At 38.9% G+C, this 144,179-nt stretch overlaps 1 pseudogene; it reads left to right on the top strand.

Annotated features, from left to right (window-relative positions):
• Positions 1 to 20,393: 20,393 nt before the first annotated feature.
• On the top strand, positions 20,394 to 22,917 carry LOC122696790 (annotated as a pseudogene).
• Positions 22,918 to 144,179: the final 121,262 nt, after the last annotated feature.

The following is a 144,179-nucleotide window of genomic DNA, read 5'->3' as shown; positions in this document are numbered from 1 at the left end:
AGGCTCTTGAGTTCTTCTTTGCTTTCTGCCATAAAGGTGATGTCATCTGCATATCTGAGGTTATTGATGTTTCTCCCCACAATCTTGATTCCAGCTTGTGCTTCATCCAGCCCAGCATTTCATATGATGTACTCTCCATATAAGTTAAATAAGCAGGGTGACAATATGTAGCCTTGATGTACTCCTTTCCTGATTTGGAACCAATCGGTTGTTCCATGTCCAGTTCTGTTTCTTCTTGGCCTGCATACAGATTTCTCAGGAGGCAGGTCAGGTGGTCTGGTATTTCCATCTCTTTCAGAATTTTCCAGTTTGTTGTGATTCACACAGTCAAAGGCTTTGGGGTAGTCAATAAAGCAGAAGTAGATGTTTTTCTGGAACTCTTGTGTTTTTTCAATGGTCCAGCAGATGTTGGCAATTTGATCTCTGGTTCCTCTGCCTTTTCTAAAACCATCTTGAACATCTGGAATTTCACAAATCATGTACTGTTGAAGCCTGGCTTGGAGAATTTTGAGCATTACTTTGCTAGCATGTGAGAGGACTGCAGTTATGCAGTAGTTTGAGCATTCTTTGGCATTGCCTTTCTTTGGGATTGGAATGAAAACAGACCTTTTCCATTCCAAGATGGCAGAGTAGAAGGACATGCACTCATCTTCTCCTGCGAGAACTCCAGAATTGCAACTAGCTGTTGAACAAGCATTAACAGGAGAATGTTGGACCCCACCCAAAAAAAGGTACCCTATGTTCAAGGGCAAAGTAGAAGACCCAGCAAGATGGCAGGAGGGGCAAAATCATGTTTAGAGTCAAACCCCATACCTGCCAGAGATGCTTGGAGGGCTCAAACAAACCTTGTGTGCACCAGGACCCAGAGACCCCACTGAGACTGAGCCAGAACTGTGTTTGGGTGTGTCCTGCGAAGGTACGGATCAGCAGTGGACGGCTGCAGGGGCAGGGGCTCTGGGTGGAGTAGACCTGGGTATGGCATAAACCCTCTTGGAGGAGGTCACCATTAATCCCACCATAGAGCCACCAGAACTTACACAATTTGCTCTTAGGATCAAAAATAAGTGACAAAGACATTCATAAGTTTTGCAAAGTGGGGTGAAATAAATTTCGAAGCTTACCTGTCATCCTTCTCTCAGCTCCCATAACCCTGCTGTCCTTTACAAGAAAGAAATACCAAGGTCCATCTGGGGAATAAAAGCCAGCTTCCCAGGCACCATCCCCCACCCCCACCCCCCTCACCACGTGTTTTATACCGGCAGCTTACAGGAGCACAGACCCTACAGATCTCCGAAATCCAGGCCCTCGGGCCTGACCCTGGCAGTCAGCCTGAATTAGAAGAGAATGCAAATCTGACTCCACCAGGAAGAAAATACAAGGAATCCGGGGAGCAGGCGCCCCTCTTCTGCGTTGCTGGGAATAATCGCTACCATTTGAGAAGCACGGATGAGCCGCCCTTGTAAAATCCCTTCTGCACTTGCCAAGCTCCCGTTTAAGCTGGAAATTCAATTTATCGCTGTGCCCGTTCAGAAGCCTGTGGTGCAGCTAATGGGAGATTTATTTTTAGTGAAAGTGTAAGTGAGGGCGTTGGAAGGAGGACAGTGGAGGAGGGAGCTGCCAGAGGGAGTAACCACAAGCGGGGCGCGCGGGTGCAGAGAGCTCCCTGAATTGCCCCTCCTGGTTCAGTGTCAATCTTTTACCAATGTCCCCCAGTGTTGCAGGGTTTTCCTACAGGGAAGAGACAACAAAAACGTGACAACAGCTTCATTAGAGGCCAGGGTGCAAGATGACGGCTTTGGGCTCCTACAACCCTCGTGGAGGCAGTTAAGTTCCCAGCGTCCCCCACTTCAGAAAGGGAATTTAGAAAGGACCAGTCCCCAGCTCCCAGAGATGACTTACAGGAATCAAAGACCCAGGCCTGAGAATTTTCCTCCAGTCCTGCCTTCTGCACTATTTCTCTCTGATTTCAGGTGAATCATTTAACCTCTCTGGGGCTCAGTGTTCTCCATGGTTAAATAAGGATAAGAATAAAGTTCATCCCTGCTCCCCTCATAAGACCATTTGAGGATGAAGTGCGCTGAGCAATGGGATTAGATAAAACTTTGCTGCTAGACTTCTGCTGGAGGGGGAGGTTGCCCACAAAGGACCCCAACAAACTCAGAGCACCTGACTTGAAGCTCTCAAAGAGGCCAAACCTATGTTCCCTTCATCTCCGAAGCCCCATCATTAATTAGCTTGATGCCTAGAATAATAAGAGCTGTCCTTGCTTGAATGCTGTCTGTGGGCCATGCCCTGTTCTTAGCACTGAATGAACAATGGCACATTATAAACCTGGAAAAAACATACGAGGAAGGTACATTATTTTCCTCATTTAAGGAAATTGCCCAAGTTGTCTCACCCCTGTCAGATAAGGGGTTTAGGTCCCTGCTCTTGGGTCTGGAAGGACCTGATGCTGCTTCAACTAATAGAACACAGCAGAAATCAGGGTTATAAGCTTGAGGATGTGTCATGAAAAGCAATGCAGTCTCTAGCTTGTCCTCTGGAGCATTCTGACACACAGTCTGGGCAGCAATGTGAGGAGCATGACCTCCTTAAAGCTGCCATGGTGGGACATAGTTCAGACACAGGCAGAGGCCACTCGGAGATGCTCTGGTGAGCAGTTCCGGTCAGCCCAGCCCAGCCCTGCCAGTGTCAGCCTTCAGCGATTCGAGTCTTCAGCCATCAAATCATTCTCAGGCTCCAAGTTTTCCCTTGTCAGGCCCCAGTCATCACAAAATAGAAACAGCTATCCCTGCCATGCACTTGTCTGAATTCCTGACCCCCAGAATCCATGAGCAGAGGAAAGCAATTGTTTAAAGTCACTACATTTGGGGGTAATTTCTTAAATAGCAAGAATAATTGACACAGAAAGTAAAGAAAGATTTAAGCCTACCGCCATGAGACTCAAAGTTTGAGAAACCTATATTCCCTGGCATGTGATCCCAGGACTCACACTCTTAATCACAGATTTTTCTGCTTCACCACAGTGGTTCTATCCATGTATGTCCACAGAACGGATGAAAAAGAGTTCTGGTTAACAAAATTCACTATTAAAAACAATAGCAATTTTTTGTTGATTTTTGTAAATATACAACTATTTATACATTATTTAAATGCATTTGTTTATTATGCATTTCAACCAAAAAGAATTATTTGTTACAGCTATTATCAGATTAACACCTCATAGATGATAATTATGCTTTTATAAACTTGAAACAGTGATAAAATGCATGAACTCTGCTGAAACAGCCACATAGAGAGGGGCAAAAGAGTTCACAGGTTAGCCAAGGTCAGCACAGGGTTTAAACACGAATCCAGACTTCTTTCAGATAATGAGCGGCTTTTCTTCTCAAGCAAAATTCAGCAAAAATCTCTACTTTTAATATCCTAGAATCCTTACCCTATCATACAGTAGAGTATGGAGCATCATAGTACAAGCTAACCAACCATATTCAACAGTCGTGGAGTCAGGAGTAAGCCCCATACTCACATGAGTCAACCATACTACTGAGGATGCTGACAGAACAGTCCTCCCACACTCCAGTTTAGCAACAAATAACAATACATCCCTACAATCTGAAGAGGAAATAAAAAGCATCCCCACCTCCTTCGGTTTCCCAGCCCACTGAGATTCACGATTTTTTAACTTCCCATGAATAAGTGGGAGAATCCATATTGCAATGTTGGCACTGGTTTCCCTGAACCTCAGGGAGAATAGTGAGTGTAGATATTGTCTCCAAACTAAAGAAGGAAACCTTATAACAAAGTATCTTCATTATGGAGCATCCCAAAGTCCAGAGAAACCTTGTCAGCTTGTGATTTCTTAAAGAGCTTATGATTACGATGTTGTGGGCTTCAGATGGCAGAAATTCTCTGGTTTTCCAGTGCAGATGTCTGTTCCACTGAATCCAAGGAGATCACATTAAAAGCTCTTCAGTTTGCATAGCATGTCCCTTGTACCCAGACCTCTCTGCTGGTCCAAGTTCTGCCCTTCCTGCAAAGTCTTGTTCAGGTTCAACAATTTATATCAAGCATCCCTCTCCAAAACATCTTTGTCTTCTGAATTCCAGCAACATTTGCTCTAGATATTGTCCACATCTGCCATTTTTCATATAAAAATAGCATGTATCATGTGTCATTGCCATCATAGATATCCTTCTTCTCCCATAAATGACAAGCCATGAGAGGAACAGAGCTCTGAGACTGCATAGTATCTGGTGATCTTATATCACCAGATCTATGGTGACGTGGGGTTGGTACATGTCCATTGTTTGGAGGTAAACAGAGAATATGAGGAAAGTCACTGTGGCAAGTTAGGCAGGGGATCAGGTGGGGAGATAAAAATGTGGGACTCTAAACTTCTCTGTGTAGTAGTTGATAGACTGTGGCCAAGTCATTTCTTGTATTTAGAACTTAGCTTCCTTTTCTACGAATGTCTTGGCTTGGGCAAGATGGCTTCTGAATCCCTCTGAAAGCTACTCTGAGGTCCACTGGTAAGTGCACAAGATATAAAGAAATGCTCTCTGCTTTAGGATCGTGTGTTTATTAGTTAACGTACTCTAAAAGAGATAAACGCTGAAATGTTGACTTAGCACAATAGGAGTAGATTTCTTGTTTGTATAGGATCAAGTCTGTGGCAGGAGTTGGGCTATGCTCCACACAACAAGTCAAGGGCACAGACATGTGGAGGCTCTTCCAGAAACAGTGTAGCTTCCAAAATCTCCCTGGGCACAGACTCAGGAGAAGAGAGATAGGGTTGCCAAATAAAATACAGGAGGTCCAGATAAAGAGTGGATAATTTTTAGTATAAGTGTGTGGTGTGTAATTATTTGAAAATTTAAATTTATTGGACATCCTGTTTTTGTTTGCTAAATCTGACAATTCTGCTGGGAGGTTTTTATGTGTTAAGCCTTAAACATGTGCTTATCACTGCCAGTAACCTTCCGTTCATCAGAATTCGGTTACATGACTCCACCTGGATGCAAGGGATGCTGGGAAGTGAAGCCCCAGCTGGGCAGCTTCTTTCCAGCAAAAACTCTATACCTGCTGCTTTATGTTGCTCTAGAGCATAACTGGGCTTCCCTAGTAGCTCAGCCAGTAACGAATCCGCCTGCAATGCAGGAGACCCCAGTTTAATTCCTGGATCAAGAAGTTCCCCTGGAGAAGGGACAGGCTACCCGCTCTACTATTCTTGGGCTTCCCTGGTGGCTCAGATGGTAAAGAATCCGCCTGCAATGCAGGAGACCCCAGTTTAATTCCTGGATCAAGAAGTTCCCCTGGAGAAGGGATAGGCTACCCGCTCTACTATTCTTGGGCTTCCCTGGTGGCTCAGATGGTAAAGAATCCGTCGGCAATGCGGGTAGACCTGGGTTCGATTCCTGGGTTGGGAAGATCTCCTGGAGGAGGGCATGGCAACCCACTCCAGTATTCTCGCCTGGAGAATCCCATGGACAGAGGAGCCTGGCGGGCTACAGTCCATGGGAATGCAAAGAGTTGGACACGACTGAGTGACTAAGCAAGGCACAGCATAGAGCACAAATAGCCGCTTACACCACGGTGCAGTATTACTGTCAACCTGGCTGACTCAAAGAGGAAATAAATAGTATCTTAAGGTATCTTTCTTCCAGTAATCTCAAAGACTTGGCATATTTAAACACAAGTGTACTGAGGCTGGAACTGAGGAAAATCGGCATTTTATCCCATTCTAAGGTCAAGGAAATGGAGCTTTATTATATCAGGACAGTTTGCCTAACCAATGGAGAAAAACATCAGGATCTGATTTTTTCCTAAAAATCAGTTCTTTTTATTTGCCAAATTAAATTAAATTAAATGTTAAATCACATACTTGCCTCTATTTACATATTAAATTCTCATTCCAAAGACTCCAGAATGTCATTTTGACTCAATGAAATGGATTGTTCTCTGTAGTAATCCTGGAGTTCTTTCCTTTTTTTCCTTCATATTTTTGTATTGAAATGTTGTTGATGTACAATATTATATGTTACAAGGGTACATGATAGTGATTCACAATTTTTAAAGGTTATACTCCATTTATCGTCATTATAAAATATTGGCTATATATATATTGTACAATACATCCTTGTAGCTTCCCTCATACTATGTGGAGTAACAACCAGGCAATATACTAAGAAATAAGATGAATTCTCATTTTGCTAATCAAATGTCAAAATTCACTGCTGCAGTATAAACTGCCTGGTTTTCTTCTTTGCTCTGAAGGCCATAGCGGGACTAAGCCATTACAATGTGCAAACCACATGAGCTACTATAGGCTAGCCCTCCAAGAAAGAGAAAAGGTATAATGTCTGAAAGCTAATACAGAGTTGGGATGGATGGGCCAGACTACAAGATGAATGGAAAGCAGTGTGGTCGGTAGAGTGTTCGAATTTTTTTTTTTTTTTTCAAAAGGAATTTTTTACCCCAGGCCAGAAGCCTTTGTGTCAGGGAGACTGTCTCATTTCTCTGCTCAAAGGCTGTCAGAGATGACTGAGATTTGAGAGCGGTTTCTGATGTTGACGAGGTCAAGGGAGGCAGCACTGCCAGCCATCAGTCACTGCGTCAGCGGTGAGCCGTGGAGACACGTGAGCCCCACAGTGGAACCTGGAAAGCTATTTTCTCTGGAGGAACAGAGGCAGGGGGTTGTGGAGGGGGGTGCAGATGAGAGGGAGAGAGGAAAAGCACAGGTCAAACGGTCACCATGAAGTTTACCACATTAGTATACAGCCAGAATCAGAGAAACTTTCTCAGTCCCAGCTGGGAGTGTTCTGAAGGAAGAAGTTGACTAGAGGCAAAAATCGTATTAATATTACTGCACTTAATCAATATATAAAAACCCTCCAATGTACTTTTGAGAGGCTGCTCGAGAAAGTTAGGTCCTGCAGTGATTCTGATTCCACCTGATTGTGTTTGCAAACAGTGCAGGTCAGGGGCATTCAGACTGTGGGAATGAAGGGCTGGCACTGTGGTCCCTGCCTCAGGAATCGAGTGGGGTTTGCATAAAGCTGGTCAGGCTGCAGCTCAGTCACCCTTCTTTTCAAAATCAGGCACTAGCTCAATGGAAGCAAGTCTCAGTGGACAGGGCCATGCTCTGCTTTGGGAAGGATGAACCAACAGAAGCTATCATATGTCATCTCTGTAGGTCAACCCCCTAAAATAGGCCAGCCCCAGGCCAGCAGGTTGGAAGCTTTAAAGCCAGAAGTGTATCTTGAAGTCCTACAAGGAAATGTGAGCATTCTCCAGATGTCTACGCCTGTTTGAAATCATATGAAAAAATGCATCTCAAACCCAGTGACTTGTCCAAATATCTTTACATCCTTTCTGAAACTTCAAAGGCTACATAAACTAACAGGTCATAGAGAATCTATAGAGATACAGAGAAAAGGTATCTTTCCATTGGCAATCCACAGAAGCAATCCTTGGTTTGAAGGATAGTCCTCCAGTTCCATTAATTTAGTTGAGTGGTTCGCTATTGCAAGAAGACATTGAGAGATTCTGGAGACAACCGTGGTTTTCACAATTAGCGGATATTTCCTACTATTGCTAAATATCCTTGAAGGCTCAGGTCATATACCTCCATTTCCAAAATCAGGAATCATTTGCCTCAAAATGTCCATTGTGATGAGGCTGAGAAACCATCACTAATTAAAATATTAGGGTACTCTGGCTATCAGATATGGGAAAAGCTTCTCAAAAGATCTCACTCACTATCCTAAGATCATTTTCTAGGGCTCATAAACATTTGGATTATTATTCACTCCTTCTTTCATTATTTTTTCTGTTCCTCATTTTTCTGTCTATAGTTATAAAAATTAAACTATTTTATTCAATCTTGAGAGTGTACATTTCCATGAGCTTGTCATAATAAATGGTTTTGTCTCTTTTCACCCTCATAAAAATGCTAACCAAGTCTGAGTTGATCAATGGGATAATTTGATATATGTGAGTTTATTAAATCCTTTGGAGTTGGGCCAGCAGGACCTCAAAGAGATCTATCTTCTAGGATCCTCGTATTTAGCATGAGAAGCCTGAAAAAGCCAGTTGACTTCTCCCTACCCTCATCCTTGGGAGGAGTAAAGGGGATGTTTTTTTTTTTCTACTGTCCTGCATTTTAAGATCCCACATTCTGTGGTGTCTTAGAAACTTAGAGTTCCTGGTAGCCCACATTAGCCTTTTGAGGCTTCACATTAAAGTCCTCTTGTGTGAAAAAACCTCCTGGACATTCTTTCCAGCTTCACTGCTTTCATTGTTTCATTTGTGTTTCTTCTGAGAGGTCTTCCAAGTGGAAATTCATTTTCTCTCTGCCTGCCCATTGGTCTCATTTCTCTCTTATTCCCTTGAATCTGCAAGGCTTCTGAATTTGATAGCATCTGCATATTTCATGGCTGTGTTCCTAGTTCTCAACTGGATCATAAATAAAAATGTTAAGTAGCACCAATCCTGGCTCATCTGGTCCCCTGTGGCACTTCACCAGGCACCTTGCCCAACTGGGTACACGATCATTTGTCTTTGACGTTGCCTCCAGTTTCTTGGCTGAAGTCCTTCATTACTTAAAAGGCAATGTAGTTTCTGTTAGTGATGTTGTCATCATCTTTAAAATTAACTATATTTCTGAATACTTCTATTGTCTTTTCTTTGGTGGCCAAGAGCTGCAATATTCTCTCCCCCAACCTCCTAAGTAAGTTTCAAGTGGTCTCCAGGGTAAATCTTCAAATACTGTCACTTAAAAAATTTAAATCAGAGATGGATAAATTGTCAGTGAATCCTGCTTGGTTCTTCTTTTGACATCATGGAAAGTGACTATTTGGTTCATAGGGGAAAATGAACTGTATTCCTAATTCCATTCACTTTCTTTCACCTTTCAGTCAAACTCCAACTCCGATCCTTCTCTCTTCTTTCTTTGAGAATAACTGAGATATATCCAAAGAATATACCATGGCCATCCAGTGCCCCATGGGACTACCCAAGAAGATACTGGATAGGGTAAATCAAGCTATGCTTCATAGGGAGGCTCTCCAAGCCACTCTTGCCCTGGAGGAAAACATGTCAATTCTCCCATTTGCTTTTGAAAACTGGTTGCCTCCAAACCAGTTTCAGAGAGGCAGGACATTTTAAGATGACAATTACTGCAATGAAGTTTTGAGATCTTTCAGGATGGCTTGAGAGGTGGACCACTGATACATTTCCTGTAAAACAGAACACTGCTGTAGAAATCCATGCCAGTTTTCTAAGTTAAATCATTCATTCAACAAGTTTTAATTTCAGACCTAGACACTACTTTTATTTTGCGTGAACAAGAGGAAAATTCCTGCTTCCAAGGAGCCTCAAATTAAAGTGGTACAAAATAAACTAACAAATAAGAAAATGCTAGTGAGTTGTCAGGTGGTGATAAGTACTACATTGAGAAAAATAAAACAGTGCAAGGTGACACACTTTCCCATCAATTCCACTGGTTTCCATTTAATAACTGTGGACATGAGTGATGGGTATGTCAGGATAATGACACTTCAGTTTTTATACATGTTGAAAATTTCCAACATTAAAATTAGAAAAGCAACTTAAGAAGTCCAAAGTATATATAAACTATAAAACAAATGCTATTTATACTCACTATAGAAATCTGGAAAACACAAAAAAGTGTTAAAATAATTTTACAGAATTGCTTATAATGTTGCCTGGTAGTTCTCTGTTATACCAAGTACCAAGAGCTAGAGGGGATGGCTGCCTGGGGACTGTTTTTCTAAGTTCTTTCTTTTAATTTATTAATAAATTTGAGGCTTCCCAGGTAGCACTTGTGGTAAAGAACCTGCTTGCCAATGCAGGAGACACGGGTTCAATCCCTGGGTCGGGAAGATCCCCTAGAGAAGGAAATGGCAATTCACTCCAGTACAGTTGCCTGAAAAATCCCATGGACAGAGGACCCTGGTGGGCTATTCAGTTCATGGGATTGCAAAGAGTCGGACATGACTGGGCGATTGAGCACACACACAGAACATAGTTGATTTATAATGGTGTGTTAATTTATGCAGTAGAGCAGAGTGACTCAGTTATATATCTATGCATATTATTTTTTCATATTCTTTTCCATTATGGTTTATCATAGGATACTGAATATAGTTCCCTGTGCTATACAGTAAGATCTTATTGTTTATCCATTCTATATATAATAGCTTATATCTGCTAACCCCAACCTCCCACTCCATCCCTCCTCTAAAACTTCCCCTCCAGGGCTGTGTTTTAATCTGAGTGTACTAAAATGAAATGAAGAACTGTGAAGTTTGAAGAATCTGATCTTTGAAAACATTTTTCCTTAGGTCTCTGCATGTTCTCATATCTCCGGGTCAAAACAGAAGCACAACTTAAGAAACATTTTCTTTTTTGTAAAACTGCATTTCAGTAAGTACCTGCAAACCACCAAATCTGGGTTCAAGTGTACAAACCAAGTGTTTCAATGTAAGATGAGCTTCCACACAACACCTGGTTTGAAGCTTTGGGGCTTTCATTGCAGGGCCCTTACTTCACCAGGATCTTCTTCCCTCTCCTCCTCTCCTAGGTGCACTAATACCATCAGTAATTGTCTCTTCTAGGGGCTTGACATTTACCCTCTTTTAGAGAACATAACAGCCAAATTTAAAAAAAAAAAAAAAATTGAGAGGGTTACACCAAACTTCACAACATGCGTAGTCATTTAGGATCGTTACCCCAAATAAGCTGGAAAAGTCAGCTGCAGTGATGGGTGTGAGCTCGGCTGAGCTTTCACCAGGAAAGTGGAAGTGTGTCTTTCCATATTTATATACCATCATCAGGAGCTCACAGATGGATCCCGGATTCCTTCCTGCATCTTTCTGGCCGTGCCTCTGCTTCAAACAGCCACGGCACTTGTTCCTTAAACTCAAGACAATTTCCCCATTCTACATAAGATTTTGCTCTTCAGCAAGATAATTTTTTCTTACTATGGCTTTAGATTTTTTTTTACATCCATAATCAGTTTTCAGTGAAAGCTGGGTTTGGTTTTGTTTTTCCCCTGCATTCGGGAAAGATTTATATTAGGTATTAAAGACGAACGTGGACATTTTTATTTTTTATTTCCTTAAGCAAGCAAGCAAGAGAAATCCAACAACAACTTGGAGTAGATTTACAGTTAGTTCTTCCATCCTTTCTCTTGCCCTGGAGCCTGATGGGGCTTGAGTGTCCTTGGAGGAACGGCAGAGGGAAATGCTAGGGGCCAATTGCTGATTTTATCATTCAAACACAAAATTTGTTACACCACTTTATCGGTCACAGGGAAAGCAATTATATTGTGGTTCAATTTTCCACTCAATGGCTGTACTGGGGATCAAAGTCAGTTTTTATGATGGGAAAAAATGTTTTGCTATTTTATTTGTTACTTAAAATAAAGAAGTACCGTTATTATAATGCTTTCTGAGGTTTTTCCTACCCCCAACCTCTACTCCTACACGAGATACAGTGGATTATTTTGGCTTTCCCCTTCTCTTTGATTAGATAATCAGTTCTCTTCCCATCCTCTAAAGAGTATTTCACTGTAGAAATGAAATTGGCACGGTTTAAGGCAACATAGCATTAGGACTCTAATCATAACCACGAAGGGCAAAACCTGCCCTATGCTATTTATTCTATTCTAGACGAGTACTTTTTCAAAAGAATCAAGCATTGTAATGGTTTCCGTGTGCATGCATGTATTGTTATGTGTTGTTCTATGCTCGTGTTTACTGTTGCTTATCTTTCATGTGAAATAATAAGCATATCTTTCAGTTGTATTTAAAACATGTTTTTCGCTATAGAAAAAATAGTTAAGTGGGATTAGGTGTGGAGGAAGACTCATATGGAATTCTTAGTAGAAATCATACAGTTTAATTCAACAATAAAATAGGATATTTTCCTTTTATAATCTTTTTCTCTTATGGTCTTTCTTCTTATTGAAGAAATCCAGTGAGTAAAATTTAAACTATCAAAACCAAAAGAGGTTATAATTTTTCTAGGGATCTAACCTCAGGACTAGTTGATTAGTAATCTTTTTGTTTAAAAGTTCCAGTTTTAAAGCCAGAAATCCAATGATGGGGACCCCAAACAACTGTGCTATGGGGTTGAAGTTCGTAATAGGAATGGATAGCTAAGAGAAAACTAATATTTTTATTGAACACTTATTCACATTTATTAGGAAAACAGAGACAAGTGACAGATATTTCCCTCTTTCAAACTATATCAAGTTCACCCTCACATTGCTAGTTGGTTTCAGCTTTTACAATTTGATTGCCATCATCTTTATTTTTTTCTGGTCTCCTGCTAATTGCCTCCAGGCTCAAGAGTCTTATAACATATCCCCTGAATCCAGGAGCAGAGAATTCTGGAATCTGCTGTAGGTGAATAATTATAGCAGTAACTGAGTGATGGTCTAGCTACCACGGGACACTTTTGTCCTCACTGTGGTCCTTTGGGCTATGGCAGGGAGGTGCGTGTGAGGCCCCATAAAAGTCTGCATGGGGAAGCAGCGAGCCAGCCCGAGGGCAACAGCACCACAGGCTGGCTGGGTTCTGCCTCCTCGCTTCCTTTCTGCTCATCCTTGGAGCTGTTTGTCTGGGTTTTTGATGAGGATTAGGGTGAGCGCTAACTTTGAAAGTAGGAGAGTTTCTCTCAGCAGTTTCCCTAAGGTTTGCCCACTTTTGTGAATTTAAAAGTGCTTTTATATAATGTTGAGCTTTATGACTTGGAGCAATAATCTGAGGGTCAGAAAAAAGGCAAATGTGCACCAGAGAAAGATATTGCTGACAACTACAGCTTCTGTTTATTGAAGGTCTAGTATGTACTAGGTTTTGTATATACATGATGTATCACATCCTTGGAGCAACCCTGCAAAGCAAAAATTATTACTCTCATTTTTTAAGATGAGAAAGTTTAGAACCTAAAATCTACTTAAACTATTCTTTAAACTATTCCCCAAATTACCCTTAAAACAAGTGCTTACTATATGGTAAAGAGTATGCAGATAGCAACATTAACATTCCAAATATAACAAGGCTCCTTATTTAATCTTCTACATCATTTTCCAAGATTTTAAGCTTTTTTTTTTACCTTTATATACACCAAACATTCTTAAGCACAAAGACCTCTAATTAAATAATTTGACCTAAAGTTTAACTTGTTTTGTTTGGCAAGGCAGACTAATGCAACTTTAGCTTGCCCATAGAAGTATTACTGTTTAGTTAGTGTTCTGAAGTGAAAATACCATATATTACATCTTAATAAATGTATTAAAAGCTGGCAATTAGTTTGCTATTATTTCAATTTGTACTGGAATGAAATTATAGTTTTATTCTATTAAACAAAATGCATCTTTTTCAATGTAGTGACTGGCATAGTGACTAAGTACTGTTCATTAAAATATTACTTTGATTTAGATGTTTAGATGTCAAAATAACTAGACCAACTGTTTTTCCTTTCTATTATTTTAATGAACTTAATGCTGGGCCCTATTCATCTTGTGATAATCCAGCCAATCAATTAATAATTTACCTATAAATGGTCAGCTCAAGCCAGAGGCAAAACAACCTGATTTTGGATAGGACATTGAAAAAAGTAATTGGAGTGGGAATAAGTATCTTAAATATCTAGTTTTTAAAAACAAGATTATCTAAATGAAATATGGTGAATATAATCCTAACTATTGCTCTATGTTCCCAATGGATTGTCTCTACATATAGATTAGTTGGTTGCCATGACACCACGTTCTTAATTTAGTGCAATATGAGATTGTAAATGAGGCTAGTTCTCTTTACTGTGATGCTGTGATGTATTTTAAATAACATTTTTAAACTTTCTTTGAATTGTGAACCAAATTTTAAAGTGGTCTTTTTAAGATGCTCCTTCCCATTTTACATAATTATATATTAACTTTGACATATAAAAGCTCCAATTCTAGTAAAAACATAAAACTGAATACCTTGCAAACCATTTAATTACCCTCCCAATTAAAAAAAGCCTAATATGCAAATTCCAAATTTAGAAAGTATCTGAAGGGAGCTAGTAATAATTATTATTTCTTAAGAACTTTTCACTTTACCTACAAGATAATGGATTTTTTAAAATTCCAAATTGTTCTTACTCATTTATTTTGGCACTTACTGTATTTGCATTTTTATTATCAGCTCACCTATTTTTATTCCTTTCTATGGAATGCCCTTTTAAAGGGCAAGATTCATGATTTTCTTATTCTTTCTTACTACACTGCTTAACACATAAGGAAATAAAATATTGGTATAATAGTGAAGCAATTAACTAAATATTATTTGAAACAAATTTTCAGAAACACATACATGTATGTACACATAGCTGTTTCTTTTTCTTAACTCCTACACCTCTCAGATGCATTAAGATCTGTTTACAAATTAATTCTCACCTTTTCTAAAAAGTCTCTTTACTTCTTGTACAAAACACATAGGATAACTTTTCATAAAGAAAGTATTATGGAACTAAATTCTTTTCCTCTAAAAGAAATGTCCATAGAATCACAGAAAGAATGCACTGAGCCAAACATGTTCTTCTACAGTTTTCAGAGAAAATACGCTTTTTCTGTCCTTTTCCTTTGACAGCACAAAGAAGTAAAAGAAAGCAAATAAATAAAATATTTTACCCCCACCCAATGCTAAGTCCGACGATCCCAAACTTTTATTTACAAACACTGGATTTCAAATAGCATCATCGGTCAATAAGGCTGCCATTTCAAGCTTAAAAGCATAGCTGATGAGAGACATAATGATTGCTTAAAATATCCTAAGGGTACAAAAACTAAAGTGGAAAGAGAATTATTTAGGCATAGCTAAAGCATAACTAAAGAGAGATATAACTGGATGGAGAAACATTGTCAAAAAAAGAAGAATCTCAGGGAAAAAAAAAATCAGTATATAAAATATCCCTCAAACTTTCTTAACAGTCTATTGGGCCGTGGAAGTGGTTCTAATGGAAAGTAGCAGGAAAAAGCCAGGAGTGCTTAAAATTAGACCAAAAACTACCAAGGACAAAACAAGGGTGAGGACAACCTTACACATGTAAGAGGTGTATAAAAGCAATGAAATAAAGTCTCCTATGTGTAAGCATCTTATTTGAAGAAATTAAATCCCAGTGTTTCTTCTAAGTTGATTTTCCAAGAAACTATGCTAAGTAGAGCACCAATGAATAATTTCTAACAGCCCTTGAAGTAAAATCCTAAATTTCATCCATAAAGTTAATAATTATTTATATACAAATACCTTCTAAAATTGATATTCTATTTTATCTTAAAATCATATATACTCTGTTCTAAATAACTAAGTAAAAGTCAAGTTCTTTGGACTTTTCTTCCCCAAACCTATTTCCCTCCATATATAACCCTACTTAAAGTAACAGAAAGATGAAGATCAATGTTTTTCCTCCCCAGCTATAAAAGCACCAAGATTCTTCAGTCTGATAAATTTAAATGAGTTGAAGGCATCTCCCACATGGGAATCTGTAGCTCTGGCTCATGGTCAGAGATAAATTTTTCAGTAAACCTGCACATAGGGTAAGGAACGGAAACCTCCCTAATTTTTTTCCCTCGCTTTATCTCTTATTTCAATTGAAGGATAAATAAGCAAGAATTTTCTTTTTCATTTGAATACCCAAAGACAGTATTTCAGATAAAACCAAGAAGAGTTCTAGACAATCTAGAAATTTCTGAATGTAAGCAAATAATTGTTATTCTGCCTTATGCCAACAAGGTTGCCTCCTTGATTGTAATGGCATCCAGTTTACTTACAGCATGTATCATAAACAGATAAACAGCAAATACTACCTTTATATCTTAACTTATACATGTATGTATCCCATATATATGTGATGAAAGTGCCTAGCGAGGGTGATCCATGAAATTGCTAGGTTAATACTGGGGCCATCTTCCTCCAAGGGCTCATTCCTTCTCTTGACTTGAATGATGAGAGGACAGGTCTGTTTGCCACTCATTGATCCTCTGCAATTAAGATTTTTACTGCCCTTAACTTCTTTCTAGTTTCATTATGTATTTACTCTTAGTCCATTCCTTGCTAAACAACAATGGATTCCAAATGAAGTAAATAATTCAAAATAAAGGATGATGCTGTGTCCTGGGACAAAATCAGCTTATTTGTTGGACTGGTCTGACAAATCCATATTCAGTAGAGTATTTGAAAAAATCAACTAATATTCAGTTGAAACCATGATATGAACAGTGTATGTAAATTCAAACCTCGAGATTGTTAGGGTGTCATTTTAACTCCTTCTTAAAAGCATCCTAGGTTTGAAATTAAGTCTAAATTGAACATTTTGAGAACAAATCTTGCCAATTCAATTTATTCTTTATGTGACCTTGGGCAAGTTATTTAACTTTCCTAATCCTCAGTTTCTTCATCCACGGAGTACATGTGTATGGCAAGAGTATGCATTCAAATAGGAAAGAAAACTTAATAATATGTATCTTTCAAGAACTTAGTGAGCCCTGGATGAACTATGTGGCTGGACACAATATTATCTCAAGGAATGATATTGTTCTGTATTTATATTAAGTAATTTGTCAATTTATGGAACTAAACACATACTTGTGAAACATTTATTATCTGCTGAATCTTGGATCTCAAAGTGTGATCCAAAGATATTTGGGTGTTTCAAAGACTCTTTTAGAGTACTGTCAGAGTCAAATTTATTTTTGTAATAACACTTAAACTGCTTTTTAAAAAACTTTCATTCTCTCACAAGTGTACAAATGAGTTCTCCAGATTTCATATAACTTGTGAGAACCAATAGCGGAATACAGAAGTGGACCTTAAAAGAGATTTACAAGATTGTGAAGAGGTCTTGAGAAAAACAAAGCTTAATAATCACTGTGCTAAACTATATTGGTTCATTTTAGGTGGATGTGCCCTGAGATGGACTTCCCCATGAGCTGAAATTACTCATCTAGTAATTGATACAAACTTGTACAGGAAAAATAGGCATGCTTAGCAAAACTAGGAAATTACTCATGATTAGTTCAGTTCAGTTCAATCGCTCAGTTGTGTCCGACTCTTTGCCACCCCATGGACTGCAGCACGCCAGGCCTCCCTGTCCATCACCAAGTCCTGGAGTTTATTCAAACTCATGTCCATTGAGACGGTGGTGCAAGCCAACCATCTCACCCTCTATCGTCCCCTTCTCCTCCCACCTTCAGTCTTTCCCAGTATCAGGTCTTTTCTAATGAGTCAGTTATTCGCATCAGGTGGACAAAGTATTGGAGTTTCAGCTTCAGCATTAGTCTTTCCAATGAATATTCAGGACTGATTTCCTTTAGGATGGACTGCTTGGATCTCCTTGCTGTCCAAGGGAGTCTCAAGAGTCTTCTCCAACACCACAGTTCAAAAGCATCAGTTCTTTGATGCTCAGTTTTCTTTATAGTCCAACTGTCACATCCATACATGACCACTGGAAAAACCATAGCTTTGACTAGACAGACCTTTGTTGGCAAAGTAATGTCTCTGCTTTTTAATATGCTGTCTATGTTGGTCATAGCTTTCCTTCAAAGGAATAAGTGTTTTTCAATTTCATGGCTGCAGTCACCATCTGCAGTGATTTTGGAGCCTCCCAAAATAAAGTCTCTGTTTCCATTGTTTCCCCATCTATTTGCCATGAAGTGATGGGACCGGATGCCATGATCTTAGGTTTAAGAATGTTGAGTTTCAAGCCAACTTTTTCACTCTCCTCTTTCACTTTCATCAAGAGTCTCTTTAGTTCTTCTTCACCTTCTGCCATAAGGGTGGTGTCATCTGCATATCTGAGGTTATTACTTATGATACAACCCCCCAAATATAAAAATACCCATGCAAAAGGTTATTCATTGCATCAGTGTTTTAAATGGTGTGATGTGGGTAACAACCGAAATGCTCAAATACAGAAGAGAGTGGAAACAACTACAGTTCATTCACACAATGGAGTACCATGCAACTGCATTTAAAAAATACATTGAAAAATAAAAGAATGAATAAGATCTCAATAAACTGATATGATGTGATTTCTAAGATACAGGGTAAAGTTAAAAACGATCAAAGAACATGAGTATCTATTCTCTATCTTTTGTTCAAGATAGTTCAGCTTAGTAAAAAGTTAACCAATTCTTGAACCTGCTAAGCCAAACAGTCACACTTCAAGAAGATATCTCTCCAGGATTTTCAGTTTTTTTCTCAAATTATATATAACTAATATTTTCTCTTTAATTTTGAGAAATCTTGCCCCTAATTGCCAACTAAACAGTATGAACATACTAGGGGAAATCATGTAAAAGCCAATATGATTTGCTCAGTGTATTGTTATTACTTCATTTTACCAACAGCACATAAACCAAAAAAAAAAAAAAAGAAAAACCAAATTGCATTGCCACAGAACAGACTGCTTTGCTAAGAATTTTCACTGTTTTTAGGCAATGAGTTTCCCTAAGAGCAAAAAAGTGAATTAGAAGCCCAGTTTTGTCGCTTGCTAATCATGTGGCCATGGGTTCATAATATAATCTTTCTGAGCCTCATTTTTTTATATGTAAAAACTAAGATACTAACAACGGTTATTCATATTTGCTAAATGAGATAACGCATGAAATTCCTAGCATACACTCAATAAAAGTGCTTATTGTTACTGTCTTCATTAGCTTTGTGCCCTTACTTTGGCCACCCCACAGCACTGAACTCTGTCTATGTCACACAGACACACAAGACACACACAAATGAACAGAGGCACAAATAAGTTTGCCCAAGATAATCCAGTCTTATATTCCATGGTTTCCTCTTCTTTTTCCTTTCCACTATATGAATTTGGGAGAAACACAATTCAGCCCATGAAAGATAATTTTTTTTAATTGTTATCATTCTTATCATCCTTCTTCACTTATATTTCACAGCAGTCCTTCTTATGCATCTTGTCTGTCAGCCAACAATACACTGCAGGCATAAATGGAACAATACCTAACTATAAAAACAACCTTAAACTGTATAATGATCCAACAAATAGGCTAGCCTGCAGTGAGCAGTTAAGTGATGAAACAGCTGAGTGTGTACATCAAATTCTTGTTCTGATCTTGGAGACTTTGCTCATAAAATTCCTTCCACCTAGAATGTCCTGCTCCCCATTTTTCAAATCTATCTTGAGTTCTTAAATATCCCTTCAGCCTTTGTCACATCACCAGAACCAAATGAGCTTTCATAGTTCATTGGTCTACAGAGGACTTGAGTGTATTGATTTGCAATGTTCTTCAGTTATTTTCGATGTGTACATAGTTTACACAGCAAGTTTTTAAGTAAGAGCCATCTTTTATTTCTCTAATGTACCCCCCCACAGCATCTAGGAGTGTGTGTCATATATTATCAGTTACCTACAAACTCCTATCAAACTGAATTGATATGCATCATCTCATTCTATTTTGTAAAGATATTTCAAACATAAGGGATCAAGTATTATATAGTGGTGCTATAATATTTATAAAATATCACCCCTGAGACTTTATGACAAGGAATTTATGAATTAGATTACACAAATTATGCTGTCTTATAATTTTGTCTATTAACCTCAAGGGGATGTTATCAGTTGTGGAAATTTTTTGACAGGTTGTCATATTTCAATCCAAGTTATAACACATTCTGACACTCCAAAAATCTTGATTTAATGTGCCAGAAATAGACAGTGACTGTCACTGATGGTTTTGTCTGTTCTGAACTAAATTCATTCCTCAGGGTCAGAACACTACACCTCAGCAATGAAATTTCAACATTGGTTCTGATCCAGGTCAATGAATAAGATATCATGCACCCAGGCTTTACATAGAAATAATAAATGGATTGGGTTTTGTCCTCTGGCTACCAGGTTCTTTTCCACCTCTACCTCCTAGTAGTTTAAGAAAAAATAAAATAAAAACAACTGCAAAATTCTAGATAGAATTGGGAAGGAATAATTTCTTAATCAAAACCTAATTCTCCTTGTAAATCAGGCATCAGCCTAGGGTGCAAAACAACAATAATAAAATCATAAGCTGTGCTGTATGGTTTTATTTATATTCATATAAACTGAAGATCAAATAGTCATTTAGAGTACTTTGACTCAACTAAAGTGTCCTTTATGTGGTAAACAGAATAATGGCTCCCACAGATGTCTATATCCTAATCCCAAGAACCTGTGAATCTGCAGGCATAATTAACTGAAGGATCTTAAGATAATTCTATCCACTCCAGTATTCTTGCCTGGAGAATCCCATGGGCTGAGAAGCCCGGCAGGCTACAGTCCATAGGGTCGCAAAGAGTTGGACACAGCTGAAGCAATTCAGCATGCAAGCGTGCAAGATAATCCTAGATTATCCAGATGAGCTCATTGTAGTTACAACTGGTGGAAGAGGGACCCAGAAGAGTGACGTGAGTCAAAGAAGGATATGACTATGGAAGACTGGTCAGAAAGATGCTACTATGCTCCTCTGGAGATGGAGAAAGGAGGTCATGAATCAAGGAATGACAGCCTCTTTGAAGGTGAGAAAGGCAAGGAAAATGATTCTCCCATAAAATCTCAGTATGTAAAAGAGCTCCGTCTCCACCATGATTTTAGTCAAGTGAGATTCATGCTGGACTTCAAACATTCAGAGCGATAAGTTAATACATTTGTATTGTGTTAAGCAACAAATTTTGTGATAATGTGTTATGGCAGCAATAGAACACTGATACACAACTCTACTTGCATAAAATGTCATCTCTGTGATGGCATGACCTTTGATTTATTTGCTGCTCCTTTACAACTCCTAGAATGATGCTTGGGCTATAATACACACTTGGTACATGTCCTTCGAATAAAATGCTGATGCAGTCTTTTATAGTTTACTAAAACAGTTCCAGTATATTATCTACCCTCACTCTCACACCAATTAATTCCTTTCATTTAGGTATCATTAACATCTCTTGAATTTTACAAAGAGGAAATATTTAATAATTTCTTCAACATTATCTACTTGTTAAAAAGTATGGTCAAGGCTCCAGACAAAGTCATTTGACTTTCAATACAGTGATCCTCTCACTGTAGGACTACACGATTAGCCAGTTGCAGTTTTTAAAAAGGAACTGTCGGATATAGCCCTTCTTAGTGCCTAGGGGGAGGAAATATGATTAGTTGGGATCTAGACAGTGTGGGGATCTTTGTGTGGACCACAACAAACTGTGGACAATTCTTCAAGAAATGGGAATACCAGACCACCTTACCTGCCTCCCGAGAAATCTGTATGCAGGTTAAGAAGCAACAGTTAGAACTGGACATGGAACAACAGACTGGTTTCAAATTGGGAAAGGAGTATGTCAAGGCTGTAGATTGCCACCCTGCTTGTTAAACTTATATGCAGAGTGCATCATGTGTAATGCCGGGCTGGATGAAGCACAAGCTGGAATCAAGATTGCCAGGAGAAATATCAATAACCTCAAATAGGCAGATGACACCACCCTTATGGCAGAAAGCAAAGAAGAACTCAAGAGCCTCTTGATGAAAGTGAAAGAGGAGAGTGAAAAAGTTGATTTAAAACTTAACATTCAGAAACCTAAGATCATGGCATTCGATCCCATCACTTCATGGCAAATAGATGAGGAAACAATGGGAACTGTGAGAGACTTGATTTTGGGGGGGCTTCAAAATCACTGCAGATGGTGACTCCAGCTATGAAATTAAAAGATGCTTGCTCCTTGGAAGAAAAGGTATGACCAACATAGACAGCATATTAAAAAGCAGAGACATTACTTTGCCAACAAAGGTCCATCTAGTCAAAACTATGGTTTTCCAGTAGTCATGTACGGATATGAGAGTTGGACTATAAAGAAAACGGAGTGCTGAAGAATTGATGCTTTTGAACTGTGGTGTTGGAGAAGACTCTTGAGAGTCCCTTGGACTGCAAGGAGATCCAACCAGTCCATCCTAAAGGAGATCAGTCCTGAGTGTTCATTGGAAGAACTGATGTTGAAGCTGAAACTCCAATACTTTGGCCACCTGATATGAATAACTGACTCATTAGAAAAGACCCTGATGAAGGGAAAGAATGAAGGCAGGAGGAGAAGGGGACAACAGAAGATGAGATGTCTGGATGGTATCACCGACTCAATGGACATGAGTTTGAGCAAGCTCTGGGAGTTGGCAATGGACAGGGAGGCCTGGCATGCTGCAGTCCATGGGGTTGCAAAGAGTCAGGCATGCCTGAGCGACTGAACTGAACTGAGACAACCTGCAGATTATCTGTGCCAAGCTGAGCTACCTAAAGGGAGCCACTACCCTAATGTCAGAGACATCTTTTAAAAATATGTCTTAGCTAAGTGAAGATTGCTGCTATGTCCTGCTTATCACCTGCCATTCAAGGAGTGGACTGCAATCGATTCTTCCTCCACAACATGCATGAGATGGCCCACCAGACTGCATATCTCCATTACCAAGACAAAGACCAGAGAAAACTATTTAGTCTTCAGTTTTCCCTCCGGCGGGGCGGGGAGTGGCGGGAAGGGGTGGGGGGGAATCTCATTAAGAAGTGAGTGGATGGAGGCTTCACCAAACACCTTTCCATCCTGTAGGCCAGATGGTGACCATCCCACCATTCCCTGGTCGACTGGACATCTCCCTGCGGGACAAAGGGCAGCTGGATCTCTATATTAATATTGCTAACCAGGACATACCGTTCAGGGCAAACTGGGTGAGGCTTAACCAAGCCCTTTTTCCGTCAAGCAAGAGGATGATGGAATCACTGTATCAACATGGTCCTGATGATGGATGATGTTTTTACTTTAAGAAAGTTGGTTTGAACAGAAAGCTCAAAACTTCATAATACAAACATTTTGAGCAGTTTTTGATGGAGGTTTCTAATGAAATTCATTTTAAAAAGCCTGAAAAAAAATATATCTTAGCTGATCATGTTAATACTCTTGCTTTCAAACTAGGATAAAGACTAAGGTCCATAGAAAGGCATCTAGTGCCCTTGACCACTGACCCTGACTTCCTCTCCCACCACACTGCCAGGAATCGCCTGTCCCTCTTCAACTCTGAACTCTCCTCTTCCTTCTGACTCTGACTCTATTCACTGCTCTACATGAGCCTCTGTTCCAATCCTGGCTCTCAGTTGTAAATGACTAAAGTAAGTGCTTTAACCTCTCTAAGCTTCGGTTTCATCGTTTATAAAATGCAGAATAATAACACTCATCTGTGAAAATTAAGAAAATATATAAAGCACAGTACCTGAAGCATAGGAGTATCTCAATAAATTCTGGTTGCTTAGTTAATTTTTCTTCCATTTTGCTATGTCATCAAACCAACGTGCTTGACAATAAGAATACACCACATTAATTATTATCATTGAACACAAATTTCCTATTATTTGGAGAGGGAGTTTGACGGAGTGATTGAAATCTTAGATTCAAGTTCAGTTCTTTTTCTTGGATTCAATCCCAGGCTTATGAGCTTGGAAAAGTTATTTAACTTTTTTGAATCACAGTTTCTAGACTCGATAAGTCTGTTAAGTAAAGATAATAATTATACTCATGTCATAACTTTTCTTGTGAGAAACACTTGGGATAGTAAATATAAAATACTTTTTGGTTTCTGGTTAATAGTAAATGCTTAACAAATAATAGTTATTACTAGTTTCACTACTACATTTGATGACTCCCTACCATGGGCCAAATACTACACTAGATATTTTATCCTTAAAATAGTCTCTCTTTTTTTTAATGAAACAAATGCAGGGCTACCAAAAGTTAAGTAACTTACCTAAGAGCACACTGCTGTTACATTTAAGTTGAGTCACAATGAAAGGACAGTCTGACCCTGGCATCTACATACTTTCCATTATGTAACTCTATCTCCCAAGTTCAATACATATTGCTCCAAAAGTATGTATTCTCAATAAGGGTATTTAATCATAATAAAGACACATATCTCTGCCATGACTTTAGCATAACTGAAACTTTGCTTTCTATAATTAGAGCAAATGTAAAGCCTAGAATACAAACATACTCCACAGTAGCATGAGCTCCAAGGGACCCACCCTGACATATCCCTGGAGACACTGTCCATGGATGCCAGGCCAGCTCTTCAGCCCTCCCATAAAGAAGCCAAGGGGCATCATGGACCGTTTCCAGTTTGGCTGGTATTAGAACCGCTTTAAAAAGTAATCCATGTTCCCTCTAAACTTGTTATTCAAAGAAACTACACTCACTGCTGCTATGGGCTTTATTTTGTCAGGACCTGTCCCCTGAAACATTTCAGGTAAAGGTCTATGTGCTGCCAGGATCCTCATGTGTGAGCTTAACCATCAGTGGCTCCAGCTAGCAAATAATTTATGTATTTAAGGAATGATGTATCTCTGAGTATTCATTTTATTTAGCTTTGTTTACTCTGGTGTTTTGGCCTGAATTGGTCAAAGTATATGCTAAAATATAAAACTCAGTAAATGACGTGACTGAGGATTTAACATCTTAATAATACTGATAACTTGAGAGTATTATATTTTTGGAGGTAAACTGAGACATGAAAGTTTGCCTACTCATCTTTCCCATCCAACTTCAAGTACAACTTCTTTCTAGAGGTCTTCTCTGACAATCTCCAAGTGCATAGGGACTATACATGGGCTAGCGCTGCTCACTCCACACTTGGCTGCAGAGTGACTTTTGATATTTTTCATTCAATCAATATTGACTGAATACTTTCTATGCCAGACAGTGTTCCAGATGCTGAGGATACATCAATAAGTAAGACAAAAATCACTCCCTTCCCGGAACTTACAATCTGAAAAAAGAGGCAGACACTATATATATATATGTATGTATATATATATATATAGTGGCTCAGACGGTAAAGAGTCTGCCTGCAATGTGGGAGACCCAGGTTCGATCCCTGGGTTGGGAAGATTCCCCTGGAGAAGGAAATGGCAACCCACTCCAGTATCCCTAACTGGAAAATCCCATGGACGGAGGAACCTGGCAAGCTATAGTCCATGAGGTTGCAAAGAGTCTGACACGGTTGAGCAACTCTCACACACACACACAAACATCCAGAGGAAATTAGTCAGTATTCTCTGTTTTGAGTATCTGCTCTGTTTGGCTTTGATCATATTCATTTTAACTTTCTAATTATTGTTATTTCAAGTGTAAGTACCATGTGTCTTTGTGTTTTCACACAGGTAGTTCTCAGGAAATTATGCCAAATGGGGTTTGGGGGTACTTTTCTTTAAAGAGAAGGCATATGAACACATCTACCAATATTAATTATAATTCCATTGTAAAGAAATTAAGATATTCACCATAAGAATTTCCTACATATGTAGACTAACTTTGATGGCAAAAATAAAAATGAATTCATTAGTTATGTCTCTAAATTCCTATGGACAAACATGACTTTTGTTTTTTATTTGTTAGGCACCTGTGCTAATAAAATCCTTGGATTCTGAGTTTGAGAGCAGTCTTAATAAAAGTAAGATGATAGAAGCAGCAATAAAACCTATCATGCACGATTAAGTATGGAGGGGCAAATTAATTTGGCACTGCTTTGACAGAAAATTTCCCTTTGTTGTGCCTACACGCCTATGTTTTGTATCAATGGCTTTTGTGATTCCCTAGTTTAATCATGCCTTTAAGGTGATGAGCTACATGCGGATGGTAGACTATCAAACTCTAGATGTTTATTCAGGGAATACACAGAGGTAGGAGCAGCCAGAGTCCTGTGCTGCCTGTGGCATTTACACAAAAAAGAAAGCCTGATATTTTGCAAAATGCTGAATTACTCTGTTTGAGGTATCTTCTAAGGACAAATTCTAATTTTGGTACTTTAATAGCCACATATGACACATATTTACATCTTAAAATTGAGATGAGAAAGTAACGTCTTCTGTCATGGGTTGAGGAGAATCCATAGCAATTCATACATTCCACAGTTTCCCCCGAACATCCACCTTCTATCCCATAAATAGGTTTTAAGTGCCTAGAAACTTTTAAGGTGCAGGAAATATTGGATACAGAGATGGTAGACTTCTATGAGAGGGTAGGAAATTCAGAATAAGAGCAAACGTTAACATCTCCCTTATTGAGATGATTAAGAGTCTGTGATTAAAAGTGGCATGAAATGTGTTATTAATGAATACAGCAATTTTACAAGTTTATATGCACCAGGACATAATTAGGATAAAATATAACTAATGAGAGGAGAACAGAAATTTATGTTTGCATGCAATATATAAGGCAGTTACCTAAAGATGAGTTGGTAGAACTACTAGTTGCCAGCTTTATGTTTGACAGTTATGCTGTGTTCTATTGTAACAATGCCCATATAGACTTTCATCTTGTGCAGGTGTGGGTTTTCTAGTACCCTTCTTACATTCAACTGATCAAAGAAACCTTAATCAATGTCAGCACTCAGAAAATGTAAGATGCTGTCTAGGTTGATGTATGGTTAGTTTTAGCTCAATTTGTGGGAAAAAAATGATAAATAAATTTTTTATGTGTCTACATCTGCAATAATACTTTAAATTCACTTTGATTTACTTTCATTTGAATTGTGTCAGTGATGCAGGATTTTCGTGGATTTCACAAATGGTGAAAATGGATTACTTTCTAAAGTAGTTCTAAAACCAACCAAACTAAAAAGAGCTATAATGCCCCTTGGCTTCTTTAAGGGAGGGCTGGAAGGAAAGCCAGCCTGGCATCCATGGACAGTGTCTCCAGGGATATGTCAAGGTGGGTCCCTTGGAACCAAGTAAAATTCATACATTCATTGTTTGTACATTCATTTATTCCTACAGTCATCCAACAGACATTAAGGGAGCACGAAGTATAGTCTAGGAATTCTGGCTGATGCAAAGATGAATCATTCACACATGCATAATCTAATGGAAGCCGGGAGAAGCAAAAAAATACAATTAAGTATAAAATAACACAGAATCTATTAAGTACCTTAAAGATGAACATGCCTTGGCAAGGACCAATGTCTGTTCTCACTACCACTAAATACTAAGCTTGCCTAGAGGATAAACAGCTTTTGTCCAGCAAGGTAAATGAGAACTTTCAAAAGCAGGGAGGGAGGTAAAAAAACAGACAAACAAAAGAAAGAAGGAAAGTGTTAAGTATGTGAAGATATGAGAGGAGAGAACTTATAGTACAAGATGACAGAAGAATAGCACAAAACATTCACGGGGTGAAAATGAAGGCAGCAAAGGTAGGTTATCAGAAACACAAGGTACCAGAACCCATTACATTCATAATAGGCTTTTCCCATGAGACTTCAATTCACTTCCACCAACTCAAGACAGCTGACAAAAGTTAGGGCCACTGGTATGTGGAGAGGTTTTTGGATCTATCATGAGTTTAAATAAAAAGAAGAAATTATTAAAGTTTGCATTATCATAATTACCAAAGAATAAAAGGAATATTAAAGTTATTCACAAGAAACCATCTTTAAGGTAGTGCTGCTGCTAAGTTGCGTCAATCGTGTCTGACTCTGTATGACCTGTATGACCCCACAGACGGCAGCCCACCAGGCTCCTCTGTCCCTGGGATTCTCCAGGCGAGAATAGTGGAGTGGGCTGCCATTTCCTTCTCCATTTAAGGTAGTGAGAGGATATATACAATAACATCTGCTCGTGGGAAAACAAAGCTATCCCTATAAAGTGAGTTTCTCTTCAGTTCCTCAGACCTTTACCCTTCTGTTTCTCTCTCCTAAACTTCAGTCACCTGATAAACTCATAACCATCTCCAGGTCCTTCAATAGCTTCTTGTGGAAGCATCACATTCAGTAAAAGACAGTCATCTCATGGCTATTTTCTTTGAAAGATAAAATCTTGAGACGTAAATAAAACTGTATTGAGATGATTTTCGACATGAACAGGAACCAAAGCTTCACTCTATTAAGGCTCTAAACTTGGCTCACAGTGGGTCCCATAGAATGGAGGTGCTGAGCCCTTCTGGAGAGGGTCCAGCAGGGTCTTTGTACCTCATACCTGTACATGCTTGGCAGTTAAAATGCATTCACATGCTCTCTACATCCCCTATGCCCCAAGTTTATGCAGCATTCATAAACTCAGACCTTGTGGCATTTGGGGGACTTCAAAATAGAAGAGCTCTGAGGGGGTGTGTGTGTGTCCTCCTCTGTAATGCCTGGTCAAAGAAATCATACAGAAGGCATATGAGTCAAAGCGTATGCATGTTCAGTTCGTGTCTGACTCTTTGAGATCTCTTGAGACTGTTTGAGATCCCTGACCCAGGGATCGAACCCCGTCCCTTTCATCTCCTTTATTGGCAGCATATTCTTTACCACTGTGCCCATGTGGGAATCCAGATGCATCAACACACTTTAGCAAATAAAATCACTGGATTTTGAGCATGCACAGGGATGCATACGGTATAGGTTCTTAAGCGTGTGCTTCCTAGATAACATTTTTATTTCCTGGCCTTTTGTTTCTTCCTGAAAACTCATTCTCAAGCTCTTATGGACTCCCACTCTAGAACAGAATGCAATCTTAACAGAGATTATCATTAACATTTGATACAGCAATAAACATTATTCCACTGAGACCCTGTGTGGAACCCATTAATGAAAAAGACATGCAATTTATTCTCACGTCTTAAAAATATACATATAGAAAAATATATATATAGATAGATAGTGCCATACTAGACCAAATAAACAAGCAGACATTTTGCAGCTCTAATTTTAACTCCTATCCAGCTTGGAAGATGGAACAGGGGAACAATGAGCCTATGTTTGGCAAACAGTAGAGAATAAATGAACGAATGAGGTTTATTTTCTGGCTTTTGACAGTTGAGCTCTTCAAGCCTATTATCAGAATCCTACTTCCACTGTTTTAATGCAATCTTAAATGAGCAAAATACAGCAGTCCTTCCATTCTGAAGAAAAAGACCACCAGTCCTCACTTTCAATCTCAAGATAGTCATCTAGTCAGCTAGCACGCTTAATGAATACTTGCTCTGCGCCAGGCACTGTTTAGAAACTGCAGAGCTGAATAATATACTTCGAGTCTCTGCTCTTGGAGTGTCTGTGTGTGAGACAGTAGGGGACAGAACGTGATAAATGCTGGGTTAAGACAAACCAATACTCAACATCATTTGTTATTAGGGAAAGGAAGACTATAACAGAGATATCACTACATATATCAGAATGGATACATTTCTTTTAAATGATAGTATCAATTGCTGGTGAGAATAAGAAGCAACAGGAATTCTTATTCATTGATCATTCAGTTCAGTCGTTCAGTCGCGTCCGACTCTTTGCGACCCCATGAATCGCAGCACCCCAGGCCTCCCTGTCCATCACCAACTCCTAGAGTTTACTCAAACTCATGTCCATCGAGTCGGTGATGCCATCCAGCCATCTCATCCTCTATCGTCCCCTTCTCCTCCTGTCCCCAATCCCTCCCAGCATCAGGGTCTTTTCCAAAGAGTCAACTCTTTGCATCGGGTGGCCAAAGTACTGGAGTTTTAATTTCAGCATCAGTCCTTCCAATGAACACCCGGACTGATCTCTTTTAGAATGGATTGGTTGGATCTCCTTGCAGTCCAAGGGACTCTCAAGAGTCTTCTCCAACACCACAGTTCAAAAGCATAGTGATGCAAAAATGGTACAGATTCTGGAGTTTGGCAGCTAATAGTCTTATCCAGTGACTGTACTTCAGGATATTTAGTCCAGCTGGAGTCAGACTGTGGGTCTACACAAAACCTACATATGAATCTTTACAGGAGTTTACCAAAATCACCAAAACAACTGAAACATCCTCCAATAGGGGAAGGGTAAGCAAACTGTGGTACATCCACACAAGACAATATTCAGTGAGAAAAAGAGTTAGCTAATATGTCATGCAAAAACATGGATTTATTTCACTAATTGCGTACCACAAAGTGAAAGAAGCCAGTCTGAAAAAAACTACATTCAGAATGATTCTTTTTACATGATGTTTGGGAAGAGGCAAAATTATAGAGATGTTATCAATGCCTGTAAATCTAAAACTATTCTTAAATTAAAAGTTCATATTTTAAAGAAAGGGCAACTCATAGAGGAAGAAAGGATAGTTTGGGGAAGAGATAATAGTTCCTTTTTAGACATGTATATTTGAGGTGTCTATGAAAGGTCTGGGCTTCCCAGGTGACACGGTGGTAAAGAATTCGCCTGCTAATGCAGGAGATATAAGAGATGAAGGTTCAATCCCTGGGTCAGGAAGATGCCCTGGAGGAGGGCATGGCAACCCATTTGCCTGGAGAATCCCGTGGACAAAGGAGACGGGCGGGTTACAGTCCAAGGGGTTGCAAAGAGTTGGACACGACTGAGTGACGAACACACACACCTCTGGGCCTCACTGCCAAAGATTCAGATTAAGCTGATGCAAGTTAGATATTGTCCATATGATTCTGAGGCTTTGTTTTGGGTTAAGGTTGTGAGGATGAGGATACCAGGCAAGGGTAATATAATTAGCAAATGCAGTCTGGAAGCAGAGTCACAGGTGTGAAAGAAGAGATATGAAATGTAACATTGATGGGCACAAAATAATTATGACATTATTTTGTCAAGACCAGGGAAATGGAGATGTTGGGCCTACATGAGAGAACTGGAAGGGAGAAAGGCCAGGATATTATTTTAAGGATACGCTAAGCATATCTCATCAGGGAGGACAAATGGTAGACAAGGATGGGAATAAAGAATAACCAAGATCCTGGTTGGCAGGAACTGGGAAATTATTTGGGTAGTCCTTGGATTGTGGGGGAGGTAATAAACAATATCATATTAGCCCCTTAGGGAACTGCGAGTAGCTTAAAACTTCCTCAAGCCTGAGATTTGAAGACAGGGAATATATTAGTCAGAAATTTTTATTAGAAAAACAGAAACGAATTCTGATAATTTAAGTGGAAAATAAATGCACTACAAGGATGGTGTGGATGGCTCTCATGGAGTGTGGAAAATGATGGGTGAAACAGTAGATCTTCCTTTATGCCCTCAGACCACAGATGGCCCCCAGAAACTACAAGGAGAAGACTAATCCTATATTTTCTAAGTTTTTTCTACTTCCTTCAAGAGCTGCAAGTAAGAAAAAAAAAAAAAAATACTGTGTTATGTGTGGCCAGAGGCATTTAGAACTGGAGTGACTTGATGCCATTCAGTTGAGAATTGGCCCCAAACTTAGGCTTGGATGAGCCTATAGGTAGGACTGTGATTGTTTCACCTTTACCCAAAAAGGGAGAGAGGAACTATTGTGAGGTTTGATCAACTGTAAGGGCTTCAAAGTTGAATGTCAATTTCAAAACAAGATTATCACAAGCAAAATTCAAAAACTTAAGCAAACTGATATGAAGCCAATCCAGATTATACCTTTGTGAAGAATGTTGCTACCATCTTGAATAGTGATGTTTCCATCAGAGGATCTGGCCAGTCATGACTTAAACTACAGAATGACATATGGCATCTCTTTAGGTTCAGCTTACTTCAGTTTCCCAATGTTTAGTCTTGTCTTAAAATTTACATCATGCTTTACTGAAAGCAAAGGCTACTGAATCTTGCCAGTGTATGCCTTCACCTCCACCACCCAGTGCTCTGAAGAATACTAAATCTATAGTTGGTGTCCAGTCATTTTTGCAAAAATAATAAATGGATGCTTGGATAGATAAATAGAAAGATGGAGACAGATGAATGGATGGATGAATGGATTGATGTATTCCATAAAACTCCTATATTTCTTTATAAGGGATAGGTCAATCTCAATAACAATTATGAATAATCATTTTAATCTAGTTAAGAGTCCACATGAATCTGCAGACCCTGTTCTAAAGCACAGGTCAAGCTTCTCCAATATGTTTGAGATTCATATCCCTACAGATGGGTCAAAGGAAAACCAGATTCTGGATCCCGGCTGCTATGAGTTGAAGAGTGCGCCCTCAAATACACACATAGAAAAATACATGGGGCTTCCTTGGGCTCAGATGGCAATGAATCTGCCTGCAATGCAGTAGGCCCAGGCTCAGTCCCTGTGTTAGGAAGACCCCCTGGAGAAGGGAAGGGCTATCTACTCCAATATCCTTTCCTGGAGAATTCCATGGGCAGAGGAGTCTGGAGGGCTTTAGTCCATGGGATCACAAACAGTAGGACACAACTGAGTGACTAACACTTTTCTTTTTCCCCCCAAAATATATGTTGAAGCCCTAACCCTTAATACCTCACAATCTGATCTTATTTGGTCATGGGTTCTTTAGAGAGGTAATCAAGATAAGATGAAATCATTCAGGTGAGCCCTAATTCCACATGATTGATGTCCTTATAAAAAGGAAAATTTGAATATGGACACATGAAGAAACAAGGGAGAAGACCGCCATCTACAAAACCAGAAACATTTGAGGCTATCAGAAATTAGAAGCATGGAACACATCTTTCCTTAACACCTTTAGAAGGAACATGGCTTTGCCAACACTTTGATTTTGGACTTTCAGCCTCCAGAACTGTGAGACAGTAAATTTCTGTTTCTAATTAATTCAGTTTGTGGTCCTTTGTTATGGCAGGGCTACCAAACTAATACAGTTAGAAACAAAACATTTTTGGTAGGGGAAAGGAATGTCCAAACCCATGTGTGCGCCTGTTTCCTTTATACAGAAAAGACTTTTGATCACTCAGTTCCTATTTGTTATAGAAAACTATGGACAATAATCTCAGAAACTTTTCAACAAACTCACCAAGTATAGAACTCACTAGCTCTGAGGAGAGGAATTTGAGACACAAGTAGATAACCATTTCTGAACATGTTCCCATCAAGGTGAAAAAAAAATGGTGGTAGGTGAAAGCCAAAATGGAGCCATAAGAAGGATATTTTGTTTTAATGGGAAAACTAAGAGTATGCTAGTATGACGATAAGACAAGGAAAAGAAGAGGACTGTGTGAGTGACATCTTTGTGTAGGTTAAATGGAAAGGATCCAGTGCAGGGGCCATTGCATACCCCAGACTGTGTACCTATATTATTAGTTTTCTTGTTCTTTCTTCTCCACACCTTCTGAACCATGATTTTTAAAAACTACAAAAATCCTATATTAAAAGTTTACCTTACCAAAAAGAAGAATTAGGGGGTGATTAATCCCATTATAAAAAAATTTAAATAGCAAGCTCCCCTAGTGCATTTAAAGGATTTTTAATATTGAATTTGCACTTCACTTTTTTTAAGGAGTCCATTGCGTAACACAGGGTACATCTGTATACAATTATACAGTACAGAGGTAGACAGACGTGTGGCTACACAGCTATGCCTATAGTTTAGTAAATTAAGGTATAATATAGGGCATTCCCCTAAAGACTGAGACTCTAATAATTTGGGGAGATTGTTTTGCTTAATTTTATCCTGGCAGGATTATGGGTTGGAGGTTGTTGACACGTTAGCATATTTTTCACTTGAGTGGATGTTGCAGCTGTCTGAGAATATACTGTTTGTTTTTTTCCTAAATTAATAAGCTCAAATGTAATTTCTGGTCTCCTTCAACGCCTCTGTGTTTTTATATATTCTGCACAAGTGCCTCAATGTTCCATTCTATTTTAACTATAAAATATAATAATGCATTAAAGGGAGGTGGTAACGTTTATCATAAAGTTACAGTTTTTCCACTTTGCTTTCCAAATCCATTTAAGTTAGCAGCACAAAGCATAGTTTCTTTATAATGCTCATGTTCATAGCAAAAGCACATAAATATTCCATCCACTGAACTGGTTCATAAAGAGAACGTTATGGGAAGGGATATTTTAGGTAACATCAGTACATATGTGTAAACCCCATATAACTTAGGCCATAAATTCACAGGATCTCAAACTCTTTGTGCTGAGAGTTCATACAAACTTCTTAATGAGATCAGAAGAGAAGCACCTGCTGGCAACTCCTCCCCTGTAATTATTACATTGGTGGAGTTCCTGCTTTACCTCTAAGAAAATGGAGTTTAATTAAATTACAGCCCTGGATGATTAATTAAATCATCCAGAAGGAAAAATTAAATGTGAAAATGCAGCCAGTCGTCTGAAATCTTTACTCTCCTCTATGGTAGCCATAATCCCACTGTAACTATAGAGCCCTGAAAATGTGGCTACTCTAATTTGAGATGTGTAAAACAGACACAGATTCTCAAGAATACAAACTATCTCTTAGAAAGAATACAAACTATCTCGTGAATAATTTTTACAGTGATTACACATTGTGGTAATATTTTGAATGTATGCATGCTAAATCGCTTCATTCATGTCTGATTCTTTGTGACGCTATGGACTATAGGCTCTTTTATCCATGGGATTCTCCAGGCAAGAATAACTGGAGTGGGTTGCCATGCCCTCCTCCGAGGGATCTTCCTGACCCAGGAATAGAACCTATGTCTCTTACACCTCCTGCATTGGCAGGCAAATGTTTCTCTAGATGTTTCCAAATCTTACCTTCTTTATAATATTGGTGGGGAGAATAGCTGGTTGATTATCTGCCAGTTATAGTTTGCTTATTAAGTGATTAAGATCACAGATTATGAAACCAGAGTGCTTGTTTCTGCATTCTGACTCTACTTCTTCATAGAGTCTACTACCTTTGCTGAGTCTTGGTTTTCACTGCAGGAAAATGGGGGTTATAGGGGCACCTGCCTCATATAATTTATTAGGAGGACTTAATGAGATAATTTGCATAATGATTTTAGCAGACTGCCAGCCTTGCAGAGTGTTCAAGACCTGACAATTTTTGTTCAGACAGAGCTGAATTTTTTAAAAATTTGAGTTTGATTGCCTGTAGGCAAGGCATATATTCTCCAGTTTAGCCACAGGCTCTGCCATTCTCTATTGTTTATAAACAATTGCTTGAATTGTCCTGGTCCTGGGGACATTTAAATTTGTGCAAGTGCCATGGAATTGTTCAAACAAACCCTCTTATCACCACATCAGAGGAACTTCAGGCTAAATAGAGATACTAACCAATCAAAAATGCACATGCTTGAATTAGTGGTTTTATCTGTCTATCTACGATATTCAAAATGTGCCTCTCTCATTGAGGCCCCACACACACAGCACACAGTGATGTAAATTGCTGGCATTAAATTATAGTATCGTGTTTCAAAGATATCTGAAGTATGTCTCACCAAACATACCAACAGTGAGTCTTAGAGCAGGCCTAAGAGGTAAACTAACCGAAGTTCCTCTAATCCCAAAGAAGGAGGAAGGAAACTAGCATGCTAAAATATTCTGCTAATAAATGAGATAACTAGTATCTGTTTAGGCACAGTTGATCACTGAGGCCATTGTGCAATTAATTAAACTATCCAGAGAGTTTATAAAACACCATTATGTTTGGAGATCTGACAAGGTTATTACCTCACTTATGCTTTCTCTTGCTTTATTTTTATCATGAACATGGGAGATCAACCCTCATACAGATTATGTCTCTTTAGACAAAATCCTTCAATCTCCTGGAACACTGAATTCTATTCAAAATTACCTTCAAGGCCCTAAATGGCTGGCTCACCCCTCACCTCTTAACCACTTCCCTAGTCCAGTCTGACTATGCTATATCCACTCTGGTTTCCTGATTGCTCTCCAGGAGTCCAAGTCTGTTCCCACCTCCAGGCCTTTGCACACACAGTTCCCTCTGCCAAGCGCTCTTTCCCTAGATACCCTACTGGCTCCCTTGCTTGCCCTTTGCCTCTGGCCACCTTATGTAAAACTGTATTTATTCCTCATTGCAATCCTAACATGGTTTTTCTTTCTCTCAATTTTAATTTTCGTGCCATATATCCTAACAAATAATGACAACTGTTGGTGAGGATATAAAGAAGTTGGAATCCTCATACACTGCTGGAGGCCATATAAAATGGTGAAGCCAATCTGGAGAAGTATTACAGTTCCTCAAAAAATTAAACATGGAGCCAGCATATAATTCAGAATTCTATTCCTGGGTATATATCTAAGGGGAAATTAAGACCTATGTCCACACAGAAACTTAAACACATGTTTACAGCTGCATTATTTACAATAGTCCAAAGGTGGAAACAACCCAGGTGTCATTTATTAATGAAAAGATAGACAAAATATGGTATATCCGTGCAGTAGACTACTACTTGACCATAAAAAGAAAGGAAGCACTGTTACATACTACGGTATGAATGAACTTTGATGCTAAGTGAAAGAAGCTAGCTACAAAAGATCATGCCGATTCCATTCATATGAAATGTCCAGAATGGGGAAAGCTATGCTGACAGAAAGTAGGTTAGTAGGTGCCCACAGCTCGGAGGAGGGGGTTGGTAGCATAAGGCGTGAGAGCTAAACGTGTATGAGATTTCTTTTGAGTGTTGAAAATGTTCTAAAATTCATTGTGGTGATAGTTGCACGTATCTATGAATACAATAAAAACTGCTGAATTTTATATATTACACAGATGAATTGTATGTATTGGAATTATTTCTCAATAAAACTATTTTCTTAATAGCATGTCAGTGGACCCATCAAAAGCACTTTGAATAATAAAATTACATTTCCATATGAAAGACTGATCTTCACTCCAACTCCACATTTTGTTTGCAGCATGATTATATAAAACAATTCTGATTCCTATCTTACACTTTTTTGGTTCCTCTTCTAGCTCTTCCTAACATTGCATAATGATAATAAGCTGTAAAAGTTCTATATGATATCCTCCTGAGTGCTGGAGTTCAAGGGTTCAGATTTCTTGGCAAGTAGTATGTTCACACTAAATATACACTGAATAAACTGGGATAAATTTCCAATATTTTTATCAGTGATATTGTGCATAGGAGGGCCTTCCCAGGTGGCTCAGTGGGTAAAGAATTCGCCTCAGTGCAGATGACTTGGGTTCAGTTCTTGGGTTGGGAAGATCCCCTGGAGGAGGGCCTGGCAACTCACTCCAGTATTCTTGCCTGGAGAATCCCACGGACAGATAAGACTGGCAGGCTACAGTCCATAGCGTCACAAAGAATTGACATTGAAGAAGAGTGTGACACTTAGCTTGCACGCATGTACATAGGAAAGTGGATACTTTTACACAGAAAAAGCAAGTTTAGAGTTGAAAGGAGGCAAAATGATTTTATTTGAATGCTTAGAGTTAGAATTACTCACTTAAAAATAATGAAAAATGCTTCTGGGGTGAAAAAATTATAAACATAGACAATATTTAATGAGATGATTAATGATATTCCTTTGAATAATAACACAAGGGTTGCCACAAAGATGAACTTCTAAAATATATTTATTGTCTGGAAATGTGCAAAGACAGCCTTTTCAGTTTTATTTAGTATGAATATTTGGATGAAATGACATTGCTCAACCAATCATTTTGTTAACCAGAAACCCTACTTAAGAGGACAGTGCTAACATGTTGCCTCTTTGAACATTCCTCTTGGTGCCTTTGCCTCATAGATGCTGCCAATCAAATGAGGTACCCAAGTGTACAATCCCAAATGGGTAGTGCATTAAATTTTAAAGACTTACAGAGACTCATTCCTGTTGGTGCTGCCCCTGCCTAAAACCACTGTTGTCTAGTTCCAGGTCATCATTAGGTTTCTGCTTGGCTAATAGCTTAAACTCAACCCCACAGATAAGTCTGGAAAGCTTGGTACACAAACTTCTCTTGGTAAAAGAAGGGACAAGGAAGGAATGCCCATTTTTAAAATGTCTCTATATAAAAGCATTGTTCAAAAAGCTCAGCTTTAGTCTTTTTTACACATGATTTCAGAAAAATACATTTTTTGCAAAGCTGTCTTGGATGGGTCATCTACGTTGGGGTGGATTTGGGGTCTTGGGGAGGGTGATTCTGGTGAGACTTTGTGTACTATGATCACAGACTTCAATAACTGAGTCTGTTCTATACGAAAATCCATTAACTTTTATTGACTATGCCTCCCATGCATCCTAGTACATGATCTGAAATCCTGACACCTTAACTTGGTAAGCTGTGTAATATTAAACAAGTGACTCAACCTCTCAAAGTCTCATGTTTTTCCTCTGTAAAATGACAATTATTATTGTCCAACAATTATTATTGCACCAACTTCATTGGCATATCTTGGGGATTAAATGTATTAGTTCATATAAAGCCACTTATATGAGTTAATTCACACAAATTCTTCCCTCAAACAACTTAAATTCAAATAGAGAGAAAGGCAGTTATAATTATAAACTTGAACCAGACTCTTAGGAATTTAAAGACTTTGCAACTCATTTAAACTTTAGAAGTCAAAACATCAAACTCCTAAAAGAAAATATAAATTCAATTCTATAAAAAAAAATATGTGCAAGGCAAACATACATATGTAAAAACAAAAGGAAAAAAATTACTTACTAGGAAACATATTTAACACATACTTCTTTAAAACATAAGGAGCTTATATAAATAAATAGTAAATATACCAACAACCCAATTTAAAAATGGGCAAAATGCATTAACAGATAATTCACCAAAATAGAAACACAAATGAATGGCTTTAAAACATAGTAAACTAAGTCTAAACTAATTCCTAATCAGGTAAATGCAAATTGAAACTAGACAGACACCATTTTTCATCTGTGAAGGAGTCAGGTACTCTATGTGGAACAACACTTTCATACACTGCTTAGTACAACGTCTACAGACATAAGCTTGACAATATCCAAAAGAAATTATAAATGAACATGCCATGTGACCCAGCAAGTCCACTCAGAAATTTACGCTGCAGATACACTTGATATATCTACAGTGTCTATAATGAGCAACATGGAAAGTTGCTCATAATAGCACATGTATATTTTAAATATGTAGAAATGACTATATGATGGTAGTGTCACATCAGATATGACACTATATGATGATGCATTGGTATAACTTTTCTTGGGAACAGCATGGATATTTACTTTTAAATACAAAATCTATGTGTGTATGATTTGAAATGTGCATTCATTTTGATAGAGTAATTTCATTTCTAAGCCTGAGGCTTTCCTGGTAGCTCAGATGGTCCCTTAAAAATAATTAAACACTGAAGATAAATATAGAAAACCGTAAGGCCATATACTATGAGTTCTGTGTTGGAAAATACTGTGTCTACTCTCCTCAAAATTGGATCCCCGATGCCTAGTACAGCAATGGCACAGAGTGGCACTCAATAACATTTATTCAAAGAATGAATGAATAGACAAGACACAAAGATATATGTTCAAGGGCGTCCACTTCAGTGTTTTCATCATTGTAAATGGTGGAAATCCTCAATGTCCATTTGCAGAAGGTGGTTTAAAGCTGTCCATTCCACTTAGGACAGAAACCATGCTCCTCCCATCATCTATAAAACTTTGTTTCTTCTGCTTGGACACTCTTCCCCTTGATATGCATATGACTTTCCAAGTCTCAGCTGAGTACCAGCTGCTCAAGAGCCCTGGCCAGCCCATCTAGAACAGCAATCTTAACTTGCCTGCCTAATCTTGCTAAACGTTTTCTTTTTCCTTTTCTTGTAGAGCAATTATCTGGTAAAGAATCACTGAAACTGTTGAAAAAACGATTTACAGGCAGTCCTCTCTACCTGCAAGTTCCATCCCTGGATTCAACTAGCCACAGTTCTGAAACCCACAGATACCTAGGGCTGACTATACCAAACCATTTTGTAAAAGGTATCTACGGATTTTGGTATCAAACCCACCTTTGAATTCATATTTTCTAGATTCACATCAGCAAGGCCTCAAGCCAAGTGAGCATCATTTACACTATTTACCTTTTCCTTCAATTAAGATGAGAGAAGTGATTTAAAATATGAATCCCGGGCAATCCTTTTCTTCATAAATATTAAAATGCCAGCAATGTTGAAATAATTAAGGCTGAACTGAAACACACCGGTTTCCAAGTTGCAGCTCTTCCAGTGGTAAAACCTTGATGTTCCCTTACCCAGTCAAAAGAATTGACTTCAGATTACGATGGTCATGTCCCCGTATCAACAGACAATCAAGTTTATATTGGAACTTCGGAACTTCAGTGGTTACTCTCTTAAGAAAAAATATATGTGCTTCTGGTGATCCTGAGCTCACAAGTAATCATTTAAGTGATGTTAAATAAACCAGTCTTCAAGCAGAGTAATCATACAGTCAAACTTATTTTCCCTTATTGCTTTTACATCAGAATTAAATGAAAATCCTACTTGGGAACCCCAACCAAAAATTTCCACTTTGAAGGCTTTTTAAAAGTTCCCAAATGATATTTGTCGACCTCCAAGAACCTACTATATAGCACACCGAACTATACTCAATATCTTGTAATAATCTATAATTGAAAAGAATCTAAACAAAGAATATATGTGTGTGTGTATGTATATGACTGAATCACTTTGCTGGTATACCTGAAACTAACACAACATTGTGAATAACTATATTTTAAAAAAAAATTTTTTAAAAAGAATCAAAGGAGAGGGTGAGTCACAGCCTCACGCCCAACCTCGAGCAAGCCTCACCTGGGGTCAGCAGAGGTGACCAGCTCTTCCTGAGCTCTCAGTGGATGGGCCTCAGGTCATGGGACATACACGTACCACATTGCACCCTCACACACACACATATCCACACCCACGCTCACACTCACACACGGGATTCTTGAGAAGCGCCAGGTGAACTTTCTTTTCTCATTTTAAGTACAAACAAGTTTGCAGAAGGAACAGTATCCTTCTCCTGAGTAGGACAAAATATTGGAACCCTTGGGTCTGCTAGTTCTAGACCCTAGCACTGGCTGAGGAACACGAAAAGGGTTGGGATTCATCAGAACAGGGGTGGATCCCTTACTCAGAGACGCTGCTTTCATGATGATAAGAAAACATTCCAGGAAGTTTCAAGGGAGAGAAAAGGAGAAGAAACTCTCTCCCCTCTCTCTCCTCTGAAGGAAGCAGCCGCGGCTCCTTGCAGAACGACAACCCTGGGGATACAGCAGTTGTCTTCAAATCTGTGACCATAAAAAATCATTATCTCTGTGAAATACAGCAATTTGGGAGATAATCAAACGGTGACCAGGGGGCAGAGCTGCCAATCTGAAGGATTACGCTCCCTCGCGCCCGCCTGCACCTGACCTTCCTGGGAGCCAGCTGTCGCGGCGAAGACGCCCAGCCACTCCGGGCACATTCATTAGGCTGCCTTGGTGCAGGAGCATTTGCATAACACCCCGGCTTTCTTAATTAGTACTTCATTTCTCCCTTGACTTATTTTGTAGCTAGGTTCACGGTCTCCCCTCCTGGATTTTCTTCCCTCGCTGAAATATACCAGGAGTAAGCGCAGGTGGGCCAGGAGCAGAAGAAGGAGAAAGGAATAGGACTTGCAAATGAAGACGCTGGTAATTAGAAATTAATATTTTCAGATCCGTGTCAAGTTTCTTCGTGGAAAAACTAGGAAAGGTGATTGCTTGAGGAGAAATTTATCCTGGCAACTTCTGATCCCACTCTACACCCATGGGCTATGGAAGGGATACACCGGGCACATTCACTGGCCTCCTCTGCCCCCTGACTTAGAACATATCCTCTTAGGGGTAGTAAGTCTTTGGTTTTAGATTTCCAGAATTAGCATGCATTCCATCAGAGGGAGGGATCATGTCTATCCACTAATCAGCTGAGCTGGTCTCAAATTCTAATGAGGGGTTGGGTGAATCATTTCCTAGCAGCTCTCCACATTTCCAATTTCTTACGCCAACCTCTCTCTGACTGGATTATCCTATACAGGTGAAATGAAAATAGCAGCAAATATATTTAACATATGATTATCACAATTCTGCAATATGGAGAATTCTGGTCCAAACCAAAAAAAGCTACTCTTCTGAAGCTAGGATTTATTTCACCTGATCTGAGGAGTAGAAATGCCTCAGCTTTCCCACTTGGTGGCTGTAGCCTGGGAGAATAACGGATCTTGAATCCTGCTCGTGAAGAGAAGGCAGACTCTGTTACGAGCCCAGCAAACAGCTGATGGCTTCCTATTAGAAAATGGATAATAATCATTATTAAAAGCCATGATAGGTGATAATGAACTTAGTTCTGAGGTGTACAAATCACATCACTAAACATCAATAAGTATTTCTAAAAAGGCTCACTTATTTCAGCATCCACTGTATTCCTTTCATTTCTTTAAAGTAAATGATTTGCTCTATAAAGTAAATCATTCTATGTGCATTACAATACTCACAGGAATTTCTTTCGACTAAATATCTAATAAAACTTGATCCTTATGGAAAGCAGAATGTTGGACAGAGTGAACTAGGATGGTAATAAAAAATCTTTAATATACACATGAACCCAAACTACTATCAGCAGTCATTAGAGAATTTACTTGATGTTTCTCAATACCAATTAAAAGATTAATTGATAAATGTCACATATGTAAAATAACCCAAATTTTATTCTTTATTTCCATGGCTAAGAAGGCTCTAAATGAAAAGACAAAACCTAAACACCAGAGTCTTTAAGTGTGGCTGTTTAAGGGAAAAAAGTATCTTTAAGGCAGACTTTTTAGTTGTTTCAGCCACTAAAAAAAAATATTAACAACCAATTGCATTTTGATTGCATTTGTGCTGAACATATTAAGTCATGACCACTTTGAAAGTTGTTAACCTATTTTCTTTAAATATGACTTGAGTTTCCTCCTTGAGTGAACCCTGTAACTAAACCAACATAAAGTTTATAGCTTCAATGCAAACAGTATCTTGACATTACAGAGGGAGGAACTTTAAAAAACATCTCTGTAACCCCAAACTGGCTGAATATATTTTGCTATAACTATTAAAGCACATACACACATACATACAAATAAAAATAAATTAATTAAATAAAAAGAAACTTTGAACATTAATTCAAGAAAAGAAACGTTTCAACTCCAAACCATTATTTTGGAGAATGCGAAGTAGTCGAAGTACACAGCTTGGAAAAAAAACAAAACTTATATCTCTTAAAAATGAGATATACATTCAGAATTTTCCTGTCCAGACCACTTTTCTTTAAATGTAAAATTTATAAAGTTATAATTATGTGGATTTTTTTGATTATATATATATATATATATACTTGTATTTAGAATAAATAAATTTATATATGGTACAATATGCAAATGATAATTTTTATGACTAACAGATTCTCTTTAATATGTAATCATGCACACATGCATAATTTATAAGTAACATATACCTAACCACATTTTCAAATGCATTTCCGCTTTACTGGGTTTTTTTTTTTTAAATTATTCTTTTTTTTTTTAAACTAAAAGCAAGCCATTTTTTCACCAGGGACTTTTTCCATTTTCTTAAAAAAAGTGAATGCAGTTAGTGAACTACAATTAAAACTCTGTAAGAATTCCACTGGATAAGTTAAAAACACAGGGCAAAGGAGAGGCCAAGAAGTTATGTTGGCAGCAATATATATTACTCAAGAGCAATAAGAGGGGGTAAAATATTATGTGAAGCGGCCATTTGAAATGTTAAGCTTTGAAATATTTGCCCATAATGTTATTTTAACATAGTTGGTTGCACTGAATGGATGTGGGTCTCTGTCCCAAGTGATACTTCTGTGAACATAAAGTGTCTGCAGGTGTTTGCCTCCAGGTAGGTCACTGAAAGACAATGCAAATGAGGACAATTTCCCCAGTAGCAGCAACCATAGAAATTAACAAGCAGAAACCTGGTAGACACCGGCATGCTTCTCTGTAGTAAGATAAGTTTCAGGGCATTTTAGAATTTGCCCTCCATTAACTCCTGGATTACCCCATCCCTCAAGTGTGCCACCAGGTCATAAGCATAGAAACCGAATATAAGAAATTCTCAATTATCCACTTACAGATTATGCACTTTGTATTTTATTCAGGGTATATTTGACATCCCACACTGGCGGCCAAATGCCATCACTCGTGTGTTCGCCTCAGCAGCACACTCCTCCTTGTCAACTGGCCAGCACGGAGGCACATAATTTTAATACAGGCTTCAAGTAGGCAAACCTATACCCCTCACCCATAAATGTCATATAATACATTTCCTAGTTAAGAAAAAAAAAGTTTTCCAAATTTTGTTTTAAATTATTACTACAAACAGTAGTTCTCTTTGAACACATTGTCAGTACAGTCAATAGAGGTAAAAAGGAGAAAGAAAGAAAATAATTTACATGATGGGTCAAGCTTTTTTATTTGCGTTACTCTTTTAATTCTTTTCAAGATTCCATAAGATAGGTATTAATGTCCCCATTTCACAGATTAAGAGACTTACACATTCATGTATTGAATAATTCCCTGAAAAATCACAGAGCTGGAAAACAATGATGTCAGATCTCTCTAACTCTACAGCAATTTGATTTTTTTCCCCACAATTAAATGTTGCCCTGGCCCTATATGCATATGCAAAGTTTGCAAATAGTTTGGGTGATTGCAAAATGAAAGGCATCTACAAAAAGGAAGTATTTCTAATGCAGTGGAACTCATCTAATGAAATAGCTCACAGATGTAGATAATTAACACAACATATATAATAAAATCATTCAAATTTAAAAACTACCTAGAATGATATGACAGGTTCACCTATAGCATGCCTGCTAGTCAAGTCCAAGCAATGCAGAGAGAATAGAGGACACCTCCTGAACATGTTTCTAGCATTCTGACCAGGCTTTTCATACAAATTTTTCCCATAACATATACCATCACTGGTAATAAGGTAAGAACTTGAATCCTACAACACTGATGCAATGAAATGTCCTGCTACAGGACTGCATAGCAACCAGATGTCCACAGTGGAAGGTCTGTGAAAGACAATTAAATACAGTACTTTCCCTCCAGGGCAGTATTGATCAAAGGAGTAACACATATACATGCTTCATCATTCAAATGCTAATGAATCTATAAACCTCATTATTTCTTATCTATCTTTGGGTTTCCACAGAGGTTTTTGGTGGCATGCCATATTTACGCCAGTAATGTTTGCACTTTTTATATGCATCTTCTAAACCCAATAACAGACAGGAAATCATGAATCTAGGAAAAAATGCTATATGAATATAATAATCTCAGAGCATGCATTATTTGCAGATTGTGAATGGATACAAACTTTCCAACTCTCTGAAGTTTAATTTGTGTCAAACAGGATTATTACTAGCTAAAACAACAACAGACATTTACTAAGGAAATATTTATTCTGTGAACTTTGAAATTCTCAGAAGACAGATGCTCTGAAAGAGATGTTATATGTTTCATACATAGTACACAGATCTACAAACAAGGGCAATGATCAGAGGGCTTAGGAAGAGCAACTAATCAGCGGAGATAATGATGCAGATACAAAATAATTTCTCTGTGTGCTATTGGATATCCTTCTTTCTTCATTACACTTTTTAATGTACTTTTTTTTGTTGTCAATGTCATTGCTTGTTCTTAGAGAGGAAGTGTGATATGTTGGAAACACTGGAACATTTGCAATCAGAAAGATCTGGGTTCAAATCCATACTACTACTTATTTGCAAGGTGATCTTAAGCAAGTTATTAATAATCTCTGAGCCTTGGTGGTTTTACCCATAAAATGGGGATGATAACTATTGTTACCAGCTATGTGATTTAATATGACTTACTCATCATTTCTGAGTTGTGGGTTTCCTCCACACAAAATGAAATTCATAACTACTTTATAGTAGGTGCAAAGGATTAAATGTGATAATAGCTACACACACCTAACACAGTACCAAGTTTCCACCAGGTTCTGAGTAAATTGGCTGTCAGTACTTTATGCTAGAAATACTTGCTCAAGGCAAAATATTTGTTAAAAAAAAAAAAAAAAAGCCCAATAATCAAAGATAATCTTTGTGTATTTTGGTGTACCACCTTCCAGCCTTTTTTCTATGTGTACACACTTTTAGTAATTTTTTTAAATTTTATTACATTTCTTTTTTAAAATTTTACTTATTTATTATTTTTATTTATTTTTGGCTGTGCTGGGTCTTCATTCATGTGAGGGCTTTTTCTAGATGTAGCAAGCAACGGCTACTCTCTAGTTGCAAATGTGTGGGCTTCTCATTGCGGTGGGCTCCTCTTGGTGCAGAGCATGGGCTCTAGGGCACATAGTTTCAGTAGCTGCGGTATGTGGCCTCAGTGGTTGCTGCTTCCAGACTCTAGAATACAGGCTCAACAGTTGTGGTGCAACGGTTTAGTTGCTCCAAGGCATGTGGGATCTTCCTAGACCAAGGCTCGAACTCGTGTCCCTTGCATTGGCAGGCAGATTCTTTACCACTGAGCCACCAGGGAAGCCCTATATATACACTTTGGAATGTAGTTGAGATTGAGGGCTGGCAACCCACTCCAGTATTTTGGCCAGGAGAATCCCACGGACAGAAGAACCTGGTGGGCTCCGGTCCATAGAGTCGCAAAGAGTCAGGCTTGACTGAAGCAACTTAGCACAAGGACGAGATTATACTAACCATAGTTTTGTAGCTGCTCTAATAACTTATTATATAATAAATTTATCTTCTGTCATTAATAAATTGCTTGCAATCATCATTTTAACAGCAGTGAAATAGCATTTTGGGGTATAATACAATTTCCTTCAGTCTAGTTCCTGAGTTCACGCCTCAGAGAGGGCAGTTTGTCTTTATTTTGGGGCTTCCCTGGTGGCTTAGTTGGTAAAGAATCTATCTGCAATGCAGGAGACCTGGGTTCCATCCCTGGTTTAGGAAGATCCCCTGGAGAGGGAAATGGCAACCCATTCCAGTACGTTTGCCTGGAAAATTCCAATGACAGAGGAGCCTGGTGGACTACAGTCCATGGGGTCAGAAGAGTCAGACACAACTTAGTGACTAAACCACCATCACAACTTGTTTAATTAAATTATGATGTTGCTGTTATAAATACTATACTATCTCATTAGCCACATAGCTGAATATTTTGTTTAACTCTATTATCTAAAGTTATTACAGGTAGCCCTGTGCCAAGAGATACATGAAGTTGAGGGAGTTGGGAAAAGAAATATAAAGAAGGATCAATTTCCCCAGCAGCAATGAAAGAAAGTCAAAGGAAAACAATATTTTTACAATGAAGAGTGAAGGAAATGGAAACTTTAGAAAAATGCAACATGGAAGCCTCTTTTGTGAGAATTTGACAGATTTATCATTCTAAAAAGTATTAACTAGAGTAACTCTGATGTCCCATGGAACCTCTATGTATTAAGATTCCTGAGGATAGATCTTCAAGTCATATTAGTAGCTCAAATGCTGTGATACTGCACATATTGAAGGAGGGTCTAGAGAATATTAGAAGTTTATAGACCTGAAGACTCTGCAAGGCACTAAAGTCCTTTAGAAACCCAGGACAGACCTTGCATTGATGACCTCACTCATCTTCTTTTTTTTAAATTCTACTGTAAAGCCACTAATAAGCTTTCCTTGAAGAATTAGTAGTTTAAAAATCCCAAAGAATATTTTTTTCTTAAACTGATGTAAATTAGCTAGATTCCTCTGTACAAATATCTGTATTTGTTAAAATGCAAAACAAAAAGGCACTGAAATTACATTTAGGTAGAGAATGGGAAAGAAATAGCAAACCACCCCTTTTCATAAAATGGACCTCTTTTTTCTAAACACACAGTGAACTAAGCCACTCAAAAATAAAATTTTTAAAAATTAAGAAAAGGAAGAAGAAACAGGATGCAGAGGCCAACAAGCTTGGATCACAAGTGGGAACCCCTTATTTAAATCATTCTCTGAGCAGAACTGGGCTTCCCTGGTGGCTCAGACACTAAAGAATCCACCTGCAATGCAGGAGACCTGGGTTTGATCCCTGGGTTGGAAAGATCCACTGGCGAAGGGCACGGCAACCCACTCCAGTATTCTTGCTTGGAGAACCCCACGGACAGGGGAGCCTGATGGGCTGGCCCATGGGGTTGCAGAGTCCAACGCGACTAACAGTTTCACTTTTTTTTTTTAAACCTTTACTGAGCGGAACTGCATTTCCACTGAAGCGACAATGATGGAATGGACCGTGTTCAGGATTGAATAATTCACTGCATCCATTTTTTTAGATATTACAGGAGGATAGCATTTGACAAACCTGTGTATTTGAAAAGAAATGCAAGCTATCTCTTTCTCTTTCCTTCCAACTTAGTCTACAAAAGATGCTTAGAAGAGCTTTTCTGTGTCCCAACAAGTTTGTAGGTTTTGTCATTATAAGAAACCAGGAAAAATTTCCTTCTTCTCCAGTCTTTCCTTCCCATACATAGAGCCCTCCTTACTGGCCCTGGGGTTTCGTCAAAACAAAATTACCATGGAGCCTGGAGTAGGACTCAATTTTTTATTCTATTGATCTTTATATCTGGTAGTTGCAGTTGTAGCAGTAAATTTCTATTTATTGGAAGTCCCCTGGGCTTGTGGCTTGATACCAGACACCTGCGGAGGAGAGCGGGGAGACATCTCCTACTTGGAACACATGCTTTCAAAGCTTCCAATCTGACAGAGATCAAAGTACAACAGGATACCCAATGGAAAGAACAAAACAAAAGAATAGAAATGTTTCATTCCTATCCACATCTGTGGATATATCTACAGTTTTAATGATATGATTATAATATACATAGCATATGTGTTATGACAAGAATGACACAATATGACCCAAGGCAAATAAATCCATGTGGAACTTTATATTACAAAACTACTTTCTTTTCTGATTATAAACAGCTTACCCTTTCCTATCCAAAACCCTAAACTTACAGGATGTAAGGATGGCACATAATCAGAAGTTGTTACAAAAGCTAGCTTAAGCAGGCAATTATCTCACAAGTTCTGGATTTGGGCTATATTTTAACAAGCCCTCAATTTTTCAATTCTAGATATCTTGGCAATTGTGTCTTCAACTGTCAATTGCCTGACAATTGTTTCTGTCAATTCATAAACTTGCAGTTCAGAAACACAATTTTAAGTTCTATCACCAAACCTGAAAGTCTCACTGATACAGGAAAATTAACATACATCTGAAAATATACTTGATACTTATCTAAAATTAAGTCTACTTGCTTCATACATTAAATTCCCCTAGAATGAAGCATCTGTTGTATCTCTTTATAGAACATCCCTCCTTTTTTCTCTACACACCCTCTGCCTTGGTGTCATTTTAGTGTTTTCCAGGCATTCCCACTCATTAAATCCTTTGTCTTTGATTACTAATGTGACTCTCATGAGCTTTTTTTATTATAAATTATTTTCTGAAACTAAACTGGGGCAACCAATCTCATTTTCAGCAAAATACCTCAGGCTGGGCAGAGTAAAGTCCCATAAGTAAAATAATAGGGTTTTATTTACTCTCATCTAGAGTCTTCAGATTTAATTGGCATTGAAACAACATTTGGGCAAGATTAGGTGCATGCATGCTAAATTGCTTCAGTCATGTCCAACTCTTTGTGAACCCATGGATTGTAGCCCACCTGGCTCCTCTGTCCGTGAGATTCTCCAGGCAAGAATGGGGTTGCTGTCCCCTACTTCAGGGTATCTTCCTGACCCAGAGATCGAACCCTCATCTCTTCTGTCTCCTACATTGGCAGGCAGGTTCTTCACCATGAGCACCACCTGGTAAGCTCTTGGGCAAGATTTTGTCTGTTTAAAGACTCACTATTAAATAGTAATATTAATACATTCATCAATACAAATGGACACTGGGCACATTAATACCACTGATTTCCACAATTAAGAGGCGAGTTGGGATAAAATACCTTTTTTGTAAGAGGAAGAAGAAAAGTTCCTCAGAATGTATACAATTGTGATCATAAAGCAGAAGAATTGTTCATTGTTTAGATATACATGTCTGCTCACATTTTGAGACTTGAATGAATGGAAGAGAAGGAGTAGCAGGAAGAGAGAGAGAGAAGCAGAGAAAGTTAGGGAGACTGAGCATATGCATTTTTTTGTTTTACAAATATGGGGGACTTTTTGTTATGTTATATATCTCAGAGGTTAGCTTAACTTAGTGGTGAATTTTGAAGACAAGCACACTTTAAGAATAACTGTGGATTAGTATGTTGAGACATATTGTTTTCTCACCATGTTCTAAGTTTTATCCCTCCATTTGCAAGGCTGTTTCCTTCCAGCATGTCACCTTTTGTCTGCCGTGGCCTAGGAAGAGACACTCCACACTGAGTCTCATCTAGAGGACCAACTGACTCGATGACCTCCATTTCAAGAAGTCACTCATTCACTGGGTCTCTCTATGCAGCCATATCCTGTTACACATTTACTATGAGATAATCCTAAAATGATTTTAGACTTGGTGATGGTGGTTTAGTTGCTAAGTTGTATCTGACTCTTTGCAACCCCATGGACTGTAGCCTGCCAGGCTCCTCTGTCCAGAGGATTTCCCAGGCAAGAATATAGGAATGGGTTGCCATTTTCTTCTCCAAGGAATCTTCTCGACCTAGGGATTGAACCCATGTCTCCTGCTTGGCAGGTGGCTTCTTTGGCACTGAGCCACCTGGCAAGCCCTATTTTATACTTGCTAGCTTCTATAAAATAAAATAGTTTCCCTGCAAAATTTGAAATCATCCATTTTAAAGAAAATGCTAATCATCAAATCAAACCAGAATAGATATTACAAAGCAAAGAAAGCTCACATGTGGGCATTCACCAATGATCTCCTGAATACAAATAACATGCAAGATATAGTTTATAGTACTAAACCACTTTTATCCAAATTTATCATATTCATTTTAATAACTTCCATTGCCTTACTTCCACCATTTACATCTAAATGCAAATCTTATTTTGTGATTCTGCTAAAGATCTTTTATAGAACCAAGGAAAATTACTATACAAATGCCATTATCTAGAAGTTTGAAATTCTGAGACTACAAAAGGGTTAATTAATTACATTATCTGTAGCATTACCCTGGCTACCTTCTGCCTGGAAGGCATATGGATCCACTCAGCTGCTGAATTTGAAAGAGCTGTGTCCTTTTCACGCAGAAGAAAAATCATCAACAGAACCTTCTTCCACCCCCACTGTAAGCACTAGATGTTTCTTTTTCACCTGATTATTGTGTTTCTAGTAAAATAATTAAAAAGAACCAACATTAAAATCCCAATTATCCTTGAAAAATCTGAGTACTGCATCATGTTTTTCAATCAATGTCTTACTAAGCTTCTATTATGTCCTAGACAAAGTGCTAGGCTGGTAAGATTCTCAGATGAATGAGATCTGGTGCTTACCCACCATATCAGATTAGGTTTATAAAGTTAGGCAAAAAAAGAATATTGAAAAGGCATTTCAAGATTTGATTTGCTAAGAATGTAGTGGAAAGTGAAAGTCACTCAGCTGTGTCCATCTGACAGGCTCCCCTATCCATGGAATTTTCCAGGCAATAATAACGGAGTGGGTAACCATTCCCTTCTCCAGGGGATCTTCCCAGCCCAGGGATCAAACCCGGGTGTTTCACACTGTAGGCAGATTCTTTACTGTCTGAGCAGGGAAGAAAGTAGTAGAGGTGTATAAATCATTCTCTTAGCAACTTATGTAGTCCAAATTAATTGTACAATTGTTCAGCTCATTTTAGACTTTCTTTTCTCTTCTTTCTTCCTCTTCTAATTTCCCTCCTTCTGTAGTTCCTCTAGTTCTTTTATTTTGCCTTGTTTTTCAAAAAGACCAAGGCGTCTAAAAAGTGTGCATGGTGTCATAGGAGAAAAGATATGCCAACAGATAAAGAGAAATTTACAGCAGACAATAAATTGAAATGGGTTAAAATTAGTATATCAAGTATACACCTCAAACTGCGGTGTATAAGTATGGATGGCAAGTGAGTTCTGAGTTCCCTAGTGGCCAAAGACAAAAGAAGCATAATTCAATGTTTCGGAACTATTGGCAGCATAAATTTCTCCCAATGTTAAGCTGGGGAGAACATTCTTCTTGAATCTACAAGAAGGGGACATTTGTGGAGTAATAGCATTATCCACAATATCCAGCTACCTGCCAGAGTGCATGTTGTTTGTTATGAAATGCCAGAGATTTTGTTATTCTCATATGGTTACGGAAGGACTGAAAACTCTGAAATCTGAATCATGTACATCATAAGATTCAACCTCCTCATCTTTCCCTTTCTTTGTTTCTCTCTCTCTCTCTCTGTATAACATCTAAGTCTCATGGTAGCCACAAAGTAAAAACCTGAAGTAAACACACAAAAGATAGAGAGAGGAATTTAAGCATACCACTAAAGGTCATCAAACCAAAAAGGAAGAGAGCAAGAGAAGACGAAAGGAACAAAGAGAAAGCACAAAAACAGCCAGAAAAAATTAACAATATGGTAATAAGCACATGCATGCTTGCTAAGTTGCTTTTATCGTGTCTGACTCTTTGTGACTCTATGGACTATAACTGGCCAGGCTCCTCTGTCCATGGAGCTCTCCAGGCAAGAACATGGAGTGCATTGCCATGCTCTCTTCCAGGGGATCTTAACGACCTGGGATCGAACCTATGTCTCTTATGTCTCCTGCACTGGCAGGCAGATTCTTTACCACTAGTGCCACTGAGGGAGCCCCAGTAATAAACACATATTTATTTATAAATACTTTAAATGTAAATGGACTAAATTCTCCAGCTAAGACACAGAGTGGTTGAACAGATAAAAAAATAAGACTCATCTATATGCTGCCTACAAGACCCACAGACTTTAGACATAAGGCTACACACAGATTGATAGTGAACAAATGAAAAAGATATTCCAAACAGAAGCCAGAAGAAAGCTGGAGTAGTTGTAGTTATACCTATAACAGGCAAAATTGATTTTAAACCAAAGACTGCAATAAGACACAAAGAAAGGTGTTATAGAATAATAAAGGGGTCAATCAAACAAGAGAATATAACATTTGTAAATATTTATGCACCCATTATAGGAGCACCTAACTATACAAAGCAAATATTGACAGTGCTAAGAGGAGAAATAGGCAGAAATACATTAACAGCATGGGACTTTAATGCACTACTTATATCAATGGATAGATCATCCAGACAGAAAATCAATTAGGAAACATCAGCCTTAAATAATATGTTAGAACACATGAACTTAACAGGTATTTACAGAAAATCTCATCCAAAAGGAACAGAATACACATTATTCTCAAGTGCATTGCCCAACATAGATCATATATTCATAGATCATATATTAGGCCACAAAACAAGTCTTAATAGGTTTAAGAGGTCTAAAATCTTTGTTAAATGTCTTTTCTGACCATGTGGTATGACACTAGTATCTAATCACACACAAACACACAAAACTGGAAATTCACAAGTATGTGGAAATTAAACAACATGCTGTTGAACAAGCAATGGGTCATAGAAGAAATAGAACTCAATAAATACCTTGATACAATCAAAATTGGAAAAGTAACACACCAAAATTTATGAGATGCAGTAAAAACAGTTCTAAAGAGAAGGTCATAGCAGTAAGTACCTACACATCAGGCAACAAGAAAGTGTCAAATAAACAATCTAATTTTATGCCTCAAGGAACCATCAAAAGAAGCCCAAATGAAGCCCAAAGTTAGTAGAAGGGAGAAAATAACAAATATTAGAGCAAGAATAAATGAACTAGAGACAAAAAAAAGACAACAGTAAAAAAAAAATCAATAAAATCAGGAGCTTATTTTCTGAAAAGATAAACAAAATCGACAAAACTTTAGCTAGACTCACCAAGAAAAAACATAGGGGATTCAAATAAATAAAATCAGAAATGAAAGAGAAGAAATAACAAATGATACCACAGAAACACAAAGAATCATAAGAGACTTCTACTAATATTTATATGCCAATAAATTGGACAGCTTAGAAGAAATGGATAAATTCCTAGGAACACACAACCTACTGAGACTGAATCATGATGAAATAAAAATCTGAACAGATTAAATACTATCAAGGAGTTTGAATCAATAATCGAAAAGCTGTACAAAACATAAAAAAATCCAGGACCCAGTTGTTCCACTAGTGAGTTATATTAAACATTCAAAGAAGAATTGGTACTATTTTTTCTCATATTCTTCCAAAAACACAGAAGGAAAAAATTCTTCCAAGCACTTTTTATGAGACCAGTATTACTTTGATACCAAAACCAGACAAGAATGCCACAAAAAGAAGAAAATTACAGGTCAATGTCCTGAATGAATATAGATGTAAAAATCCTCAGCAGAATACTAGCAAACTGAAATCAGTAATACATTAAAAGGATTATATATTAATATTATGATCAAGTGAAGTTTATTCCAGGGATGCAAGCATGGTTCAACATTCACAAATCATTCAATGTTTATCACATATGACAAACCCACAATTAACATCATACTCAATGGTGAAAAGGTTCAAGTTTTTCCTCTAAGATCAGGAACAAGACAAGGATGCCCACCTTTGCTACTCTCATTCAACATAGTAGTGGAAATTGTACCCAGAGCAATTAGGTAAGAATATGAAATACAATGCATCTAAATTGGAAAGGAAGAATTAAAATTGTCACTATTTGCAGATGACACGATACTATATAGAAAATCCTAAGGACTCCATCAAAAAACTTTAAGAACTAATAAAAAAGACAATAAAGCTTCTTGATATGAAAAACAATTCATAAAACTGTTGTGTTTATTTATGCTAAAAACAAAACTATCACAAGGAGGAATGAAGAAAACAATCCCATTTACAATCACATCAAAACGAATAAAATACTTAGGAATAAATTTAACTAAAGAGGTAAAAGATCTGTATATTGAAAATACAAGACATTAATTAAAGAAATTGAAGAAGACACACTAAAAATGGAAAGATATACCATGCTCATGGATTGAAAGAATTAATATTTTTGAAATGTCCAGACCCCCAAAGCGATATACAAACTCAAAAAAACTCCTATCAAAATTCTAATGTTATTTTTCACAAAAATAAGACAAACAAATATGTATGGAATCACAAAGACCCCACATAGCCAAAGCAATTCTGAGGAAAAAAAAGAGGCATCACATTCCCTGATTTCAAACTATGTTACAAAGGCATAATATGAAAATAGTTTGACACTGGCATAAAAAAAAACACATAGATCAATGGAACAGGATAAAGACCCTAGAAATAAACCCACACATATATGGTCAATTAATTTATAGCAAAGGAACCAAGAATATACAATAAAAAAGAACAAGTTCTTCAATAAATGGTCTTGGTAAAACTGGACAGTCATATGGCAAAAGAATGAAACTGGACCACTAACTTATACCACATACAAAAATTAACTAAAAACAGGATCAAAGACTTGAATGTAAGTCTTGAAATCATTAAACTCCTAGAATAAAACACAGGCACAAGCTCCCCGGCATTTGTCTTGGAGATGATTATTTGAATCTCAAACCAAAAACAAAAGCAACAAAAGTGAAAATAGACAAGTGGGACTATATCAAAATGAAAAGCTTCTGCACAGCAAAGGAAACCACCAAAAAATGAAAAGAGAATCTACTGAATGGGAGAAAATAATTGCAAATCATGTATTTGATAAGAGGCTAATATCCAAAATACATAAAGAAGTCATACAACTCAAAAGAAAAAAAGACAAGCATTCCAATTAATAAATAGGCAGAAGACCTGAATAGACATTATTCCAAGGAAGATATACAGATGCCCAACAGGTACATGAAAATATGTCCAACATCATCAATCATCAGGAAAATGCAAATCAAAACCACAATGAGATATCATTTCACGTCTGTCAGAATGGCTATCATTAAAGATAATGATAAGAAATAACAAATGTTGGGGTGGAATGGAGAAAAGGGAACCCTCATACACTGTTGGTGGAAATGTAAATTGGTGCACCCACTATGTAAAGCAGTACAGAATTCCCAAAAGAATGAAAGTAGAAATACCATATGATCCATCCATCCACTCCTGGCTATGTATCCCAAAAAACCAAAAACACTAATTCAAAAAGATATATGAACCTTGATGTTCATAGCAGCATTATTTACAGTAGCCAAGATATAAAAGCAAACTAAGTGTCCATCAAAAGATGTATTGATAAAGAAGGTGTAGTATACATATATAAACAATGCAATATCACTCATAAAAATGAAATTTTTCCATTTGCATCAATATGAATGCACCTAGAGTGTATTATGCCTAGTGAAATAAACCAGACAAAGACTATACTATATATTATTTATATGTGGAATCTAAAAAAAATAAAATAAAAGTATGAATATAACAAAACAGAAACAGACTCATAGACATAAAGATCAAACCAGTGGTTTCCAGTTGGGAGAGGTAAGAGGCGGGGCAAGACAGGGGTGGGAGATTAAGAGGTGCAGACATCTATTAATAAAATAAATAAGCAACAAGGATATATAGGCAATGAGCACAGGGAAATATAGGAAATATTTTATAATAACTTTAAATTGAAATAACATTTTTTGGTTTACAGGGATGCTTTATCGAATCATCGCTCATGATTATTAAGTGACTATGAAACATAGATGATACGTTTGTCCCATTTCCAGGAAACCTAGTGTCTTTTTGAATCTCATTTGTTTCTGGTGCCTCAATAAGAGTATCTAGTCCCTTGTATGAATTAGGTTACAGTAATAAAGTCTTCATAGCTGGATATACAATGCTAAAGCAGCTAGATTTGATCAGTACTGGTTATTTTCCAGATATTTAGTCTGCATAAGACTGGTTAATTAGCTGCATTGCATATTTTATTGTACTGATGAGATCTTTTGTTTCTGTGTAATTGCAGTCTATAACTTCATAGTGGGGATTCAGGCATTCTGAATATGGCTACGTAACCAAAGTACCAAAATTTTGCACAAATGGTCATTTCAAAACTGAAAATCAAATCTGCCAGTTTGGCGGAAATTTCAGTCAACCAACCTGGTGCCTTATAAATAAGGTAACTGGCCAAATGCCTGAATTTTTTCTTTATGTTTCAGAGATTTCTTTTGCTCTCATACAAGGAGTCAAAGAGAATGGAGGTTTCATCCGGTGTGCACTTCATGTCTAACCCAATAAATAATTCAGATAGAAGACATTTTCTGTGAGCATGGGTCATTTTCTGTACCCTCAAGTTGAACTTGACCTAGAGATGAATTACTTTATCACCTCTTAGGAAAACCTCACAGGCTGCGATTCCTTAATTTATAAAATGGGAAGGTGGCTCAGAGAAATTATGGCCCATCATCAAGAAAGCGTTTTGAGCTTCCTTGCCGTCACTAGGCAGCATTTATTGTGCGCCTGCTGTGTGCTTAGCACTGTGCAAATACAAGGTATTGGGTTAACAGATCACAACCCTTCTGGCTGCAAAATAATTTTTTAAAGCCCTCTGCTCCATTAATATTCCATGCCATATGGTGAAAAAAGGTCTAAATTCTATTGCTTTTGCTTTTACAGATAATTTATGAAAAAAATGAAATATTAACTAGGAATGTGGTAGAATGGCTTTCTGTTTCGCTAGCAGATGACAAATGAAGGCACACAGGCACACATTTGAATAAGGAATTATCAATCAACCTCAAACTTGACCCACAGCTGTCATCCCTATAAATTAATGTTTACCATTTTTAAGTATGTGCAGGACATCTGGAAACACACAGGCTGTGGCTGGCGAGAAATTTCCAAGAAATAGTATATCAAAAGCTAATTATAGCAGCAGCGAGACCAAGTGTCATTTTGTTATGGTGAATTATAGACGGGGAGCTCTGTCACCCGCAAACTGTTATTCATAACTAAATCATAATGCTTTTAAGTTTTAATTAATCTGCTTAGCTTTAGTTGCAAGGGAGAAGCTTGCTTAACTGTTCAGCCGCCGAGGCTCTCTCTCGGGCTAGCCTGAAACTGCATCTGAGCACCTGGGGGAGCAGAACCACATTATCAGGCTGACATTGCGTCTATTAAAGAGAATTTCTTTTAATATGCCAGAGTCTGAATATTTCTTTCTATTTCATTATCCAAAAACCAATTAATTTTCCATAAGAGCACCAAATTAATTACAAAATACTATGGAAATCAGAGATGTCTCCCCTTCTCCACCATTATGGAAATGCCAAGCCCCTTGGCAGCAACGTCTTCCAAAGGTATTCGTTTTTCTCCTTAGTAATATTTTATGTGCAGTCTTGGAAAAACCCTTAAGAGCTGGTGTTTTTATTTATCTTTCACATGACTTCTTCTTCCCATTGCTTACGCAGTTCACTCTTTCTATTTGATCTTACTTATCCTCGTGAAAGTTAGCCAGAGAAAGGAGATTTTCACATAAAGAGACTTCCTCTTATTTATTACGACTTTCTGGGTTTTCCTCTTCTCTGCCCAAGTAGACTATACCATCTTCATGGGCAGGGCCATGTTTTAAACTTATTTTATATTTACAACTTCTCCTATCTGCTCTTGATATGAACTTCTATTCTGAATCTATATTACGGATTTTATAAGTTCTTTTCAGTTGAAAAAAATCTAATTTTAATTAGCAAAGAGGAGAAATGAAAATTTATTGGACTTGCAGTGCAACATAAATCCAAAAAGACAGGCGGTAACAGAAACTTACATGATTTCTTCATCAAACAACCCACAGGGAAAGCAATGGCCATAACTTGTGGCTTTTTAAAAATTTTGTGAAGCAAGAATTTTTCCTATGAAGTGAAAGTGAAAGTGAAGTCGCTCAGTCATGTCTGACTCTTTGCAACCCCATGGACTATAACCTACCAGGTTCCTCCATCCACGGGATTTTCCAGGCAAGAATACTGGAGTGGGTTGCCATTTCCTTCTCCAGGAGATCTTCCCAACCCAGGGACTGAACCCGGGTCTCCCATATTGTAGGCAGACGCTTTACCATCTGAGCCACCAGGGAAGTCTGTGCAACATAAATCCAAAAAGAGAGGCAGTAACAGAAACTTACATGATTTCTTCATCAAGCAACCCACAGGGAAAGCAATGGTCATAACTTCTGGCTTTTTAGAAATTTTGTGAAGCAAACAAGAATTTTTCCTTCTGAGGAATTTATGATAGCTTCAAGAAAAGGGGAACAGTGAAAGGAAATGCAAAAGTTGTGTATATAGGATAATACCACTTGAGTATATATATTTTATCGTCTCTGAAATAAAAGCATTAGCTGATCTTCAAAGCATTAGAATCTGTTTCAAGGAAAAGAGTAGAAGGAATCTCTCTCTCCCAGAAGTTGCTTGAGTTGAAGCAGGTATCTGGGGTCCTGGTCTTGCAGTGCTTCTTGAACTTCTCTTAGCCCCAGAGGTGACTCCTCCCTATTCTGACAAAAGGCCTTGGTCTCTGAAAACACTGAAAAATGACCGGGAAAGTCTTCCCGGAGTCAAAGTGTACATCGTACTTTGTCTGTGTCTCTGAAGCACCAGTACAGTCATCACCTGGTATCTGTGGGGTTTTGGCTCCTGGACACCGGCAGATACCAAAATCTGCAGACGCTCAAGCCCCTTATACACAAAAATGCAGCATTTACATATAACCTGTGCACATCTTCTCATATACTAAAAATCATCTCTAGATTACTTATGATACCTAATATAAATGCTTCGTAAATAGCTGCCAATGCACCGCATATTCAAGTTTAGCTTTCTGAGATGTTCTAGAATTATTATTATTTTTTATTTTTTCCAAATGAATCTCAGGATGTGGAACCAATCAATATGAAGGACTGATTGTACCAGGCCTTGACCCAGCAGGCATTTAATATACATTTTATTGATTTAGCACCAGGGTCAGTGTCTACCATCACATTCTATCTTGAATTACTTATTTCTTAGGATACTTTCTTATATCCAGATTAACGGAAATTTAAAATACAATAAATCTTTTCTCCATGGCATTTGTCACCATTTACCTAATTTCGCTTAAAAATTGGTTTATGATTAAAAGGCTACAGCTTAAGCAACAGTAGATGATCTATAAGTAAGAGCTCTTTTAAAAACAGTTTTTGAAGACTATTTGACCTGAAAGTTGTGAAAGATGCAGGCTGGCCAACTTGTTCCTTCTTTAGAAATGTGGTAAGTTTCACTTTAAGTGGAGTCCCCCATGGATACCTTGCCCAACCTTCAGAGTCTACAACTCTCTGGCCAAAAAGGTAGATTCTGCCGTTCCACCTATTCAGTAATACAGCCACTTTTCCTATCTTCGCATTCTCAAGCAAGGTATGGGATTAAAGACAAAAGAGGATATGTCCATATTTAATCCTTACTTCAAACTCAGGAAGGCAAAAGGTTTAATTTGCTTCTATTCAGCAGGTAATTTTGTCTGGGGTTTTAATACATTATTATAGATTAGTGCAGCTCCATCAAAGTGCTAACCATACCCTGATGCCTCAAAACATAGTCATTTAAATCAAATTAAAGGGATTATGTAAGGTGCAACAGGATTTTTGTATACCTTATTTCTCATAAGAAAACTGAGGTATAGAGTAGTTTGAGTAACTTAGGGTCACTCTTAGAGGCAGGAATTCAACCTCTGGTGCGTTGAGGCTTGCTTCAATCCCAAATAGGTTTTATCCTGGAAGCTTATGTTTTTGAGGTGCAAAATATATGTTGTTGGTTTCTTCCCCCTGGAACTCTATTGGCAGGGATGATTATGACCTTCTGAGCTATTTGGGGATTTTATTTTCCCTCATTAGATGTTAATTTTTTCATCCCTGTTATAAAAAAATAAATTAACAACAAGGGGGTAAAGTCCTTTGATTTGATTGCTAATACAGAAGAAAAGTTAAATGCTGGCATAATAATGACTAAAACACTGCTTAAATCTGCATCTGACTCATGGCCAACATCAGAGGACAAGTTGAAACAGTGGTGGATAAATAATTAAAACATTTGGAGACATTAGGCTGCCATTTTCCCTGAATAAAATCACATTTTTGAGACTGCAATGATAAGCCTCTAAGTGTCCTCAGCCAAGGGGTCTCTGAATTAGCCACTCCCTTCAAATCCTCCTTCCTTTAATTTAAAAGCAAATGCTGATGGGAGCAATTTAGCTCAATCCTTGCCTTTGTGTCAGCTCAGGGCTCACAGGGAGGATTTTTTTTTTTTTTTTTTCTGTGATTCTACCAGATTGTCTCACAAGTAGAAACACAGGGATATGACTAAGTCAGGCCAGCTGTAGGGAGCAGCCTCATGCCTGTCACATTCACCTGAAGGCCATCCCTAAGCTCATTACTAGCCATGTGACATGGAGAGAGGGAGAACAGCTTGGTCAAAATTCAAATTTCAAGGGGCCACCACATTCTAGGGCACCCTGACTATAGTAAACAAGCCACAGATTTCAACCACATCTTGAATGTTGATTACCAGACTTATTACACAAACTGCTGCTGCTAAGTCACTTCAGTCGTGTCCGACTCTGTGCGACCCCATAGACGGAAGCCCACCAGGCTCCCCCGTCCCTGGGATTCTCCAGGCAAGAACACTGGAGTGGGTTGCCATTTCCTTATTACACAAACTAGACATAGGGAATTTAATTCAGATGACCATTATATCTATAGCTGTGGGCAAGAATCCCTTAGAAGAAATGGCATAGCTTTCATAGTCAACAAGAGTCTGAAATGCGGTACTTGGGTATAATCACAAAAAACAAAAGAATGATCTCAGTTCATTTCCAAGGCAACCCATTTAACATCACAGTAATTCAAGTCCATGCCCCAACCACTAATGCCAAAGAAGCTGAAGTTGAATGGTTGTATGAAGACCTACAAGACCTTCTAGAACTAACACCAAATAAAGATATCTTTTTCATTATAGGGGACTGGAATGTAAAAGTAGGAAGTCAAGAGATACCTGGATTAACAGGCAAGCTTGGCCTTGTGAAGCAAGGCAAAGGCTAACAGAGTTTTATCAAGAGAATACACTGTTCATAGCAAACATCCTCTTTTGACAACACAAGAGATGACTCTACGCATGGACATCACCAGATGGTCAATACCAAAATCAGACTGATTTATACTTTGCAGCCAAAGATGGAGAAATATACTACCTATACTATCAGCAAAAACAAGACCTGGAGCTGACTGTGGCTCTGATCATGAGCACCTTATTGCAAAATTCAGGCTTACATTGAAGAAGGTAGGGAAAACCACTAGGCCATTCAGGTATGACCTAAATCAAATCCCTTATGATTATACAGTGGAAGTAGTGAATAGATTCAAGGGATATGATCTGATGGACAGAGTACCTGAAGAACTATGAACAGAGGTTTGTAACAATGTACAGGAGGCGGTGACCAAAACCATTCCAAAGAAAAAGAAATGCAAAAAGGCAAAGTGGTTGTCTGAGGAGGCCTTACAAATAGATGAGCAAAGAAGAGAAACAAAAGGCAAAGAAGGGAAAGACAGACTCAACTGAAGCAGAGCTCCAGAGAACAGTAAGGAGAGATAAGAAAGCTTAAGTGAACAATGCTAAGAAATAGAGGAAAACAACAGAATGAGAAAGACTAGAGATCTCTTCAAGACAATTAGAGATACCAAGGGAAAATTTCATGCAAAGATGGGCACAATAAAGGACCTAACAGAAGCAGAAGACATTAAGAAGAGGTGGCAAGAATACACAGAAGCCTGTACAAAAAGGTTTTAATGACCCAGATAACCACAATGGTGTGGTCACTCAACTAGAGCCAGATATCCTGGAGTGTGATGTCAAGTGGGCCTTAGAAAGTATTACTATAAACAAAGCTAGTGGAGGTGACAGAATTCCAGCTGAGCTATTTCAAATCCTAAAAGATGATTCTGTGAAAGTGCTGCATGCAATATGCCAATAAATTTGGAAAACTCAGCAATGGCCATTGCACTGGAAAGGTCAGTTTTCATTTCAATCCCAAAGAAAGGTAATGCCAAAGAATGTTCAAATTATCATACAATTGTGCTCATTTTACAAGCTAGCAAGATAATGCTCAAAATCCTTCAAGCCAGGCTTCAGCAGTATGTGAACAAAGAACTTTCACATGTTCAAGCTGGATTTAGAAAAGGCAGAGGACCAGAGATCAAATTGCCAACATCCGCTGGATCATTGAAAAAGCAATAGAGTTCCAGAAAAACATCTATTTCTACTTTATTGACTATGCCAAAGCCTTTGATTGTGTGGATCACAACTGTGGAAAATTCCTAAAGAGATGGCAATACCAGAACACCTTACCTGCCTCCTGAGAAATCTGTATGCAGGTCAAGAAGCAACAGTTAGAACCGAACATGTAACAACGGACTGGTTCCAAATTGGGAAAGGAGTATATTGTCACCCTGTTTATTTAACTTATATGCAGAGTACATTGTGTTAAGATGCCAGGCTGGATAAAGCACAAGCTGGAATCAAGATTGCTTAGAGAAATATCAATCACCTCAGATATGCAGATGATACAACTCTAACAGCAGAAAGCAAAGAGGAACTAAAGAGCCTCTTAATGAGCATGAAAGAAGAGAGTGAAAAAGCTGGTTTAAAACTCAGCATTCAAAAAACTAACATCATGGCATCCAGTCCCATCATTTATGGCAAATATAAGGGGAAAGAGTGACAGGTTTTATTTTCTTGGGCTCCAAAATTAGTGCAGATGATAACTGCAGTTATGAAATTAAAAGACACTTGCTCCTTGGAAGGAAAACTATGACAAACCTAGACAGCATATTAAAAAGCAGAGAATTTGCCAACAAAGGTCTATATAGTCAAAGGTATGGTTTTTCCAGTAGTCATATACGATGTGAGAACTGAACCATAAAGAAGGCTAAGCACCAAAGATTTGATGCTTTCAAACTGTGGTGTTGGAGAACTGTTGAGAATCCCTTGGACTGCAAGGAGAGCAAACCAGTCAATCCTAAAGGAATCAACCCTGAGTATTCATTGGAAGGACTGATGCTGAAGCTAAAGCTCCAATACTTTGGCCACCTGATGCAAAGAGCCAACTCACTGGAAAAGACCCTGATGCTGGAAAAGATTTAGTGCAGGAGGAGAAGGGGGTGACAGAGAATGAGATGGTTGAATGACATCACAGATTCAATGGACAGGAGTTTGAGCAAACTCCAGGAGATAGTGAAGGACAGGGAAACCTGGCATGCAAAGAGTTGGACATGAGGTCGCAAAGAGTTGGACATGACTTAGCAACTGAACAACAGAGACACAAGGAAGTTAAATCACTTCCTGAAGTCATACACCCAGAAAGTGAGGGGTTGAGCTACACCAGGTTCTCAAAGTGAATTGAGAACAGTGAAAGGTGGATTATTGGAAAATACTCAAGTTTGTCTTGCCAGATAAGAGAATTTTGAGAAATAAATAAGGTATCTTGTGCAAAGGCCCAGCACAGTTTCTGTTAGCAGGAAGGAAAACTAACATTTATTAAAATCCGATCTGCCTCCTTTCTTTCTCCTTCCCTCCTCCCCTCTAAACTTCTTGCTCCTTATGGCTGTGCCTCCAATACATTTTGCAGCCTTTCTTTGGATCTTCTCTCCCTTTCTGGAGGTTCTGACTCCTGGACCACACAGGGAGTGCCAGATGCAAAGACCTCCTCATACAGTTAGGCAGAGGGAAGATGATGCTTTGCATTTTGTTTAAACTATTCCTTTTGGCTGTCAACCTTTGATGGCCTTCTTTGCTAAGCAAAGAAATGTGCAATAAAGACCTGGTTGTAACCAACAGCACAGGATCATTAATTTCTGCCTTAGACAGCCTTTACATCCCTCTTGCCGTGCCTGGCTTATATGCACGAATACAAAAACGCATTATCTGGTCTGTCTGAACCCTGTAGTTAACCACTAGGATACTCTGGAGAAACAAACCCAGAGATCCCTATGCAATTCACTGTAGGTTTCTAGGCAGAGGATCCCTCCATGGGTCCTCTATGTTTTTTTAATTACTGTTTGAAATCCACTTCTCAAAACTATTTAAATACATAGAAGTCCTAACAATGATCAGATCGGCCTCTTCCCTTCCAATAAATATTCTTTTTAATTGGCTTCGGACTCATTTACCATTATCTTTTGAATCAGTTCTTTAATGCAACAGTCAAAAGAGTGCAATTCTTTTCCTTGTGAACTGCCTGTTCTAGGAAACAATCCTTTGTTCTTTGTGAAAGGCTCACCTCCAGCTCAATATTCTGCCCATCTGAGTTTGGGGAATAGGAGACATTCACTGTTATTTACTGGTCTAATTTTACTGTTTTCTCAGACTCTTAAAATGATTTTTTTAAATCAGTTGATTATACACACCTTTTGTTAATTAATTATTAAAGTAATATAAATTTCTTTTCACCCTCTTATGGGCTTTCTTTTTTCTAAGTTCACTCTTATATTTTAAAATTACTTGTATTTTCTTTGTTTAATAAAACAGTATCAAAAACAAGAAAGTACCAATATGCAAACAAAAGTTTTTGATCTAAGTCTTTGCCTGAAATGCCCACTTAATGTCTACATACAAAAACATATGCATTTTCCTTTTTCATTTAATACAATTTTCATGTCAATTTAGTGACCGCATAAAATTCTATTCTGTAATATAATTTATTTAACCCACCCCATTTAAAAATATTGTCTGGTCCCTAAAACAGTATAATAACGAGCAGTTCTTAATGCTAAAATTTTTCCCTTAACTGTAATCCTTTATGACAATCTCAGAGAAAGGAGCCATCAGTTTGTGCATTTTTAGGGCTTTCCTTACAGATTTTCTAAATTATTTTTTAAGAAAAGTTTATCAATTTCTACTCTCATATCCACTATGGAAATGCCTGTTTATCTACATTCTAGGCAAAATGGGCATTATTTTTGTTTTTGCCAGGGTTATGCCACTTAAATTGCATTTTCTGAATTATTAAAGAGAATCAACAAATTTCCTGTGTTTAACTCTATTACTGCTTGCTAAATGATTCATAACAAAGGTGACCTCTTCTTCTGTCACCTCTCTCTCCTCAGTCCCAGAGAATTTTTAGATATGAATTAGTTCCCAAGATGATACTCTCGCCAAAGAATGTTTAAACTGCTAACTATACCAAGACCTTTGTTTTCTGCCAAGTATTTAACTTGCAAACATGATGACTATTGCTTCTTTTCTGATGTAGAAGCAGTTTTACATTTTGGCTTGCCTTTGGGGAGACTTGCCATACCTAATCTGATGCCCTGTGATGGATAAACTGAGCTTTCTGCCATTCTTTCCTTCCTAATATGTTCAAAGCCCTCCTTTTGCCTAATGCTGCAGAAAGGGTACCACCCACCCTGAGACCCAGACACTTCTGCACACTTAAGACTTTCTCCTTACTGCAGACTAAACTAAATTCATTTCCAACTCTGTTATTCCTTTTAGTCCTAGTTTTAGTGTTCAGGTGAAGCTTGTCTTCAGGATATTTGTAGTTAAGATCAGGATTTCTCAACCTCGGATGTGTTGACAATGAGGACCAGATCATTCTTTGATATGGGTGTGCTTTGGAGGACTTTTAGCAGCACTCCAGGTCTTTACCCACTGGTCTAAGATGCTCCTAGTACCCTACCAGGTATGACAGCCAAAAATGTCTCCAGATGCTGCCAAATGTCCCCAGGAGGCAAAACCACCCAGTTGACAACCATTAGTCTAGGGGATACAGAGCTTCTAACAAGTTAATATCATCTTGGGTTGTACTAAAAAAGACCTGGTGTCCTGCTAAAGGGAGGAGGCACATGTCTTACCACATAAGCTCTCGTCAGAGAACATCTGTGGTGTTGACTCTGAGTTGCACATTTTAGGATGTGCAAATGAAACAGAGCTTCAAAAATAGAATAATTCAGAAGATGAAAGACGGACCATATAAGGTATGGTCAGTGGTGTAAGTTTTTCTTTGGTTTACTGAAGATTCAGAAAGAGCCATTTATTTTGTGTGCCTTTATAAAGAAGAGGCAGGCAAAGATGCTGAAAGGCATATTGCAACTTAAAATAAAGAATAAGGTGCCTCAAAAGTTGATAAATTTCTCATTGCTGCGAGTTTAAGCAGATATAGGATGAGAGTGTTGTTGGAAGGAATGAATCTCTGTCCTGGAAAAGATTTGAATCTTATGTCTTGCAAGATTCTTGTATTTCCAAAACCCAAAACATTTCCTTGTATTGAAATCAGACATGTACCCTCTTTTTCAGCAGCACAGAGATTTTTGCATACATACTAATATGCAAATATAGGCTGGGTAGCCTCACCACCACCTGTATTTTCCTGCAGGCACTATAAACATCCTAGGCTCCCTGAACAGCAAGTCTCACCCACGTTGCTAAAGGCCGGTCACAGTTCCTGACCTTACATATACTATGGCGTTGTAGGAAGCACAAAGCAGCAAATTTTCAACATACTTAGAAAAGCATGGTCCCAGAAGAAAGGTGAGTAAACTAACTGGAGTTTCCAGCACACATTGGGCAAGTAAATATCCCATTCCTACCTAATACACCCCAAATGAGCGCATTCGGTAAGCTTACCATAGAGATTACATCTGAAGCCATAAGCTAATATAAACTATACATTTCTTGCTCTCAGTCTAAGTAGACTTTTCAAAAATCTTAAGAGAAGACAACACAACTGCGGACATTAATATTAAATCTAGCTTTTACTTTTATTAGTTTCACTCCTACACAAGTATGCACCCATGGTATCTGGGTGTATATTTTCTCTAGCTTTTTAAAAATAAATTTACATCATATTATTTCCAATGCAAGTTCCTTGTAAATAATAACTTTTTTGTCTCTCTCTTCTGATATCTATGAAACTTTCTTTTACAGTATTTTTAACTACTATTTGTGCCCATACTTGTCTGTGGATAGAATCTATCACCTCCTCTGAACAATATCTCAAGCAACTAATGCTGGAGGGCACGGGATCAATCCATTCTCTAACAGATAGTATATGCTCACCACCCTCTAACTACTCTATCTCCAAGAGTCTTCATATCTGAAAGTGTCCATCACAGCTGAGCTGCAAGTATGTCCTCAAAAAGTACTGTTGACCCACACTGATTCCCGTTCACTCTGAAATTTTCTTACCTCAACAGTGAGGTCATTCATTCCTTTTTAAAGGATCAAAAGTGGCATCAAGTTGTGAGACGAAATAGTCAGCTGGGTGATTTTTTTTTTTTCTATCATCAGGTAGGCACAGCCTGAAAGAAGGAAAACTCCATTAATTCCTCTGTCCCATTTGTTCCATGCCTTGGCTTCTTAGTAGACTGTGAGATTCCTAAGTTCAAAACTTTTTTGGTTTAATTGCACACAGTACCTAGTAGAGCATGAGGTACACACAGGCCCTTGCTGCCTTCCACCCTTCACATCCCAAGGATGGCAACTCTATGAAACAGATTTTTCTCTGTGCCCAATTACCTAGGACAACTAACTATTCAGGTACCACATCCTTAGACGGCATCACTGGGAGGAATCTAGGCGAAGACATCAGGGCATTTTGTGCTTTGTCCATCTCTAATACTTTGAACTACAAACGGTGTTTCTAAGTCCAGTCTGTCACTGTATCTAACTCCCCTACTCTCCCCACCTCTCCTGAGAGGCACAGTGGTTAAGATCACTCACTCTGGGGTCAGATGTGGTCTGAGCTCAAATCCCAGCTCAGGTACTTAGTACTTTTGTGGCTTAGGCAAATTACTCAATATCTCAAAGCTTTAGAATCATCATTTTTAAAACAATAACAATAATAATGCTTCCTCATGAGGTTGTCATGAGAATTAAATGATTTAAAAGGTGTCATTCAGGATGGTGTCTGCCACAAAATAAGTTCTTTATAATGTTACCTCTACCTACCTCTGATGATGTACATGAGAGAATGAAAAGTAAGATGCAATGACTGGATGCTCTCTTATGCCAGTGTTCTCACAAAGAACTTCTGTCTACAGAAATAATCACCCTCCCATCCTAGGGTAATTATTATGGTGACTAGGATTTTTGTTAGGTAGCAATAAAGGTCTGACTGCCTCAGTTTTCTCCCTTCACTACAAAGAAATATTGAGATTATCTAGGTAGATAATCTGGACGGCGGCGGAGGCCGCTGGCAGAAGAGTGGGCAGCGGCCTTCGCCCCAGCAGCGCCCCCGCGCTCAGCAGGCGGCGGCCCAGGCTTCTCCAAGCGCGCGAGGCCTCGAGGCTGCAGCCGCCCATCCGTTGCCTGCGAGCGTGTCTGCGCCTGCGCGGCGGGCTTCTCTGCTAGCTTAGTTGGTAAAGAATCCGCCTGCAATGCAGGAGACTCCGGAAGCCCTGGTTCCATTCCTGGGTCGGGAAGATCCCCTGGAGAAGGGATAAGCTACCCACTCCAGTATTCTTGGACTTCCCTTGTGGCTCAGTTGGTAAAGAATCCGCTTGCAATGCGGGAGACCTGGGTTCCATCCTTGGGTTGGGAAGATGCCCTGGAGAAGGGAAAGGCTCCCCCCTCCAGTATTCTGGCCTAGGGAATTCCATGGACTGTATAGTTAATGGGGTCACAAAGAGTTGGACAGGACTGAGCGACTTTTACTTTCACCTTTTCAGGTATGGAGAGAGCAAAATACCTGCTAATCAAGTGAATAGATACAGTTAACCAAACGAAGAAAGGCCAAGACTTGATACCTAGGTGTGATTGATCTTGAAACTTGTGTATGGACCACTGAACAATGGCCTTTCTTGGAATTGCTGACCTTCTCAATCCATTCTTTTAAGGAGAAGGACAAGGTAATGACAAACAAGGCTGCTTCCTGCCTCCGATTTCTGTGTGACCTCTTTTATTTTGAGGGGAGGCAGTTCATAGGCTGCTTGTCTTTTTTTTCTTTAGGGTTGAGTTCTTTCCTTCAATCTTTTCTGGTAGAGGGCAGAGTTCCTTCCCAAGTCAATGGGGGTCCTCAGACCCACCAGGAGGGGGAGGAGAAGGAGGAATGAGAACTGGAAAAGCTGTCCTTAGAATCATCGAATACACTTTCAACTGAATGACCTGAACTAACAGTTTTAAGGGGCAACTGATGAGGTTCAGTGTGGAGGTTGAGAAATGCAATCATCACTGAAGGATTAAAATAAATAGTGCAATGAACCTTCCTCCTCCTCTCTCCATGCCTCGACACCCGCCCTCCCCTTGATAAATACACAAATCTACATGGGTGCACACCATTTCAGAGGGTAATTATCCAAACTGTCTAGAACAAACAAAACAAGCACAAATGTTATGTCCATGTTTAATGAAGACTTTGGAGTGGCTCAGTGAAGTGAAACCCATTCTGCTCCGGTCATGCTTTCCCATCCCTGACCCCTCACACACGCAGCCAATAAGGGGACTCATTTGAAATTCAGAGGCTCCAAGGCTGGGATTTAATAACAAAACTGGCACCTGTCACTTTTTTCTATATATCGGCTGCACTCTACTGATTTAACCATTAAAAACAACTCATCTGGGGGAAAATATAAAGTGACTGCCAAGGAATATTTACTCTTCAGGCCTTGCATGGCCCCTCAATAAGTCGTGAGGTGTGCGTTACTAATTGTAAGGAAAACACTTTCCAAGAAGTCATTCGTGTGATTTAATTTCCATTACCCCATTCTATTTTTATTTGCCTGCCTTAATCGCATGCTAACTCGGCATGCTTCTTTGTATACACAGCTATTTTTCTGTGATGAAGCTAAAACAAAACTACCAAATGTGTACATGTGTGTGTATGTGCATGTGTGCATGCATGTGTCTGTGTGTGTATGTTCTTATATTTCTAGGTTGAGAGAGAATGTAAAATACAGCATAGCCAAAAATTATTTCTTGAAATGCTGATATTTCATATCATGTGAAGGAAATATTGTTTAGCCTCATTGATGTAAACAGGCAAAATGAATGTAAAGCAAAAATCCATTTTGGAGTCTGACTTACCTAGATGTAGCTATATATTCCTGAAATAGACTAAATACAAAATAGTCCTAGAAAGGCAAGTTATTGCATTTTTTATGATCATAAGAAGTTTTTAAACGTTTCCGAATGACAGAAACAAAGAATCGCCACCTGCACCATAAAACTCTCTGCTTAGAATATGACAGAACAAGAAGAGTGGTCCTAGGATTCTCACTTTTAGGAGTATCTGTTTTCAAGATACCTCACTTTTTCCTAATTTGAGATCCTTCCGCAACCAATCTCCTAGCAAAACAAACTTGAACGAAATCAGGTTGGACTAGTCCTCACTATACTCAGTAGGGTCAGTTTCTGGGAGATCTGTCACCTATACAAGCACATATATTTTTTAAATTCTGGTCTAGCTTTCAGTCTCTGAGTCCTTTAGATGTTAGAACTAATTTGCCAATGCTCTAGACATTCATGAGCTAACAGGTTTATAAAACATATATGAGCCAGGGTCAGGAGTAAATACAGTAGAATTGCTTCCATAGAAAATCTGAATTGAATTATTGCCTCCCCAGAATTTCTGAATGATTCAGTTAAGAAAGCAACTTTTAGTGGTCTCTTCTATAGCAAAATTGAATAAATGCAAAGCTCAGTTTATGAAATAAGTAAGGAATTTCACTTATGCTTCTAATCCAGACTAAGAAGTACTGTTTTGGCTTTTTTCTCCTTTCTTGACATCAACATCTAGGTTACAATGAAAGTGATCCATTCATTGTGATATTATGCTTGACCTTTTATACCAGCAGTAAGATTACAAAAATAAGAAAATTAATTTAGAGCTTCCCAGGTGGTGATAGTGGTAAAGAACCTGCCGGTCATTGCAGGAGACGAAAGAGACACAGGTTTGATCCCTGGGTCAGGAAGATCCCCTGGAGAAAGAAATGGCAGTCCACTCCAGTATCCTTGCCTGGAGATTCCCATTGACAGAGGAGCTTGTCAGGGTACAGTCCATGGGGTCGCAAAGAATAGGGCAACTGAAGCAATTTAGCACAGACACACAAGCACAAGCCATTAATAATTCTTTTGTGATTTAAATACTTCACAGCATTCTTTACCCGTCCTTTAGAAGCAGTGTTAGGAATTGTGTTGCAGTTATTACATTACAGTGATAGGGAAGGGACCCGTTATGTCTTCTATACTTTATGACCAAGAAAGTGGCTTTTTTGCCTGAAGAGTTGCCTGCTTTCTAGATCAGTCTAAGCTCTTTGTTTGTGAAAAAAGAAGTTTCAGGTGAACCTTCCTACAGGTAGAGGACAACCTTCCATCGGGGCAAGGATATATGCTCTTAAATTTTCATAACAGAGTGTCAGCTGTGGCCTGCTAAAATAGTATCTCAAGCATATAGATCTTTGTTTAATCAATGACCCAGAATATAAGACACTTTAGGCAGTTTTCATAAAATCCAGACTTTAATTGCCTTTGATCTTGTACTTGCTACAACCATGTTTGGAGATAACTAATCTTTAGGAAAGACAGTGTAAATAACATGTTAACACTCTCTTCCTTTAGGATCTCTGAGATCCATACCTATATTAGTTAAATCATCAGAAAGAATGCTATTCAGCTCTATTATCTGAGATATTGACAGAAAGAATTTCACTAACCTAAGCAATAATGTTATATCTTCCTTTTTATAGAAATCGCAGAATAAAGGTCTCAGTAAGGATTATGTTAGGAGGTTATAACAAGATGTGAGAAATAAACTTAGGTGCCTCTCTCTCGATATGGCGCCAAAGATAGGGAGTTATGCATAACAATAGGGATTTATTCATGGAAATGATTATTTGTATAGATGTTATGGATGTGAGGACAGAAATAGAGATAAGAGCAGAATTAGAGAGCTAGAGAGATCTATCCATCTATGACAGCAAGGGAAATAAGAAGGCATGCCATTTTGGGGCGGGAAATGTTCAAGTATTCTTGAAAGACTAACAGATGAGGTTGAGCTACTAGGAAAAAAGCAACCAAATTATCCACAAGAACATGTCTGCTGAAGTCGAGGTGGTACTGAGAACGCTTCATTCTGAGGCAACAGAGACCGGAAGTGGAAAGGAGCTCCATAGCAATCAACAGAGTCACTGTTTGAGAAAATTTATTCACCACCTCTGGGCCTCCTAGCTTTTATTTTCTTACAGCATGTCCTAAGTAGGTCCCAATACAGCATATACCCCCAGGCAAAGCTGTGAGTCTGACTACTCAGGGAAGAGAAGAGCCATAAGGGGTTGGTAACATCTAGAAGGAAGAGGGAAACACTTTACCCGGAAGACAAGCTACAGGCACATTTGTCGTCCTCCCCAACAGTCATCCAAAAGTAAAATCTTAAGTAAGAATGCACGTGTGTGAATGGTCAAAGAAACACAACACAAACACAGAGATGACAGCAGAGAGGAAAGAATTGCTAGATATTCAACTGCAACCAACCCTTCGAAAGAGAGGTACCAAACTAAATCAAGCAAAGAACTAATACTTGAGAAAAGAGACTTAACTGAAAAAACTTTTAAATAAGTCTTAGAGAATCTCATAGGAATTTAAAAAAAAAACTATAGCATCTATTAAAAAAGCACAACTACGTGCCCTGGAATAAGTGAATAAACCTCTGAATTTTAAATATACCAAAGTGTATAGAGTAAATGGCAGAAGGGACACAATAAAGTTGGGAGAATAATATATGAAGAGTGTCAGAGAATTCTCCCAGAAAAATCACTGAACAACAAAGAGATAAAAAAAATATCAAATAGAAATAAACACACATTGAGACTGTGTCTAGAAGGAGGCCAACACCTGTTTAATATAGTTCTAAAGACACCAGAGAGAAGGAAAAGGGTGAACAAGATAAACTGATAAGCAATGGAAGAAAACTTCCCAGAGTTAAAGATAAATAAGATGGCATATTGAAAGATTCCATAGTGAGTAGATTTAATTTCCAAAGGGGTAGCGTATAGCTATCCTATCCTAAGTTCACTTTTGTAAAATGTCACAAGCATTATTATAAAATCACAAAATATTTGGAAAGACAATATTGCTCACAAAGCCAAAAGAATCAGATTGGCATCAGATAGTCTGTTGACAACACTGGGTGATGGAAAGCAATGAATTCATATCCTCAAAGTTCAGAGATAAAATTACTTTGACTGGGAATTTCACACCCAGTCAAGCTAGCATTCAAGTCTATTTTAATGGAAGTATAGTTAACTTACTACATTAGTTTCACATATACAACATAATGATTGATATTTTTATAGATTATACCTCATATAAAATTATAAAATATTGGCTATATTCCCTATGCTGTACATTACGTCCTTATTTCTTATTTATTTTATACTAGTAGTTAGTACTTCTTAGTCCCCTTCACCTATCTTGTCCCTCTCCCAACCCTCTCCACTAGCAAACATAAACAAGTGGTTACTAGTGTTTGAGTCTGCTTTGTTTTTTAATATTCCTTTGTGTGTTTTATATTTTAGATTCCAAATATAAGTGAAAACATACAGTATTTGTCTTTCTCTGTCTGACATTTCACTAAGCATATCCTCTAGGACAAATTGTAAAATCAGCTATAACCACAATAAACAGTAAGGGATAGAAATGAGGGAGGATGTTTTAGATACAGGACATCTACACTTAAATCTGAATAATTATAGATGCATAACATAAAGGAATAATTTAGAATTAAAATCTCAAGTGATCTCAATACAGGAGATGCTGAGGAGGAGTGAAAATGAAAATATGCTCAGCTTTTTGTCATCTTCAGAGGAACAAAACATACTGATCATCCCCAAACAATGGCCACCAAGTTTAAATGCACAGGCTAAAATTTAGTCAGAATTTTAGAAATAGAAGAAAATGAGGTAAATAAAAATAATTCAATCCATTCATATAAGACAGCATCAGGAAAGAATGAGGAAGGAAGAGAAGGGAAAAGAGTAAAGAGAGAAGGAAATACAGCCAGTAAACACACAGCGAGGATGACAAGATCAAGTCCAAGCACAGCTGTAATCACTCTCATCTGAGCTTATTAAATTCTTCTATTAAAAGAGAAACTCAGGCTTGGTAGGAAAAAAAAAAACCAACATACTCTGGTGGCTCAGTGGTAAAGAGTCTACCTGCAGTGCAAGAGACATGGGTTCAATCCCTGAGTTGGGAAAACACCCTGGAGGAGGAAATGGCAACCCACTTCAGTATTCCTGCCAGGAAAATTCCCATATACCATGAGGTCACAAAAAGTCAGGCACAACTAAAATGACTAAGCGCGCGCACACACACAGCTTACAGAAAGTATACACAAAACAAACTGATATAAAAACTTAAAATATAAAGGAATTAAAAAAAACTCAAAGTTAGAACACACATGAATAAAGTAAAATATCTGCACCACACACAAAGAAAAACATTTATTATCCCTAGAACACACTAGTCAGAAGGAAAAAGAGGAAAACCAACCAAGAGAAAGCATGCCAAATATGTGAACAGTGTGCCTGAACGCACTCACAAGTGAAGATAATCAGCCTCCCCTGTGGGAGGGATTGTGCAAGATTTAAAATTGGGTATGATTTACACCCGTCAAACTAGTAAAGTATAAAAGATCACAAAAGAACGATAGTGAACAACCTAAATGCTATTCAAGTTGGGAGCTATTAAATGAATTGTAGAATATCTGTTCTAAGAAATCATTGTAAAAAAGTGTTGTACACCTCTACATAATGACATGGTAAAAATCTCTAAAAAATACCTGCTAAGCCAAAAAATCATGTATTAGAAGACGGTATGATTCAACTTTCATTAAAAAGAAAAATTCTGTGTATATGGGTGTGTATGTGAATGTAGACATATGTATACATAAATAAATAGAAAAAAGAACTATAAGGAAATAAACTGATTACAACATTCCTTCTGAGGAACTATACATGAACTTCTAGAATTACACAGGGATAAATTATGTAAAATCGTGGCTGCAGACATGTACAGCTTTATCTCTTATTCATTTAGCAAACATTTGCTGAGCATCTCTTAAGGAGTGCAAAAATAAGTCAGTTTCTCCCTCCCTAAAGAAGGAAAAGGTAGATTCTCTTTGCATTCAAACAAGTTTATCAGGATGGGGTTGACAGAAACTGACACTGAATGAAAGCAGTGGAATGACATGATGAGGTTTAGGTAAAGTGGGTGGTGGCCTTATCCCAATGCAAATTTTGAACCAAAACCAGCTTATCTCTTATAACAAAGACACTGACACATCTGTGTGTGCACACCCACAAAGATGCAGTGCTGAAACACTCAATTCTGATATGTCTTTTTTCTTTTACTCATATCATCCTAAGTCAGAATGCCAAGAGAACAAAGTAATGCCTTCTAACTTCTGATTATGACAGGTAATCATACACACACAATAAAATTATATTATTTTCTTTACTGGAACGTGTTCTTCTGGCCTTTCCATAATCTGGTTTCTCCACTTAAAAATCCACATATACTCTCACTGTTTGCACTGTACTGCCTGTCGTTTGGAGAAAGGTAACCTGTAAGTGTAAGAGTCAGCTAGCCCCTCATCCAGGGGTCTTGGGTATCCAGTGGTTACATCTGGAGAAGGAATAAAGCTGCATTGGCAAGGCTGCACAGCACTTAATTTATGGCAGAAGGGAGAGCTAAAGCCATGGAGAATACAAGTGAAAATCAGAAAATAATACAGTAGAATACATACCTTCGTTTAGCTCCTAAGGCTCTAATACTGTGTTGAAGTTACATGATCTTGTATTTATACACTATTTGGGTTTAAAGTTGGTATATTATAATGAATAATTTAATAAAGCTACAGCCTAAATGCAAAAGGAGGAGGAAAAACCAAAATGTAATTATAACCTTGTGAAATGCTTTCCACAACAGCAAGAAGTCTTAAGGGCAAGTGGATTTAATAGATTCAAAGACTAGCATATCATAATAATTCAAATTTTATTTTCTTTCTTCAGCTTTTCCAAGCTCAAAAATAATGCTTATTGTTTCATTAAATATTGTGAACACTGAATTCTGATGGTAGAATAATGTTGTAAATTTGAGTTGAAGATTTGTTTTTACTGTTAGCCCTTATATATATCAATGTATAGTTTTTCTCCAAATTAAGACCTTCCATTATCTAGAGCTGACTATGTAATAAGAGCCACTAAAAAGTAAAAATCATAAATTTAATAAAAGCATATCGTAATTACCTGGCACAGTCCCACAACTGAGTGTTTTGGGTACTTAATTTTGTTAAGTAAGGAATTAAGCCCTGTTAGTTTCAACCTATTTGGAAAATCTTTTAAAAGTACACCCATCCGTCCTCCTTCTTAATAAGTGGAATTAAATTTCTTGCCAATTATGAGCAATATTTGTTAAATGTGCCATGGTTGGAAAAACCACAGTTGGCAAGACCAGGGCTCATTAAAAAAAAAAAATAGGAGGTTAGGATTAAAACATTAAGGTTAACATTGAATGCATATGTATGTATTTTGAAAAGAAAACAAATTCCCAAAAGTAAATGTATACCAAAAACCCTCCCAGAATCGCCAGAGAGCTCCTTCATAAATTGCTTTCTGATGTAATTCAAGAAACATTCCTTTTTAGGAGATCCTCTCTCCTAAAAACAACACCTCTTTTAAAATGTTTCCATCCAGCTCCTAATGACTTGAAATTTTAAATCATTTACACTTTGCATGTTTCTTGTTTCAGCTTTTCAAGTATCAGCAATGTCTTTTGTGACCACTTGACCTTTTCCCAAACTGTCAAAATGCCCAAATGATGCACAATTAGATGTCCAAAAATGGAAATGTATTTCTGTATTTGACCTTCACTTCTATTTCGAGCCCACACAGATGGGAACTCAATTTCAATCAACTGGGGATTCTACCCTCTTTTTATCTTGGAGTCATGTAAAAGTTCAGAAGCTTTCTAAGGTACATCTGATCCCTGGTATATCTTCATTAAACATGAGCTTACTCTCACACAGCCACATCTCCATTTATTATGAAGCTATCCATCTATACAGGTCCACCTATATCCTTCCTTGTTGCAGAGCCGGTGGTCTCTTCAAGGGCTACTCTGGGATACTTGGAAAATCTTCAGCTTGGAAAGTGCAGGAAATCTTCTTCCTGATGCTCCCACATGCCTAGAAACATTCTTCTGATCTGTCTACCATCCCAGCATGGAGAATTTAGAGAAATTCTCATTCTCTTAACTCCAGGAAGAGTAGTTAGTTAAGTTGGAGGTGGGTTATGTTTTAGAGGCCCATGGAAGATACAAGTATGTAACAGGAAGTTGGGAGGGCTCAAGAGAGTGATCTGAGCTGGGGGATATGTGTTTGCCAGCCTGCTGTTAAATCTTATAGGTGGATGAGACTTCACAGGGAATGAAAAGAGAAGAGCAATAAATAGGAAAATGAACTGTGATACAACATTGCAATCATATCAACATATACACAGTGCTGAGGAGTACCCCAAGAAAGACTGCACTTGGGGGAGTTATGAACATTTAAATGACCTGCCAGTTGGAATCATCTGCCTTACTCACTAATGTTTTCCTTCACCTCTTCAAACCAGGATGTAGTAAGTGCTGCCATAGTTAAGGCCATTTCATTGGAGTTGGGGTCACAGTGATCAATAAGGCAGATGGGGCCCCACCTTCACATCTTATGGGCAAAGCAACCTCATGACATAAACTCTGTATTTCCTACCTGCCCTCAGACAAAGGGAGAATTATTTGTTTAAAAGTTTGTTTCTTTTCAATATGTGGATATTAAATAAGAATGAATGGAATAAACACTTGAGATACTTGTTCATTAGCAAAGTACGTGAGCTGTAATACAGAGATCTGGATTGATTTAGGTTGTCCAGAGACTTTATTATTTAGATCTACACTCTTAGCTATCTTCTAGATGTAAAGACTGTTTGGACACTCACAGAGCCACTACTCCCTAAGTCCTGTCTGATTCCTCCACGATCAATGACTTCATCCATTTGTGTCTCATAGAGTCCAAGCAATTGCAAAAATTTGGCAGAGATACTGATTTGATGAAATTGATCAGAGACATGAAGGAAAAGGGGCTTCCCAGGTGACTCTAGTGGTAAAGAATCTGCCTGCCAATGCAGGAAATGCAAGAGACGGGTTTGCTCCCTGGGTCAGGAAGATCCCCTGGAGAAGGAAATGGCACACCACTCCAGTATTCTTGCCTGGAAAATTCCACAGACAGAGGAGCCTGGCAGGCTACAGTCCATAGGGCTGCAAAGAGTCAGACATGATTGAGCGCACAAACACACACACACATACACATACACACACACAAACACATATGAAGGAAAGATATAAAATGCAAGGACTTCCCTGGTGATCCAGTGGTTAAGACTCTGTGCTTCCGTTGCAGAGGGCATGGGTTTGATCCCTGGTAGGGAAACTGAGATCCTGCATAGCATGCTCCCCTTTAAAAAAGCTGTAAAATGGAAATGTATGTTTAAATTTCTAGTTATACTTTTATCAGCAATTTGAAGGTATTATCCCACTGGCTCAGACGGTAAAATCTGCCTGCAGTGTTGGAAACCTGGGTTTGATCCCTGGGTGAGGAAGATCCCCTGGAGAAGGAAATGGCCACCCACTCCAGTATTCTTGCCTGGAAAATCCCATGGATGGAGGAGCCTGGCAGGCTACAGTCCACTGTGTTGCAAAGAGTTGGACATGACTGAGCGACTTCACATTCCACTGTTCTGGCTTCCATTTGTTATTATTAACAAACCAACTGTCAAATCGGTTGTCAATTAACCTATGAAGGATAATCTACTTTGAAGGTCTTCTCTTTGGGTTTTTTGGTTTGTTCTTCAGCTTAATTGTGAACTTCACTTTATGATTCATTGGACTTGAATCTGAGGATTGTCCTTCATCAATTCTTGAAAAATCCCACAATTTTCTCTTAAAAGTTTACCTCTTTGTCATTCTCTTATATCTCCTGGATGTTAGTTTGACTTTTCACCTTATTCTCCACTCACAAATCTCTCATTAGTATTTTGTATCATTTTATCTTTCTGTTCTAAATTCATGTGATTTCTTCAGTTCTACCTCTGTATAACTAACTAGTTTTGTAGCATGATCTAATCCAGAGATCAGCAAATTATGACCCAAACCCAGCCCACAAGCTATATTTGTATAGCTTGAGAGATAAGAAAGGTTTTCATGTTTTTAAAAGGTTAGTAAAAAACGAAGAAAATTGTGAGACAAAGGGTAATAATAGCAAATAGAATACAAGTCAAAAGGACAAGAAAATTCTGGTCCTTTACAGAAAAAGTTTTCTGACCCATCATTTAATCTGCTATGGAAAATTTCCACGGAATATTCGATTTCTCTTACATTTTTTTCTTTGGTTCTTTTTCAAGTTGTCATTTTCTTTAACTCTTGCTTCTGATACATAATGTTGATTTATTTTTATATGTCTTTAATAATTTTTAATATAATATATCCTAAAATTCCAATATCTGAAGACTTTTGAGTCTGAGGTTTGATTCTACTGCTGTCATTTCTGTTGACTCTCACTCATGCATTTATTTTTCTTTTTTCCTCATGGTTTTGCTACTCTTTCATTGTGAGTTCTTAACCATTGATACACTATCCGAGGCAAATCTTTTCTGTGCTGATTTTGAAGTTATCATTTCTCAACCTTTATATATATGTATAGTATTTGTAATACTGGGGTTATGACTCTGCTAAATATATGAGTTTGGCTTCTTGTTATAGTCCACCTTAAGGAGCACTCCAGGGGAGTCTAGAAGACTGAGGAAGGAAGCAAAAGCTGCCAGCTACTCTTTTCAGTGTTGTCCCAGAATGGGCACTTAGTTTGATAGCAGAGCGATTCTTCTAGCTTCTTCTGGCATTCCCAGAAATCGTCCACCGCTCTACTTCAGAAGTATTGCTCCACCAGGACAGTGCCCCCCACTCAGAAGTCTGAGTACTGGCTCTATTGGGCCCCTTCAGAGCTCCTGAGTAAGTGGAATACTCTTTTCAGAAGTCTGAATCTCAATCTGTGTTGCCTCTTCACTAAGTTTATTGCTTCTAGTATTTCCAATATCTTCTGTGCCCCCAGGGCTAGGAATGGTAGCCGATTCCTGTAGTTCTTATATCTTTGCTACCTCAGTGTTTCTATATTGCTTTTTTCAGTCCTCCAACCCTTGTTTAGCAATTGCCTATAATAAATTCTCTCTGTTGACATATCTGTTTCTGTTCTCCTGATCACAACATCTCTATGAATGTGTTCAGTTAATACTTGCCTACAGTAATTCCCAGATGACTAAAAGAGCATAGAAGGGATAAGCTGGGCTGGGCAGTGTAGCTGTGCTAGATGATTTCCTCTAATGTTTGTTCTGATTAGTCAGTGAGTGTCAAAGATACAATGGCTATTAAATAGTTTGAATATCAACCAGCCCTGTGCCTGTAAACATGAGATAATCCCTTTGATATTCAGTGTTGCTGATATCTGAAACTTAATTTGTATATTCTTCATTTTCTTATAAATACTTCTGCCAGACGAAAGCCTGCTATAGTAATGTTAAAGAGCAATCAAGAAAATTTGTGGTTCAACTTCCTTTAATTTGCTACTATATAACCAGACCAAAGGAAGGTACTCAACCAGTTATTGTGCTGCTTGCTTAATTTCAGTTTTTTCTCTCTAACCTTTCTTTCTTTCTTTTTGATTATGCCGCAGGGCTTGCAGGATCTTAGTTCCCTGACCAGGGATTGAATCCAAGCACAAGGCAGTGACCCCTGAGTCCTAACCCCTGAACCATCAGGGAATTTCCCCAATGCCAGTTGTATTGTTTTATTTGAACATGAACATCTTTTTCTGCACCAAGTATTGATCTTCTGTTTCTAAGTCATCAAACAAGCTCAACTCTGTCCATGTCCCAGATAATTATGTTCCCTTGTGGTGTTGATATGGAATTCCCTGGCAGTGTTGATGGAGCTGAAGGGAATGGTGGGAAAGCATGGTATCAGGAGTATGGAAATGTGATTAAGATGTATCTTTATGGTCAAAGAAAGTGAAAGTGAAGTCGCTCAGTCGTGTCCGACTTGTAGCAACCCCATGGACTACAGCCTAGGAGGCTCCTCCGTCCATGGGATTTTCCAGGCAAGAATACTGGAGTGGGTTGCCATTTTCTTCTCCAGGGGATCTTCTCAACCCAGGGATCGAACCCAGGTCTCCCACATTATAGACAGATGCTTTACCATCTGAGCCATCAGGGAAGTCCGTATGGTCATAGAGATCATGTTAAATTGAATGTATCTGGGTTTTTAAGAAGTTACTTTGTGGGTTCATATAGGCCAGGGCTATCCTAAACTCATCTGCTCAATAAGAACCCAGTTGGGAATGTTCAGTACTGCCCAAATTTATGAAACTTTACATTAGTCAATAGAAAATCTTCCAAAGGAAAAATGTATACAGCTTCCATAGACTTGACATCTACATGAACTGTGATTGCTTTTGTCCCAGATCACTTTCCAACACAATGTTTCTCACACTGACATCTGAAAGCCACCTAGAGTATGGCCACCTAAAGCAACTGTAAAAATTGCTGCTGACCCAGATTTGATGGGAATGGGTTCCAGGAATGTGAAGTAATATTTGGGAGTCATTTTATTGCTAGGAGTTGATACTATCCTTATAGTTGGATATATAATAATGGGCAACATGTATGAGCATATGTCATGTACCAGTTTTAAGTATTTCACATGCTTTAAATTATTTAAATTTCAGGAAAATTCTATTATCTTCATTATAGGAATAAGAAACAGAAGCATAGCAAATTACATAATTTAAATAAAACTGCACAGTTTCATAATTGGTAGATGCAGGACTTATACTGATATAGTCTGACTCTATCACTCCACTTTACTACACTACGCTGCCTGTGTGGTAACCATCAAGGCTCACGCAAGGCAATTATTCCCCCTCTGAAATCTCAAAGTTCCAAAGAATCATCAAACTTTGAGCACCAAATTTTACACATGAGAAATACAAAATCCTTAGGCCAAAAACTTCTTACTCACACCTGAAAATAAAGAAACCTACCTACACTTACACAAAGAATTAATAGAGTCCTTTAGTCATGTTTCTTCAGTGAAATATTTTTATATCAATCAACTAATCAATAACAGCTGAATTAAATTTACCTGGAAATACATCCAAGCTTATTTATCATTTTCTTTCAAGGAAAACACATCTGGTATTTCTCTATGCCAAGAAAGTTTGGGAAATATTTGAACTGCTCTGAATACGCAAAACAATTCCATATCTCAGTGTATCTCACAGGTGTTTAATTTATAAGATGCAGAGAAAATACCATAATACTGTGATAACACAGGGGTGTTTTACAAAAAAAAAGCAACAAGTATAGACAGAAAGTTAGAGGACTAAGAGGAAAATTTTTTTCAAAAAAAAAGGAGAACAATTATATGTGATTCCTTTTAATACACTTGAATGTGTTTTATGGAGAGGAGACAAATACCGTAGAAAATCACCTGTCAAACAGCTAATATCTTTTAATAGCAAATTATTAAAAGGTGCTTTATTGAATTTACAAATTGAAATTAAGTGCTTTGTTCTATTGTACTTATTCGGTGGTTTCTATGATTATGGAGGTTAGCAAAATATATTAGTTAGTCAGAGTGATAATCTTTTTTTGAAAGTACTGATTCAAGGAGATAAACTTTGTTGAGAAGATACTGGTCTATCTTTTGGTAATTAGTGAAGGGAGGAGATTATTTAAAAAGTCTTTTGATACAGTAGGATGTCATAATGAGAAAGAAACAAACAGTAAGGTAGAATAGAGATTAGAAGTGCCAGCAGGGGCAGGGGAACATGATGGCTCAGAGCATATGCCATGAAGCCAACTAGAAATGGGTTTGAATCCTGCATCCATGACTGACGATGTGAACCCTGAATAGTTTTATGAGTACCTTACAGCAGAGACTTCTTTTTATTAATGTGTGCACATTGATTGCAGGTACTCAATAAAGAACTCAGTCACTGAGTAGTGTAGCGTTCTATGGTACAAATTCTATTTCTGGAACATTTTCTGCAGAGAATGTCTCTTCTTTCTTCTTGACTCAAGTCTTCTCTGACCATATTCCAATCCTTCCTTCCTTATTTTTAGTTTATCCCTTTTCATCTCTACCCTTGAAAAACTCCATGCTTGTACCTTTGCTATAATATCTATAAAAACATAAGGTTTTCCTTACTTATACATTTGTTTTTCCTCAGTAAACCATAAGGTCCTCAAGGGCCCATGGTCATCTTTGCATCAGTAGCTCTATAAGAGGGTCAGGCATATGGTGGGCAGTTAGCTTTTGTTAAGTGAATGAACAAGTGACAGAAATAAGTGAATAAATAATGACTTAATTAGGATTTTGTTTGTTAAATTACATCAAGGTTCAAATTGGAATGTAGAATTTGTTATAAATCACAGAAGAGGATATGCAGATATAAAATAATTAGTATTTTAATATTCTGCTGGTGGTAGTGCAAATTATTTTAGCTACTCTGGAGGTCAAATTGTTAGGAGTCTTAAAATTATGCATTTCATATAAACCAAAGATTCAACTTCTTGATATGTAAACTTGAGGATCCTTGGCACATGTATGCCAAAAGACAAATGCAGTATTTTCAATCATCATTGTTTATAATACAAAAAATCAAGTAGCATAAATAAATGAATACAGTAATAAAAATGAAATATTTACAGAATAAAATACTAAACATAGTATAAAGGAATGAACCAGATCAATATTATATCAACATTAATACCAAAAACATGGTTGAGCAGCAAAAGCAAGCTAATAATTATACGTGCAGCATGAAATCATTCATAATTTTAAATACACACTATATATATTTTTAGTTATATAGTCTCACTGGATTCAAATATGGGTATGTAAAACAGACTAAAAAGAGTAAAAAATGTTCATCTAGCACATGTCATTATCTCTAGGAATGGCAACAGAGAATCACAATGTAAGAAAAGAAAGATCAAAAAAGACTTTAGTTTTCTATCTTACAATTTAAGAACAGAATCATTATTTTCTAACTTTCCAAAAATAAAAGAGAAGTGAGAGAAAGCAGGAGCGAAGGGGAGAGAATGGTCTAGGCAGTTTAGTTGTCAGAAGTGTTCAGGGAAGGAAAAGTGTTTTGGGGTTATTCCACATACCCCTTTACTGACAAAGGTATCTCTTTGATGTCAGGAGTTACAAGGATCTGACACTAATAATGAGCTGAGTAGGCCAAACCTCAACTTCATTGCCTCCCAATTTTCTCAGTTTCTCAAGGGGAGGTAGTTGGAGCCTGTACTCCAAATTCACATCACCCAGTTCAGGCCACGTCTTCCTACCCTCATTGGTGCCCTTCCTCTCTGAATGGCCAAGTTAAGCTCAAGGTCCAATTTAAAGCCCATTGGAAGGAAAGTACCTGTTTACCTTTGGTGAAATGTAATATGTTATCCTTGCTGGGTATATTTTAACTTCACTATTGAGTAGAGCCAAACATTAATGGCTTTGATGACAGGTGAGGAGAACCCTAGAACTTTTCAGAGCCTCCTGAAATGTCAACAATCAGTATCTTTCTACTTAGCTACTTGGAAACTGGCTCCTGTCACTCTCACTGAAAGGGAAACTTCAAATGCCAGTAAGTCAAGCCATTGTCTTCATATCTTAGAAAGAACTGGGATTAAAATCTGAATCCATGACTTCTGAACTCTCAATCTTGCTTCAGTAAGATACTCCTGACAACTTTCTCTCTGACCTCTTCCATTTGCCTAGCATATCTCTAAAAAAATAAATAAATTCTCTGTTCACTTTAACCCTCTTGTTATCACTAATTGATTCTAGATGCTTTACTGTCCTTATCTCCACAGCCCTGACTGCTTTAACTGATGTGGGTTGTAGCACTTGCTGGACAGCGTTGCACTAGCCCACACCAAGCTGACATGAAACCTCAGCGAGGGTTTATTAGTTTGTTTCTCCACCTTTCTTTTTCTGAGGAATTGCAGCCCCGAAAGTTGTAATAATGACTGTCCTCAAGACTGCTCTGGGCCCCTAACCACCTTCTCGGAGTTTTCATATTTTCTCCTATACTTACTCTATTTCTTAATACGCTTCCTCGGAGTTTAATTCTCCGATACCACTGTATTCAGTTTTCTCATTTTGACTCTACTATGTACACATCATCACCTGGGCAGTAGTATTCAACTTAATCTCATGTTTTCCTACTTTCAATAAAATCTTACCTGTCCATAAGCAAGAGATCTAACACAATTTCTCCTTCAATGACATTAGCTTTGGTTGGTAACAGAAAGTTGCAGTTCTCCAATTCAGTAACTCCTTTGATCCTTCATGGGTCTTTAACCCAGCAGATGTCTGGGGAATCCAAGTCCCTTCGGAGTTCAACATTATGAGAGTTCAACTGACCTCACCAGCTGCTTTTCTCTCACCTACCGTTTCAATGGCCTACAGCAGATGCCCCATAACACTGTCTTTGTTTTATAGGTTTTATTTTTTTTTTCTCTCTCTCTCAACCTCCTAAACTCAGAGTACTCTACTCCTCTCCAACTTCTAATATGCCTAGGCTACTTGGCAGAGCATGTGAATATTTCAGAGAAATTATGTCAATCATAGGGTTTCTAATATTGAATTTTTTTTTTTGGAGGGGAGGATGTGGTGATGATGGTCAGAGGAGAAAGGCAAACCTTACCTTGTTTTCAGTATTGATATGAGGCTCTTTATTCCGTATTTACCAGTGTCTAGTTAGGACTTTGTTCTGTGAGCCCAGAGCTGATCTGCTTCACATCCTAAAGTCCCCCGCCCCAAGCAGAAGAGGAAAAGCTCTGTTCTGCAAAGAACTGCTGAGGTTCCCACAATGCTGAATTGTTAGAAGGCATTCTCATTCCCTAATTTTCTTCAGGCAACTGAACTGGACATAAGAGAATGTTCTATTTTTGACCTATTTCTCAGGAATTACTCCATTTTTACCAACTATGAAAATAAAAATATACTTGAGGTGCTAAATTCAAGAGATTTCAGTCCAGTGTGCTTCTATAAGAGACAACAGGGAAACCATGCATGTTAGTCCTAATAAAATTCCTCTGTAGTCAGCATCCAAGCAAAATGCTGTGATGGAGTGAATAAGGGTTCAGATTCTGGGATCAGAAAGATTCCAGTTTGAATCTGGTCCCTGCTTCTAATTATGTGTGGTTTGTACGTCACATAACTGGTGTAAACCTCAGTTTACTCCTCAGTAAATTAATGATCATAATAGCAGTTTACTTCATAGGATTATTTTAGGGATGAAAGGAAATAATCTATTTAGAATGCTTAGCACAGTTCCTAGAACACAATAAGCACTTATTCCATATTATCTGTCATATTCTGCAAATGTAAGCTTATTTTAATATTAAAAATATAATTTATGTCATCAATTATAAGGATTTTTTCATTATCATCTTGAGCTTGTCACTTTTTCCATTTATGAGGAAGATCAAGAGTTGACGGAAATTTGAAAAATGAAACGAAAAATATGTGATATCACTTAGAATTACATTCTGCCTTAAGACAGTCTGTCACAGACTGAATTTTTACAGATTGCGATAATTCCCTGCTTAGTCATAAAGTTGAGAATTTTAGAACTGAAAGGTATCAACATCAAGTTTATTACAGTACTTCGAAGTTTCATAAAAACTTTACAGTGTGTTTTATGAATGATTCCTCCTATATCCCCATGAGGGAGTCTAGCATTACTCTCTGTATTTCAAAGGAGAACAAACGAAGGGTGGGAATATTTGAAATGTCACAAAGCCAAGTTAGTACTATCTCTGATGAGAGATGTACTGTGTTTTCTAAATGCCCTCATTCCCAACCAGGAGGAGACGTCTACTTCACATTCCTGGAGAGAATCCACTGTACGTGGCACATTCTCAGAAATGTATACACATCACCATTTTAAGAGAACTGTTGCCGAGTTTCTATGAAATTTCCTTTCAGTGACCCGGGCTAAATGCTCCATACTGAAGCCCCATGGCCCAGCTGGGTCACTAAGGATCTCACAGGGTCAGAGACCCCCAATTCCTAAATAAATGTGGGGGATCAGAGAAACCTCAGGCTCTCCTCAGCTACAAACTTAGTGCAAATGTATTGTTAACAATAAACTCGAAGACTTCTTCTCGGGATCCAGGATGATGGAAACTTCAGGGGCAAGTAGATTCATAGGATAGGAACCTGGAAACAAAAATATTCCTTTAAGAAGCTATATTCTATTAAGAAGCTCCTTTTTCCATAAACCTGTGTTAAAAGAAAAACTAGCCCAGAAAGTATTTGGACTCCTGTCTAGCCACTTTCACAGTTATAGAATGTCTGCAGACTTTTTGGAATCGGGACAAAGGCACTGGGTCCACACAGCAGGGACGATTGTTACTCTAAGACCTTCCCCTCACAGTACAACAATAATTCTCCATTGTTTGCTGTGCTACTTTTATCCTTTCACCACTTTAGTTTATTCATCTGTAATTGAAGATGAAAACCATTAGGAAATTACCGAAAGAAAAAATGTAGGATTATTAATAGATAAGTAACACATCAGCCAAATCCAAGGTTGTCCATTCTCCTGGCAATGGAGAATAGAGACAATATAAATAGCAGTAGACTAGAAATAGAATAAAGTTAATATGAAGGACAGGAATCTGTAGATATTTTCAAGGACATTCATTTTCACATCTCAGGCCTTCAAATGTTTTCCCAGAGCTGCCAACCATTAACAAAAAAAAGGAGGTGGGCTCATACCTCACACTCTTCTTTGTCCACCCATCCATTAGACTTGTGATGCATCAGATTAGATGGCAGACAGTAAAAAGAAGGGAAGATGCTTAAGCTGTCCACATTAGACATAATCAGCCCCTGATCTGTTCTCTCTGCAAAAACCAAGATGGAGAGATCGATGCCAAATATCCACTGTCTCTGCGAGTTCCTTGAGGTCAGTTAAGATTTAAGAGCAGAAGTGATCAAGTTTCCCACTTTCAATTCCCCATCATCCAAAGGTGTAGGGCAGGATTTCTCATCCTTGACACTCTAGGAACTTGGGGCCAAATCATTTTTGCCATAGAAGTTGCCTGTGGTTGTCTGTTCACGGTATTCTTGGCCTCTACCCATTAGATGCCAGTAGCAAGCCCCTGAGTCGTGATAACCAAAATATCTTCAGACCATGTCCAGTGTCCCAGGGGGATACTCCCAGCTGAGAACCACTGGTGTAGTGGTTATTTTTTTTCCTTATACCAATTGTAAGTGACTTTTTCCGTAATCTTTCTGCTGTCAGAAAAAAATCACAGCAAAGTTGACACGGGTTGGCTTGAGTGCTCCTCTCCTCATTTTGCTTTCTGTCTTTGTCTCCCTCTCTGGCTCCCTATACACACACACACACACACACACACACACACACACAAGCACACACTTCAAGTTTTTATCTTCCAAGCCTGCATGTTAAGGATGAGAAGGAGCCCATGGGTTTGTGCTGCCACATTACCTCTTAAGCCTTTTGAAACTTATAATTCAGTAGATAAAGTGTCATACAGTAACGTGGTTTGCCAATCTCCTATTCAAAGCTGATAGGAGTGCTATGCCATAATATTAGCCAAAATAAAATTTTTAAAGCAAAAAAGCAAAAAAAAAAAAAAAGAACCCGACCAAATGACTCCCTCATAGAGTTAGCACTTTACAGTCCAACACGGAACATTCTTTTCTTTATGAAACATTCTTTTGTGCTGTAAAGAGAGTGTATAGAAGGATGTTTAATGTGTCGTCGAGAGGGAAATTATTAGCGTATTATATACGAGGCAGTCATACAGCAAGAGAGCTGAAGCTTGTGTTTGCCCTTAAAGGAGATGCAGTCATATAATAGAGCGCCTTAGAGCTAGGGTTTACTGTACTTTGGGAATTAATCACATAAACTATAAATTGGGTTCAACAGGCTGGCTGGGTAAATAGGCGCAGCTAATGAGGACACTATGAGATCTTATAAGAGAGCTGACTGCCGCAGGACAAATAGTCCATGGCGCACCTGATGGAAAGCTAGAAGACATCAAAGCATAAAGGATTAGTGCTCTCACAGTGTTGAGAAATGGCCGGGGGGAGATTCACCAACTTATTACCCACATCCAAGCTAATCCTGTTATCTGCAAAATATAACTGTGTTCAGGAACTGCCACCACCTCAACTTGCAGAAGCATAATTTTGCGTTTCCCTGAACAAAAGTGCAGGAAATTTTCCTCCGACAAAGAAAAACAGAAGATGATGATGATTTTGAAAGGTTTTCTCCTTCCTCCATATTTGGCTGCATGTATGAAAACATATAGAATAGAAAAGCTTCTGTGTATCTAAGTGGTGTGGCAGGGGATGGAAAGAGAGACAGCTGCAGACAAGAAGCTACTGTGATTTTCCCAAAACTCCTGCTTATCGGGGAAATGAGTAGCAGTGGAGGAAGGGACATACCTCTTTTGCAATTAAATCTGTACTCATTTCAAACAGGCTGGATTTACCTTTGCAAAGCAGGCAAGCGAGCACTTGATTTGAAGGTAAAAAGGGGAATGAGGAAGGGCCCAGTCCATTTGCTGCCCTTCCTGCCCCTGCAGCTTGCCCAGGGTATTGATTGCTGGGGTGACACCCACCTGATCCCAACAGATGATCTCTGCAGGGGAAAGGGGCAAAACCCCCAGCTCCCGGCCAATCTGCCTTGGGGAAAGTGGCTTCCTGAACTAGAGCTGACATTCGGTTCAGGCTTGTTTATGCAACTTAAGGGTCACACTGTTTGGAAGCGAAATGCAATTTCTCCCCAGCCTCTTACTGATTACGGAGGCAGGGAGCGAGGCTGGAGCTGCTTCAGCCACTGGCCGGCCTCCGTCTCCCAGGGGCACCGTTTCCCTCTGCTGCTGCCTTTGTCTAGCTGAGCTGATGATAGCAGGGCTTGTGGGTGAGTAGAGAGGAGAGACTGCCTTGCCTATTGGCAGGGCCATGCCCAGCACAGAGCCTGGCTCATGGGAGGAGCTTAAATGGTTACCAAGTGAGCCTGTGGGTGCTTACAGAAGTCTGTCTGACAAATGTGGCCCTATGGAAACCTAGGAAAGTGTACTGTTTTCCAGGATGAAGTTATGTCAGAGCAAATTTTGCAACAGAACTCTTCTCTTGCAGAAAATCTGAGGATTGTAGTCATATGATTTGCCTGAAGAAATAACAAAAGAGAAAAGATCTTTGAAATGATGCTCACACACACACAAATGGTCTGGATTTTTTCTGTCTTCATTCTAATAGACTTCTCTGTTATAATTAGAATTGCTGAGGATTAAGGCGCCCACGCGCCCCTGCCCTCCTTGCTCTGCCCCACTTTCTTCTAAGTCCCTTTCCACTCAGCTTCTAGGATTTCTTTTCTCTGGTTTTCCTGTGTGCTCCTTGAATACCCATTCTGCCTCCCATGAAGACCCCTATACCTTCTGAGAGGGCTCTACTCTCTTATCTCCACTGCAGAGTTCCCCCTTTTCCAAGATTTCCATGATCTCTCTTGGGGCTTCTCAGGTGGCGCTAGTGGTCAAGAACCCACCTGCCAGTGCAGGAGACATAAGAGATGGGTGTTCAGTCCCTAAGTTGGGAAGATCCCCTAGAGGAGGGCATAGCAAACCACTCCAGTATTCTTGCTTGGAAAATTCCATGGACAGAGGAGCCTGGCAGGCTACAGTCCATGGGGTCTTAAAGAGTTGGACAGGACTGAGCACACACACACGCATGATCTCTCTTCACTGATAATTCTCAGAGCTCTGTCACTAGCCCTGCCTTTAAGTCAAGGCTCCTACATTCACAGCAGCATGGAGGACATCACTTTCTCCTTAGACCCTACAGAGCCCAAATTTGAGTCATCTTCATCTCCAAGGCACCTTATATTCCAAACATTGTCATCGTCTTTTATTTATCCATTTTTAGCACCATAACTAATCTACTTTCCCTTCAAGTCTTGCAGAATATTCCTTAGAATGCTTGCTTCCTGCCCCATCCTGCTGCCCTTCAGCTTGGTTCACCTCTCCATTCCCCTGGTTTCCTTAATGCCAGGTGATTCTCACTCCATTTTTTCATAAGGCTCCCACAACATATGTAATTCACATCCTGACCCATTCAGAAATCTCAGGCTTTAAGTTAAATAGACCTGTGTCCATTTACCGACAGGATAACCAGAGGCAAACCCCTCTGAGCCTCATTTCATCATCTGTAGAGTGGGAAAATTCATCTTTGCTTCTGAACAGTGTAGAGGGTTCTAGATCTCAACACCTAGGCTAGGGTCTGGGGTACTGCAGAGGCTCTAGCCCTGGAGGGGAGTTCCTAGCCATGGAGGGGAGTTCCTCTCTCCCTGTTTTTCACTTTCTCTTTTGTTGTTGTTGTTTTTAATGAGATGTCACCTCTAATCTCGATACCTCAAATCTAAATGCAATTTTAGGTAATTTGGCCCCATTCTTCCTTTCCCAGCTGTGCCCTCAGTTGGCCCCTCACCAGCTGGCCAACAGGTCGTGTTCATTCTTGTATCCTGATGTTTCCTGAAGTGTCCTCTCTTCTCCCCAGCCAAGGCTGCTTCAGGAAGCAACTGAAGTTCTCCCTTCTCCCCAAAGCCTTAAGCCGTCCTTCTGGGATACTCCTCTCCTGAGCTCTTATCACCTTCACAGTCTCCACCACACATCCCAGAAGATGCATTCTGCCGGCTGTTAGACAAACATCATGGCAAGACTGCCCTTCACTTTTCAACAAGAGGAAGCTGAATATCAGAGAGGTCTAGTAACATGTACAGAGTCATATGGCTCGTTTCTGGCAGAATCAAAAGTAAATTACTACTACTTAGCATGTAATTTTAAAATGTATTTTAACTGGGTGTTACTTACTACACTTGTGTTACTCCTGATCCAAGGAAACTGAAAGAAATCTAAGGGCAAGCTACCTATACTTCCCTATAACACCTGAAACACACACAGACACACCACCTCCCCTAGCACAGGACACAAGGTCAGAACTCAATAAACGCTTGAAAATTAATTTGGGCTTATTATCACAAAAAGCTTAATCACTGCAAGACCTGGGAGCCCCTGTCACAGTATCTCTGAGTGATTTGGAAATGCTTCCTCTTAAGATCTTTAAACAAAGGGAGAAAATTGTCTGGTTTAAATGAACTACTGCCTGAAGGCAGGGGATAGATTGGCTTTAGGAGTTTCATTTCATCACTATAAGCCTATGATTATAAGAAAAAAGGCAGGTTGAAAAGGAGCCATAAATGACCTGTGGGCTCATGAATCCTGGCCCTGCCACCCCCTCACGCCTTACCCAACACCTTTTCTGTAGACAGTACTTAGGTCACCTGCCAGCCTTGTTGCCCAGAGCATGTCTGCTATATCCCCAAATCCAGGGCTCCTCAACCCAGTCTAAGGCTCAGAATAAAACTGAAAGTCACAGTGGTTAAGAGATCAGTTTGGGGTTCGAGCTTTGTGGCCTCTGGCAATTTACTTAACCTCCTGAGCCTCAGTTTCCCACTTGGTAGCATGGGGGTAATAATCTCCCAAGGTTTTATGAAGATGAACCGAAAAAATACAAATGAAGAGCCTGATAAGAACAAGTTCTGGGCGTCATCAGCCATGAGTTCCTATATGTGCTCCGGAGCTGACTCACTTTGGAGCAGCTGGTCATTTCAGTTTCACCATCTCTAGAAGAGCTCTGGGGTGAGTTGGTCAGATTTATGGTGGGAAAGATATATTCCTGTTGGTCCAACACCACCTACCCACCAGATGTCTTGGGTCCCATACAGATAGAGGAGAGCATTCCAATTCCTGCCAGCAGCTTGGGGAAGGGCTGGGATCAGACACTAACTCTTCTGAAACATAGGCTTTCTTCTCTTCCATCTCTCAAACTTTGCAGGTTCTTCAAAGGGTTTATCCTTTCAGGTAGATCTTATTTTGAATATCAGTGTTGAAGTTATACTAATAGATTTTTTTCCCCTTTCTTTTTCTTCCAGCAGAGCTACAACAAAGGCATCCGTGCTAGAGAAGCAGTCCAAATGTTCTGCCTGCTGGAGCCCTCAAGACATAATTTAAGTAAGTTTGAGGTAGTTGTAAAAGAGAGAGTGAAAGGATTGGATTGGGGGTGTAGATTGTTCGGGTTTTGGGGGTTTTTTTGAGAAGTTTTATCATGAGAACACTTGTTTCTGTGATTAAAGCACTCTCATCATTAATGCCTTCAATAGGAGACATTTTAATTTTATGGAGTTATTTATTTGATTTCTGGAGGTTTAAAAAGCAACAACAAGCAAAGCTCCTTTCTTTTTAGGAATCTTGTGATCGTTGGTGTGATGTAAAGAGCTGCCTACACCTCCTACCCATTCCACTCTTTGCTCAGGCTTGATAGTCCAGAATGAAGGAGAAAATGAGCTATTTCTCTCCCCCAAACCATGTACTGCCTTGGGTTTAAGCTGCTGATAGGATCTTACAAAGGCTGGAATCCCCCCAGGTGGTACCCCAGAGAATCCTGGGGCAGGATCACCCTGAGCCCTTATCTTCCCACCCTTGGTCCAACCGTGACCACACAGGCTTTGCCCAGACAAGAGCTGCAGGTGGGAGTCACACCCCAGAGCTCTCCCAGACCAAGGTCCACACACACCTGGGAAATTCAAATCTGTGGTCTTCACCAGACATCCTCAACCCCTCAAAGTCTAGAAACTCAAGTTATCTTCAACATTTGCAGCAACTGCATTGAAGACAATAAAGATTTATCTAATATTTATTTTACTCAGTGTAATAGTCACTGTTTTATTTAAGAGCACTAACTACCTGGATCCTACAGAAGGTGTTAAATAATACACAATATATGCAGTGTATTGGGCTTCCCAGGAGGCTCATTGATGATGAAGATGAGAGGCGAGTATCATTCTCAGGATGGGTAGAGAAAGGGACATTTGCAGAGTTTAAGGTAGATCAGGTTATGAGCAGTTTAGGAGCCCACCACACCCCTAATCTAACGTGTTTGTATCTGGCTATTCCAGGTTTTGACAGGTTGTTATTAACACACTCACATATCCCTTGGCTTCATCTGATCAGTTACCTTCCCTTCTTAAAATCACTTTTGTGGGAGGATGAAAGGGAATGCAAAATGATTGAGGTGACAGGTCCCATGGTGCATTGAAGAACTGTGTCAGAAAATGCTGCCGAAAGCTATTTTCAACTGGGACGGGAACACCCTTTTGCGCTTTGTAATTCATGGGTGGACCACAAGAAAGTGAAAATAGCTAATGTCTATGGAACGTTGCCACTCACACATAGCAACGGCCTTATTTACAGATACAAAAATCATTATTTCTTTCTGTTCCCTGAAGCACAACTTTCATGCTGGGGAAATTTCCTAGGATCACAAACATACAAGGCCAAATCTTCAAGGTGGCTTCACTCCAACCTCCGAAGTTGGAACAACAGCCTTGCGCACGCGATTCCGCCTTCTTCCCACACACAGCCCCCTCCATCCCTCCTGCTCTCAACCAAAATGTATTTGAGCAGGTACCAAAGGAACAGTTTGAATTTCAGACCCTGCTGTTGATTTGTATGCAAAATGATATCTGAATTTTCCTTGAAACCCATTTCTATATTTAATATCCAATCTTTACTCTTGAGTATTTCCAACTTAATTTTGACCCTTATTTTATTCAAATTTGATTGCTCTTTTGAGTAAGACTGCTGACTAATAAATCCGCCAAGGCAAATTTGTTGCTAACACTACAGGACTTTGGCAAGACCTTTCTAGACCTTTTTTATTTAGGCCTTATATTACTTCATAAGAAACATTAAATTAATATCCTCAGTTCAGTCAGTTCAGTTGCTTATTGGGTCTGACTCTTTGCAACCCCATGGACTGTAGCATGCCAGGCTTCCCTGTCCTTCACCAACTCCCGGAGCTTGCTCAAACTCACATGCATTGAGTCAGTGATGCCATCCAACCATCTCACCCTTTGTCTTCCCCTTCTCCTCCTGCCTTCAATCTTTCCCGGCATCAGGGTCTTTTCCAAGGAGTTAGTTCTTTGCATGAGATGGCCAAAGTATTGGAGTTTCAGCTTCAGCATCAGTCCTTCCAATGAATAGTCAGGACTGACTTCCTTTAGGATGGACTAGTTTGATTTCCTTGTAGTCCAAGGGATTCTCAAGAGTCTTCTCTAACACCACAGTTCAAAAGCATCATTCTTAGGTGCTCAGCTTTCTTTATAGTCCAACTCTCACATCCATACATGATTAGTGGAAAAAACCATAGCTTTGACTAGACAGACATTTGTCAACAAAGTAATGCCTCTGCTTTTTAATATGCTGTCTAAGTTGGTCATAGCTTTTCTCCCACGAAGCAAGCGTCTTTTAATTTCATGGCTGCAGTCACCATCTGTAGTGATTCTGGAGCCCAAAAAAATTAAGTCTCTCACTGTTTCCGTTGTTCCCTCATCTACTTGCCATGAAGTTATGAGACCAGATGTCATGATCTTAGTTTTCTGAATGTTGAGTTTTAAGCCAACTTTTTCACTCCCCTCTTTCACTTTCGTCAAGAGGCTCTTTAGTTCTTCTTCACTTTCTGCTATAAGGGTGGTGTTATCTGTGTATCTGAGGTTGTTGACATTTCTCCCTGCAACCTTGATTCCAGCTTGTGCTTTATCCAGCCTGGCATTTTGCATGATGTACTCTGCATATAATTTAAATAAGCAGGGTGACAATATACAGCCTTGATGTACTCCTTTCCCGATTTGGAACCAGTCTGTTGTTCCATGTCCAGTTCTAATTGTTGCTTCTTGATCTGCAGACAGATTTCTCAGGAGGCAGGTCAGGTGTTCTGGTATTCCCATCTCTTTAAGAATTTTCCACAGTTTGTTGTGATCCACATAATTAAAGGCTTTGGTGTAGTCAATAAAGCAGAAGTAGATGTTTTTCTGGAACTCTCATGCTTTTTCAATGATCCAACGGATGTTGACAATTTGATCTCTGGTTCCTCTGCCTTTTCTAAATCCAGCTTGTAGATTTGGAAGTTCATGGTTCACGTACTGTTGAAGTCTAGTTTGGAGAATTTTGAGCATTACTTTGCTAGCATGTGAGATGAGTGCAATTGTGTGGTAGTTTGAGCATTCTTTGGCATTGCCTTTCTTTGGGATTGGAATGAAAACTGACCTTTTCCAGTCCTGTGGTCACTGATGAGTTTTCCAAATTTGCTGGCATATTGAGTGCAGCACTTTCACAGCACCATCTTTTAGGATTTGAAATAGCTCAACTGGAATCCCATCACCTCCACTAGCTTTGTTCATAATGATGCCTCCTAAGGCCCACTTGACTGCATTTCAGGGTGTCTGGCTCTAGGTGAGTGATCACACCATCATGGTTATCTGGGTCATTAAGATCTTTTTTGTATGGTTCTTCCGTATATTCTTGTCACCTCTTCTTAATATCTTCTGCTTCTATTAGGTCCATACCATTTCTGTCTTTTATTGTGCCCATCTTTGCATGAAATGTCCTTGGTATCTCTAATTTTCTTGAAGAGATCTAGTCTTTCCCATTCTATTGTTTCCTCTATTTCTTTGCACTGATCACTGAGGAAGGCTTTCTTGTCTCTCCTTGCTATTCTTTGGAACTCTGCATTCAAATGGATGTATCTGAAACATTAAATTAATATCCTACTTTAACTATATTGTTAGGATGCTATAAATTGTCTTAAAGGATTTTGCACATTTTCAAATTTTGTTTCACGAAGAAGAAATAATTCACTTTTTTCTTTTGTTTTAAAGATTGTTATCTTGACAGGTAACTGTGGAAGGTGTCATTAAATCAATTAACATAATATTAGAGCTTTCAGAGACATATGATTCAGTAGGTAGCCACTTTTAGTAGCAATTCTCTCTCTCTCTTTGTTTAGCAATGAGATAGAAAGACATCCCTAAAGCCTGCTTGCTTTGTTGGTTGTTTATACAAAGTACTGGCCTCAAAAACCGAGATGTATAGATTTATAAGAGAGAAAATATTGTATAAATTAGAAAGACTGCCCACCTACAGAAATGATGTTTAATATTAGTAAAGAATAGAACTGTCTCCAAAAAAATGTCAGGTTCATTAATATTTTTCAAAGCATTCTATTTGAAATCCCTCTTTCTAGGTAGATTTGCTGTCCACCCCAAAACCAGAAAAACTCAGCATTTCCCTCTTAAGTACTGGACTTCCACATAAATTATCTTTGAAGAAAGGATTCTGTTGCTTTAAAAAAAATAAAAGTGTTTTGAAAATCAATGGGGTAAAGTTTCTTAGAGTTCATCCAGATGGGATCACACCTGGAAATTTAATCAGGGTTAACCTGTTGGTAGAGATCAGAGCTCACAAGTCAAAACAGGCTCTCAGTAGTTTTGAAGGTAAAAGGTCTTCATTCAGTATCATCTTTAATGTAAGCTTTTTGACTGATAAACTATCTGCAGGTGTTTCACCAAGTCCCAAGCTGAGATGAGGTTTTAGGGACTTCAAATTTTAGGATAGTGACCTTAAAACCATACTGCTGAGAAAAGACAGTCATCAATAATGAATATATAATCTTTCTAACCTAGTCTGCAGATAAAAACACCACTAAAATGTACTGGTAATGGGAAGAGAAAAGCATTGTAGAGATGTAATAATTTTCAATGTTTTACAAAACTGTTTGTTAGTAAATGTGAAAGCTTAGGACTAAAGAGCAAGAAAAGGGTGGAACCAAGGGAGCATCTAGGTTTTTTCTGAAGATGTCATTGTGACTACATCATATAGCCAGCTGGCTGCTTCCTGAGCAGTAGGCAAACTGAAATGACCTAAAGTTTACAGGTTGTATTAAAGGAAAAAGGAAAAAAAAAAAAAAAGAGCACAGATTTCCTCAGGCAGAAGCTTCTCTGAAACACAGAAGCAGAAATGCAGAGGCACAGAAGGCTTGTGAAAGTCAGGTAAAGAAGGCAATGGAATATTAAAATGATGCTGTAGAAATAATGACAAGGAAAAGGATCCATGAATGAATTAAATTTTTGGTAGTAGAAACGAGTATAAATAAACATGATGTGTAAATGCAGATGGTAATAGCAGCAAGGAAATTAAAAGACACTTACTCCTTGGAAGGAAAGTTACGACCAACCTAGACAGCATATTGAAAAGCAGAGACATTACTTTGCCAACAAAGGTCCATCTAGTCAAGGCTATGGTTTTTCCAGTGGTCATGTATGGATGTGAGAGTTGGACTATAAAGAAAGCTGAGCACCGAAGAATTGATGCTTTTGAACTGTGGTGTTGGAGAAGACTCTTGAGAGTCCCTTGGACTGCAAGGAGATCCAACCAGTCCATCCTAGAGGAGATCAGTCCTGGGTGTTCATTGGAAGGACTGATGCTGAAGGCTGAAACTCCAATACTTTGGCCACCTGATGCGAAGAGCTGACTCATTGGAAAAGACCCTGATGCTGGGAATGACTGAGGGCAGAAGGAGAAGGGGGTGACAGAGGATGAGATGGTTGGACAGCATCATTGACTCAATGGACATGGGTTTGGGTGGACTCCAGGAGTTGGTGATGGACAGGGAGGCCTGGTGTGCTGCAGTTCATGGGGTCGCAAAGAGTCGGACATGACTGAGCAACTGAACTAAACTGAACTGAAATGCACCCTGCCAACGGTGTGTTAGTAAACTGTTAACAACAGGTTCTTGGGATGAGGAAGGGGGTGAGAGCCCCAATGTGTGGTGGTTGCTGATTTCATGATGTAGATGTTCCCAACATGACTAAGCTTGATGTCAGGGACCTGAGTTGGGAAGGGATGTGAGAGATTGATTTTCATGAGCCAGTCCAATCCTGTTTCAGTGCACCACTGAATCCAACTTCCACTGTGGTCCTGGGAGCTGCTAGACACCAAGCTTTATGCTTTTACATATATCATTTAATCCTCTCCTAACAGGTCAGTTTTATTAACCAAATATAGGACTCAGAGAAGTCACCTGCACGACCAGAAACACAGAAGTTCTAGGGTTGCACTGTCCAGTGTGGTAGCCACTTTCCACATGCAGCTTCTTAAATCTAAATTAATGAAAATTAAATAAAAATAAAAATCCATCTTCTCAGTCACACTAGCTATATTTCAAATGTGTATGAGCTACATGTGGAGAATAGTTATCATATTGAAGACCACAGTTGTGGAATAATTTTAACACTGCAGAAAGTTCTACTAGATGGTGCTGGTTGAACGTCTTTTAATGTAAAGTCTAGAGTCTGGGCCTAATGGTCAAAAGAGACCGGGTATCTTAAATAATAGAAAATACTTACATAACTTCTTACAACATGTTGCTTCTGAAGTAATGTCACCAATGATGCCATCCTCCCACAGTATTTGGCTGGAAGATTTGAATCCTTGTAGTTGTAAGGAAGAAATTTGTGCTTAAGAGGGCCAAAGGGAATTGTAGAAAATTCTTCTTAGAAAAAAAAAAAATCAAGAAAAAATGAGCTGTATTACCCAGATTTCCCTTTTGCCCTCACAATAAGTTCTCAAATAGCAAATGGTCATCTTTTTGAAACATAAATCTAACCATGCCTTTTGTGCTTGAGATTTAATAAGGCTTCTTACTTAATTTCAAATTAAAAACAAATTCTTTGCTTGCCTTTGCATAAAAGGCCAAATTTATCTCTTATCATTCTCTCATTCCTTCACTTCGCTCCAACAACATAGACTCTCTTCCATTTCCATGAAATTTCTAAGGAGTTACAGACTTGAATTCTGTGCATGTCCCCAAAGAGTCAGGGCTTTATTTTATTCACTGGAATAGGGTTAGAAAATAGTCGTTGCTAAATGATTCTTACTATGAAAAGATACATGCTATAAAGATAGAAATTATATAATTAAGCCTTCTTGGAAAGGAAAAGCATAGTTTTCCTTTTTTCTATTTTTTGGGGGGAAATAGAATGAAGCTAAGGAGGTTGTCAATTATGGTCCGTATCCCACCTATGACTTACAGGCACACATTTGAATTGTCTGAAGGCTAACTGAGTAAGAGGTGAAACCACTCTTAGTATGCTGGTAAATGTTCAATAATCAGCTCTTGGGTAGGGAGAAGGGGCTGATCTGTAGCACTTGCTGACTTCCACGGGCCAAAAAACTCCCACCAAAGCCAATTTCAAGACACTATGCCACAGAATGTAGAGGTAGGAAAGTGAAGTGAAGTGAAAGCCGCTCAGTCATGTCCAACTCTTTGTGACCCCATGGACTATACAGTCCATGGACTTCTCCAGGCCAGAATACTGGAGTGGGTAGCCTCTCCCTTCTCCAGGGGATCTTCTCGACCCAGGAATTGAACCAGGATCTCTTGCATTGCAGGCCGATTCTTTACCAACTGAGTTATCAGGGAAGCCAAGAGATAGGAAAAGATGCACCCAATAACTTCTTACAAGCCAGCTCCAGTGACCAGTGACTCCACAACACACACACACACACTCCCATCCAGAGCCTCTTAAAATCATTTCAAAGTTTGATCCACAGTTCATTTTTAATGAGCACTGCGGGTAAGTAGTTGCATGCAAAAATGTGAGAACCTTTTCATAGAGGCAGCAACATTGGCAGCAGCTGGTAGGTGTGTTGCCACAGGAAGGATTTCCCATCAGAAATGGAAGCCACAAGCTTAGTGAGGATCCCTGAAGTAGGCAAGAAGGGCTGGGAATCAGAAACATCAGCACAGCTTAGTTCCCATCAAATGTCGCTGTGGGAACTAAGGGACCATACAGTCAACTCATTTACAGGGAGGGCCCATCCCAGAAACGAGGAGCTGTTCGCCTTCCAGGGGGCCTCTCCGCAGGGCTCCTTTCTCACAGTCTGCTTATTCTCCAAAGCCACACGAGCACCTTGACATGGTCCAGGCTGTTACAACTCAATGTGTGCCTGCAACCACTTCATGGCTCTGAACCTACATTTTCTTCTTAAAGGTAAAGTGGGGATGGGAGTCTTTGCATTGCTTACATCACAGAATAATTGTGATGAGATGTTTTACGCAAAAGTTCTTTGAAAGGGACGTAATCCCATGGAAATTGCAGGTGGCATTATTACCTGCTAAGGCGTGCTGAGATCTAAAATCCTATCAAAGTTCAACCCAAGGGCCTCTGGGCTCTGCATGAGATGTACCTCTCAGTCCTATTGGCTTTTGGGGCTCAGACTGACTCACCACCAGCTAAGGGTCCTGGCTTTCTGCCTGTTTATATATTTATGTGTCAATAGACATATATTCCTGGTACTTAGGTGCTCATCTACAGAGGAGGCTACTATACTTTGGATGCCAAAATTGAAGTCTTGGGGTGGTCTCTAGTCTCCTGGGATAACCTGAGTGATCAGAAGATAAACCACAAACAAAGTTTTGACTCTTGACCAAATCCAGACATTTCAACTTTGGAATTGTGCCCATCTTCCTAGCATGTGTAAGAACAAAGGCATGGAAAATAAGAAAAGAGAAGGGTGTTTAAAAGAGAATCTCACACCTGCATCCTGATGAAAACTAGAGAGAGAGTTTATTTTACTCACTAATTAAAATCCAGGAATTGAATATGAAAACAGATTTATTTTCCTTACCATATGAGAAAATTTAAGGGCATGGACCAAAGGCTGTGCTAAAAAGCTTTTGCTGGCATTATTATATTTATTCTCTATAACAACCCTGTAGGTGGTCCTCCAGGCTGGCAAATATAATAATACTAATTAACCTTTATTGATCATTTGCTTGGTATTGAGCACCAGGATAGGAGCTTTATGTGCACTCAGTTCATCCTCACAAATTTCCTATGAGGTAAGTTATTCTTGTTTGAAATATCAGGCAAAGGGAAGCTCAGAGAGGTTAAGTAACTCATCCGAGTTTGTACAGTTAGCAAGTGATGGAACTGGGGTTGAATCTAAAGTTTCTCTGACTCCGAAGCCAACGCTTTTAGCCCTCCCATAGGAAAATATGGGTGTCCTGCATTAGTCTTTGTCTGTTCGTTCAGAAATGTGAACGCAAACAGTGAGTCAGAATGTTGCCTCATCAACTCTGTTCCTGAGTAGAAGTGCAAACAGAACAGGGCTCTTCAGACATCATCAGGAAATATGTTTGAACTACCTGCTTAGCTTCTAAATTGAAAGTCTCCTTTCCTATATGTCTGGCCCTGGAACCTAAGGGAGCTGGGATGAAGGGAGGTGGCCTGTGGAACCAACTGTTCTGTGTCCACGGGCCACGCTCACACTCTCCTATGAATGGGTCAAAGACAGGGTCTGCTCAAAGTCTTGGCAGCTATATGCACACCAGAGCAGAGACACATACATAAGGAAGCTGTTTATGGAAACTTAAGAACTGACACAGTGATTTAGGTTCTCAAATGAATTTCCGATGTTTATCTTTATGAGGCTGTTAGTACACTGTAAACATTACTTTTGATATGATCTCCCCTATACTGCAACTGGGTGATGCCTGAATTCTGAGTTACAATGAAAGTATTGTGCAATGTGGCACATGATCCATGAGCTAATGGCAGTGTTAACCACTGCGTTCACGCAGGGTGTGATTAATAAGACAGGTAGAAAACAGGATCACGGCTTTCTCCTGGGTGTAAGACACATGGTTTTGACTCCCTGGTAGCTCAGACGGTAAAGAATCTGCCTGCAATGTGGGAGACCCAGGTTTGATCCCTGGATCGGGAAGATCCCTGGGAGAGGGAAATGGCAACCCACTTCAGTATTCTTGCCTGGAGAATTCCATGGACAGAAGAAGAGCCTGGCAGGCTACATAGTCCATGGGGTCACAAAGAGTCAGACAAGACTCAGTAACACTTTGAAGCAAGCAAACCATGAAGAAATTTGCTAAGTCAGAGTATCACCCCAAATTTAACCAACATTAATATGTCTGAGTAAAAACTTGGGAAAATAAGGTAGTTTCCCTCTACCATATTTGTTCTGGACAATAAAAACATTCTGTGTGGTTTTGTTTGTTTGCTTGGTTTTTGCTTTTAAACTGCTCGTTTCACTATTGTATAACTCTTCCTCACCAGTTTCTCAAACCTCACCTACCAGAACTTGATATCAGGTTCGGATCTCGAGATTTGGAAGAAAATAAGATCACTGGACTCAAAGATACCCTAAGTGCTTGCAAACTCAGAAATCAAGTGCCACCTTGGGTGTAGACAGGGGGTAAGGCTGTTCATCCTCAACAGAGGGTCAAAGCGTCGTGCACTGAGTTCTGAATCCAAAGATGAAAAAGGTCTGACCAGGTCCCATCGTACCTCACCCTGGAGACACTAACACTTACTGCAACCTTTTGAAGGTAGAGGAGGGGTTGAGATGAGGAAAAGATGGTCATGATCTTCCTTCTCTCCATCTCACTTCTAGTAACTCATCCGAGGGAGAGGAGGAACCTTATCGATTTCTTACATTGAGTAGTCTAACCACTCAGAATTTAGAAAACTATACTTCTTAAGTGTTTAATCCCACCTGTGGTGTGAGATATCAGCGCACTGCCGTATGAACCACATAATCACTAGGTCCCACGTGACTCCTCTATGGCCTGGCCAATACCCGCACTAACTCCCCTCCTGGGTGGTGTAAATATGAAGTGAGGGGAGGAAAGGGGAGGGTTCTGAGACCAAGGGAGCCCTGGGATGCAAACGTTACTACCCCTCATTCCAATTCTACTCCATCCCTTCCTCACCTCCAAAGTCAGCATCTGGGAGGAGTGGGGAGGATGAATGAAGGGCTGCACCCCGGCTCTCAACAGCACCCCCAGACACCACTGCAGTCAGACGAGTCCCCACTCTGTGTAAATCACAGGGAAACTTCACAGACTGGCATTTATATTTTTATTTCATGATTTTTTTATAAAACCCTTTGGGCTCGCTCCTTCCTGGATCTTGAATGATTAAAAGCAAACTAGGTTTAGAATGAGAGTATGTCTAATTAATTCCACCTAAACTTAAACTTCATCATCCACAACCTCTGCATCCCACCATCCTGGACAGAAAATGCTAGTGGGCTACAACTTGAGGATGGGGGAAAGTTTTCAAAGAATGAACTTGCTGAAGTCTGAGGTAGGGGAATCTTAAAAGCCTGCTCCTCCGGGAGCAGGCTTAATGGCATAAAATCCTCTGCTGCTAAAATCTCCCTGCCTTGGCAATTAGATGTATGCTGTTCACCACACAGTGCTCCAAGAATGTCTTCAAGGGAAGACCTATCACCCAAATAAACTTGCTTTCTGGGGTTCTGGGGAGTGCAAAGTGCTGGAATGTGCCTGGTGGCTGGCTTAGAAATGAGAAGAAAATATTTGGCGATGGGGAGGAGGGGAGAGCTGAACTTTTTAAGCTGAGGGGGTGAGGAGAGAGGGCCTGGGGTCCATCCTGTCTGGAGAGCAGTCAATGCACTGCAGGCCTGCTTGCAGGCCAAGTGGGGTTGGAAAGCTCTAATTAGATTAGTGATGTTTTGCTAGAAGGCAGAAAGCTTAAAACATTAACTTTTTAAACAAGTACATCAGTTCTGAGTAAACATTATTCTTTTATTTAGTCGTATGGTCTGAGTCAGCCTATTTCCAGGACAGTGGTAATGCATGCGTTTGATTCCTGAATGCAAGTATGCTTTCAATTTTACTATGCAAATCCCCTGATTCTGGAATGCTTCTGCAGGGCTTGCAACTGGCTATCTGCTGCTCCCTTCTCTCCTGCTCCACGGGCTCTGTTCCTGCCAGGCGCCCCCAGGCAGCCAGTGGCAGTCCTAGGTAGCCCCACTAGGGCTCCCAGTCTCATCCCTGTGAAGGGCATTTCGTTGTCTGTGAGATAAAAATCCACATTTTTCACCAAGTCCATAAAATTAATCCAACTTTTATATTCATATTAAGAGGGTAATTCATCGTTTTTGAAAGTAGCCATCAGAAGCAACAATTGAGAAAAAAAGTGTGTTAGTCACTCGGTTGTGTCCAACTCTTTGTGACCCAATGGACTGTAGCCACCCAGGTTCCTCTGGCCATGGAATTCTCCAGACAAGAATATTGGAGAGGGTAGCCATTCCCTTCTTCAGGGGATTTTCCTGACCCAGGGATCAAACCCGAGTCTCCTGCATTGCAGGTCAATTTTTTACAATCTGAGCCAATAAGGAAATCCAATAATTGAGAAATGGTCTTTAAATCCACACAGATCTGAGTAGAATTCTAAGACTATCATGCTGATTGTGTGGCTTTGGGCAAGACACAGTTTTCACATTTGTCAAATGTGAATATCTCATAATTTCCTGGTTTGTTGTGAAGATTGATTAAGATAACATATAAAGCTACCAGCTCAGTGGCTGACCTTGACATACATAACCCATGGCCCACAGGTTTCCTCCTGTTCCTCTGTGCTTCAGGTGAAGAGCAGGAGCTAAAACAGAAATGGGCATCAGGAATCCACCATCTCTTTTTGGTGGGAATGAAAACCTGTGGAACTCTATAGGGACTTAACAGTCCCCTTTCCAGCATCATCTCCCAAGAACTTAAGCAAACCCAAGCCAATATTCCAGCCATCCTCATCTATCCAGGTACAAATGTGCCCATATTTCCACATCTCCATATATGTGGTTCTCCCTGTTCTCAACTTCCATCCCATCTTCCTTGATGCATGAAGTCCCACACTTCTGTGATATCCAATTCCATGGTTGCCTCCCTGGTAACATCTTCCATGCTTGTTTCTCCCTCTCACCAGAAGAGTCTCTCACTGCATGCACGCACATATGCGCGTGCACACACACACACACACACACACACACACACACACACCCCACAAGCCCATGCTTGGAGCACAGTGTGGGAGCCTTGGTGACTCTTTAGTCTACTGTAGTGTTTTGGAGTATTCATTTCTCTCTGGCTCAGACTATGGGTTACTCAAGGGCAGAAGTTTATATCTGAGTTCCTAGAATCTCACACAGCACACATTCAATACCAAATAAATACATATTGAAAAAGTAAATGAATGAATGTCAAGACTATGTAGCTCTTTAAATGAAGGGTTGAAAAGATAATGAAAGAAAATTAACCCAGGGAAAGGTTCCCTAAGAATGACACAGCCTGTGTTCCAGAGGACTCAGGTGCTTGCTGAGTACTCAGCCTGGACGACTCTGAAAGGGATAATATCCCAGGCACCGCTCCTGAGTTCCCTCATCAGCAGTGACCCCTCCTGTGGCCACTCCGCTCCATCGCTACCTCTGCTCCTTAGTTTCCCTCCTCACAATCTCCTGAAGGGAAAGAGGGCAGCCATTTTGCCAGCCCTATCACCGAAGTCGCTGGTTCAGTGAGCAATTCTAAGTGAACTGCAGCCAAGAAAGCAGAGGAGACAAGATGGAGTGTTTTCCTTCCTGCGTCTTCAGAGGCAAGCATGGTCCCTCTTCTTGCCAGAGCAGAAGAGAACACTGGGAAGAAACGACTCATCTTTGTGGGGTGATTCAGCCCCACCTTAGAGTACACCTCTCCGACCAAGAGCTTCCTATGTGACACGTGTCAACTGTCACGGAGCCTCACACAGCAGAGCCGAGTTACACTAAGGGCACGTCAGTGTGCCAAGTATCTGAAGAGAGAATGAAGCAGGCGTATTTGCAGACACTCAAACAGTTAAAATAACATCCCTTCTTTTATCTTTTTCTTCACCTACTTCTGAACCAGCAGCTGGCACGGGGAATGGGATGTTGGAGGAAGTGGGGGAAGCTGGATGTGAAGGAAGAATGTTTAGACTTAAACTTTCAGACCTGTCCTCTAGAGTCAGATGGCCAATTGTTCTGGCCTGTTGTCTGACTTTGTGAGGAACTAAAGGAAAAACCTGGAAAGTGCAGGAAACTTTTACGACATCAACTGAAATAAGTCAACTCCATTCCTCTAGAAATTCACTGGCTTTAAGTATGAATGAGGGACTGTGCCTAGAGGAACTTAATCTTTCTTAAACTTATTTATTTACTAAATCTATCAGATTAGTATATCACTGAGGTTGATACAGTTCAATTTATTTTTAAAAACATATTTATAAATGTATAGAATGTTTGGATTTTGCTCTAGTTCAGTGGTTTTAACAGATTTTTACAAACAAATATTAGTTTTCTTTCATTTCAGTTGAGGTACTGAAATGAGATGCCATTGCAGTGTATTAATACAGAAAAGACATTTTTAGAATCACCTATTATCATCATCTGGAGAAGGCAATGGCACCCTACTCCAGTACTCTTGCCTGGAAAATCCCATGGACAGAGGAGCCTGGTGGGCTGCAGTCCATGCGGTCGCTAAGAGTCGGACACAACTGAAGCGAGAGCAGCAGCAGCATTATCATCATCAGTTTGAAAAAGAATGACTATTCTAGCACCAAGTATTAGGACCACTATAACCTTAGAAAGAACAGGAGATTCATCATCCTTTAGTGTCACAGGTATAAACTAGAATTATCTTATTTTTATTAGTCCCTCTTCTTCAGGGAATTATTAATGGAGACATTTGTTGCATTGTAAATGAGGAAACCGAGGCTCAGAAAGTCCATTAACACATGGTTTATTAAAGTTCGACTCTGTGTAAGGCTCCACTTGGGGCAGTGCACACATTCAGAATCTTGTAAGACAGGGGTTGCAACCACACTGGCGCTTACGATGATGTTGGAGAAATGACCTGTGTAAAAACAACTTCACAGTAAGACATCCTACATACCTGAAACTCTGTGGCCTGGCAAGCTCAGCTACCAGAACACAGTGAGCAAGTAGTCTGAGCTTAAACTCATGACCTAAGCTTACACACGTGATCTATAAGCCCTTTCTTGGAGCCTCATTTTAGAAGAAATCTAAAAGTCTTGGCACCCTGATGTACCAGCTGCCCCCAGTAGATGAAAAGAATAAATCAGAAGAGATATTTGAGCCTGCTAGGAAGACTTCTGGAGACAAGATACAATTTGACAGCAATGAAATGTTGACAACAACGATAGTTGTCAACAAGAAGGATATAAAATCTATTGAAATTAACACAAGGCACTGGATGAAAAAGCAGAGTCTGGGGCATATAAGCAATAAACTCAACATATAAACAGACCCTTGTGGTGCCTCACAAGATGATAACTGATCGTGACTGGTAGAGCCTTATGAGGCAGTCAACCCACTTGGTAGCCAAAGGAACAATGTATTGTTTGGGGTCCTTAAAAATACCCATTTGCTAAAACATTTACTCTTGTGGAACATTTCCTTCCAGAGCCATGTCTAATAATAGAGGTGGTCCTGGAGTGAAAAGCATTTCTTTTGCAGGGACAATAAAGAGTTCAAATGGGGTATGAAATCTTGCCTTCTAAGATATTCAGTGTTCTCCTCATACAAGTGTGGGGAACCATTGTCTCTGTTTAGTGCCTTTTGTCAAGGTTACGTGCATGCGTGTGCACATGTGTGTGTTTGCCTTCCATACAGTTATCAGTTTTTTCCCTCTAAAAAAACCCTACATTTGGTATTTTCCTTTTCTTGGTGCTCTGGGAATGAAGGACCTATTTTTCCCCTTAGGTGAAAGTATCTCTAAGTTTTTCTGCCCTATCTTTGTTTCTGCTCTACTCTGATGAATGATAAAATTTTAAAAAGGCTGATCTGCCTGCTGCTATTAGAAAAAAATCATAGGTATTCCACACTTGTCTCCATAACTGCAACATGGGCAGTAAACCTGCACTAGTCATTCAACACTGACAGTCTCATTGTTTTGTTCATTTTGATGCCTGAGCTTGACGAAGTGGCTTTTGATTCCTAAGGGGTGGGGGAGTGACAGGAAGAGGCGGCCTTGTAGATGAAAGCCTTTTCAAGCACAAGAATGCTGACTGGTGAGGAAGGAAAAAAAAAGGCAGCCGGCTTGAGATTTTTTAAAACATATTTTGCCGAGGAGCCAGTGTGATGCAAATGGCATACCAGAGCATGCACGTGTACACTTTTTCCAGAGACGTTTACTTCAAATACTCACCACAGATGGTCTCTAATCAAGAACAGTCAGGCCAGCCCCTGCTGGTGAGGACACGACTTCCTTTGGGAGCAGAAGCTTTCTTTGTGAGGCAGGCCCCAAATTATAAACATCTGAGAGAACCTGCAGCCAGAGGAGCTGCTGCCACCACCTTCGTGACGACCCTCCCAGTCCCCCACGCCCCGGCCCCACAAGTGCGGTCCCGGAGTTCTGCCAGCAGGTCATGCCTCTGAAAGGGCCAGCCACCGCTCCAGCCCATGGGCCGTCCTCACAGACCTGCCGAGCCGGGCGAGCTGTGTCTGTGGAGCCGGCGTTCAGCAGGCGACACATTTTCTAGGAGGTCCAGCTTCTGGAGAATCACCCATTTATGACTGAGAAACCAGATGGGTTCTTATAACTCATGAAAAGCACTGACAAGAGAGGAGATGGTACAAATAAACTTGTTTACAAAACAGAAATAATGGTGAAACAGATCACCAGCCCAGGTTGGATGCATGAGACAAGTGCTCGGGCCTGGTGCACTGGGAAGACCCAGAGGGATCGGGTAGAGAGGGAGGTGGGAGGGGGGATCGGGATGGGGAATACATGTAAATCCATGGCTGATTCATGTCAATGTATGACAAAAACCACTACAATATTGTAAAGTAGTTAGCCTTCAACTAATAAAAATAAAAATGTTTTTAAAAAGTTAAATATAGAAAACAAACAAACAAAAAAAAACAGACTCACAGACATAGCAAATAAATTTATCATTACCAAAGGGGAAAGGGTAGCAGAGATAGGAGACTAGGATTAACGTATATACACTACTGTATAGAAAACAGATAACCAACAAAGACTTGCTATATGGCAAAGGAAACTATACCTGATATCTTGTAATAATCTAAAAATTATCAATTGTCTATGGTTATCTATTTTCTACTTTATAGAAAACAGATAACCAACAAAGTCTTACTGTGTAGCACAGGGGGCCATATCTTGTAATAATCTATAAGGGCACACCATGTTAAAAATTATATACATATATCTTAACACATAGATATGGAATCTGGAAAAATGCTACTGACAAACTTAGCAGAGAATGGACTTGTGGACACAGTGGGGGATGGTGAGAGTGGGATGAACTGAGAAAATAACATTGACATATAAACATTATCACGTGTACAATAGATAGATAGTAGGAAGTTGCTAAATAACACAGGAAGCCCAGCCTGGTGTTCTGTGATGACCTAGAGGAGTGGGAATGCAGGGAGGGGAGGGAGACTTAGGAGGGAGGGAATATATATATATATATATATATATTTAACTATGACTGACTCACGTGGTGTCCGTGTGTGTGTGCATATGGCTGAAACCTGTGCAGCAATTTTCCAATTAAAAATAAATAATTTTTTAAAAAAGAAAAATACATATACATATATATGTATAGATAGATAGGTATACACATATATGCTGATGTTGTCAGCATTCTGGATTTTGGCCATTGTAACAGTGTGTAATGGTATTTCATTATTATTTTAATGTTGCATTTCTCTGATGGCATATAATGTCAGCATTGTTCATACACCTCTTTGCCATTCATATATCTTTTTTGGTGAAATATCTGTTAAAGTCTTTGGCCCACTTTTCATCAGGTTGTTGTTTTCTTACTGTTTTAAGAGTTCTTTGTATATTTTGAATAACAGTTCTTTATCACATATGTCTTCTGCAAATATTTTCTCCCAGTCTATGGTTTCGCATCTAATTTTCGTGATATTGTTTTGTGTTTTACACAAAACAGTCTCTGATCCATTTTGAGTTAAATTTTGTGATAGATATAAGGTCTAGGTATAGATTAATTTTTCTATATAACATCCAATTCTGTTTTTTTTATGGTGGATATTTTGTTTATCATGGTTTTTTGTATACATATTTATTTCTCAAAGATTAAATAAGAATATTATTTATCTCAATTACTGAGGTTTTTATTGCTGACTGCTTAAATTTTGCACTGAGGTATCAATAACTTCAGACATGCAGATGGCACCACCCTTTTGGCAGAAAGTGAAGAGGAACTAAAGAGCCTCTCAATGAAAGTGCAAGAGGAGAGTTAAAAAGGTGGCTTAAAACTGAGCATCCAAAAAACTAAGATCATGGCGTCCAGTCTCATCACTTCAGGGCAAATAGATGGGAAAACAATGGAAACAGTAACAGACTTTATTTTCTTGGGCTTCAAAATCACTGCAGATGGTGACTGCAGCCATGAAATTAAAAGGCACTTACTCCTTGGAAGGAAAGCTATGACAGCAACCTATGACCAACCCAGACAGCATATTAAAAAGCAGAGACACTACTTTGCTGACAAAGGTCCAACTAGTCAAAGCTATGTTTTTCTAGTAGTCATGTAAGGATGTGAGAGTTAGATCATAAAGAAAGCTGAATGCCCATCAGCAGATGAATGGATAAGGAAGCTGTGGTACATATACACCATGGAATATTACTCAGCTGTTAAAAAGAATTCATTTGAATCAGTCCTAATGAGATGGATGAAACTGGAGCCCATTATACAGAGTGAAGTAAGCCAGAAAGATAAAGAACATTACAGCATACTAACACATATATATGGAATTTAGAAAGATGGTAACGATAACCCTATATGCAAAACAGAAAAAGAAACACAGAAATACAGAACAGACTTTTGAACTCTGTGGGAGAAGGTGAGGGTGGGATATTTCAAAAGAACAGCATGTATACTATCTATGGTGAAACAGATCACCAGCCCAGGTGGGATGCATGAGACAAGTGCTCGGGCCTGGTGCACTGGGAAGACCCAGAGGAATTGGGTGGAGAGGGAGGTGGGAGGGGGGATCGGGATGGGGAATATGTGTAAATCTATGGCTGATTCATATCAATGTATGACAAAACCCACTGAAATGTTGTGAAGTAATTAGCCTCCAACTAATAAAAAAAATTTAAAAAATTAAAAAAAAAATAAATAAAAATAAAATGAAAAAAAAAAAAAAGAAGAAAGCTGAGTGCTAAAGAATTGATGTTTTTGAACTGTGGTGTTGGAGAAGACTCCTGAGAGTCCTTGGACTGCAAGGAGATCAAATCAGTCAATCCTAAAGGAAATCAGTCCTAAATATCCATTGGAAAGGCTGATGCTGAAGCTGAAGCTCCAATACTTTGGCCACCTGATGTGAAGAACTAACTCCTTGGAAAAGACCCTGATGCTGAGAAGATTGAAGGCAGGAGAAGGGGATGACAGAGGACGAGATGGTTGGATAACATCACTGACTCGATGGACGAGTTTGAGCAAGCTTCAGGAGTTGGTGATGGACAGGTAAGCCTGGTGTGCTGCAGTCCATGGGGTTGTAAAGAGTCAGACATGACTGAGCAACTGAACTAACTGAAGTGCCCTATTCTTGTCCTGTTTCTGGATTGAGTGAGCACAATTTTCTCTTATTATAAAATCCTACCACATACTATAATACAGAGTAGCAAAAACAGCATTAGTCTTTGAGTAAGAGGCCCAGTTTTGTGAATTTAAGCAAGTCATAACTGAGTCCTCCTTTCCTCACCTGAAAAATGTAGACAGAACACTGGAAAGACCAAACAAGGCCAAATGAGATACTGGGTCTGAAAGTGCTTGGAAAACGTAAAGCAGTATATATATTAAAACATTAAGTATACTTATATATAGGAGATGTTATACTTCCTGTGATACTGTGTGTATGCATGTGAACACTTGATAAAGCTCTGATTGATAAAACCAGCCAATTCCATCTTTTTCAAAGTAGCAGAAAGATTTGCATGCTCTGAGACTAGAGCTTTCTCACCTATGTTTGGTGCAAAGGGATTAAAATTTGGAGGGAAATATTCACCAAGAAGTCAAGGACCAAGGTAAGATGGCCTGTTCGCTGCAGAGGACAATTATATGAGAAACAAGCTATTGAGTTTCTGAGGGGATTGGAGAGACCTTCTGAAACAGCAGTGGCAATGCTAAAATTGGGAAAGTCATGAACAAGTTGGGAGACAAATCAGTCATTCTAAAAGCATGATGCTGTCGTTAGAAAGAACTTGGACTAAGAATTGGGTACCAAACATTCCTCTTTTAGCTGAGATATACCTGTTGACTTTGGGCAAGTCATTTAACTTCAGATCCATGGTTCCTCAGAGTACAAAGCTGGGGACATGGACCTATATTCACCTAAACAGCACATATACAAAGCATGTGCTATCACTGGGATCTGTGAGAAATGCCCTACCTCATTGAATCCTCTCAACAACTGCATGATAAAAGTAGTATTATTTTTCCCCACTGACAGATGAGAACACAGAGAGTTAAGAGAGGTCAGGATTCAAGTCACGCTGAGTAAATCAGCATATCGTAGCCATGATGAGTACCACCTCTTGGGCTGGGGGGCTCAGTTCCCAGCACTACCATGTGCTGGTTCTGGCACCCTGAGTAAATTCCCTTAGCTTCTGGCCTTCAGCAATATGGGCACTTCTTCATTTGCAAGAGTTTGAAAACAGTATCAGGCACAAGTTAAAGGATATACAAGTGTTTGTTAAATAAATAAAAAGAGACAGCCATGCTCTTAAATGCTACAGATCTCCTCAAGCTCTTACTAGGCTAAGATTTTATGAATGGCCATGTCCTCTTATTTTCTCCCCTCTGTACAAAGGTGGAAAACTGCTAAATGCAGAGCAATTTTGCTATAATGAAGGGCTAATAGTCTGACCTCATTCCCAAACCACATTCTCAAAGAAAACACTGCTGATTCTCCTGGAGTGTCTGCGTGATTGAGGATCTTTGAATTCACTCCTGGGCATCTTTAAAAAAGAAAAGAAATCAGCACAGCATTTGTGTTGTGCCTGGACATTAAATCTGCAGACCTTTGCCAATCTGTAAGTCATTCGGAACCTTTAACATCACTTAAGTTTAGAGTTTCTTTGTTGTGATTATATGAGGAGTTTTCAGCTCTGCAACCACCAAGAGAAAGCTATCATCTTTCATCTTCCAGTGATTTCTTTGGAGGCATTTTTTTCCCACTGTGTTTCTCACCATTGTTTAACTGTAACATCTAAGATAAAGGATCTGACTTTTATTTTTATTTCTACTATTCATGCAGAAATTACCAGATATCTTGTAAAATTAGCTGTTGGGCTAGTTCATATTTGTTAGTTTCTGTGTATTATATATCAGCATGTTGCAATTCATTCAATAACATTTTACAGGGTATATACTCTGTACTAGGTGCATTTATTTAGTAATTTTCTTTGGAACAGTCAAAGCAGTCTCTAAGATAGGAACACTGAGTCTCCTAATTGGCCATTCAGAGGAAAAGAAGAAAGTCAAAGAAACTCAAATTTCCATCCAACAATTTACAAAGAAGTCTGAGAGGTTGATACTGTGATTCACAAGAGACAGTCAAGTTGGCTAAGCCCAGTGCATCAGTAGGATCAGCTCTCAAGACTCCTTGCCAGCTACAATCAGTCATTGGCACAAGGCAGATGTCCTCATTTTGCTTAGAAGTCTCTTCTTCCATCTTGATTTGGCAAACCAACCTGAATTGCAGTGGTTTATCCAGATCTATGTACGGTTTTAAAGACGGATGCTGTTAGAAGTTTTTCTTCCTGCCACTGACTGGATCATACCTTTCCCTTGCTATAGGAGGAAGAGTGATGAGCCATCACCCCTCCAGTTCTGTGGCCCAATCTAGTTTCAGCGATAGTAGCTGACAATGTAATACTCATTCAGCAGCTGATTATAATTAAAAATATCAGAATAATTAAAGTCCTCAGCTTGACAAGCAGAGCCATAACTTTGCCTTCAGACATTCCTCTCTAATTAGTTAATTAATCCTAATGCAAATTATAAGCAATAATTAGTCAGCCAAGCTTGACATAAAAGTCTGCTGACTTACAGCTAAAAGGCTTTCTGGTTGCTGCTTTGTAGTTTCTAAAGGTGTCCACTCATGGTTTCTGTATCCATCCTACTTCTAACTTTCTACTGATACATAGATGCTCAAAGCAATTTGAGCTGGAGAAAACCACAGCTATAAAACCTGTGTTACCATAGGCATTCTTCCGTTTGACATAATAAATTGCATGCTCAGTATCTGTACTGAATATCAATATGGGGTATATCCTATTAGGAAAAAAAATAGAATGATAAGGTGGCGAGCAGGTGGGGACATTCTGACCCAAAGTCTGGTTTGTGATCTGTTTCACATTCTTTCTTACTGGATCACTGGTGTGCTTTTTAGCATGTGCCAAGAAATTAAGTCATAATGAAGCATATCCGAAATTTGATATCCCTGTAATAGAAAAGCTAATATTTGATCCAGATTTTCAGCGAATTTAATCAGATCCGGAATCTGTTAAGTGAGATAATTTGAATTATCTTTTGATAAATCTAAACCTGAATACTGTATTTACTATATATCTCAGCTACTAATGAACAAAATTTCCCTCCCTCAAAACTGACAGGGGTACAATGCCATGATCTTTTGGAACATCAGGTCAGTAGTTTCTGGAAACTTCAGAAAATCAAATACTCTATCACTAGCTATTCTAAATTTTGACAGTCCAGGGGCCAAAGGAGTCTGTCCTAAGGGGGTAGAAATCAGCCCCTGAAAAATGAAGTCAGATTAACAACAAAGCTAAAGTTAAATCAACACAGAAACGTATCCCTCAAATGCTATCTTTGGCTATCACTCCATGACTTGGAAGGAATACTTTAGGGAGTTCCCTGGGGTTCCAGTGGTTAGGACTCTGTGGTTCTACTGCAGGGGGCACGGGTTCAATCCCTGCTTGGGGAATGAAGATCCCACAAACTATGTGGCACGGCCAAAAAAAAATGTACATTGATTGCAAAAATGGCATGAATTATTTCTTCCCCTGTATCTATGCCTCTTGCAATGTGATTCTGTAGCTCTTCCCATTAAAAGGTTAAGTTTATTTTTCAGTGGCTTGAATTCTGGCTTGTCTTGTGACATGATTTGCCCTGAGGAATGAGGTGGAGGGGACGGGGTGACAGTTACAAGCCTAGGCCTCAAGACATCTCATATAGCTCTGCTTGCTCTTGAAACCCTGGCTCTCCCATGGGATAAGCCAAGCAAGCCTGCTGACGGATACAAGAGAGTGTGGAATGGAGACAAATAAACTCTCCTCGGGCCCTCTTAGACCAGCTGACTCCTTAGCTGACGGCAGATAAATGAGAAAGCCTAGCAGAGATCAACCAAGCCAACCTAGATGACGGAACCACCCAACTGCCCTATAAACTCAGAGGCTAAATAAATCATATTCAGAGGAAGGGACCAAAATTGCGGTATTCTGTCCCACAGCAACAGCTAGCTGACACAAATATGCACAGAACAACTTAGTCTGCATACCCTAATGGAGTAGCAGAAAGGACCCTGACCTTTCCATATGCATAAAATCTCTGGATGTTCTTTATGCGTTGATAAATATTCAGTTCTCCTCTTGCTTGCTGGGTGAAAAGAAAAGGAACTAATACAGACTTTCATCTCTTTCTTATTTGCTCATTCTCTCCTGCAACTTCTCTAGTTTCTTCCCTTCAGCCTAAAAAAGTTGAAAGCTCTCTCAGCCTAAATAGAACTTTTCCCATAATTCTATCTCAATGTATCCCACCTCCCAATTAAAACCACAACATTTCCCCCCTTAATTGATAAGTTTTTAAAGAAAAAGTCATTGTAGTCTGGCTCTTACTGCTACCACTCTACTGAAACTGCTTTCAATTTAGGTTATAAATGACTATCTGTCAAATCCAAGGATAATTCCCCTTTCAAAACTTTTCTTAATATAAATTTTTAGTAAAGTGTAGCATGTATATACACATACTTTAGACATATATAAAATACATATACAAATATATGTATGTGTGTATTAATATATTTACTTTTATATGTATTTATATATTTGTATTTATATTTATATGTAAATATATATAAATATGTAAATATATAAATGCATTTATATAAATACAAAGTATATAAATATAAAATCTAGACTAATCTAACCTCTCGATCTCAACCCCAAATCCTTTTAGCCATGTAAAGTAACGTATTCACAGATCTCAGATACTTTGAAGGAGTTATTATTCTGTCTATTATATACCATGTAACCATTACCCTGTTCTCAAACATTACCATAAAAATCTCTCCTGTCCCCTTCCTGTCACATCTATCAACCATGGATAACCACTATTCTAATTGCTAATCTCATAGATTGGGTCTACCTGTTTGAAATTTTATATAAGTAGAATATATTTTTGTGTCTGGCTTCTTTCGGTCAACATTGTTTGTGAGATTTATCCATAATGCTTACTTGTATTACAATATCATATTCCAATGCCTGAATACACTGTAACTTACTTAACCAGGCTACTGCTGATGAGCATCTGAATCATTTCCAGTTCTTGGATATCACAAAGTGTTGCTATTAATAGCCAAGCATGTCTTTTGGATCACATACAAATGCACTTATTTTTCATCACTAGTTGAAACAGCTTCCCAAAGTGTGTGCATCAAAATTCTAGCTGTACCCCACCTTTCTAGCATTTGGCATTGTTTGCCCTTTCACTGACCATCATTTGACATTTAAGATTTCTAGAAAATTTCTCCTCCTTTGGCTTCTGGAATTTCACTCTCTCCTAAGACTCTTCAATACCTCTCTGAATATCACTTCCCACTTTGAATTGCTGGATTCTCCTCTCTTGAATAGCACCACCCACCTTTAATTCTTCCCTTTATTCCAGTCACATCCCTTAAACATTTTTCAATGTTATTGTCTAATTTCCATAATGGGGTAATACCAAGGTCTTTCACAATTAAAAAAAAAAAAAAATTCTTGTTCCAATCCATCTGAAGCAAAAGATGGCTGCCCATCAACTTTATTTCTACTTCTCATGCTATACACATACTGAAATATATTTGCAAGCCTCCTCACAGTTAAAAGAAGCATTTGGCTGAGACATGGACAGCAGAATGTGAGCAGAAGTGATGGCTGAATTTTCAAGTTTAATACCCACTTCTCAAAGCCCCCATGCTCCATCCTTTCTGTTCTTTCTCCTGTTAGAAAATCTTAGATGCCTTATGTTGAAGAGGGTGGCATCAGAAGACGGAAGGGGACTGATTCACAAGACTAGAATCAGGGCTTGAAAGAGAACCACCTGACATACTCTGGGTATGATGTGAATGGGAAAGATACTTTCACAGTGTTGAGCCACTGAGATTTGAGGGTTGTTTGTTATAGTGGTAAACCTAATGACAAATATAGAAACTGGTAGCTTGAAGTGGGATGCTGCAACAACAAATATCTCAAATATACAATATATAAGGCAAAGAAACAGATATAGCAGACTATTGATCTATATTGTACAGTAGTAAACTGTTTTGGTAAAACTGATCTATGAAATAACATGAGAAGGAGAATACTTATTATGGACTGCCAACCCTATGTGAGGTAACTGGAAGAAAATATAGTGATAGTGTGTATTGGCTGCTGTTGACTACATTCTGCAAGGTATTTCAAGAAAGAGATGAGCTCATGAGAAATCTGACTGTGAAGAAGCAGTGAAACAAAATAGAGAACAAAAGTCAAGATTTTAAAGCATAAGAAAAACTTACTTTTCTAGACCCCAAGAAGTAAAAAAGTAAGATTGATAATGCTTTTGACCAAGGACCCTTGATATCCAGCCTTGGGCAAAGGGTTGGCCTTCCCACCCAAAGCCATACCTTCAAGGTAACCAGCATTAAATTGAGAGAAAAAAGATGTATAAGAGTAAAGCAAATAAATGTCTTTGGGAATGATGTCCAGACAAGAAATTTGGGTATGATTTCTGGAATCATGGAGCTGATTGGGAACAAACAGATCAGAAGTCTATTAAGTTTTTAAGAAAATACATTCTCAAAGAAACTGCTAACTTAGATCTTAAAAGTATCTCCCTGCTCAAGATTTAACATGATCCTTTTACTGCCCTCTCCCAGCAAATTGTGCACAGCCCCAAGGAGGGAAGACCCTACACCACTTACTGCTTCAGATATGAACATGGAAGATAATAAACAAGACAAAACTCCCCCAGAGCACAGGACCATGGGGGAAAATGGAAAGAAGTTCCTTCCAGAGATCTCACTGATTAACCTCTCTTCCTTTGAGGGGAAAAAACTTCCAAGATGCCCAGTGCTGTTACAGACCCAGGACTACCTACCGTACCTCTCCCTTTCCTGAATTGTACTTCGTTGTAGTCACATTGATGCACTTCCCAGATCCCACTACCGAAATGAAGGGTTAAATTCCCCAGCTGTTGGAAGTATGAATGCAACTCTCAGACAGCACATTTCAGTAACTGTCTCAGCTATAGCTGAGAGTTACCTCACACTTGGTGCAAGAGCATGCCCTATCCAGAGGTATCCAAATCCAGCAACTGGTCAGCCTAGGGTATAAGGGTCCAGGCCCTTCATCCTAACTTAGGGCACTTCTGCAGGGCCACCCTACCTTCATCAAGGGGTTGCCTGAGGACTGTGCTTTCGTTCTTTCCCTTCTACATGTAGGCTCCAAGAACACTCCCTAGGTAAGTTGCTAATAGTAATCCCTATCTTAGAGTCTGCTTCTTGGAGAGATAGCCTGTGACAGACCCTATATTCCAATGAACCTATCCCTTCTGCTCCATTTTATATTAAATGAAGATGGCATTTGGATAATTTGCCTCTGTGGTTCTTGGGTCATCATATCATAACCAGATGTCTAGAAGTTGGATGTGATGATAGATGCAGTAGCTGATGGGACTTTGGACAGGAGGGATTAAATGGATTCCTGTTGACCAAAGGGTATGCTGTGGCTAAAACTTCCAGTATTCACCCATATATATGCTTCCACTGATAGGGGCAGTAAAGGTTCCCAAAGGAATGTGACCAATTCTAAATTCTCTTGAAAGACAGTTTTGCTGTTACCACAATATTTACTTTAAAAATGCACCTTTCTTTTGTGGCACCACCTATCAGCACTTCCTTAATCAATAAATTCAGTAAGTCAATAATTTAACTGTTGCTTATCTGCATGTATTCATTATTGCTTTTGCCGACCCTGATGCTGGGAAAGATTGAGGGCAGGAGGAGTAGGGGATTACGGAGGATGAGATGGTTTGATGGCGTCACTGAGTCAATGGACATGGGTTTGGGTGGACTCCAGGAGTTGGTGATGGACAGGGAGGCCTGGTGTGCTGCAGTTCATGGGGTTGCAAAGAGTCGGACATGACTGAGCGACTGAACTGAACTGAACTGAAGGGCTAGAGGGACTGATGTCCATTAAAGAAATAGTCACAGATGAGGAAAAGGAAGTTTGGGCCTTTCCATTTCAAAGAGTGGATCTGACTGTGAAAGTGATGGTCCCTCCCTGCAAAAACAGAAAATGTGCCCCTTACATCTATGTGGCCATAACGACCACCAAAGCCCAAATCTAAAGTGAAAGAAATCAGTCCAGTAAGATTCTCCATCTTCAAGTCAGATGACATTTCCTCTAGTACAAATTCACAGTTTGTTAAAAAATTAACCACTCCTTAGAGGTTCCTGCTTCCACTTCTCCCTCCAGCATGCACTTATTCTTATCATCCTCCTCATCCACTACTATTTATTAAGTGGCCACATTTGCATGGCACCGTACCTGTGATTTTCCATTTCTCTCCAAGGATGATTTCCTGGTTTAGAAGTATTAATGGCTGCTCCTTTGAAAATGTCTTAAGAGGGTTTTGACTGTAATTCCTTTTCTCCTAGCTCTTATTTAATAGGTACCAATGCCTATCTTTTGCCTGGGGTACTGGGCTAGGGAGAGGAAGATTCATTAACCATGGTGAGTTATGGATTTCAATGCCCTGGCTACTTCATTTCTCATATCCAAGTAGATCATTTCCTTCCTAGTCCTCCTGAGCCCAAGGATGCATATATTGTAAGTAGCCTTAATCTGCTTCATTAAGATATTTTTTTAAACTTTACAAGAATGATACCACCAATATTACCATATTACTTCTGGTGATGTGCAAGTATAATCTTACATTCATACTAGCTGACAGTATTAGTAGTGATTTAGGTGTGGGCGTAAGAGTAGGAAAACTATACAAACTTAAAGCTTGGAGATATTGAAATTAATCTCCTTTTCAGATATAGATCCAAGTAGGTCAAGTTCCTTGTCTAAGGTTACACAATAGAGACGAGGGCCCACAAAAGGCAAATCTTACATCTCCAGACTTACAGCTTGTATTCTCCCATGTTTCACCCTTCTGAGTATTAAAGCAGGGTGCTTCTGATAGCAAGAAAGGCTCCAAGGATCTCAAGAGTCAGAAACAGATAGTGGCACCACCCACGGCTGTCACAGAACATACTATAAAAGAGAACACGTATGGTTGGTTCACCCTGGGTACATTTCACTGGACAATTCTTCCTCTTTATTGTCAACGAATAATCTTACTTGGGATTATGCCTTGCAATATTAACAGAAGATTTCTCCCTATGAGACCAGGCTGTATCTCTTCCTCAGGGACCAGTGTCTTACAAGCCCCGCGGTATTCTCCAGCTTTCAGTACCAACTAAACTCTTCTTAAGAAGGAGGGTTGTACCTATATCTGTGAAAAACAGTAACTGCTTTGGTTCCAGGACTTCCGTTTAGATCTGGCCCTGATGATAGCTATAAAATATGTGCGATTTATTTTTTTTATCTCTTCTCTGGCACACTGGTTACCAAACAGAATGATCTTGCCTCCTCTTCCTAAGAGATACTTGACAACATCTAGAGGCATTCTCTCTTGTCCCAGTTGAGAGGTGTTATTGGTGTCTAAAGGGTAAAGGCAAGAACACCGCTAAATATCATAAAGTGCACAGGACAGCCCCTCCAGCAAAGAGCTATCCAGTCTAAAGAAATATACGTGCTCAGGCTGAAGACCCTACCTTCGAGGATTCTCACTGCTCCCAGAACCCCAGTGACCCACCATTCTTTGGGAACTAGCCTCTTTCTAGATCTCCTCTCATAGTAGAGGACTTAAGAAGAACACAGAGGAAAAGAACACTGGAGTAGAAGTGAGGTTTCCTGGCTTCATAAATTTCCAAATATATGGTCTTCTACAAAGTAGGAGGAATAAATTTTTTCTTATTTCATTGGTATAAAAATAATAAAGTAAAATAGTGTCTATTAAAATGCTTCCTAAACTCTAAGGTGCTACACAAATACCTGGCATTGTCATGGCAAGAAGTAATTAGCAAGAAAGGGATGAATTTCTACTTGTGGGATATCAGATACCATGGTAGCAGGTACTTCTGGTAAGATGCTTGTCCACCATCCCTCTAATTCCACAGTGGAAGTACAAATACTTCACCAATGTTCATCACCAGTACTGTCTTCACTGTTTTTATATCCTCTGTGTACATGAAAAAGTGTTCTCAGTGCTAATCAGACAGTAGATACTTAGTAAACTATTGACACATAAGTTTTACCACACATTTCCAGACATAGCTAGGAGGGCAAAGACTTTTCCACCTGCGGGAGTAACATTCCCAGAAGCCTGGGAAGTACACATTGATTCCCATTCGAGAAATGAGGCAACTGTGATTCAGGGCATTTATGTGATTTATCTAAGATGTTCAGCTAATAAGCATAAGTACTGGATCTTATGATCTTATAGACATGATTCAAACTCATGTCTATATCTGTAGAAGACACCATGTTCTGCTCCTCAGATGCTGAGAGCTTCCTCTACTTCTGGGTGTGTGCTGGAAACCCACATCGAAACACCTGCGTCCCCAGGCACTGTCACGGGTCAGAAAACACCCGTACTGTGGGCAGGGGGGACAACGGCCCTGAAACCCAACTAGCCCCTCTCAGCTCACTTCCAGCCAACACATACTGATGATGTGAATAAATAACAAAAATGCCTAGAGTCTTTCTCTTTTCTTGACTGCTTAAATTCTGTTCATAAAATGAGAATGGGTTCAGCAGCCATCCCTGAATTTTTGTAGTGCAAGTTGTCCCAGTTAGTGAGGTGATCAGGACTAGATTTGTGACTCTGGGGACTGGTATTTCAATTCGAAATGAATGAAGCCTGATTCAAATAAATCTTTGTTATTTCCTACCCACTGAACTCAACTCAATTGCATTCAGTGACTATGTACTAAGCAACAACTGAGTGTCTAGTTCTGTGGGAAACACCGGTGGAGGGACACGGTGACTACTCTCAGGGAGAGGGGGGTGGGGGGTGGTTAAAGTGTTAATGAGAATAAAGCAAAACCCAGCTGATACCCACCTACTAAACTTCCCAGGATCTAGCTTACTCATCAATTCATACTTTCCTTCTCTGACGGACTCACATATTCAGTGAATATGAAGGTGCTTCGGGGTACCACTCCCCACCCTCAAAGCACCACTGATTTAATAGGCGCCAGTGTATAATATGGACAAGAAACTGTGCTGGCAGGTGTGAACAGGGAGTTTCACGGAGGAGATGAAGTTGACTTAGGATAGAACCTGAATTAGGAGGAACATTTATACTGTCTTTTAGGAAAGTATTTTGGGGCAGAGTCTGGTGAGGTTCTAACCAAGAATGAATAATCAGCTACAATATTGCTATGGGTTACAGGTATTTATAAAGACATCCTTGTGTGCCTTCTCTGAGATAATAATCTAAAAATAGCAAGGCATAGTTTACTATTGACATAGTTTCAATCAAAAGTGGTGGGAAACAATTAAAATTGAAAAAGCAATCTCAAATCCCTTTGATGTACAAAAATATCTCCCTCTAGTAAAAATAGAAGCTACTCTATCACATTGAGGTGAGAATGTATCCCTAAGGCATCCAAAAACATATGCCTTAAGAGAAATACTTAATCCTGTTGACAACAGAAACTCTGTTTCATTGTCAAAGGAGAGGAGGATGTTTTGCATGCTTTCCCTCATCTTGCATGCATGGCAACATACTCTTTTCTATCCTTAATCTAAATCTTCATTAAATCTTAGTCCTGCGAGTGCTCTAAAAGTTCAAAAAAGCAGACTGAAAATAGGAAAAGAAAGCACACCAAAAAACATATGGACATTTCCCCCAAATATAATATTTAAAATGCAATTATATACAAAATATAATATTTGCAGTCTGTGCAAAGTCTCTATAACTTTGGTTTAGATAGTAAGTTGGTAAAACTGGCAGTACCCTAAGACCATGGATTCACATTTTTATCTAGCTCTTAGAGAGACTCTGACTTCATTTTTAGTGGTATGCTTTCAAAGATTAGTAATTAAATTACAGAAACATATGGCTCACTGAGACTCACTGCCATGTATATAATGTTACACAATGTAGCTTCAGTTAGGGTTCTGGTTCATTTCAAATATTAGACATTATTTTAACATAAGTATTAGTCAACTTTGCTACAGTAAGAAACAACTTCAAACCTCAGTGGTTCAGAGCAAAAACACTGATTTCTGGTTTTTCTTATGAGTTAGACTGGCTCTACTTCATACCTTTTCTGGGTGAAGAAGTGGCTCTTATTTGAGATATGCCTTCTTGTGGCAGCAGGAAAAGCCCCAGAAATAGCAGAAACATGAGATGCCTCTTGAAACTTCCACCTGGGTCTGGTGTTCTGTCACTTCTCACATTCCAATAGCCCAGCAAATTATTTGGCCAACTGACAATAAGGTAGGAAAGTCAAAGCTGCCAACAAGAAGACTTTTTATGGTAATAAACTGATATGTTTATTTATGCTTAACAGGGAAGGGAGCAAAAAGATGAATCACTGTATATTCATCAATTGTTAAAAATTCCAAAATGTATTATTATTGATTTTTGTTACAGTTAACTGGAAAACTATTATACCACCTCTTGGATAAATGAATAGACTGTGTGCTTAAAGTACAATAGAGGAAATGAAAGAGAATAGAGAGAAATTAAGAAATATATATATATATACATGTATACATATAAAACCCTTGTGTCGTACACCTACAATGTGACTCACCAAAGTTACCTTTAATGATAATTTAATACTTTATCTTTTTTGTGTTTTGCAGTTATCGAAGTCTTGATAATTAGATTTTCTTGACATTAGTCACCAGAAACAAGAGAAAAACTCCCCGTAGTGGAGTTTAAGGCTTTCAGAGTCGCTAGTGTTCTAGTCATATGATGTTGAAAAGAAAGTCATTTCAATATAGTTTTTAAGCACTTAATAAATGCTTGGGTTTGTATTTCCATATTTCATGGACTTTTTCCTCTTATGGCTATTCACGGACAATTTAGATTTGCAAGTTTTAACCATTTAACTTCCTGAGAAAGGAAATTGGAACAACAAAAGCAAATGTGTACCGAACTCACGTATGGAAGTAGTTATTTCAGGTTAATTATTATCAAGAACTGTGCAAGCCTAAGAATGCGATTAAACATTAGCCTGTGAGATATTTAACAGTGGGGTTCTACAATAAAAACAGAATATTGTTCTTTCTAGGTTTTTTTCTAAACGGTCCCAAACTACACATGCGAATGAAGCTAATGTCTAAATAATTAAATGATAATGTCATTATTATTCAGTGTAGGAATACACTTGAGAATCAGATTGAATCAGTTTTTTTTCCCCCTTGTGGCACAATAACAATTCTTGTTCAACCTTACTTAGTATATTCCTTGGTTAAAAGGAAAGTCAGTCTGTATACTCATTGGCTTCTAGGAAAGAGAATGAAGCCTATGTAACTAAAGGAATGGAGCAGTGAGGGGGAAAAAAAGCAATAGCCCTGGGCTAAGTGTGAATTAGGCGAAGAACAGCACCTCTGTACCTTGGCCCTCAGCTCCTTTCTCATACTCACCCCTTAGGCATCCAGTGCCCTCCACCCCTCCCCGCTGCACCTCTCTCCCTACATCTGGTCAGCTCAGGAGAACATCAGTGAGCTTCCTGTCCCAGAAGTATTTGTATTTTCCCTCAGCCTCCACTCTGCACTGAAAAGCTCTATTCTGTGTAACAGTCATAAAACATTGTCGGGTTTAGTTCAAAGCACATTCCATGTATAACCTCATGTGATATTCACAACTCTGAGATAGATACTCTTATTATTCCTCTTTTATAAATGAGGAAACTGAGTCACCGAGCAGACGGATGACTCTCCCAAAGGTGAACCCAAGCATCCTGACCTGAGAGCCCATATCCTCACTACAGGAGCTACAGGGGAGGGAGATTCTTACACCCCCCAAAGGTGCTTCCAAATGCTTCCATTATGATTTGGTCAAACAATTACTAAATGTCATCTTGCAGCAGTAAAACCCACAGAAAGAAATGATGGATTTCTCTAACAGAATCCATGAACACCCATTGGGAGAACACTGTCCAGACAAGGAATAGGGAAAGGAGTTTAGGAAGAAGTCACCACACACTCTCTGTCCAAGGACCCTTGAGTCTCTCTAATTCGTTATCCCATGGCTGACACTAAACAGATTATTTGGCCAGGTTCTCCTATGCTTATCTATTAGTTTTGTTTCATTTGCTTTGATACCAAATTCCCATCCATGACAGTGAGATAAGGCAAATCTTGAAAGGTCCTGTTATGCTTTATGATGTCTTTCTTATTTGCTGGTACCAAGACTAGTTATGGTAGGAAAACAGAATAGATGTAAAGGTTTAAGGCTTAGGATTTTAAAATAAGGAAGTTCAACTAAAAATTTTACAACAAAAATTGGAGAAAAAAGTTTTTGGAATATGTTTAAAAATTTTACAAAAAAAAATTGAAGAAAAAATTTGGAATCTGTTTAAAAATAAATGTAAGCTTGTTAATAAAATACATACAAGATGTGCTCAGTCATGTCTGACTCTTTGTGACACCATGGACTATACAGCCTACCAGGCTCCTCTGTCCATGGAATTCTCCAGGCAAGAATACCAGAGTGGGTAGTCAGTCCCTTCTCCAGGGGATTTTCCTGACCCAGAGGTCAAACCTGGATCTCCTGCTTTGCAGGCAGATTCTTTTCCATCTGAGCCACCAGGGAAGCCTTAAGATATGTATATAAAATACCAATCAAAAGACTGAAGTTTCTAGAATATTGTGAGTTCAGTTATTAAGACCATTTTGGTCTCCTCCTCCAAAAAACAATAAAAATATTATAACAAAAAGAAATAATGTACTTTAGACACCTTAAAACAAAAGGATGACCCTGTAAAGCAACTATACTCCAATTTAAAAGAATAAAAAATAAATAACATTTTTTAAAAGGATGGAGAAGAAATAAAAGAGGCTTATCAATAGCTATTTTTAAAAATACATCAGATGTAAAAAAATGAAAACAAAAAATAAAATAACTAAAATTTAAAATTCAAAAATGGCTTTAGACATAACCAAAGAAAGAATGAGGCAACTGGAAGATAAGGTAAATTAATTATATGAAATGTGGGAGAGAGGGCAAATTGGAAAAGAAGTTAGACATGGAATGAAACTGACATACATGTAATTGGCAACACAGAAGGAGATGAGAAGCATCACGTGGCAGAGGCAGTATCTGAGGACACAATGGAGAGAATTCCAGACAGAACAATAGAGGCCAGTGTGAGGATTCAGGAAGCATGGGTTATCTGCATAAAATAAAATAAACCTACACCTACACACATTTTAAAACTGCAACACACAAAAAAGTTAAAGACTAAGTATTAAAGTCATTTAACAACAACCAAAAAAAGAAAAAAGAAAAACCCCCACAGATTGCTTTAAAAGAGATGACAGATTGACCACGGTCTTTAAATGGTAAATGGTTATAGAAGTCAGTGAAAGGACAGACTTGGTCTGCTTAAAGAAATAACTGTTAACCTTGAATCCTATACCTACCAAAAATATTTTTTAAGCATGAGAAAGACTTAAAGATGATATTTTCAGATACCTCTGCCCCCTCCAAAATGACAATCAACTGCAACCCATGGTAAAGGAAATTCTAAAGGATAGAAGAAAATAGCAGAAAAAAATAACGTAAGTGAGCTGAAGAAGCTGTGATAACAAACAGCAAAAATGGAGAAATACATGGTGGTAGTTCTAAATAAATACTAAATGGAACAATAATAATGTCTTGAGAGTTTTAAAATGCCAACCCAGAAGTAAAATTCGTGACAATACTAACCTAAGAAGAAAGAACAATATAGAGAGATATAAGAGCAAGAGAAATATGTTTTTCTCAAAATTATTATTTTTTAAGACAGGGGAAATTAAAATATGTTTGTAAGATACAGAAGAGGAAGTAATCAGTGGAAATGAAAATATAAAAGCTGCAGAAGACAAGAGAAAAACGATGAAGCAAGGTAAAGGAGTCAAGAGGATCCAGGACAAAGGTGAAATGATTGTTTTTGAGTAAAAGCACAGACACATCATTTCCTAAAAAGAGGGAAAGAGAAAATCAATAGAGGTGGTTTTTAATATTCATTGAATTCCCATAAAGCACATGAAATTCTCACCTGGGAGCTTTGATTTTTTTTTTTTTTTTTCTTTTTCTATGAGTGGAAGATGATGTCATCCTCTGGGAGGCTGTTCAATCCTGCAGAAAGTAATAAAAACGTGGGATAGCTATTGCTATGAATGGAAGAGTTGGGAATAGCAAAGAATCACTGAGAACTGAGGATTCACTTGATTCTGGAAATGCAACATTGTAGCACTGGGTCACCAAACCCACAGCCATGATATTTCCTCAGGGATTCTTGCTCACTCTATAGACTAGGAGTCAATGCAGGGCTATAGATTTCTCTTGAAAGACAAAGAGAAAAAGGGCAAAGGGGAAAGAATTGAGGTACAGAAGTCTCCCCCAGTCAGTCACTTAAAGTGACAAAATCAAGAAAATCTGATATAACGGAAGGGATTTCATACATCATATAACTGAAGGGATTTCCCAATTTCTCCTTACCTTGTTGATAATGTACAAGATTTCCCTTAGCATCCAGTATAAGAAATTAAAAGCTTAAAATTAAAACTCCCAGTTGAGAATACATTGTCAAAATATTCATTGCTGAAATAATTACCAAGAACAAATCATGGATTTATATCTCCTTGTGAGTGAAAGCTTTACAGATTTTGGCGTCCCACAGATTGTAGGTTCAGTTCCCAACTGTAACACATGAGTGCTAAAAGACACGCTAAGACATGCCTTAACCTTTCTCAGTATTAATTCTCTCATGTATATATAACATGAGGGTTAAAAATGTATCTTATTGAGCTTACATGAACAGCACAGGTAAGATAGACAATGATGAAGACAGATAAATACTCAACAAACAGTATCCAGCAGGTCTTACTGTCTCTTGTTTTGACAAAGGGAATAACTCAAAAAGGAGAAACATAACACCCAAAATGTGAGGCAACCACCAGGAAAGGGAAGTAATTCAAGTTGAAGAGAGACTTCACTCAAGCCACAGTCGTAGCCCAAGGCCAAACCTGTTTGCGATCACTATTCAAGGTGAAAGAAAAACAGGGGGTATAGAATGTGTATTGCAACTATGAACAAGATAACCTAAAAGGGTCAATTTTTGTGGAGCCTTCTGACACAGGACAACTGTGGTTCATCTGCTTCCTACATACTCCTGATTTTAGCACAACTAACTTCATTAAAAAGGCACTGCATTTCCATACATTCTCTCCAGTGCGTCAGTGATGTCTTTAAAAATATACTGAGCTCTTGTGTATCTCACTTTTGGACAATGTATTTTAATTACTGCTGCTTTTGAGGAAGCACAAAATGGCTCCTAAACTCACAAAATGTTTTCTCACCTAAGTGTCCTTGAAAAGCCCTGAAATCCACACCTCAATAAGAGTTTTCCATAGAGCAGAAGGAAGCTGCCCTTCTTCTTATTTTTTTTTTTTTAAGAGAGAGAACCAAAGCATAACCTTGAGACCACCCTCCCAAGTAAGAGATAGAAAATGTCAGGGACTGTTGAGCACCCAGCAAATTTCCACAGTGGATCGGTGAGAAGTTATTTAGCACAGGTGTTTAATTATGATGCATTAGGGAAATGGGTAGTGTTCAATGGCCCTCAAACACGAACCTCCACCTGTGCAGAGGTCTAGCATTGGTTCATGGAGTGATAACATTGAGGGAAGCAATTGTGCTCCGATCCTGCTCAAGGGTCTTTCTTTTCTTGGTTGGTGCAACCAAGTTCACTGCCAGGAAGCCATGGGTTTTCCCCACATGAGCAGGTCCATCATGCAAGTTTATAATCTGCATCTGGGTTATCTCTCCAGGAATTAGCCTCTTCTGAAAGCAAGTGAAAAGTCAGAATAATTCAACATGCCTTGCAGAGAAAAATCTCTCCAGGTGCCTTCCCAGAACTCTGATTTTAGGATAAGCACAGGAAACCAATGCCTTGGCCATACGACCAGGCAAGGTCACTGTGATTCACCCTCAAAATATAGCCAGTTACCTTCAGCTAGTCTGGGTACCATTCCATAGTCAGGACTATTATGAGGCACTTTTACTGAGCACTGTCCCCAGTACTTTCTATGCATTATCTCGATTAAATCCCAGAAGGTAGGTACTATCATGATCATTATTTTAGAGATGAAAAAACTGATGTTAAGGATTATTACAGTTATTAGTACCTTGCATTGAATTATAAACAAAGTCAATAGTTATGCTTTTACTTGGGTTATCTGACTTTCCAAGACCCTGCAGAGTCATACACAAAACTCTAAAGCCTAAAAGGGGGCTGGGTTAAAGCATAATATAGTCAAGGTTTGCCTCATGCATTCTTATGCCTACCACCCACCCAGGACACCTCAGCAATTGTTTCTTTATCTTTCAGACAATCCCCTTCTCCTCTCCTTAATCTCCCTTCTCAAAGCACATAATTCTCTGTAGCCACACCAGTGGTAAAGAATCTGCCTGCCAATGCAGGAGATGTGGGTTCGACCCTTGGATCAGGAAGCTCCCCTGGAGAAGGAAATGGCAACCCATTCCAGTATTCTTGCCTGGCTAATCCCATGGATGGAGGAGCCTGGTGGGCTACAGTCCATGGAGTCGCAAAACAGTCAGACATGACTTAGTGACTAAATAACAACAACGACCCTCTTAGGAGCAGGAAAGCAGGTCTAATAAATGAGTTTCAAGCAAACCTATTCATTTTAGTGTGACATTAATGTCATATGCTCCTCTCTTTTAAGGACTGGTCAGTTAGAGACAGTGTGTATGAACTAGTAGAATAAAGTAAGCAGCAAAATGATAGGGCAAAACATTAACATTCTTGTTGTCAGAAAAATTGAGTTTTCCTATAGACTGTGAGCAGCTAGAGAACCAAGATTATGTATAACAACTTGTTCATTAGCTCAGGGCCACGTGCCTAGCAGAAACCCTATATATACTTGTTGAACTGAATAGAACTGAAAGCATAGGCTTCACCACTTACTTTGGTATTATACAACTTTAAACAAGTCACTCTGTAGATCTCAGTTTCCTTACCTGTATGATGGGAGAGTGAGACCAGATCAGTGGTCTTCAGATGTCTTTCCCACGGAAACTCATGTTCAAATGAAATTAGTGCTAAGGACTGAATATTTGTGTTTCTCCAACATTGGTATGTTGAAACCTAATGCCCAAACAATAGGATTAGCAGTAGAGTATTTGAGAGGTCCTTAGGTCATGAGGGTGGAGCTCTCAGGAATGGGATTAGTGTCCTTATAAGAAACCCCAGAGAGCTAGCTTGCTGCTTACATCATACGAGGTTACAGCAAAATGACCAGGCACCAAACCTGCTAGCACCATGATCTTGGACTTCACAGTCTCTGGAACCATGAGAAATATATATTTGTTGTTATAAAGCCACCTCGATTATAGCATTTTGTTATAGCAGCCTGAATATAAACAAACTAAACAGATAAAAGTAAAGCAGTTTTGACTGAAAACATGGGCTATACCCTTCTCTTCTCTAAACAGGAACAGAGTTTAGAAACCATTACTATGGAAAGTGAAAGTGTTGGTCACTCAGTCTTATCTGACTCTTTGTGACCACTTGGACTGTAGCCCACCAGGCTCCTCTGTTCATAAATTCTCCAGGCAAGAATACTGGAGTGGCAGTAACTAATTTTTATGGTACTAAATGTTTATTAACTCTGTGCTTTGAATACCTAAAAGGAAACTATGTTTTAATACAGCTTTTTTTTTTTTTTACCAAATCAATTTAATTTTATTTTGATTTCCTGGACTATAGGGTTCAATAAATACTACTTAAGAGTTTTATCACTTAGCAGCTGGATGACCTTGGGAAGCTTTTTAACTTTTCTGAACCTCAGATGCCTCATCCTGAAACTGGCAATAGTTAATAAGGATACATAGATATAAGAGCTATAGGTGCCTGTCTACTACCTGCCACAGAGTAGATGCATATATAATGTTCCTGTGGGAGTGAAGAGCCTTTGGGCCACAGTATAGGACTTCCACATTGCACGCCAAGGCAGACCAGGGGTGTCTCTGGCCCTGTAATAAACCTGGAGGTGAATCCCTAGTGCTGGGAGGATGGGGTCCCATTGCCAATGGCTACTAGTAGTCACGAGAGCTTATTTCTGAGGAACACAGTATGCTTGGACATGGTAGCTGTGAAAACAATCAAACACGAATTTACTATTTTCTTTCTAATTCATTTTTCCCCAGCCATAATAAAGTTTAACTTCAGTGAAATTAATTACATTAGTCAAGACTCCCAGCTTTGGTCATTAGGATTTTTAAAATCTGTAAAAACCAAATATTTAAAGTTAACTAGTTAGATTTCTTCCTCTCCAGGATATGTATCACACTGAATTTTAAGCAAGTTCATTATCACACACTACTTCAAGATGATCATGAACTATTGAAAATTATTACTTAAGAGCAATACCCACTATTGATTTCATACGACTACTAATCAGCAGTGAGATACCTGAAAAAGCTCTGACTCAATTTAAGAATATCATAACGTTTTTTGAATAGCAGCTACACTGTCAAAATTCATCAAGCTGAATAGTTAAATGTACTATTACATTAATATTTTAATTTTAAAAGAAATATCATAAATATTCAAAATGGTTACACACCAGAAATCAAGACTTGATATTTTTACGTCAGGTAATGCCCCATATGAGGTGTGAGCATTTGCCAGCAAATCTTAATGGAGGCATCTAACCATCTTCTTTATCTTTAGGGATTGAAAGAATGTAAGATTTGGTACTGGGGTCAGTGACATGCTGAAACATTTGAATTCTCCCATTTGATGAAGCATCAGTTCTTTTTCCCCCTTAAATTCTTTTATGTGACTGACAGTTTCATCCATTTTTTTCCTGAGGCTACTATTGAAATTCCTTTGTACTTGTGGAAGCAAGTTTGCTGGTTCAAGAATTTTGTTTTACCTGTGCCTCCAAGACTTGTCAACGGCAAATTAGGACAAGGAATTCTAATTTATGTTTCAAAGGCCTCAGTAGTAGTGAGAAGTATTTTTATTTACCCCTCCTCCCCTAAAAAAAAGTGTCAAGTCAAGATGATGAACCACACTACACTACTGTACAATTATTAGAAAATTCCAGGAGGAGTTGTGAAATATGAGAAGCAAGGGCAAGTGGGGATAATGCCAGCTAATCCTAATATAGACCCTAAAGAGTTCAGAGCAGCAGCTGTATATACACACTCCACATAAACACCGATAATATTTAAAGAGTTAAAACAATCTCTAAAATTTATATTATATAATAAACCTAATCCAAATACTAGTCAAGATAATAACACATACAGTTACTTAATCCTTACTGTTTTGTTGACATGTTATAATGACTATTTTCAAGCATGCAGAAAAGTTGAATGAACTCTGCAGTGAATGTTTGTGCATATACCACTTAGAATCTATAAATAATATTTTTATATATTCATACATTCACCAATTTATCCATTCATCCATTTTATTTTTTGAAGCATTTCAAAGTAGGTGACAGTTCTCAGTACCTCTACATCTCAGAATGGTTTTTATTTCTCTTTCACTTGGTGCTTTTCTACCCAAATGATCTCATTCTACTACCCAAATGATCTACTCTTCTACTAAATTATCTCATTGGTACTTTTAGCCCTTTTGTGAAGACACATTTTTTTCAGTACCAAATCTGTTTACTTGAATGAAGATGTTTCACTTACAGGATCATTCTACTGGCAATATTACAGGGAACATGAGAAGTGCAGGCGAAGAGGAAGAGATTTCGATCTCAAGTTCCATCCAGGACAGTGCAGAAAATATAATCTAAGCACTCTGAGGTAAATTCAGCTGCTTTTATGATCATGATTTGCCTTAGACATTTCACATTTGAATTCAGTGAAATTCAAGACTGACCGATCACTCCTCTCCTTAGGCGACACTAAGGAACTGAGGCGACACTAAGGAACTGAGGCATTGGTGCAGAGAGGTGGGTGGACCTACTTCTCAGTCTTGATCAGTATCTCACCTGTGATGGAATCATCTCATCTATGCCCTCCCTATTTGAGACATAGCTGGGGGCTTAACCAGTCCCAAGAGGGTTCTCTACATCCTCCACTGTGGGAAAAAGCCCTGCGTGCCCATGGATATCTTCCTTAACTAATCTTCCTTTACACTTGGCAAGGAGCAGGGAATGAAGTACAAGAACCTCTGCATATGCTCCCATCCCCCTCGGCGGCTTCGGGAAGCTTAGCAGTTGTTCTTTGATCTCCTCATACCTAGACCGACCACACTGCCATTTCGACTCTCTGGCATCAAGCCCATGGTGGCACAGGATAGTCTTCTGCTTTTTTTGGCCTCACCTGCTGGGAGAGGCACAGTGCCTTTAATCTCAGATCTTCAAATTAAAAAAAAAAAAAAAATATCCTTCCCCCTCACCATACACACAGAATTTTCACACTTCACCTAATACTCTTATTTCCTCTCCAAAATTTCTAGCCTGTCCATTCCAGCCCAGAGGTTTTTATATTCACTTCCTGTGCCAGATAAAACAGGATAGCTAAGTATTCTTCCACAACTATCGCTTAATCTAAGATCCAGTCCTGCGGAGATCAGAAGCTCAGCATTATCTCATTTTGTTTCCTTTTGCATTTCAGCTATGACCTCCATTTTTGCGATGAATGGAGGGCAAAGCATAATTAGAACCTAAGAAAGGCAGTAGGGTTTTAGATTTAAAAGAACAAAAAACAAACAAAAACCATCACTTAATACTTCTTAGCTCATCTCTTCACATCTCCACTGGGTGGGTCACTATGTTGTCTAAACCACTGGTTCTTAACCAGAGGGGATCATGACCCCCAGGGGACATTTAACAATGTCTGGAGACATTGTTGGTTTCCATCCAAAATGCTGGAGGAGGTGGATGCTATCAGCATTTGGTAGCTAGAGACACGGGATGCTGCTAAACAACCTACAGTGCACAGGACAGCCTCCACAAGGAACTTTCCAACCTAAAATGTTGAATAGTGCCAAGGCTGAGGAACGCTGGGCCAGACTGCTTCTAAAACTAAGGGGTACAAACATTCTGCTAGAAAATGGAAAAGATCTGAAAATAAAATGTAAGCCATGATAACTACAGTTGACAACATTGCATTGTAATTGAAATGAGTTGAGGATAGAACTTAAATGTTCTTTTTTTTTTTTTTAAGGATAAATAAGGGGGAGGTGGATGTGTTAATTAGCAAGAAGCGGGGAATCCTTTTACAATGTATCTGTATATTGAATCACCATGATGCACACTTTAAATATCTTACAATTTGCAATATCAATTATACCTCAATAAAGTTGAAAGAAATACATACATAAGTACATAAAACTGTGTTTCAGGGAACCCAAGAATTCTATGGAAGGGTTATCTTATCTTAGAAGCTGAGGGGAAGGTGAGTGGCCACCTCCCACCTCCACGTTATTCAGAGAATTTCGTTTTGCCTTCGAACTTCCATATAAGAGATTATTTGCAAGGGAAAAGGAAGGGTTGTTCCGCTACATTTTAAAATAGATTACAGTGCAAAGTTTCCCAGTTTCTTTCACAGATCATATTTTTTTAAAAAATGATGAAGGGGATTGAAATAGTATTTTGCCGATTCATGTCATTAATAGCATTTTTAAAGGCTCCCATTCATTTTATCACTACTTTATAAGAGAAATAATCCTTTCCTAATAAAAAGGCAGAAAAATCTATAATTTCAGAATAAAGGACAGTAATTTGAATTAAAATATTTTAGCCTCAAAGAAAACTGAAATGTTGTTGATATTCTTCTGATTTTGCAGCAAATCAGTAAAAACCAGTGAAAACAGACCTGCCTCCAATGCCCAACCCATTGGAACCTCGACTAAAGAATTCTTCAACTCCGGGATTCAATGAAATCTATTCTAACCTTTCTGCTTTTTCCTCCAAGTACCATCTCTTTAGTCCAAAGGCCTTTGTGAAGATTCCTGCCTAAAATAAGAAGAGTAAAGAGGGTCGACATTGACTAGAACTTCTCAAACAAGCTTCAGCTGTTTGCATCTTGCTGTGGAGCCCTGTCCAATTCTGCCTGTTTTGCAAATTCCATTACAGGGTAAGAGACAACTACTTCATGCGAAATCACAATCTTTTTGTTCAAAATGGATAGTTGTCTATACCCCCGTCTCCCTTCCTTCATCTCCAATTCAAATTCCCAAGAATTAGCACCATTACAACTCCCAGCTGGGACTAGGACAAAAACCCAAGGCATGAGATTGATGAGCAAGTCAGTAAAAGCAGACACAAGAGGGAAGAGAGATGATGTTGTATCTGAATTTGTGACATGGACCAAACGGTCTGATGGAAAACTTATCATGTGTATATTCTCAAGCCATGAAACAACAGACCTAGATATTTTCAAGCATTGTTCTTTCCCATCATATTCCCACCAGTAATGACTGCCAAGGGCTCATAATTAGTGGAGGTAGTGGAATTTCCTGTGGGACAAGTATAGTCTACAAAGACCAGCTCTATGCTTCCTACCACCCAAGGGATTCTGTTTCATGTACACCAAGAAAGAGAGTATAAGTGGGAATCATTAGCTTCAGTGATTTCTTATTTTATTTTTTTTGCTACATTTGCTTATCTAGGAAATAAATGTTATTTAGTAACATTTACTTATCTAGGAAATCAGTCCTGAATATTCATTGGAAAGACAGATGCTGAAGCTGAAACTCCAATACTTTGGCCACCTGATGCAAAGAACTGACTCACTAGAAAAGACTCTGATGCTGGGAAAGATTTAAGGCGGGAGGAGAAGGGGACAACAGAGGATGAGATGGTTGGATGGCATCACTGACCCAATGGACATAAATTTGAGTAAGCTCCAGGAGTTGGTGATGGACAGGAAAGCCTGGTGTGCTGCAGTCCATGGGGTCACAAAGAGTCAGACACGACTGAGCAACGGAACTGAACTGAATTTATCTAGAGAAGTCTCATTTGTAAATACTTAAACCATTTCATTTCCTCCCTATTAACACCAACTTCATTACCACCCTCATCCTCTACCATGAATGTTATGAAAATAATTTCATCAATGAACACCTTTTAGAAAACAAACACCATTTCCCCTGGAAGGATCTCAGTGATGTCATCATATTTAACACTATTAAAATAACTTACATCATTATTATCCAATTCTAATGAATCACCTTCAAGAACATGTATGTATATTACAAAAGTCTCACAAAATAAAAATATGCTTTTAATCCTAAGGGCTTAAAAGTCTAAGATGTCATGTATATATAATCATGTATAACATAACCAGATCTTATCTGACCAATGGAACACACAGGGTGACTCATGCAGATGCACACAGCTTTCTAATTCTACCATGGGCTTTGATGTGATTATTATTACTTCATCTTGTTTTGTTTTGCATGGATGTAATAATAGAGAAGAGGTGACTACAAATGAAAATGAAGTGAAAAAGAACTAAAATGTATTGAACTTAATTTCTGGGTCATACACTGTATTTAACTGTTTTTATTTGTACTCATATAGTTCTCACTACATATCGTCCTTTGAAGTAGGAAATTATTTTGTATTATTTCTCCCATCCTATATATGATGAAATTGAGCCTTAGATTAAGGAACATGACCTTTGCAAGTTCACAACTTTAAACTCAAGTTAAGTCCAATTCTAAAGTCCCTAATCTTACTACTTTGACCATGGTGAAGGGCACATTCATTCAACAGGCATTTACAGTTGTGCCTATTATGTGTCAGATGCTTAATCATGAAGTCATGGAAAAGGAACTTGGAACACAAAGAACAGTTTTAAAATTCATTCATTCCACACATATTTATTGGGTACCTACTCTGTGCCAAACAGAGAAGATGCTCTTACTAGAAATGTTCACATGAAATAAAAGACAAATATTTGTCAACTGCTGAAAATTGCTGAATCTCACCAAACCTGTTGGCTAGTTTCCCAGAAGGACTTCTGCACTAGAGTTGGTAACATGACATTTTGGGGTCTTAAGATTCCCAGAGGTATATCTGCTTATTCTCAGAACTCTGGTTTTTGGGCTTATTTAGATTTCCATGAATTTCTTCTATAAAATTTACATATCATCTGCAAATTACTAACTTTTAAAAATTCAAGTAATTTAAATCTTTGAAACACAGGCATGCTTTTGTTTCTGTTTAAGAGATATATAGGACCAAATTCACAGTAGACTGCCACAGAGGTGTTTTCTTTTTTTCCTAGAAAGAAATTCAGCAGCCCAACCAACTCGTTTTAGGCACAGAGAGATGGCTTTATTTTCTGTACTCAGATGACTAGATAGGAGCAGAACCACAACAAAAACTCTAGTCCCCTAACTCCTAGGGTAGTACTATTTCCAATTCTACGTTCCTGCTCATTTGGAATTGAGTCAATTTCTCAAATAGGAAAGTCTTTTCAATTTATAGCTCTAATTATGGGTATGAGAGTCACAAAATTCTCTGCCTATTCCCAGGCCCATTCTCTAATTAAACAAGTGATAAAAGATGTGACTGACGTAATGAACATCAAAAAAAGAAAAATAATGAAATAAACATTATGAGGTTATGAGTTGGCTTAAGATCAGTTCCCTGGTCTTCATTACCCTTATTTGTACAAACTTGGATTTTGTCCAAATGAGCTCCAACTTTACATTTTAATTCAGCATAGTGGTAGCTTCACAGATTTTAAGAAAAAAAGAAAAGGTAAGTCATCAAATTCAGTCAAGAATGATTTAACTTTCCTATAAGCACAAGACATTATCATAGGCTGAACAAGGAATAAAATGTTTCCAAGATATAGTCCTTGATTTTTAAAAGCATTATAACCTTTTGGTAAAAAATGGCAGAATTTCCTTTAGGAGAAGAATCATGTCATGTCACTCATTCATTCACTGGTCAATTTATTGAGCATCTATTACATGGAAGTACTATGTTAGGGACACTACTTGAAATGAATCTTGAAAAACAAGAAATTGTGAGGCAAATGCATTATGAACTAGAACAAACTGGACATACATAGGCAGGAAACAGAATCTGTAGGACTCTCCTACTGGCAACAGAAGAATGAGAGCCCAAGAATCAAGGATGATGCTTGAACCAGAGGACAAGGAGAAAAGATGTGCCCTCAGCAGAACTAAGCAAGTGAGAAGGAACCGGTCCCTGAGAATTGATTCAGTTGAAGAATCTTTTAGTTTGTGGAAAGGTCCATTTAGTCAAGGCTATGGTTTTTCCAGTAGTCATGTATGGATGTAAGAGTTGGACTATAAAGAAAGCTGAGCACCGAAGAATTGATGCTTTTGAACTGTGGTGTTGGAGAAGACTCTTGAGAGTCCCTTGGACTGCAAGGAGATCCAACCAATCCATCCTGAAGGAGATCAGTCCTGAGTGTTCACTGGAAGGACTGATGCTGAAGCTGAAACTCCAATACTTTGGCCACCTCATACGAAGAGCTGACTCATTTGAAAAGACCCTGATGCTGGGAAAGATTGAGGGCAAGAGGAGAAGGGGAAGACAGAGGATGAGATGGCTGGATGGCATCATTGACTCAATGAACATGAGTTTGGGTAAACTCTGGGAGGTGGTGATGGACAGGGAGGCCTGGCGTGCTGCGGTCCATAAGGTTGCAAAGAGTCAGACATGACTGAGTGACTGAACTGAACTAGGACACCTAACTAGGACTGTGGAACAAGCAAATAAAAGTGTGGGCTATAAAAAGATGGCAGGGCAACAGACACAAGTGTGATTAGAGATGATGGCTGATAGATGATTCCCCAAAAAGAGATAAAAGAAACTGAGATAAAACAAAGAGACTGATTCTAAGAAAAACCAGTATTTGGAGAGGTGAAAGAAAAGAGTCCTCTGAAAGAAGCAGTAAGAAGCAGGTAAAAGGTGTAACTTTGAAGAGGAGGGAGAGAATTTCAAGGAAGAGGAGATAAACAGTTGGGTTGCAGCTATTAAACATGTCAGGGATTTTATGGTGGCCACGACAGAATGGCAGGCAACCCATGAACTCCAGGCTTGGCAGACAGGCAAATAAAGGTAGCATAGGAAGAATGGAGGAGAGAAGCTGGAGCTGCAGGAATGTTAAACTTATCACAAGCACTTTTATTTAGCATCTGAAGGTCTATGAAGGAAATTTCTTCAAATTATTAGGCTATCTACCTAAACATCATTTATAAACAACATTAACATCAAATATTAGGTCTAAACCTATTAATCAATTCATTCATTAGTCAATTCACTCATACATCCACCACTCAAACAAGCACAAAGAGAGGTAAGAGGAATATAAAACAAAATGATTTGTGCTCTCTCTTCAAGAAGCAGTCAGGCCGAGTCAGAAATACAAATGAAGGAGCCCCAAAGTATGCAGCTGTCGTAGCACAATCGCAGGGGACAAAGGAAGCTCAAAGGACACACTAGAATTCCCTCCAGCTCCTGGTTTAGGGATTCTTAACAGTGCCATCAACACAGAAAATTGTTGATTCATCCACTGTGCAGTGAAAATCAGAGTAGGTTCTATCGAGAAAAAGTTATTAGTCCCACTGTTCACGTGCCAAATAGCCACTGGTTAAACTCAGACAAATGGAAGATGAAGAACTTGAATAAGAGAAGTGGAGGCAATATATAACTCAAAGCACTGAGGAACCAAACAAAATTTTTTTTTTCTTTTCATCAAAACCTTCTCCTTGCTTTACCTGCAGTGAGTGACTAACACAGAAAGTGTAAGTGTTTTGTGTGACTGTAGATTGGACTCAGACGATCTTTCTTCATAGAGTCTTACAAGAAGGTGTGGTCAACCAGATAAGGCCCAATACAACTCAAGCATGGAAACCATATGACTTCTCCATCTGGGCACAGCACAAGCTAAGGAGAGAAGCTGTGATCACTCTTTCTGCAAAGCAGAAACAAGGCAAGCTTGCTAACGTCATCCTGATTCACCAAGTGCAGCCAAGACTACTCTCCTTTCAGCAAAACTGCTGAACTGTGTGGTTGAGGCTGGATGATTTCTGCACAAAAGAAATCACACACAGATATTCATCACACACAGATTTGAAGCAGCACAGATCTTCATCACACAGAGATCTGAAGCAGCAGAAGAGTCTGTGAGCCTACAACAGATGTGCCCTGTGGAAGCGTCCTCTCCCAGACGGGTGAGTGAAGGCACAGACCGGCCCAGCATGGGCCACTTGTGATGAAAGAAACTGGCAAATCAACTTACAGACCTTGACTCAACCCTGCCAGATCGGGTGTTCACAAGGCTGTGAAACAGAAAGGAGCAATATTCAATTATCGATCATCATGTAGAAATCACACCTCTCTCAGCACTCCTCAGGCTGCAAGTCATCTGCAATTATCACCATCGTGGTCAATTAGCACTGACAACAAGCCACAACATTCCAGTACTACACTGTTCCCAGAACTTTCAGGCACCTACCTCCTGCCAGGGAGTGACTTCTATGGTATAGAGATGATGAGGGTGTCCATGTTCCTCTTCCTGGGGTGAAAGGTGGCTCTGGAAAAAGGAAGGTAAAACCAGAAATGAACCACACCAGGAGGGATCTTCCTCCTTAAGTGAGGGTCTGGCTTCCCACACCATCCGCTGTAGAGGGTGACTAGCTAGGAAAAAGTCCCTATGTTCCCATGCCCATTAAACACAAGTACCGACCAGTACACACACACACAACTGAGCTTCACTTTGTGAAACTTCTGGCAAAGAACTCTAAGTGAATGTTTATGTTCAATAGCCATTATGCCTTGAAACCCACGGTTTTTATTGTTATAAAGAACTTTTGAGGGTTTATCTGCTTGAACTATTTCATTAAAGAGATGAAGAAACTGAGACTCAGAGACATATTGAACATGACACAGAAATCAAGTATCTGAAAGATGATGTTTACCTGGCTCTGTTTATTCTGAAAAAAAAAATCTTGACATTGATATTATCAAACTAATGAAGTCAAGGGGAAGATTGGTGGGAAATGACTGGCTTCACACTCTTTAATAAAAGAGCTACAAACTTCCTAACCAGATTTAATACAGTGTAAGAGCAGTGAGCTCTAAGCCAGGAGGAGGTGATGCTTGGGGTGTGGACTGTGATGCCCATTACTTGCTGTAGGGTCTTTAGTACATATTTCAGGTGAAGGGTCACCTCTGTATTTTAGCTTTCAGAAAGGGCTTTCTCTGGTTATCATCAAAAAGACACGCAATAACAAATGCTGGGGAGGATGAAGAGAAAAGGGAACCCTATGCACTGCTGGAGGAATTGTAAAGTTGGTGCGGCCACTGTGGAAAACAATATGGACATTCCTCAAAAGATTAAAAATAGGACTACCATAAGATCCAGCAATTCCACTCCTGGAAATATGTCTGAAAGAAACAAAAATTCTGTGTCAAAGAGATGTTTTTACCCCATGTTCAAAGCAGTGTTATTTACAAAAGTCAAGATATGGAAACAATCCATGCTCATCAATGGGTGAATGGGGGGGGAATATTTTATGTATATATATATAAATATGTATATATGTGTATATATAATATGTATATAAATATATATATACACACATATATAATATTTTCCTTTAATACACATGTTTTTACGGAGTTGTCTTTCTGTAATCCACTCCCAGTTTTGCAAAATTATCAATTTTAGTGTCTTCTTACTAAGAAGCACAAATTTGTATCCGTGATCACAATCCCAATTTTCTCTTTCCTTTCACCCATAAATATAATATAAATTAGGCAGAGCCTAGACTGAAGTTTTCTGGTAAATGGGAAAAGCCTAGATTCCACTTTTATTC

Source organism: Cervus elaphus, chromosome 7, assembly GCF_910594005.1.
Source record: "Cervus elaphus chromosome 7, mCerEla1.1, whole genome shotgun sequence".
NCBI lineage: Eukaryota > Metazoa > Chordata > Mammalia > Artiodactyla > Cervidae > Cervus > Cervus elaphus.
The sequence above is the reverse complement of the archived record's forward strand: the minus strand, read 5'-3'. Positions and strand labels throughout refer to the sequence as shown.